At 44.0% G+C, this 144,179-nt stretch overlaps 5 protein-coding genes across 6 annotated transcripts; 4 read left to right on the plus strand and 1 right to left on the minus strand.

Annotated features, from left to right (window-relative positions):
* Positions 1-24,019: 24,019 nt before the first annotated feature.
* On the minus strand, positions 24,020-56,969 carry LOC306752458 (protein bicaudal D homolog 1-like; the record flags this gene model as incomplete). Its single annotated transcript, XM_079236219.1, has 11 exons — positions 24,020-24,962; positions 25,515-25,666; positions 26,525-26,719; positions 26,799-27,177; positions 29,348-29,526; positions 29,629-30,144; positions 34,276-34,423; positions 37,635-37,939; positions 39,181-39,333; positions 41,021-41,233; positions 56,751-56,969. The coding sequence occupies 11 exons, from the start codon at positions 56,967-56,969 to the stop codon at positions 24,020-24,022; spliced, it is 3,402 nt and encodes a 1,133-aa protein (XP_079092345.1).
* A 2,691-nt stretch (positions 56,970-59,660) lies between these two features.
* strap (serine/threonine kinase receptor associated protein) lies at positions 59,661-73,790 on the plus strand. Its single transcript, XM_079235916.1, has 9 exons — positions 59,661-60,050; positions 60,290-60,425; positions 62,372-62,453; positions 63,570-63,642; positions 63,907-64,006; positions 68,979-69,116; positions 69,587-69,723; positions 69,834-69,983; positions 73,001-73,790. Exons 1-9 carry the CDS (start codon positions 59,939-59,941, stop codon positions 73,060-73,062), a joined length of 990 nt encoding a protein of 329 aa, XP_079092042.1. The 5' UTR covers positions 59,661-59,938; the 3' UTR covers positions 73,063-73,790.
* Positions 73,791-74,303: 513 nt separating this feature from the next.
* Positions 74,304-89,927, plus strand: tmpoa (thymopoietin a). The gene is made up of 6 exons (XM_079236146.1): positions 74,304-74,601; positions 82,166-82,283; positions 82,845-82,985; positions 83,279-83,406; positions 86,391-86,491; positions 88,976-89,927. The coding sequence occupies exons 1-6, from the start codon at positions 74,383-74,385 to the stop codon at positions 89,376-89,378; spliced, it is 1,110 nt and encodes a 369-aa protein (XP_079092272.1). The 5' UTR covers positions 74,304-74,382; the 3' UTR covers positions 89,379-89,927.
* Positions 89,928-91,505: 1,578 nt separating this feature from the next.
* On the plus strand, positions 91,506-99,192 carry slc25a3a (solute carrier family 25 member 3a). Of its 2 annotated transcripts, none has more exons than XM_079235908.1 (8): positions 91,506-91,563; positions 92,046-92,205; positions 93,035-93,159; positions 94,883-95,062; positions 95,703-95,884; positions 97,843-98,015; positions 98,107-98,217; positions 98,761-99,192. In XM_079235908.1, the coding sequence occupies exons 2-8, from the start codon at positions 92,067-92,069 to the stop codon at positions 98,919-98,921; spliced, it is 1,071 nt and encodes a 356-aa protein (XP_079092034.1). In that variant the 5' UTR covers positions 91,506-91,563; positions 92,046-92,066; the 3' UTR covers positions 98,922-99,192. The 2 variants fall into 2 exon arrangements, with proteins under 2 accessions (XP_079092034.1, XP_079092033.1); XM_079235907.1 differs by lacking the exon at positions 93,035-93,159 and adding an exon at positions 94,183-94,307.
* Positions 99,193-137,396: 38,204 nt separating this feature from the next.
* Positions 137,397-142,650, plus strand: ldhba (lactate dehydrogenase Ba; the record flags this gene model as incomplete). Its single annotated transcript, XM_079236255.1, has 7 exons — positions 137,397-137,525; positions 138,400-138,517; positions 138,595-138,768; positions 138,848-139,021; positions 139,337-139,454; positions 140,430-140,553; positions 142,483-142,650. 7 exons carry the CDS (start codon positions 137,397-137,399, stop codon positions 142,648-142,650), a joined length of 1,005 nt encoding a protein of 334 aa, XP_079092381.1.
* Positions 142,651-144,179: the final 1,529 nt, after the last annotated feature.

The following is a 144,179-nucleotide window of genomic DNA, read 5'->3' on the forward strand; positions in this document are numbered from 1 at the left end:
TCGAGTGCATTTGGCACACAACTAATTGATTAATTCCAATCAATTACACTGGAACTAGTTTTATATCATGAGTCTGTTAGTGCACAGCAGATCAGATGAACTGGGAAAATGTAAAAAAGTCAAGCAGCAAGCAACATATATATATATATGTATATATATATATATATATATATATATATATATATATATATATATATATATATGTATATGTATAAACCTCATCTGATCAACCCTCGAAGGGAACTCTGTGTTTGTATTTACATACAGTATAACATGCTAGATCCATTCAACCTAGGTGCATATTTATGAATTATTAGACACTTTATTCTCCATATCTGTGGAATTGTATGCTTGCCTGTAATTAATGACTATATATATATATATATATATATATATATATATATATATATATATATATATTATATTTAAGACATTGCTTTGGACAAAAGCATCTGTGAAATGAATACATGTAATAGTTTCAAAGCCAAGTCCGTTGTGAGGAAAGGGACTTTAGAAACTTGACTTTTAAACGGTCCTTCATGTGAACCTTTGTCCTACTTTTTGATTAGTTGTAATGTACCGTTGTATTTTCTCTGATGCCGTGCATGCAGTATTATCTCCTGCTGTTGGATATGAGGCTGAAGGAGTGGACTGACCTGAGCGGAGCACCCAGTTTATCAGTCTGACTGTCCCTTAACTCCCTTAATGAAGGTCTCCCGACACCATTTCTCTTATCGGATAGGCTATTAAAAGTTTTACTGGAGCTGCTCATTAATTCCATTCATAATTTAATTATTGAATTTCAGCCGACTTTTAGATAATCCATTCAGAGGATTGGATGAAGTTGGCCTTGCAGGATGTACTGAGCCACCACAGGAGATGTTAGCTGTTTGTGTTTAGTGAGCAATGCACATTGGAAAGGTAACTGCAGCTACATTAAATATGCATTGCACCAACTACACTAATACTAAGCAGAAAAGAAATTAAGAAATTATAATTGATAATGAATGAATGAATAAAGACTACGATGAAGAGTAAAATGAATAACGAACAGGATTGCATGTGACGAGGTAGAATCAGGGACTCAAATCATTGAAGAATGTGTTGGACTTTGATTTATCACAATAAACCAGCACTATCAAATATATTAAACGTTTACAGTGCACATCTATGACATCTGTGGAATAGAATTAGAGTTATTGAAGCGTGATTTAACATACAATATAATCTGTTTAATGCAATGTATAATTCAAGTTTTTTGAAAATACACTATGGTAATCCCGAAGACATTGTGATCAGTTCCACCTGCATGGACATGTCCAACATATTGGGATCACATTATCTGGAACATTTGAGACTTTCCGAGACACCATTAGAAAGATGAAACCTTGGGGTGACCAAAATGAAAAAATATGCCCTTGTAAGGCGAGAGGAAGAGTTTAGAGAAAGGAGGAAGAAACTTTAGCCTCAGATGGAGAGAGTGTATATAGACAGCGTTCAGAGCAAAATAGTTTTATAACCAGAGTTGTTTCTTTAATTGAAGAATACATTCTCGTTACACCACATATTTCAATTCACATCGTTTACAAGTAAATGCAGTTTGGGGATTTAAGACTGCCATGGGTCAGTGATGCTTTATAAATGATGAATTGCGTGTTTACTCATGCTTTACTAATGCTAAATAGTGTGTAGTTATTATAAAGTGTTACAAATATCAGTGGTGGGCCGTCATAGCCAGCTAAATCAAATTAAAAAAATTCACAAATACACTACATATATTATAATTATGTTTTCCCTATTAACTTATTTTCTCATTGCACAGCTCCTGTCTTCCTCTGTTGCTCTGCTTCCAGCCTGCAGCGCTGCTTCTAGTGCAGGAGAGCTTTTATCCAATCAGATTTCACCTCTATGTCTCTATGGAAGAAGAGGGGCTTCTAGCTGGCCTTTGCAGATTAAAGTACATGGGGACTTTGTCGTTATAATAATAATAACTTTATTTTTTATTTTATTTATTTAGCACCTTTAAGTGCTCTACAGAGAAGCAAAGCATAGATATAACTTAAATACCGGTGAACAAAAAGGACCGTGGGCCAGCCTGAGCACTACGATGCGCTGTGATTGGTCAGTGGGCCAGGCTGCACCACAACACCAAAGAACGGTAGGACACTTGCGAGCCACAGTGCAGCATCCCATCATGTGCATCTTTATGTATTTGCTCTCTGCAGTTAGTGTATTTGTAGATGTTGCGCTTCATGCAACATTTTATTTCTCTTGTTAAATGTGGCAGTGTTATGAGAATATGAGGTGTTCACACAAAACTAATGATAACCTGTAGCTGTGGCGTCATAATGAGGTGATTTAGGTTGTTCAGCTGTAGTAAGCCGCACAGAAGGCCCAGGTAGAAAATCCACGGTCCGCCACTGATTCCAGTGCTTTCTTCAAATATCTCTGGGCCAGTCAGTCCATTAAATATTTAATTTATAAACAACTTAATCATTTAATGTGTGTGTACAAAAGAATAATAGGTCACTGTACATTATGATAAGAACTTCTTATTAACCCTGAGATTGAGATTTAATTGATTAATATCAATTTTTTAAACATTCCCTATTTTTAAAAATAGGGCGGCAGTCGCAACTACGAGTAAACTTACAAAGTCAATGTAATTCTTCCATATTTGAAAGCTGGGCTATCGTTGGAGAACTGTACCAAACAGTTTGATACAACCCGTGAATAAAACCAGATCAAATAAATATATAATTAATTAAACAATTATACAGCATATATATAGACCTTGTTGTCAGGAGACCTATGTAGATATATACGTGTACCTATATGCATGATAAATGAATGGATATTTGTCAGCACAAATCAGTGTCCTGGGTGAGAGACCAGAAGGACCGGGGAGGGGCTCCCTTCCACAATGGAGGTCTGTGCTTAGTGAAGAGAAATCATGCAGGCACACCAATCATACATTGACATTGACAGAAATGGAAAATGAACTTAATTACAGCTGTGGATCATATCTCAAGGAATCGTAGTATTGGACAGAGGTCAACAGAAGGCCCAACACCCGCATGGCAAAGCACTCTTCCTATTACTAAACATCGTTTAGAAACGTTGTTTCTTTAAGTTGTTTAATCAGAATCAGAATTCAGAACCTTGTGTCTTCCAGGACACTCAGCCTTACGGAGGATCAGTCTCATAGTTCATAGTTCATTGGTTTGCATGTCCATATTGACCCCTGGTTGTTGTGTCGTATCTGCAGGGAGTTATCCAGGCACGTGGTGAATTGAGAATAGTAATTAGTTCAGATGTTGTCATGGTTGTGGTTATCACATTCCATGACTGCAAGGCTTCGTTAAGCTGCACCGATCCCTTCACCTGACTGCTGTTAGCCAAGAAATAGTTCCATGACGGGTTTTTATACCATGGTAACATCAACACATTAAGCTTTTGACCTCGAAAAGTCTGAGGATCACCAAAGTTTTAACAATTCATTATGAGGGGAACTTGATGGAAGTTCATCCAACAGTTGTTGAGACATTTCAGTTGTTAGACTAAAGTGGAGGGTCGACGAACGAGCCACACCAGAGCTGCTGCCATTGCTCCAAAGTTAGTAAGAAAGTCAGGAGGAGGAACAGGCCAAGCTCTTCAGCCTCAGGCTGCTGGTGGGCATGAGGAACATCGCCTCGAGGACACACACCAACAACATGCATGGCTTTAAGAGCAGCTGATCGACAGGAGGATGTTTCTCATCCAAACAGATCTCATCACCATCTCATGTAGTCATAGAGTCCCAAGTCCATTTGGATTGATGATTTGACCAAATTCTAAAGGAAGGAAGCATTGAGACCCAGTGCTTGATTTCATGCTTTCTTATGTATGTTTTTATTATATAAGCCAAATAGTTTGATTGGTGTTATGCTTCACCCTGCAATGAGAAAGTGTCCATCTGCCTGTCTTCATGTTCTCTCAGGTTTATGGTCTCATGCTCATCGTGGTTCCATACTGACTCCTAGTGGTCTTCTTGAGACCTCTGTAGTCTTATCCATCTCACGGTTCACATCAACCACCACGGTTCTGATGCAGACACAAATCACTGCATGCAATCTAATTAATACATTATGTCTCAACCTCTAAAACAAGTCCTCTCTGACACCAGGAGGCCTGAACATGAAACGCTTCATCCAGGTGGCTGTTGTTTTGGATTGAATTAGAGTAATGCAAAGTGTTCCGCAATAGTCACACAGACAAGGAGGACGTGAATCAGACGAGACCAAAGATAACCCACAGTGTCTGTGCACTGAGCTGGGCTTTATGGAAGAGACATTGCTCATAGAAAAAGATCAGGAATCAGGTTTGTCTCCCTCGTGCCTTTTGGTGATTCCCAAACATGTTTTCTTATTTTTTTTCTTATTTTTCTTTAAGCAATGGCTTGAATGGCAATGTCTGCTGTGACTATTGGTCCTCTCTTGACATGTGTGTTGTTGGGCCATGTTCTTTTAATTGTGTAATTATTGATGCAATGGTGCTCCATTAGATCATGTGACAGATCATGTGACACTTATATTGCACAGAGGTGGGCTGAGTGGGACACTGTATCCTTCAATTTGGGAATAGACAAAATAGTCTGAACTCAGGCTTCACTTACAAGCTTGTTCTGGGAACCTTCCACCGCAGTTTAAGATATTAGAAGTGGAAGATTAAGATCTTCATCAATGATCAGATGTTGGCCCAAATGTCTTCATGTGACCACAGTATGGAATTTGTATTGTATCTTAAACAATTGGTTATATGAGGGTAAACAACATAAACCAAGACAGTGAATGAACACCAGAAACAGACATCAGTCAGATACAGTTCCCATATGAGGCAGACGCAACAATTATGAGAGAACATTTTACTTTACTTTAGTTAAGCTTGGCAAGGTTATGGCAAATGAATCGAATTGAATAGATTGAAAGTGTTTCCAGAGGAGGGTAGTCTCCTCTCGGGAGAAGGAACGCTGGAGGAGAACTGGGAGATGAACAGCAGCACTGAGCCTCAGCCCCGGCGGCGCTCCCTGCTCCTCACTCGATGAGTGTTTACAGATGGCCGTGACCGAGGTAGAGGCGACGGCCGCGTGGCGCTGAGAGCGTCGTCCCAGAGGTCCAAGCGCAGTCTCCTCACGTAGAACCATAATGGAGACTGTCTGGAGCGGGTCGATCGAGGCAATCAATCACCGTGTGCCTCATGGACACAACGTGCACACAGTTTATATACAATGCAAACCATTCCTCCTACATCACATGTCATGGGAGTACATGATCACCATCTCCTTTGGATGCTCATTGGTATTAACTGTAATAAATGTCTGTGGTTTTTGAAATCAGTGGCCAGTGATGACCATGAGGCCACCAATGCTGAAGTTAAACCTGCATTCTCTCTCAAGACCACTAGAGGTGACTCCTCTGGTTGTATAGAAGTATATGCTTCATGTGTTAAAGCTGCATTCTCTCTCTCCTTTTGTTAGTCTGTTTATGTAAAAGTGAACTGTTAACAAAAGGGCTGCTGGTCCTTGTCAGTAACTGCCATGCAGAGAGGAAACCCGGCCAGGAGCTCAGGACCAGCTGATCGGTTCCCTTTCCTAGATCCACCAGGCTAGTCAACTCTGTTGTTTTGTGTGGTCAGCTGTCCAAAAAGTTCCAATCCACCCAGTACATAAGTCCCTACACAATATTTGACCGGCCAGGTCACTAAAAATGATGTAAATATGATCATTTATAGTGATTTAAAATAATGTCTCTCTAATGATGATCTAAATGCTGTTTCAAGGCTTTCTCACATAGCGTCATGTGTCTGAGTCTCTGGTTGGTGGCAGGTTGATGTTATGGAATTAAAAAGGTCCGTAACGGGCAACATGGAGAGTCGCTGTGAAGAGGCGTGGCCTTCAGCGCCACTGCAGTGAGTCACTGATCCTGATACACTAGCGGCCTCTAGTGGTTAACCTTTAAAGTCCCAAGGCATTTTTTAGGATTTAGCTCGAAATAGCATACCCAAACTAAAAAGGGTGTATCTCTGTAACCACAGGGGCTATTTGAATAATTCTGGTGTTATAATAAAGGCAACCCTTGTGAGCTTTTGGTCAGATGTGTAAATATTAGTATATATGTTGCTGGCTAAGAGTAAATAAAGATTGAAATACAGAACAAATAGAAGTTCCAAGAAGTTCCAAGAAGAAGAAGAAGAAGAAGATCCAAGAAGTTCCAAGAAGAAGAAGAAGAAGAAGATCCAAGAAGTTCCAAGAAGTTCCAAGAAGAAGAAGAAGAAGAAGAAGAAGTAGAAGAAGAAGTATAAGTAGAAGTAGAAGTAGAAGAAGAAGTATAAGTAGTAGTAGTTCCAAGAAGCAGCAGCAGCAGCCCTGAGACTCTCCCACATCATAGCACAATATGTGAACAGTCTCTCTGCACTGTTTTCACTTGAACAAGTGAAGCAGAACAAAGTCAGATTGGGTAAAGTACAGAGAGAACTCAGGCGAGGTTTCCAAAATTTGCATTTCGGCACATTTGCGCATATTTTTGCACATCTGTGACATTTTAATTTTTTCATGTAGTTAACCTTATATTTCACTTTCATGTGACTTATGGTGTTAAATAAACTTGTATCAGTGTGGATTTACTGAGGGAAATGCATTTTTTCAACAACAACAAAAAAAAGTTTCAAAATGTGCTGACTCAGCGATTTCTGTTGCTGTGTTCTTTGGGTCGTATCTCGGTGATGCTTTGCAGCAGACGGATTTGGTGAATAGATTTGGAATCTGTGTGGAATTGTCTTGCTTTTTGCTATTTGTCTTTTTCTGATAGCACCAAGCTACGGGCTGCTAGTTCAGGAAACATGCAGAGTGGGCTGACTCGTGACAAATTATAACTATTTTATTTTAATAATTATTTTAGTTGGTGTTTGAGTTGTGTTGAAGTGGCTGACTAATTATTGTGGCCCAGGTTCTCTTGTTTAATTTGATGTGTAGCATCAATGTATTTGTTCATGATTATTGTAATGTTTTTCACAGTTTAATTAAAATTTAAAAAAGGACCTATATAGGTTTAGATTTTAAAAGATGAAAGCCCCCAAACAGCTAAGGAGTTCTTGTCTCACCCCACAAAGAGGTGTGGTCAGAGGAAATGTTCAAATAGGGTCAAAGAGTTTCATAAATACATTTTGCACTTTAAGTTTCTAGAAATCTTAGCCCAAAAATCTCTTGACTTCTTAGCTTATCAATTTCTCTGTTTCTGCTACTTCCCAGTCCAAATCTGTTTATCACACACAGCAAATAATACATTTTAGATTAAGACAAAGTGAATTCAGAAGCACATATACTTATACACATCCGTTATAGAGGACCAGCTTGTCTCAGCCATCCTTCAGGCATTATAATTGTGGTCTACTCCAATAAAAGGCTTCCTCACTTTTACCAAAAATATGATGTTCGTTCTTCCACATGGAAGCCAGCAAACTCAGACTTTAGATATTCATTCAAAAACAAATGCATTACATAACAAAGCCCATGTTTTCCTAACAGGCAGAAAAGCAAAAAAGATGTGAGTATGAGTCGTTTATTTCTGAGGACACCTTTGGGGGAATTGTCTGAAACAAACATATTACAACAATATTGCTTATTAATGCTGAATAATCTCTTCTCCACAGGTCCATCTTGTTTAAGTAGCACTATCATCCTGTACAGTACAACCCATTTCTAAAATCATATAAATATTATGTTGCAGAATTCCGTCTGTAAAAGCCTCCATCTGTTCCCTCACAGACACAATGCAGGATGTGTATTCCCCTTTATATTCCAGTGCTGACAGTGGTAAAGTCTTGAAGCCAATAAACCCTTATTATGTCCATCATCAGCTTCATGCCAGAGTCTGATCAGAACCTAAAAGCTTCCTAGGAGCCTGAAGTCAAGTAAAGTTCAATGATGCAATCACATGAGTTTTTCAAATGAACTGCATCATGTTGCTCCCAGACTGCAGCTCATATGCAGTTAGATCCCGTTGGCAGTTGAGAGAGTGCTGCAAGCATTTGTGGATTAATGGTAAAGTCCTTTTTCAGTGTGGCAGAGCACAGAGGTGACACCCAAGCACTGTCAACGCCTCAAACAGGGCGGCATGAATACTGATGCGCTTCCAGCTCCTTGTAGCTGTTACTGTGCGGCTAACAGTCACACAACAGGGTTTTGGAATGCATTGCTTCACTTTGTGCTTATCCTACAAGGTGATGAGTAGGCAGACGTATGTGTAGGAATAATACACATCAAAGGGACAAAAACATGGAGAATGCTGTGCTGGTCTCTACATATGGGTTCAAAAGAAGTATCAGAACCTCCTCAGCTACACATGCTTAATGAAATGCACACAGGTTAACATATCTGGTGCCATTCTGTTTGTGATACACAGACATGTTTACGTGGACACAAAAGAACCACGGGAGGCAACACAAGAAGAAGATTTGATTAACTTGATTTTGATTATTCAAAAGACCCAAACTGAATTCATAGATAAGTAGGTTCTGCAGTTCTGCCGATGGATGTATCAGTAGGTCATGTGGCTCTGCTGGCAGCATCATCTCTGCTTCTCCAAAGCAAGGTAACTGTGAGCCGGGCCCGCCCCTCCACAGCATGGAGGTTCAAGGGTGGGCCAGGTCCTCTGGACAGAATGTTGGGAAAGTCTTTTGGGTCAACAGTGTCACAGGTAAGGGGTCAGGTGTTGTGTCCAACAGAGATGGAGGAAGCCTGACAGGAGGCACTCATGGTGGGCGGAGCCAGGGTCAGTGATCCACAAGGTCGACACACTGCTGCTGAGAACAAGAGAGCAAGGAGTAGAGAGCGTGGTTGGCCTACAGTTTATAGGCATCCAGGACTTTTACATAGACCATAATGCCTAGCAGCCATCTGTAGTAGCCGGGTAGCTACATATCGCATAGGAATGCAATGCGTTTATGCTAAAAGAGTATAAAATGTAAAGGTAATCATTTGAAACACACATTATTTTGTATTTTGTAAACATGGACAATGTATGAAAACATCAGGTTCATTTGGAGTAATCACATTACAATTCAACAGACAGATAGGTAGCTAGTGAGGTAGACAGACAGGTAGGTAGACAGACAGGTAGCTAGACAGACAGGTAGGTAGACAGACAGGTAGCTAGACAGACAGGTAGGTAGACAGACAGGTAGCTAGACAGACAGGTAGGTAGACAGGAGGGTAGGTAGACAGGTAGCTAGACAGACAGGTAGGTAGACAGGAGGGTAGGTAGACAGAAAGGTAGACAGAGGGGTATGTAGGTAGCTAGACAGGGGAGTAGGTAGACAGGTAGGTAGACAGGTAGGTAAACAGGTAGGTAGACAGGTAGGTAAACAGGTAGGTAGACAGGTAGATAAACAGGTAGGTAGACAGGTAGCTAGACAGACAGGTAGGTAAACAGGTAGGTACACAGGTAGATAAACAGGTAGGTAGACAGGTAGCTAGACAGACAGGTAGGTAAACAGGTAGGTAGACAGGTAGGTAAACAGGTAGGTACACAGGTAGGTAAACAGGTAGGTACACAGGTAGGTAAACAGGTAGCTAGACAGACAGGTAGGTAAACAGGTAGGTACACAGGTAGGTACACAGGTAGGTAAACAGGTAGCTAGACAGACAGGTCGGTAGACAGAAGGGTAGACAGAGGGGTAGACAGAGGGGTAGACAGAGGGGTAGGTAGGTAGCAGTGACGTGCGGTCAGGGGAGGCAGGTGAGGCAGTGCCTCACCTGCGATCATGCAAAGAAAGAAAATATATAATGATAAAATAATTGTAATTGTTTAAATTTAAATTTTTCATTTAGCCTCACCAATTTTGATTATTTTTTCTTCAAAATCGCTGAATTTTTGCAATTTCACGTTCAAATGCCCGGAAGCGAAGCCGGGGAGGCAGCAGCGGGCTGTGCCTCCCCTGGATTGCGCAATCCCTCGTTAACCGCTCTGTCTGCCGCGCGGTCACAGCGCGTTCCTGTCTGGTCAAACACGTTTAATATATGAACTGATTTTCCATAATTTGGCTCACGTATATAATGTACAGTGTTTTTTGTCACCAACTGTGTGTGTGTAGCATGTTTTGTGTGCTGCCGAGCGATCAAAACGGCAGAGAAAGAAGTCCGAGGTGAGGCAAGCAGTTCCCTTGCCTCACGACAGGGGGCGCTCATGATCCCAGACATTCGTTTTGTGACTCCACGACCTCAGAGGAAGTGACAGCGACAAACTCGGCTTCACGGCGCCGTAAGCGAGTCAAGTGCAGCGATTTATTTTTTCCGTCTCGTGCACCCCGACCTTCAACATGATGACTGTATTTCTTCACTTTAACAGTTTTCTAAAGTGGACTTTCAGGCGAAGCAGGAGATAATTACTAAAGGAAGACCAACGCGGAGCTGAATGTTTGTTTCAATCAACAGGACGGAAAGTTACTCGCTCTTTCCAAACGCAGTGGTATACCGAAAAGACTGGCTTTGTGGATGTTCTGCGAGAAACCGCCTTTTCTGCTTTCCGTGCCTTCTTTTTTGAACCGGTGGCACTGTGTGGACTCAAATGGGATTTTGTGACCTTAAGAATTTGCAAAGAAGCCTCACCAAACATGAGCGGTCGGTCGCTCATGTTCAAAGCCAGGTGCGCTAAAAACGTTTGGGATGACGAGGACAGACTTGGCTTTGGATGAACAGCGGCGACTCAACGTCAGTGTCCACAATGCTAAGGTAAAAGAGAACCGCGAGATTTAAAAGACCTCATCAACGACCTGCTTCCTCGCCAAACAGCAGCTAGCATTTCGTGGAGATGATGAGAGTATGGGCTCTGCTAATCGCGGCAACTGTGTTGAACTCGTACACGTCTTAGCTGAGAAAGATGACAGGCTAGCTAGACATTTGAAGACATCCACTGTATTTTCTGAATAGAATACAGAATGATTTGATTGAAGCAGTCGGTGATGTCATTAGAAATGATATTAAAAAGGACATCAGTGAAGCCCATGTGTTGCTGTAGAAGTAGATGAGACTACAGATGTCACAAGCAAAGCTCAGATCTCTGTCAGATTGCGCTGTGTGACTAAAACTGAAGCAGGCTGTGAGGTGAAGGAGCCGTTTGGGCTTTGATGATGTGAGTGCGGACAGACGCGCTCCTGCCATGGCTGAGTGTGTCCTGGGAGTGTTGGAGAAATATGGCTGTGTTGATAAGCTTGTAGCTCAGACATACATGGGGCAGCTGTAATGGCATCAGAGCTTAAGGGGTGCAGGCTAAAATTAAAGAAAAGGTGCCTGAGGCCATGTTTACCCACTGTTACGCACACAAGCTGAACCTAGTGCTATTAAGTGCATGTCCAAGTGTCGCGTATTTTTTAAAACAGCTGAGGGACTAGGGACGTTTTTCATAAAGTCCACAAAGCGCACTCACGTGTTGGATGGTGTTGTCAAGCGTCGTTTACCCAGAGCAGGGCCTACAAGATGGATTCTAATTCTAGGCTTCTGCAGACAATAAGCATGCACCAAACTGATCTCCGTTCATATCATTATGGAAAATCCTGATAGCTGGGATAATGACACGCTGATGATGGCAGCAGGATACGATCGGTGGCTGTCAAAAGCATCAACATGCTTTCTAACTACTGCGTATGAGGCGTTTTTAACGAAACCGACGCACTTTACAGAGTGCTACAAAACAAGATGATGGACATTGGATACTGTATTGCACGCAGCGACACAGTCTCAGTTATCGAGCGCATGAGACTAGAGTTTGACAGTTTCTACGACCGATTTGAGCAGAAATGCGGCGCACTTGGTTTGACAGAGTGGAGACAGACCGTCGGTTACAGAGGAACAGAGACGCTGTTCTGTAACATTCTTGACGACATCAGTGATCAAGTGAAGGCGCGGTTTGACCATTTCCATGGACTTGATTTCCTTGGTTTGGTGGATTGCGCAAAAGTCAGTGAAATGTCACAACATTTTGATGACACGAAACTGCAGAGCCTGTCAAAGTATGCCAAGTTCTTTGAATTTGTCAGACTAAAAACCGATCTCATTGGACTGTACAGCTCAAAAACGGTGAGGGATGAATGTAAATCTCCTGTCCAGCTCCTCAACTTTTTGACCAAGAAGGATCTTATTTCAACTGTTCCTGAGGCAACAAAGTTGCTCCAGCTAGTGCTCAGTGTGTACAGTGTGTTACTACAGCGTCAGTGGAGCGGTCACTCAGCACTGAAAAGACTCAAAGCATACGGCGGGAACAGGACCGATCAAGGAAGGCTCTCTTCACTGGCACTGATCCCCGTTGAGACAGACAGACTTTTAAAACTGAAGGAAGATAAGGAGGACTTCTACCAGAAAGTGCTGGATATTTTTGTGCAGAAGGACCGGCGCATGGATTTCATTCATAAGTAAAGGTAAGACAGCGATAACATTTTTTTGTTTTTGTTTTTAATGAAATGTGCATTTTGTGGGCTACAGTTTGTATGTGTAAAGAATGCAGAAATTAAACATAACCCGTAAACTACTGGCAATAAAATGGCAAATAATCTACACTGAGCGCATATATTTGTAAATATGATTCTGATGAAGTCAGTGCCTCACCAGCTATAAACCTCACCGCACGTCACTGGTAGGTAGCTAGACAGGTAGGTAGACAGGTAGGTAGACATAGGGGTAGATAAACAGGTAAGTAGACAGGTAGATAGACAGGTAGGTAGGTAGACAGGTAGCTAGACAGGGGAGTAGGTAGACAGGTAGGTAGACATAGGGGTAGATAAACAGGTAAGTAGACAGGTAGGTAGGTAGACAGGTAGGTAAGTAGACAGGTAGGTAAGTAGACAGGTAGGTAGGTAGACAGGCAGGTAAACAGGTAGGTAGTTAGACAGGTAGGTAGACAGGTAGGTAAACATAGGGGTATGTAGACAGAGGGGTATGTAGACAGAGGGGTATGTAAACAGAGGGGTAGGTAGACAGGTAGTTAGACAGGTAGGTAAACATAGGGGTAGGTAGACAGAGGGGTATGTAAACAGAGGGGTATGTAGACAGAGGGGTATGTAGACAGGTAGTTAGACAGGTAGGTAAACATAGGGGTAGGTAGACAGAGGGGTATGTAGACAAGTATGTATACAGAGGGGCATGTAGACAGAGGGGCATGTAGACAGAGGGGCATGTAGACAGAGGGGCATGTAGACAGAGCGGTAGGTAGACAGAGGGGTATGTAGACAGAGGGGTATGTAGACAGAGGGGTATGTAGACAGAGGGGTATGTAGACAGAGGGGTAGGTAGACAGAGGGGTATGTAGACAGAGCGTTAGGTAGACAGAGGGGTAGGTAGACAGAGGGGTATGTAGACAGGTAGGTAGGTAGACATAGGGGTGGGTAGACAGGTATGTAGACAGGTAGATAGGTAGGTAGACAGAGGGGTATGTAGACAGGTAGGTAGACAGAAAGGTAGACAGGTAGGTAGGTAGACAGGTAGGTAGACAGAAAGGTAGACAGGTAGGTAGGTAGACAGGTAGGTAGACAGAGGGGTCTGTAGACAGGTAGGTAGACAGGTAGGTAGACAGAGAGGTAGGTAGACAGAGGGGTATGTAGACAGAGGGGTATGTAGACAGAGGGGTATGTAGACAGAGGGGTATGTAGACAGGTAGGTAGACAGAAACGTAGACAGGTAGGTAGACAGAGGGGTAGGTAGACAGGTAGGTAGATAGGTAGGTAGATAGAGGGGTAGACAGGTAGGTAGGTAGACAGGTAGGTAGGTAGACAGGTAGGTAGACAGAGGGGTAGACAGGTAGGTGGACAGAGGGGTAGGTAGACAGGTAGGTAGGTAGACAGGTAGGTAGACAGAGGGGTAGACAGGTAGGTAGACAGGTAGGTAGATAGGTAGGTAGACAGAGGGGTAGACAGGTAGGTAGACAGGTAGGTAGACAGGTAGGTAGATAGGTAGGTAGACAGAGGGGTAGACAGGTAGGTAGGTAGACAGAGGGGTAGACAGGTAGGTAGGTAGACAGAGGGGTAGACAGGTAGGTAGGTAGACAGGTAGGTAGACAGGTAGGTAGGTAGACAGGTAGGTAGGTAGACAGGTAGGTAGACAGAGGGGTAGACAGGTAGGTAGACAGAGGTATTTCATTTATTGATTGCTGTCAGGATGTAAAGATCATTTTAACAAAGATTACCAACGCTTGAAAAGTCACAAGAAATCTGTCTTTTCGACTGGAAATGATTTCACACAAAAACAAATGCACATTATTCCTTTTACATTGACCGTGGCCGACAAGGTAACAGAAAAATGTTCTGTACTGTAATTCAGCCAGAGCATAATTATAATTTCTGTCACGCCCCACTTTGGAGGAAGAAAAATGTTCCAACAAAATGGTCCAACTTTTTGTGACTCCTCCATCCGTGCCTTTTCAAATAATAGAATAAAGAAAATTGAAATCCCTTTCAAGTAAACCAGATTTCTACATCAGACAAAAACTAATAACATGTGCAATCACTTTGTTAACAATGTAAATACAGTTATATCTGTGCAAAAAACAACTAGTATTTGTTAGGGAGGCTTTTAGCAAAACGCCAAGAGTCTTGGTCGTCGTGCAGTGTAACCTGTTAACGGCGTAACTAAACATGTCCACCAAAGTACAGCATTTCTCCATGTATTAATTAATGACGTTTTATGTCCGTGTACGTTGTACTTTTGTACTATGTCAAGTTCTCATGTTCATGGAGAGAGAGGTCGTCCTGAAACCACGAGGTAGCGGTTCATCCTGTTCTCATAGTTTCATGTTGAAGTGTCCTTGAGACCCTGAAGCCTCAGAGCTTCACAGCAGCTCACTGCTCCTTCATTACTAAGGATGTAACATGCAGAGAATAATGTCCCCACTGTGGGATTAATAAAGGGTTATTTATTTAAAAATAATTAAATCTGCATGGGGATCTAGGAGTTGAATTTCCACCTGAAGATGGCGCTAGATTAAATGTCAGAGGATCACCAAAGTTATCTGAATTCATCCTGAGGAAACGATGAACGTCTGAACCGAAACCCCCAATGTGAACCTCATGGTGGCGCTATAGGGAAAGTCAGAGAGCAATGCTGTCAGTGGCCCTAAGCTTCAAACTTTGATGTGTCAAAATACTCTGGTTATGTGTCTTTTCAAAATATACTTTCATGTTCACCGGAAACATACAGTTTCTGTTCATTACATAAAGTCTCTTTCAAAATAGTTTTTTGGTGTATTTGGTTCAGCTGAGGCACAAAACTACTTGTTTAGGCTCAGGAAAAGGTGGTGCTTTTGGTTTAAATAAGTTTATTATATAAAATAATATATGTACAATATAAAATAAGTCAATGTTGACTTGATTTCATAAAGGAATGAACAGCAGTATCCCAGGTGAAAGTCCTGTGTTTGTCGGGCAGGTCAAACCTCCCATGGACTTCCTCACTCTCTATGTCTAATAATGACGTGGATGGTTTACATCCTCGTCACTTGAGAGCGTCACAAAGGTAAATGCGTTTATTTTGCTCCTTTCTAGTTGTGCAACCACTTGAAGTGCTTCACACTACGTGTCAACTTTCAGGAGGATCAGCAAGTTAATGGGATTCCTCCTCTGGGGACCAGGAATGTCTGAACAAATGCTCATCATTAATGTGAATCCTCTAGCTTGAGATACCTCCCCGTCTCTAGAGTCTGCTGAGTGACTGTGAGCTTTACCTGTGAGAGGAGGTGAGGACCCTCAGCTGTGGGGAGGGTATGCAGAGCGGCACTGTGGCAGAAGGCTACTGACGATCTGCAAGAGACTGACACTGTTAGACAGACACACAGCACAGATATGCACTGGACTATTTCAGATATAATCATGAAAGGTAAATAAATGCTTGTCCAAAGTAAAAAATAAAATACCCACAAATCAGTGAGGTTAAAAGGTAACTCGATCATTTTCATTTTGCATCTTCGCATTGCGTGGAGTTCAACTTGGACCAGCCAAGTCACAGCCTCAACCAATAGCAAAGCTGTGGTGTGGTTGACCGCACTTGGCTCCGCCCACATTCAGCACAAATATCACCAAATATCACCCTCACCTGCATCCACCCATGTGTGACTGTCTAATCGGGTAATTGTCCAGCCTCAATATGCGTCCATGAAAAGTGCAGAGAGAGGAATACAAGGTTGTATTGACCTTTCCCTTGATCTGGGGTGCTGAATGTTTGTGTCTAACAAAGTCTCGTTAAGGATTTAAAATCCCATGGCTGAATACAAAGCTGATTTTGACAATGTGAATAAGGCCTAACATCTCGTGATTTTTTCAGAATTAGAATATGCTTGAGTGAGATTTGGTTAGACACAATAACAGTCGGGCGGAATCAAGGGAAAGAGAAAGAAAAAGGTTGTATTTCTCTTTTGCGTTCTGTCCATGATGAGTCAGACTCTTATGCCGTGTTCACACCAAAAGCGTTGCGAATTTTCGATTTACACTTCGCTTTTTCGTAACCATTCGCTGCGGAAAGGGGGCGGGGCTTATCTCCGTGGCTACTCTGTGAAAACATTTACTATTTCCACCATCCACCAGGTAAATAACCACTAGCTCTGCTTTATACTTGTTGAGGAAGTCCCACAAACGTGGGAACATCAAACGCCCCGTGTCCGGGTTCATAACATTATCCGTAGTCGCACACAGCTCCTCCTCCAGGACGAGTGTCTGAATGAAGCCGCTTCCAGCGCTCCTTCAGGACCAGCAGTCTGATTCAGTGACGGCAGGACGGCGGTGATGCCGGGCGGAGCCTCCTAACGCCGATTGGCTTTCGCAACTCCGCGTCGGGCGAATTCTTCACCAGAGTTGAAATATTTCAAAAAAGCACCGCCCGGCGGAAAATTCGCTTTTCCACAACCATTTGCATCTGTGCATTGACTTAACATGTAATCTACTCGCGCAAATATTTCACAACTCTTTTGGTGTGAACACGGCATAAGGGTAACAATGTGACTGGTCAGTGGCAACAACAAGCCCTTTAGTGGACGGCATTGATGGAGAGGTGACTACATGCAGCCTGTTTAGTGGCTGCAGCTCTTCATCCATACTGGACCAGAACCTGTTGTCCCCATGAGTCACGTAGACACAGAAACATGGACACACATTGGGTAGGATTTAGTGTTTTGATGTAAAGTCAGATTCACTCATTCTTCTATTGTTTGAGAGTTTTGCTCTGTGTGACATTGGTCTTGGTAAGAATACTGTATGAACTTGAACTTCTAACCACAAATGGATATTATGGAAAACAATATTCCTTGTATAGAATAAAGGTGGAGAATGATGATCAACCGTACAATCACAAAATACAACACACAAAGTATTAATGTATAGATATTTACAATATATATTAACATACCACTGTACAGTTAAAGCTTTAAAATACTTGTACACGTGCATATAAAGTGGTCAGAAAGCAACAGGCATCGGACACATTGAGTGCTAACAGTCTGGATGCTCAGAGGAGCTAACAGGATGCTACCTCTCAGGACCAAGGGAGGTTTGAATCAAATAAAACTGAGAGTGTTGTGTGATGTGCTCGATATTGCAAAGTGATACAGTGACAGGAGATTGGAGGTGTAGCTAGACAGACATTTCTTGAAAATTATTGATTTTAAATATAGGATGGAGCCACAAAGCCCCTTTCTCTGGCCTAGCAGAGTGAGACTGAGGGCCCAAAAGATAACAACAACTTCAAATTTCCTGATGCCGATGGGGCTCATCGTTGGTCCATGAATGTCATCATGGATATTTTTAACAATTCAAACATGAGGGCCAACTGATTCCAATCAAAGCTAAAGTTTCTTTCATGGGTTTTTCTGAAAAAGTGAAACGATACATTCTCTAGAGAAACAAGTACCTGCAGCACTCATTCACTATCAGAATGCAGTTTCCCAACACAATGACTTTACTGTACGTCACCATAACTGTGGGTTTCTCCCATATCCATAATATCCCTCCAGACTGTCTCCTTGTGTCATTTTACCAACTTGTACACTGTAACCTCTGCTGTGTGAAGGAGCCTCCCTTTCCTGCAGCATGTGGACCAGCTACAGCAAGTAGCCTCCGGTCAACCTGCAAAGGGCTTGTGCTTGTGGGGAAGCAGTGATTTGACCTCTGTAGTGTAAAGGGTGTTATCCTCGCAGAGACACGGTTACACTTACACTTGTTCTAAGGCTGGACTTTGAATCATTTGTGTTTGTGTTGCTTACATCTGGAGTTACATTATCCCTCCATACTGCAGTATCAGCATCACTGAACTATCTTCAGACTTTAGCAATTGTTCTTCTTTTTCATTTGATGTGCAGCACTCCTAGTCACAATTCTACCTGTCTAGCTACATTGTTACAAGCACTCCATTGATGCAGATTCAAATATTGCAATATATGATACGTTTTCAGCAATGACAGCTTCACTTCTTGGATTGACAGACCAACCTTGAGAGGACCCAACTGCATGAGGAACGTGAGGTTCCCTGTGGCTATGCTATGTACAGGAATGCAGGTGTCTTGGTTATCTAGTTGGTGCAGCAATCCAGTCACCAGAGAGAATGTTGACATTGTACGTTTCTGCAAACCATGGCATACTGTACGTTGAATGTCAGCGTTTCTGAACCACAAATATATCTCATTGTTTCATATCAGCCTCGTATCACACTTGCAGTAACAAAATGCCACGTGGTTAAATGTCAACTAAACTACTTGGTTGAGGTTAGAAAAAAAATCAAGGTGCATGTTAAAATACGATCTTGACAATGTAACGTAACTAGTGTGAATAAAGAATAACCACGGGACATGAAGAGCGCTGTCCTGGTCTCTGTCTACTGTGGTGTACTCCTTATTATTCTAACTTTCTACATACTGCATCACTTGCTCTGATCATATTTTAAAAACGTCTGTGGTTTGCAGAAACGTGCAATGGCACAACCTTTGCTTGGTGACTGGACTCAGTGTAGCTGCCTTTGGAAAGGTCTAACTCAGAGAGTAAACTGCTCTGGTCACAAACTACAGAGGAGGAATAAGTTGCATGTTTTAAATTTGCACCAAATCAATAAGATGATCTCTCTGTGAGGACCAGCTCTTTCTGAAATGTCTGTATGGGAAAACTCCCTCCATTGGACTGTAATGAAGGCTACTTGCTTCAAGGCAATAACGGAACATTTTTGGGAATACATTAGTAAAAAAGTGCTGAAATGAATACTGTTAACAATACAATATTGAAGGGAAGGTATGTCATTATCAGAATAAACAAATCATTTCAAACTGTAATACATCCCAACCCTACTAAACATTTATTTGACTTACATTTATGAATCGGTATCATTCACTCCAGAGACGTTTGCCAAAATGAGCACACCAATCAAACTGCAGCCGGGACGGTAAAGCCGTCAGCTTTAACACGAGGACAGCTCCGAAACAGTAAATGAGTGAAACTGCACACCTGCTATTCCAGGAGGTGTACCATGGGACAGTTAACAACATTTGACAGACCTCCGGTTGTCTCTCATTGGTTCAAATTTAGCAGTCGGTTGGCGGAGATGGGAGATGTGGGTGTGCTTGTGTGACTTGTATCTGTGAGGCCAGAGCAAGGGTCACAGAGAGGAGGTCACACTGGTTTCCTTCTTTTACCTCAACCAAAATATAGGTCACACCCACACAAGATGTTAATGTTCCTTACACTTCTTCCTTTGAATCACCTCAGCAAAGAAAATCTTGGATGTTCATTTGAAATGCAAATAGCTGACTAGTTGATGCAGGACTCTGCGTGTCTGATGGTGGATAAGAGACCATACTGGTGGCTCCGCTCATTCTTAAAACTCATCAACATTACTGCTGACAATTTCCAAATCTCACTGTAGTGTTTTACATTCGTGGATGTTTTCCCTTCTTCCCAGGCTACATAGTATGCATAAAGCAACCTCCACGCCTCACAGGTCTCCTCAGCTCAGAATTGTTGAACAGTAATGGGTTTTCATTTTTAGCATTTTTTCTGTAAAATAATATATGAGCTACTCAGTGACATAAATGCGCATGTTCTGGGAGACAGAGACGCATTAAGGTTCAACACAGTATGATGCTTTAGGTCAGAACATGTTTCAAGTTACTGATATACATGTTCACACCTTGTGGAATAAATGGAAACCAGTAGCTGAGAGGGAGGAAAAACTGAAAGCATACAGCGTTCTTTAAAAAATGTGATCTGTGCTCATTGATTAAACAAGGAAAACACTGGTGTGGTCCCATTTCACATGACACATGTCCCTGACCTTTAATGACACGTGCGGTACAGGTCAGGACCCTGTGTTTCTAAAACATGTTGTGGTCATACTTCTTCTTTCACAATGTACTACTACAAAATTCAACCAAGCGGTAGCACACAGAAAATGCTATTTGCTCATAACAAATCTGATAAGAGACAAAGAGCTTCAGCGGTTTGAGTTAGAAAAATAAGGAATGCACGATTTGGACCTGTCACGGCAAATATAACTTTCAACGGAGCCAATCGGAAATCTGCAAAATACCGGTGCCTGTCAAATGAGGTTTTGCCCCATGTTGCATAATAAAAAACGTTCATGTTATAGGCAAGATAGTGAGTTCATTTACAGTGTTAGACAAGAGTCAAAAGTCAACAGACAATTGTGATAGTCTGAATGAATAGATCGGGACAGAAAGAAGAAGAAAGGTGACCATTTAAGGTTCCGATGACACAAAGGGGAAAAGGAAGGTGTACATTGCAGAGAGGTGAAGGGTCGTGGGTAAGTATTCGCCAAGTCTGTATTCTGGACGACACTCAAAGAACATCTACTGACAGTTAAATGTATTATCTGACTTAGCTGAGACAGTGAAAAGTGAAAGATACACACAAAACCAGCAATTTAGCCTGAGGTGCAGGTGTGGAAATGAAAAATGAAGAAAGCACATTAATTCCAGACAGGCATTTGATAGGCTACACTGTGTAGGTGCTGTATAATGGCTTTTTAAGGCACACACAGACTATCATATATCTCACATATGATTTTTGCCAGTTCAGAAATGAGTTTGCTGTCACCTCAGGTTTTGACCGGGAAGGTGGACATCCATTGTGTATCCAGTACAGAGGTGGAGCTTTATTGTGACTAGCCTGCTAGCTAACCACATAAACAAACGAGCTTTCAGTTGTCAGGGCCTGCTCTGCAACGTCCACCCTGTCATTACGGGCAGCAGAGTGGGAATAGCATCACAGACCTCTAGGTCTGATTCTCAAAGTCAAAGATATCAGCCATTTCTGACAGATACTATGTCTCCTAAAAGAACTAAAAGAATGTCAAGAAACTGATGGAAAAATTGCTGCAAAGCTACCATCACTGCAAATGCATCTAAATTAAATCCAACATTAAAACCAGATCAAAACTACTTGGATCTAATCCCCTAGCCTCGTGCAACACTCCCATGTGAACAGACCTCGCTCTCTGTACTGGACACCCAGAGGAAATGTATATCAATCTGCTCGCATACTTCTTTGAATTTCAGAATTCCTTTAACCTGACTAGAAATGAACTCTGACCTTCACTCTCAGTTGGGAGATCCATTCTTTCAGTTGATAATAGTCTTCTGGTTTGGTTGTTGACTCACTTTGGTTGAAGAGGCGTGTGTCTCGTTCCCTGAGTTTGGTGCAGTGCCGTGAACAAGAGTCAACACAACCTGAACACACCGTGAGTCTGTGTGGCTGCATGGCGTTAACAGAATAACTCTGAAGTCAGCCGTGATGGTGCCTACAATAGTCTGGAATCACTTCCTCTTCCTTGTCAGTGTGTGGATATAAAGACGCTAAGATGATTAGTCATGTGGTAGCACCTTCTTGAGTCCCTACTTTCAGCATATGGTTTCTGACAAAATTTAATTTTGAGAAAAAATATCCACAGTATATTCTTGAAACTAATTTCATTAAGAAAAATCTATCAGTGTCCATCTGTAGCGATTATCTCTAATTAAAAGTGATAAAGAGTAATAGTGAGTCTGGTTTAAGGTCCAAACATTAGGATAAGATTTGCTCAAGGGTCGTGGGGCCTTTTTACATAAGAATGGGATTTATTGATACATTACTGTTGTCATTTCCTTTGAGAAAACAACAACTGTGTAGTTAATGGGGGTTTGCATCTTGCTCTGAGGAAAGTCAGCTGTAATGTATGGTTGACGTGTTGGAGGAATTTGACTTGTTCAGGATTTCCTCCTAATTGTCAGGTTTCCTTATTTTAAATGAATAGTTAGAATTGTTTTGTATGGCTGATATAGTTGAAGGCAGGGTTGGTAACCGTCTTAATTCTTTTATCTACATGTTTGATATTTTGGTTGAAATTTTCATTACATCCTGACAGCAATGAATCTAATATTTGGGTATAACAACACATAATCCAGTACCTGTGGTTGCAGGACTGTAATAAATGCGTCCAGTCATTTCCTTCAGCCCTAACGTAATGATGGACCGTCCTGCCTGCTAATAATCTGCCCGTGCTCTCATAGTTCCTCCCCAGAGTCTTCCAGCTGCTCACAGTAGCCATGTTGGTTGTTTATCATGATCATTTCGAGGAGTGACTTTGGAGGGAGGCCTGTCAGTGTTGAAGACTTGGAGTCTTCCTCACTTTGATCAATGTTCAGAGCTGCTGCTTGATGCCTTCATTGGTTTTAGGTTGCATCATTTCTTTATCTAGTATACTCTTCTATTTTATCAAGATTACCAACCTAAGATTTTAACAAGTTAAAATAAGAAATGAGGAGAAGGAGACTTCAGACTGTTGAGACACATCATCACAGCTATCTCCACGATAATTCTGAGAGTCACAATGCGCCCGTGTTCAATGACTACATGATGGTATTCAGTCATATGTCATGTTTGCGTGCTCTCCTTCTCATAAGTTCTGCACCCTCTATCAGATCAAATGTTCATATGGAAGGAGGAGGGAGTCTACAGCAGAAGAGCATCCAAACGTGATCATGCATAGCTGATACATGGCTACATAAGAACCAGCCACTGGGTGGTGCTAGAGATGGACCGCAGGTTGAGTCCATGATGGCAACAACCCTGGACAAGAAATAAAGAATTCTCACCGTCCCTGTCCACAACTGTCTCATCGTACAAGCGCGTGTGTGAAGAGAGATTGTGAGTGTGATCATAGCTGGAACACTAAAGGAATCAGTATGCTTCAAACAAAGCTCGATGGAAGGCCAAACACCCTCCCTGCACCATCCCAGGGTAAAGGTTCAGGATGCTGCATCTACAAACAATCCGACAAGCATGCCGACTTGGATGCAGCAACTTGCCAGATAGGTGTAAAAGATATCAATGAGTCTTCAGGACAGATCATCATGCCCCCTCATCAGAGTGAAAGTGTCATCTTAAACCGGTATAAACTTCATTTCAGACATGTTCAGACAACACTCGGAACCTGATTTGTTTGAACCTTACTGAACCCTTCAGCATCCAGTACCTCGTCAACAGAGGAGAATGCTTGCACTGAAAGACATGTGGTTTACAGTGTTTGTATACAGAATCACTTCAGAGTGGATATTATATTGAATATAGAGGACGGTATTTAATGACATATTCCCCTCATTCAAACCTATGAAAGTGTGCACCTAATGTCCGGTCAATGTCTGAATGTCTCTGCGTTTTAATCACTTCATGCATGTGTGGTCTCAACCTGAAGAACCTAAATGCTAAAAACGTTCATTTAAAAGTCTCTATTAACATCCTCCTGTGGACCAATCAGCAGTCTCAGAAGGTGGGGCCACTTGTGCTCCTTTTGTCAAATCCCTGAGCAAAGTCACTGAACATTCAGAACCCATTGGCCAAAGCGTAGGCACAGGAAACCACTCTGTCCTCCTCTCTGTGAGCCCCGACTCAAACAAAAGGTTGCCGTTGTAAAGTCAATAAGGAGTCTGGTGGAAAGGCCTTCAAAAGACTTACATTAAAGGGCCATAGCACGGGGTCAGTGCCGGGGCCGGTACGAACTGTAGTTTCTGGGGTAGAGGGGTGTGTAATTGGTGGAGTGGTTGTAGGAGGAGGTGCCAGGTGTGAGGTAGGAGCTAGAAGGGGTGAAAGCAGGAGAGGAGCTGTAGTAGGCAGAGGAATAGCTGCGGGAGGAGGAGTAAGGGGATGGGGGAGTGTAGAGGACAGAAGAACGCGTCAGGCTGGACAAGGGCCGAGTTCGAGGTGAAGGGCTCCATGTGGAGCGCCTGAGCCCCAGAATAGGGGAGCAATAGGGAGAGGAGGGGGCAGATCCAGGTTGGGTCGGTCTTGTGATGGTGGTGGGTGGGGGAGAGGTGTGAGAGTCTGGGGTGAAGTGCCTGGAGGGGCCCGAACTACGGGGCACAGCGGGGGAGACGTTGACACTGAAACTGTGGGAGTCAACCACAAACGTCCGCACCCCTAGGGTCCACTGGGAATGAGCCAGCTTCAGAGGGGTTGAGGCAGAAGAAGCCGGCGGGCCATCAAATGAAGGGGCCGCTGCAGATGACGGACAGCGAGGAGGTATGTGTGACGAAGGGGAGGTGAGAGCCAGAGCTGCACTGACCACAGACGGGCTAAGGGCCACAGTGGGGTCATCAGGGAGAATTGACATAGGGCTAGGAAGGCCTGAAAGATGAAGGCTGACAGGGGCCAAAGCTGAAGTGGAGCCTTGGGCTATGTTGGAGGCCGAAGCCAAGGCCGGGGGACTTACTTTGGGGGTGCTGGTCTTCATGCGGTTCAGCCTGCCCCCGCGGGTGCGGTGGGTCTGCTCTTGATCGAAAGCCAAATCCTCCAGGCGCTGGGTGAGAGCCAGTTTCTGCTGGATGGCCATCCGAAGGAGGGAGTTCAGAGTCTTCTTCTCGTCTTCGGCCGCAGCCAGTTGCCTCTGCATCTCATCCAGCTGGGTCACATACTCGTCACACCTGGAGAGAGAGGTTCAGCGGGTTGGATGAGGCTCAAAAGGAGCAGTTTCAAATGTGGATATGAGCACAAAACTACAGACCACAAAGAGACACGTCTCTGTTTCCTGCTGTATATAGCTTTTCTCTTCATTAATGTGTTGTTCAGTTTTAGAGATTTTATTTAGCTGCTGTGCTAACCCTAAGCTAGCCACTGGTTGGCTGTAGCTTCATAGTTACCGTGCAGACACAAGAGTAATATTGATCTTCTTATCTAACTTTAATTTTCATATTCTTGTTTCCCAACATATTCCTTAAAATTAGAATGATTGAGAGAAAATGTCGCTTTCAACACATATTGTTGAAATGAAACAGCTGAAATGAAAAACAACTGCTCTGTGCTTTTTTGATTATAACTGAGAAGCCTTTATATAACAAATAAGGCGTAATTTATTAACTTAGTAGAGCTGAGAATAAGTGCTTTGTGGCTTCATCACTGCAAGCAAAGTGTTTCACATCATATATAGTCATCAGTCATTGTGAATCTAAATGAAACATTGAGTTGCGGTCTCTGACCTGGTGGCAAACATGGCCCGCAGAGAGGAGAAGGTGGCAGCATCCTCCTTCAGGGCTTTCAGCTCGTTCCTGAGCTTCATCATGGTGTCCGTCACCATGGACTTCTCCGCCTCATACTTACTCTTCAGGTTGGCCAGGGCCCCCTCTGCCGTCTGGGTGAACACACACACACACACACACACACACACACACACACACACACACACACACACACACACACACACACACACACACCTTTTTCATTTCACTTTCCTTACCTCAGTTTCTACTTCCCACTATCACATGTAACCACATGCAGACTGTAGTCTATATAAGCTAAGATGTCCCTTTGCTTGAATGTGAATGAATAGTGCAGTTGAGTTTACAGCAACTCTTCCAGTGAGTTTGTAGTACTCTGGACAGGAAGTGGTTCATGAAACATGTCCGATGCCGGTATCAGAGTTCTGTTTCATGTGCTGCTGCTCAGTACACAATGTGAGCTGTATCCTCTGCATTGTGTCACTGATGCACACGTTCCTTGTCATATAAAACAGCAATGTACTGTAAACTAATAGCAATGGAGGAACGCTGAGGCACAGCCAGTGAGCTATCAGTCAGTACTGGTGTGTCTGTAGGCCGGTAAACACACTTTAAACTGCTGAACATACTTCTTCAAGGCACTGTTAAACCCAGCACTGGTAGCTGTATTGAGATACTTTCATATATATCTGGAACCAAAATAACATGAGGATGAGGCTATCAACTGGAAATGGGTCCCATGATATATTTATTTTACACTGCAGTGGTGGAGTAAGTAATAATAAACCAGCCCTTTTGTTACTGGTTCAAAGTGCTGTAAAGATAAGCAGGTGTATATATATAGATTGATATATATATATATATATATATATATATATATATATATATATATATATATATATATATATATATATAGGTTGCTATATATATAAATTGCTGAGTGGATGGATGATGCATATCGTGTCGTTTTGCTCCACTCGCCCCTGTCTCACCTGTTTGTTGGCCCTGAGGACCAGTCTGAGGGTGGCTATCTGCTCTCTCTTGGTACTGAGCAGGGATTTGAGCTTCAGGATCTCCTCCAGGCAGCTCTCTTTGTCCTTGTCCAGCAGAGGGGCCAGTTCCCTGGCTGCAGCTCTTTGTCGAGACAGCTGCAGAGACCTGTCTACTGCCCGCTGGAGGTGCTTCACCTGGGAGGAGAGGGGGAGGAGGTGAGCACCCGATCAGAGGATACAAGGAAGAACAAGAAAGGAGAAAGGATTGTTCTACCTGTTCTCTGATGATGGCGTTGAGGTTGTAGACATTCATGGGCTCCCTGCGCAGCTCACCAGCTGGCTCCAGAGCAGGCGATGATGATGACGACGATGATGAAGAGGCACTGATGCTGGGCGAGCGGGTTGGAGGCGTACAGGGCGGCAGGCTCTGCTCAGCTGGCACCTTGTCACCCTTCTTCTCCTCCACCCGGCCCTCACCAGATAAAGGCTCCTTGGACGGAGACGACGAGGGGCTCCGCGATGCCCCGGGAGTCCCGGTGGTCGAGGCGACTGCGGCCAGCCGCCTGGCAAGGCGTGGTGTGAGGAAAACTTTGCTGTTGTCAGAAGACATGGCTTTGAGACTGGCACTGAGGCCCCGGAGCCCTCGACCTTGTCTAGACGAAAACATAAGTACATGAGGTGTTATTGACCTGACGCAGATATTCACAAAGCAGTGGTATCCTGCTATGGTTAGCATCTGAGATAAAAGACCATCAGTTGAAGGAATAAACTGTGCCTGTCAAATGTTTCTTGTGGGAGGCCATTTTGTCTCAGACCAGGGAGCAGACTGTACCAACAACAGCACTGTACTGTCTATGATGTATGTCAATAATGGATTATTAACATACTTATAAGCTCTCTGTAATTATAGTCATAAGCACTCATACATATTCATAATGCCTTATAACATTAACCATAACACATTAAAAAGTATTTCATCATAACTTATGAGGACAAGTATCAGAATACTTGATCATTCATAGTGGTCATATTTCTACAGCAGGCCAGAAAGGACTAACTAAACACCGGCTAGAGAGAGAGAGAGCGTTTCAAGTCTTTATGGTACCTAAAAGATGGGTATGAGAATAAATTATTGAAGAGTGAAGTATTAACAAGCTCCAACGTTACCGCTGCTTTTAATCTGTTCTTTTGAATCTTTCGAGGCTGAGCTCCTCCAACTACACGCACACACACACGCACGCACACACACACGCACACGCACATGCACGCACACACACACGCACACGCACAGACTCACACCAGGTAAAGTTGAGATTACTAGAGTTGACGAAAACTATTGTTTTAGTGCAGAAAGGCTGCTGCCACAGACGGCTCAAGCAAAGCGGCTCTTTGAGGTCCTATAGCAGCTTTTGTAGAAGTGTAAACAAAAACATGCACATGGAAGAAGGTCAGGATAGCAAAACGTGCATGATGACTCAAAAGAGGGGATGGAAGGATAACAGCTAACTCTGCTAAGGAAGCTTCTCCACTTTGAAGAGGAACCCGTCCTCATGTGGAGTTGAAACAGCATTCATAGAGAAGGCTTAGCCACAGTTTGGGCCAAAACTTGCTAATCTCTATGGTCGATGTTCTCTGCAAGCTGGACAATGGTGACTGTGTGGTAACGAGGAGCTGAAGGACATGTTGGTACAGTTTAAGAAAGGAGACTAAAATCAGTTGTCAAACTTTAGATCTTGGACGACCAATGCTTATTCTGACCAGTTCTTGTGGTCAGCCTCCCATTTAAGGAATCAGGATCTAAGGCACGTAATAAAAAACATTTCCCCAATCAGACTCTATCAACACACAGTTCTAAAAGAGGCGAGTTAAGGCATGGGATCTCACATTGACAAGATGCATTTTGTGGGTTCACATCTCTGACGTATGTGAAAACAGACTGGTAATCAAGATTGACCATGGTCTTGGTTTAGAGAACTATTTCAGGATTGAGTGCCAGGAGCTCCGAATGTATGATGAATGTTTCCATTCCATCATCCAAACCGCTTATCCTGTTCAGGGTCACGGGCCGCTAGAGCCGATCCCAGCTGACATTGGGTCTATCTCAGCTCATAGACACACAACCATTCACAACTACGGGACTTCTAGAGTCCAGTTAATCTGAGCTGCATGTCTTTGGACTGTAGGAGGAAGCCGGAGAACCCAGAGGAAGAACGTCCAAACTCCACACAGAAGGACCGCCAGACCGGGAACCGAACCCTGGCCCCTCTTGCTGTGTGAGGTGACAGTAATAGCCACATGATGAATGCTAATAATAATAAAGGGGATGAACAAAAGGATTCAAAGACTACACTAACAATATGTATAGTGAAATCCAGGTGGCATGCATTAAGGCTGTGCGGCGTGTAAAGGACCAGTGTGCGATGACCGTTCGGTATGAGGCCTTCGTTTTGGCACGCATTATAAAAATGTGTTGGAATAATACTATTGCATTTGTAAACTAAAACACAGCTTACATTGTGTGAAATATAATGTTGTTGGTGGAGCCACTGCGCTCTACAAGTCAACCCACAGGGCGTAACAGGCTTGTATTACCATTATTATTACCAGACCAGAATATTACCAATAACCAAATACTTTAAAATCTAGGCATTAAAAACTCTGGCATTTCTACATTTCTGCTGTATTGAACCACTATGTTGTATCGAACCAAACCGGGACTTCTGTGAATATTATTAATTATAATTTTGGTCAATATCTGCATTGCTCATGTGGTCCTCTTATAATGCTCAATCACAGTGTCCTATAGTAAAACCACAGCCAGACCTGTAGTAGTCCAGCATGACGCGGTTGGGCGTCTCGTTGTTGCACAGACAGACGTGGTGGTAGAGCTGGGCCAGCTCCTCGCTGAGCGTCACCAACTCGTCCTGCGCTGCGTTCAACACAGCCTGGCTCTCATTGGCTGCTGACTGAGCTGCCTGCAACTCCAACTCCAGGCTCGAAGTCTGAGAGAAGAGGAGAGGAAACCCTTAACCTCTGCGACTACCTGTCATTCCATTCAAACAGAGCCGTTATACAGCCGACATGACATCGCACATGGTGTTTACCTTCTCCCGTCCCTCCCGGCAGCTCTTCTCCAACGAGGCCACCTGCCTCTCCAGCTTCTGGAGCTGGACGCTCCGCCTCGGCGGCTCCTCGGCGGCTCCCTCGACACACTGAGCCAGTCGGTCCCGCAGGGCCTTCACCTCCGCCTTGAGCTCCACCACCTCGGTCACCGCTACACGGTACTTGCACTGCAGGATCTCCAGGCCAGGGGTCTGGTATGAAAAGACCTGGCTTTTGTTCAGTGTCTCACTCCTGTCCTCCTCAGTTCCTCCTTCCCCTTCAGCCTCCTCCTCATATCTGTCCAGCTCCACCAGGGCCTCAGGGTTGAGCTGGCAGGAGGCGCTGGCTTGGGCTTCCTGGTTGAGGTGTGCCCTTCGATGCAGGCGGCGGAGGACGGTCACTCTCTGGCTGAGGCGGAGGGCCTTCTCGTGCTGCTCATCCAGGGCCCCCTGGGTGTGTTGGAGCTGCGTCTGGGACTCCTGCAGACTGGTCATCAGTGAAACCTTCTCACGTTCAACCTGAAGGGGGCAGCACACCATTAGGGAGAACCACAGCAAATATGCTATAAAACCAGAAGTTTTCAAACCTTTTTTACAGCCTCATCCCATTTAACCAATGGGGTCCAAATCACATTCTGCTGCTTCACTGTAATTTGAGGTAGTTTTGGCAAAGGCAGGGTTCAGATTACAGAACAGTGGCACTGATTGTCCCCAATTGATCTATCACAATAATCAAAGGGAGAAATCTAGATCTGGTAATTGGTATGTATTGTATTCTGCTAATGGAAGCAGCTCATGGATTAACTAGGACCCTCCTAACCTGCTACTCATCAGGTCTGCCTCAGTAATGGAACCTGCTTGATGTTCCCACTATCTTATGAGCCCACAACAGTCAGTGAGACGGACATGAAGAGGGATGAAAGCAGGAGACCACTGTGACCTCAGAGATGAAGCAGTCTACAGGTTTGTTGCAGCTGATGTGAGAGTCAGCTTTGAGTCAATATAGAGAGCAGCTGAGGCTGTTCCAGCAAAGACACATTATATTAGAAAAGAGCCACGTGCCAGAATGGGAAAGCTATAGGAAGATGTGTGATGAAAGACTTGATGACAGAATGCCACGCCCCTGATCAGTAGTTAGTGACAGGAAACAGGAAACAGAGCAGAACAAGACAGATCACTGCGGCAGGTGGGTTTCAAAGGAAGCATGTTTGTCATGTGTTATCCCTCAAGGATACACACACTCCTCTCTCAATATAACTGTGTATAGAGGAAAACTCCTTTGGTATCCAATAATGTACATAACTTTAAAATCACTATTATTTCCATATACAACCTTTTTAGCCCATTGTCGGACAAGAAAAGAGAAGAATAAGTCAAGTGACGTTACCTAAATTATCTCCGGAACCACAACTTTGATTAACTTCATTTAAATTGCTGAAATACAGTAAAACCTTGTGGGAAGAGTTCAATCGGCTCAGAAATCAAATTAACTTACTGTTACGTTTATGTAATTACATAAACCCCGTAACCTCCCCGTCACTTCCGCGCGTCGGCCGTAACCTACACAAAACATCTATATGCGGCCGGACTGTTTTTCTCCCTACTTCCCCTGGACTGTTTCAACTGCGCCGGCTTCCATGGTCAGAGGTTTCTTAGAACGCGTCACACGTCTTAAGCGGAGGTTTATGCACAGTTAGATACCCAGCATGCCACAATCTGACCATGTTTTGGCATAAAGGTTATAACTTTTACTTTTTTAACCGAACAACACCGTTTTTTTTTTACTGAAACTCCTTCGTAACACCCCAATGCTTTGTTTCATTGTGGCTTCTGTTGCAGATTGTTCTGATTCTTTAGGTCCTAATCTTTCCCAAAATGTGTCTTATTAGTATGTGGGCTGCTGTTAAGGCCCTGAACCATACAGTTTGAAAAACTCGGTGACCGCTCCAGGAGCCATTTTTGGGCAATCTTGCTCATAACATGCTGGATGTTCATAGTTATGATCAAAATATGTTATAAAAGTGAGTGAGTGGAAAATATTCTGAAAAAAATGATATTAAATAACACAAGTATTACAACTCATTTGGGGTTCATACGACTACTTGAACAGACCTCACTAAGGCCTCTAGAAGGGCTTCTCCCCCCTAGGGGGGGACTTGGGGCCCAGAAGGTTAATAGTAGAAACAGTGGGAAGTATTTTCCTATTATTCCATAATCCATTATTTAAGTAAATGGGAAATGGGAAATGGACCTGTACTTGTATAGCGCCTTTCTAGTCTTACCATCAACACCATCAGACAGTTACTAGCACATGTATTGTGTCATTCTTCATCCAAAGAGACCCCTGTGTTGGCACAGTGAAGGCCCGAATGCACAGCACTCAGGCAAAGTTAAACACATCTTCACCACCTTTAGAAACGGAGCACCTCCACAACCAGACCTAAACGGGAAACATACACTGAACCAGATCTTTTGAGATGCATTATAACACAAAGATACATGGAACCCTAGTGTGTTTCTCATTGAAGTCAATCGTTCAGATTCCATGGAAAGAAATAACATTGTAACACAAAAATGAATGAATTGACATTTTAACAGAACAGCTGCTATGAAACACATCCAGAGTGGTCAATAGTGTGATGTGGCAGCTGAGATATAAATAAGCTCGTCCTGCAGCCCATCCTATCAGCAGGGACAGCAATGGATGGGTTTACACCTACAGGAACCGAAGCGGATGCACATATACATGGAAGAATATCTAAGAACACAGAGCTTCATGGTGATCTGAGCATGATCTGATATACTAAATCATTGGCTGGGAGAGTTTGAGGAGAGACAGAGTGCTTGATGCATTGGGGATATGTCAGCATAGTTTACAGTAAATTATTCAAACGCCATGGCTTATTAAAGAGGAGTCTACTGCTGGATTATCAACCTGCTATCTGCTCCAAAAGGGGACCGCACGACAGGTTTCTGTAACCTGACTCCTTTGCCTTCGTGGGAGGACGAAATGGCTGCAGCATTCACTGTATCTGTAGATGGGGCCGAATAGGTATCTACTTCTCTTTAAAGGTACGTTAGTTGAGGGGGGTCTTGTGGGTTCACGGAGAGCCACAGTGGGCATTGTACATTCTCTCAAGAGGCGAACAGATCCACCTTCACTTAGCCAAACCCGTCCCACAACATGTGAACGAGTGTGGGACTCAGTTCCAAACTGTTGTGGGACGGACTTCCACGAGACACTAAGCCTGCACAGTGTGCGACCACAGCAGAAGGCTGCCTAAAAACGGCTGGTGCTGGCAGTGAAGCTGGGAAAGCATGACACGCATGACACGGGTCATGCTGGCCTATCACCACTAGCTCCTAGGTAGTTGATCATTCTTGAAGGTCGTACTGCACATAAAAAAAGAGCTGTTGTATCTCGTTGGGGGAAGACACTGGAGCTGGAGCATGTTCAGGCGCCTCGCCTTGGAGCGACCGTTTCGCTGTGTGATGCCTCAACTGAGGTTCGGCTTTGCTCAAGAAGGTGTGTTTCCTCAACCTCTCCGCTTCCTCGGTCGCTTCGAGCAGATGGGCCGGGGCGCTCTGGAGGAGCGGCCAATACAGCCCATTGAGGGCCCATCTGATATCTGATCTGGGGGGAAGTGGTGAGGCCAGATGAGCACAGGGCCACATATCCCTCATTATCAGAATCAGAATCAGAAACCGTTTATTTGCCAGGAATGTTTACACAAACAAGGATTTTTTCTAGGCGAAGGTGCATACATTAGACATGAGACGTTAGACGAGACAAACAACGATCAACAATCAACGACAACAGTGCAATGGGTATTAAGTATAAGATAAAGTGCTCAGACAAACAGATATGGCTCTTCCCCTTCTTCTGTGAAGGGACCTGAGTCACAGCCTTGTCCTCATTTGGGATATCCGGGAAGTCGCATGTGAAGATGTCCAGCTGATCCTTCGGTAAGGCGTCTTAACCGTCTGCCTGACAGTGCTCTCTGATTTAACAGAGTCCTTCAATCATTCTTTTATCAAGCATCTTTAAACACAGATCTCTCGTGCGGATCTCAGAAAGCTCATACAGGCTTTTATGTTGTCACGCTCTTGACGCCTCACTAGTAGTTACAAGTTACAAGATTTTACAGATCATGTTTGAAGTACTGCATAGTTTGTGGGTCTAATTGTGCTCTCTTATAGGATAAGGGAGCACAATAGGCCCACAGTGGGGACAGCAAAAGGGGTATTGCAACAAAAAAGTAAATCAATAAAAAAAAAAAGGTGTGGTGAATAAGTGAATAAGTAATCAAATATTAGTAATCGGACTGAATGGTTGTGAGCTAGAGCCTCAGATCTTTAGGCAAGGCCCTGCTGGCTGTTTCTAAGTCAAGCTCAAGACTAGAGGGAGCCAGGCTCTTACAGTCAGGGCCGTCAGTAGCAGAGGGGCCCTGACTGTAAGAGCTGCTCCAGACTGACGGTCTCCTCCTCCAGGACCTTGATCTCATGCTTCAGACCTTCATACTCCACCTGAACCAGGGATGTCGCAACAGATATCAACGGGAAGAAATCAAGAGACTGGATCGCTAATCAGTGACATTTTTGGAATCATTACTAAAACTTGGTACATAGTTGATTAGAGAGCAGACTCACCACTATCAGCTGCTGCTTGAGCTTCTGGATCTCTGTCAGGTTCATCTCGTTGAAGAGATCAGACGTCACCACTCGGCACTCTCCATTAGCTCTGGGCATCGACCCAGCAGTTGGCCCTGATCCAATCCCAACCTGGTGGCCGTTAAGCCTGATGGATCAGAGCAGAAACAACATCTTTCAAATCCAGGAGATTCAATTTGCTTCCCACACGTGAAGTATCGAAAGTTAGAGAGATATAACCAGAGTACAAGGGCGCAGGCCAACACTCAAAAGACCAATGTGTAGGATTTAGGATTATTGACAGAAATGTAATATGAACCAGCTGAAGAAGAGGCTCCACCACCTTGCATTTTTCTGAAGGCCACGCTTGGAAAGGGAGTGGAGAGCTGAGAGGTGCTCAGTGGATTTCAATCTGTAACCTCACTGCTCGATGACACTACATTTTACACACAGGACCTTTATACCATTATACAATTATCAACGAGAACGGCCTATTTACAAAATGTTATAGCTTAATATTTAAAGATATTCTGTCAACAAATGTGAAGATTCAAACCAACAGTGAATGTATACATTACATAATGTGTGTATTCAAGCCAGATTTCTGTCTCTGAGCCACACATCAGTGAGCCTCCCTGTTGCTCTGGTGACATCATGATGACACACACTGCAGTTTTTTTTTACTCAGCCCAACATACACTGTCCTGTTATTTAAAAACAATTGCAACATCCACCCTACAACATCATAAACCGCTCCTTCACTTGTACAAGTCTGTTTGTGGATATGTTTGTTTCCTGGCTGTTTTTACGTCCCCAAAAATAAATTGCCTTGGTGGATAAAGTTCACTATCCGTCAGTAGTCACAGGCCATGTGCACAGTCCTTCAAATAAGCTGTAATTAAACCTCTTCTTAAGATTCAGAGGTGTTGGCTAACTACAGACCTATCTCTAACCTCCCCTTCCTCTCTAAGATACTGGAGAAGGTAGTCGCAAACCAGTTGTGTGACTTTCTACATAACAATATCTTATTTGAGGAGTTTCAGTCAGGATTTAGAAAGCATCATAGCACAGAGACACTAGTGACAATTACTAATGACATTCTAGTCCAGGGGTCAGCAACCTTTTCTATCCAAAGAGCCATTTTGCCCTTTTTTCCACCAAAAAAAAGTGTCTAGAGCCGCAAAAGCTATTTGATATCAAAGCTTATGAAGTTGTATATATAGTTATATTATATGTACAACAAACTATAGTTTGTTGTATTTATGAAATTATAGAACAAGAATGAAGACAATTGTTGACATTGTATTGCTATTTTACCTGTTTATAACTATCAAACTCTTATGAAGAGGAGAAAAAAAAGTAATGTGTTGGCTACATTAAGATCCATTAAATACACAACTAAGCAGACCTTGAGTCCTATTTATAAATGTGGCTCATGTGGTAGAGTGTTCTTCCTGTAACCATAAGGTAGCAGGTTCAATACCTGTCATCCTCATGTGAGGTTTACATTTTAAACGCATATCTTTTGCTACGTTTACACTGAGCCTCCACACTAAGGACTTTTAGAGCACCGCAAACGGAGGAGGACGGATCCGTTTTTACGAGCAGACGCCTCAGTGTCTCATGAGCTGACACAGAACCAGCAGCAGGAGTGGAGTTTGGAGACTTGATCCACTTCCTGAAAGTATATTTACTTTGCTCAGTTTGCTGCAGCAGTTGAGGAATCGCTTTCTGCAGCTTGATACTTTTCATCAGATGCTGTATGCTGTGTTCTGGAAGAGTCTTTCAACATTAAATGTTTTGTTGTTTGCTAACTCCTCGCCACATATCAAGCATACAGGTCAGCAGCATCGTTGGCAGTGAAAGCTAACTAATACGTTCACGCAGAATTAAACTACCTTTCTCTGTTGATAGTTTAGCGAGGGCGGAGCTCTGTGAATCACTAGTAGCACCTGCAGGGGAAGCTGCTTGACAGCGACGTGACAGGATGTGATGCACATTTTAGTTAAAGAAATATTTAAACATTTATTTGTATTTTCAGTGACCCAATATTACCTCAAACGCCAAGATAAAAGAAGTTCCCTTTAAAAGATTTTCCACTGGGCAAAAAAAAAGAAGAAAATAAAAACGTCTTTTTTTATGTCAAAGCCTCAGGGAGCCGCAACAGACGGGCTAAAGAGCCGCATGCAGGTTGCCAACCCCTGTTGTAGTCGCATCAGATAGGGAACTTGTCTCTGTTCTGGTCTTGTTAGACCTTAGTCCTGATAAAGGACTTGTCTCTGTTCTTGTCTTGTTTGACCTTAGTGCTGATAAAGGACTTGTCTCTGTTCTGGTCTTGTTTGACCTTAGTGCTGATAAAGGACTTGTCTCTGTTCTTGTCTTGTTTGACCTTAGTGCTGATAAAGGACTTGTCTCTGTTCTGGTCTTGTTTGACCTTAGTGCTGATAAAGGACTTGTCTCTGTTCTTGTCTTGTTTGACCTTAGTGCAGTATTCGACTCCATTGTCCATGACATGTTATTACAGAGACTAGACCAGTCGATTGGTATTAAGGGTACAGCACTAAGCTGGTTTAAGTCGTATTTATCAGATCGATCTCAGTTTGTATTTGTAAACGATGAGGCCTCGATGACCACCAACGTTAGTCATGGAGTTCCACAAGGTTCTGTGCTTGGCCCAATTTTATTCACCTTACATATGCTTCCTTTAGGCAATATTATCAGAAAACACTCCATAAACTTTCATTGTTATGCCGATGATACTCAACTATATCTGTCGATCAAGCCAGATGAAACCCACCAGGTCGCTAAACTTCAAGCGTGTCTTAAAGACACCAAAACCTGGATGACCTGCAACTTCATGCTGCTGAACTCAGGCGAGACTGAAGTTATTTTTATTGAAATCAAGAATCTGATGATATGGTTTCTCTGGATGGCATCGCTCTGGCATCCACCACTACCGTAAGGAATCTTTGAGTTATTTTTTATTTATTTATTTTTTTGGATTGACTAATTTGTAATTTTATTATGATCTTCATTCTGGGAAAAGAAAATCTCCTCTGTTGCTCTACCAGAGGTTTCTTTCTTTTTTCACTATTTTTTGGGGGGAGAGTTTTTCTTTATCTGATGTGTGGGAACAGAGTATGTTGGATAACGTGTAGATCGTTATTGTGAAATTAGGCAATATAAATATAGTTTTATTGAATTACTATTTCTCCAAAACAAAGCAAAGCTAATTATTGAGATATAATGCATTCGTAGAAGACTTGGCTATTTTCAAGCAACACTCCCTCACCTGTGATCACTAGCAATGAAAACACAACATTTCATTTCAACATTATTTGTATAACGCTATCCCCCACCTCGTTGGCTCTTCTGCGTTTGGGGAGAGCAGGGTGGTTGGGGTGGCGGTGCCACTGGGCGGAGCGGAGGTGAAGGTCAGGTGGGCACTGCCGGTGTAGACCACGTCACACATGCTGAGGTGGTGGACCAGCTCCCTGCGCAGTTGGTTCTTCTGCTCGCGCTCGCTCTTCAGAGACTCCAGCGCCTCCTCCAGCTGGGCGTCTGAGATGTCCTTCAAACGCAGCGCGTCATGTAACTGGCTGTTGAGGAGCTCCGTCTCCTCCTCCAGGACCTTGATCTCATGCTTCAGACCTTCATACTCCACCTGCACCAGGGATGTAGCAACAGATATCAATGGGATGAAATCAAGAGACTGGATCGCTAAAGTACAGTATCACTGACATGAAGGTCCTAATCTGTATTAAAAACGTAAAGTCACTATGTGGATCCTATCATAGGTGTCCTGTGGATCTTTCTTGTACATAAACAAAGTTGTGTTTACATCCTTGAGGCCTAATAAATGCACTGAATGTATTTCCCTCCTCATAAAACATTTGGAAAGCCGATTTTGTATCTCTTCTTTTTCTTTGCCTTTGATGGTGCACTACTGTACAGTTCCTGGCAGACTGCCGATCAGCAGAATGTCTTCAAACCAACATAGGAATGTGAATGTGATACAGGGCTTTTTATACTGCAACTTTCAAATTACAGGAGGCACAATATTTGTTAAAATACCATTTTGTCCTGGCCTACACATTAATATTCTACAGATTTAAGAAAACATATTTGTTTGTTACAGATCCCTGCAAAAAAATCTCCACGATCATTTGATTGTTTTGCAATGAAAATGAGAATAATGATGTAAAAATGATGACTCTCTCTGATATCACAAATTATAATTGCAATATCAGCCAAAATATTCGCAATTAGATCTCTTTTTTCCATGCCGCAGCCATAATTGCTTTGTGCACCATACAAACAGAACAGCAACACAAACACATTGCTCAATAGGCTGTACAACAATGTGTATACTGTTATTTATTTACCAGGGACAGTGCACATTAATCAACATTTAATTTTCCACCTCAGTGTAAATGAGCCAGAGAGCTCATTTTTGTCTGTAGTCCCTCGGCAGGTTATTACAACTTGTGGCCTAATGTCAGTACAATGCAACAGCAAACGCTGCACAGCACAATACTATACAATACAATAAAAACATAAATACTTAAAAAACAATGAGAATGTGTAACGGCGGTGCCAGAGATGAGGTAGTGTGATAACTCGTGATTGCATCTTTGGTTTGTTTTTTGTTTTTTGGTTAGGTAGTGCTTTCTCTTAACTCAACAGGAAGACTGTTCCAAGAGCGGCTGGCTCTGACTGAGAAGACGGTTTGCCCAAACTTGCTATGTCTGCATTGTACAGTTCAGTCCACTCTGGTATTTGCCTTTGTTACCCTGCCACTACTATCCTTCCGCATTATGAACTTACAAATCTCTGACTTTGTTGAGTAGCTTAGTTTCTTCTGATTCAGTCTCTATTTACAATGTGTGTGTGAATCCTCTGTACCTGATTCTGTTTGAGTGTCGACACCAGTTTTTGCAGAGTGATGTTCTCCTCCTCGAGCTCGGTGTAGTCCTGGAGCAGCCGGGACTCTCGGAACTTGTACTCCCTGATCTCCTCTCGCATCCGGCTGCGCTGCAACTCCAACATCTCGTTACTCTGCTGAGACAGTTCAGGGAAACAGAGCTGGAGCTGCTGGTTGTTTATGCCACAGATAACCCAAGAAAGGGACTGGAGTCAGTATGGAAGTGACTGGAGTCAGTATGGTGATTGGAGTCAGTATGGAAGTGACTGGAGTCATTATGGAAGGGACTGGAGTCAGTATGGAAGTGACTGGAGTCATTATGGAAGGGACTGGAGTCAGTATGGAAGTGACTGGAGTGAGTATGGTGACTGGAGTCAGTATGGAAGGGACTGGAGTCAGTATGGAAGTGACTGGAGTCAGTATGGAAGTGACTGGAGTCAGTATGGAAGTGACTGGAGTCAGTATAGAAGTGACTGGAGTCAGTATGGTGACTGGAGTCAGTATGAAAGTGACTGGAGTCAGTATAGAAGTGACTGGAATCAGTATGGAAGTGACTGGAGTCAGTATGGTGACTGGAGTCAGTATAGAAGTGACTGGAATCAGTATGGAAGTGACTGGAGTGAGTATGGAAGTGACTGGAGTCAGTATGGAAGTGACTGGAGTCAGTATGGTGACTGGAGTCAGTATAGAAGTGACTGGAATCAGTATGGAAGTAACTGGAGTGAGTATGGAAGTGACTGGAGTCAGTATGGAAGTGACTGGAGTCAGTATGGTGACTGGAGTCAGTATAGAAGTGACTGGAGTCAGTATGGAAGTGACTGGAGTCAGTATGGTGACTGGAGTCAGTATGGAGACTGGAGTCAGTATAGAAGTGACTGGAGTCAGTATGGAAGTGACTGGAGTCAGTATGGTGACTGGAGTCAGTATGGTGACTGGAGTCAGTATGGAAGTGACTGGAGTCAGTAAGGAAGTGACTGGAGTCAGTATGGAAGTCACTGGAGTCAGAATGGTGACTGGAGTCAGTATAGAAGTGACTGGAGTCAGTACGGAAGTGACTGGAGTCAGTATGGTGACTGGATTCAGTATGGAAGTGACTGGAGTCAGTATGGTGACTGGAATCATAATGGTGACTGGAGTCAGTATGGAAGTGACTGGAGTCAGTATGGAAGTGACTGGAGTCAGTAAGGAAGTGACTGGAGTCAGCATGGAAGTGACTGGAGTCAGTATGGAAGTGACTGGAGTCAGTATGGTGACTGGAGTCAGTATGGAAGTGACTGGAGTGAGTATGGAAGTGACTGGAGTCAGTAAGGAAGTGACTGGAGTCAGTATGGAAGTGACTGGAGTCAGTAAGGAAGTGACTGGAGTCAGTAAGGAAGTGACTGGAGTCAGTAAGGAAGTGACTGGAGTCAGTATGGAAGTGACTGGAGTCAGTATGGTGACTGGAGTCAGTATGGAAGTGACTGGAGTGAGTAAGGAAGTGACTGGAGTCAGTAAGGAAGTGACTGGAGTCAGTAAGGAAGTGACTGGAGTCAGTATGGAAGTGACTGGAGTCAGTATGGTGACTGGAGTCAGTATGGAAGTGACTGGAGTGAGTAAGGAAGTGACTGGAGTCAGTAAGGAAGTGACTGGAGTCAGTATGGAAGTGACTGGAGTCAGTATGGTGACTGGAGTCAGTATGGAAGTGACTGGAGTCAGTAAGGAAGTGACTGGAGTCAGTAAGGAAGTGGAGGACGACCCACTCTACCACTGAGCCCCAGCTCAGGGACCCCGGCTCAGGAGCCCCAGCTCGGGAGCCCCAGTGGTATGGAGGGCTGTACATACCTCCCTCAGCTCCTGCAGCAGCGTGCTCAGGTGCTCGCTGTCAGCCTGGGCAGTGCAGGCACTGGCTCGGCTGTGCTTCAGTGCCGCCTGGAGCTCCAGGAGCCGGCCCATGTAGTAGGCCTCCTTGGTGGCAGACTCCTGCAGCAACGTCTCCTCGTTGGTCTCCCCATCGGCTGCCACCTTACGCTGGGTGGAGTAGGCCTGGCCGAACGCCTGGAGCGCGGCGGAGAGGAGAAGATGAGTCACGGACACGATTAGGAGAGGAAATGTTTGAAACGCTTCTGTTAGTAAAATGGTCACTGAATGGTCAGAAATGAAGAAGATACCAGAAGTCCACAGCCAACTAAATGACTGACTGCAGACCTGGATCAATAACTTGTTTTACTAAAATGATCAGCTAAAATTATTATTATTCTTAATATCAAAATATCTTTGCTGATTTTAAGACTCTTGTTGATATTGTCTGGTGAGATAATATAGACTAATAACTGAAAATACAAGCTCACATTGTGGAACTGTGCAAACCCATAGAACTTTGTTTTTAATTGTGTCTGATGCAAATATGTTGAATACTCGGGCGCCTCTATGTTGTGTTTGAACAGATGAAGTGCAGATCTATGACTTTAGTCTGTTACGTACGCAGATGGCATGGTGACTCCTACATGAATCATATCAACAATCTATTCACATGGAGAGCTCTTTGCTCATAAACGCTGACAAGACTAAAGAACTCGCTGTCATCATAGGTGGGCAACCAATGTACCAATGTGTCATCCAATTACAGCTGAGGGAGCTGGAGAGATGGCAGCTCGTTTTCATTTTAGACACCGACTTCAATTTTGGTGTCACTTCCTGTAGGTTGATGTTTAGGTCTTGAGGAGAACATCCTGTCCTACAACGTCTCATGCTGATACGGGACCATGGGGGGCGAGGAACAAATGCAAGCTCACAAAAATAGTGCCAGCAACATTCTACAGATTGACCGAACCAGCTGTGGTCCAGTTCAGGACCCTGTGCTTCCTGTTTAATTAATTAATGAATACATCTCCATTCAGGAAGAGAATACGGGGTCGACCACAGCAACCAGAAACCTCTTGAAAATATATTTTAATTCATTTATTTATTATGATAATGATTATTCGATCATTATTATTATTCTTTTTATTATGTCTATTTAAGATATTTATTAACTGTATTGTTTTATCCTATTTTGAGTCTACCATTCACCCCAACCATTTGGCCACGCAGACATATTATAAGATAGCAGCGGCTCTGGACTTTCAGTAGTTTGGTTGAATGTTGCGTTTTATTGCCCTGCTGTTTGTTAGACATCTTTCATAACTAATGACTACATTTAGACCCAGTAGTAAAAGCATAACACAGTGGTTTACAATGCCTCACCAGAATCCCATGAGAACCTCTGAGACTGTCATGTGACTCTGTACGAGTTGTAGTTTTATACAGCCTTGCTTTTCTACTGTGAACTCATAATGGTGCTGGCTCTTTTGATTTATTTTTTTAAACCTGTTGAGAAACTCTAGGAACTAAATCCCCATGCATCAGAATCAGAATCCTTTATTGGCCAGAGCCACACTAGGCTGAACCCAAAGAGGAGAGAGAGGGAACCAATATGTGGGAAGCCTCCCTCCACCTCTCCTGTGATGTGTTGGCTCAGAGTAAAGTCCATTCAATGTGTGATTTTGCTTGTAGGCCCCGCTGCAGGAATCACTATGCATCGGCAAAATGTACTCTTTGCATTTTCCCACGGGAGTGGAGCATAAGAAGAGTTTAACACGGCAGTCCACTGGGACCTGGACACCCTGTCCTCTGTCCTCTAAGGCCTCTCTTGCGTGATCAATGAGCCTACACACAAACATAATGCAGTCCCTACAAATGATGTGCACGTGGGAGGAGTTTACCTTCACGGCTTTCTGCCGGAAAGAGTTCATTTCAACCCATATTTTTTTTAATTTGGATTAACCAGTAGCCGTCTGTGTTAAGTGATGTTGGGGGGGCTCTTATCTTAACTAAATGTACTTAAGTTGTTCATGCTAATCTGTCATTGGCTAAAGCATTTCCAATTAAATAAGTTTCCCTTTTTTATCGAGCAGTAGCTAGCTACTTGTGTTTGCCAATGCAACAGTCAGCTGTTTGTAGCAGCTCTTGATTAAACTCCCGGTGAGGTTGGGTTTGGACCGGGAGGCGTGGCCTCGGTCCTTGCTGCCTCAGATGTCTGGTCTGGTCATACTAAGCGAAGCCAAGTCCCACCCTAAACAACACATGACCACCTTAACATGAAGTAGGGTTGGAGGGAGGAAGCTGTGTCTGGGGCAATAGCTCCTGGTGTGGTGGCCCAAGGTCATGTGGTACAGAGGAGGGAGAAGAATTATCCAGAAAAGACTTGTTGTACAGGTTGAAACGGCGAGAGCTGTAATTGGCTTGGGTTGTCTGCTTCCGATACTGATGGAGACTGTTGAACGTGAAGACAACATGGAGGGGGTTGAAGAAAAGCTCAGTAAGCTGCTGTTTTTACATGTGAAATGTTCTTTCATGGTATAAATTCTATTAAAATGCCAAAAATAATTTGACACGCATACAACCTGAGGTGCTGTTGGCTTCTGATACAAGAGCACTGGTTGCTTGATTGGGGGTTGTCAAAAGGGGAGGGTTTTGCCTTGGGACCCCAAGCAGTTTAAGTTTATTCCGGCGCATAATGTAGGTCAAGAGTGAAAGTGCACATTTGTCTCACCTGATGAAAAGTTGGAGGTAATTTCTAGAAGGTTTGGACCGGCTGGCAGCGATATGTTAATCTGCCGCTGCCGGAACAGTGTCCTACTTAGCTGACACAGTGCCTTACTACCAACTCTGACGTCACCGGTCTCAGACTGAAGAAGACGAGGACAGAGGACAGGGACATGAATAAGCCATGCCCTTGAGAAAGGAGATTGAAGTACATAAGAACACCCACTAAACCCAATTATTTTTCCCATCTCCCAACCCTTTATCGCACTCTATTCATCTCCTCCTTTCACACCATTGATCATTCTCATTGATCTGTCCGTCAATCTTCTTTGTGTCTTCCGTTGCTCTGTCAGCATACAAATGCAGCCAGACTGGAGATTTTCCTATAAAACCCTCCCTGACTGATTGATGCTGTGGCAGCAGCTCACCAGAGTGGGTTCATGGGGCACCAACTTAAGCTAGCTGGGAGTTCACGCTTTATAATGAAATATTCAACCTGTGGAGATAGTAATACTGCCACTGTAACCTGTTCTCAAGATCATTTCATCATCTTCTAGAGCAGCGGTTCCCAAACTTTTTAGGCCACGCACCCCCTTCTACATCCCGACTGGGTTCACGCACCCACAATCCCCCACACCTTAAAAAAAAAACGCAACAGAGCCTATTTATAGCCGCATAAAATCGGACCAATGCGAGAGCTGTTTGCTCGCGCGTGGCGTTTGTTACAAGATTTAGTCCGCTGTATACATGTCAGTTACACAAGGCGTCACTTTTAAAGAGCAATAAGGATGGCGAGGACACACGCACAGGCTCAGAGGCAGAGTGCATTTCACATTTATTTATTTAAACACATTAAGCCACGTAAAGAACAAAGAGAGGCACATGCGTAGGCTCAGAAACAGATATAAATAAAAAAGGAGGAGTCCATATGAGGATGTTCACATGCAGCGCAGGTGGCTCAGCCTGTCAAGTCTACTTGCAGAGAGTAAAACTCACTCTTCTTCACGCGACCGACTAACGTTGCCAGGATGTCTTCGGACAAAGCATCGATGCGGTGACAGTGTTGTTGGACACCGGGATCATGTCTAACTTTTTCTCTCCAATCATACATTCCACCATCTCTTTAGCAGCTGGCAAGCAGCCGTCTTCGCCGATTGTGTGAGGTAGACCCTTCCTTGCTATTCGGTCACTGAGCAGATATGAAGCCCGCAGTGCGTTTTGTGTAGACCCAACACATGAATGAGACTGCAATTGTTTTTGGCTGTTTTGTAACTCTTCCAATTTTGATCTAAAAAATGTAAGGGGCTTCTGACTTGCACTGGCATGCTTGGTGTTCAGGTGGCGGCGCAAATAAGAGGCTTCAGACAGCTGTTAGCCAGAACCTCACTGCACAACACGCACTGTGGCTTCGGGCAATCTGCATCGCCAATCCAAGTGAAGCCCAGACCCAGAGAATTGTCATCATGTTTCCTCTTTTTTTTCCCAGTCTGATGCTCACTCTCGTCTCCTCTTTTTTCACCTTGACTCCGCGATGGGCCTCTGTGCTCCCGGTCCGTCTCCTCTTTCTCCGACTCCCGGTCGGTTTCTTCTCCCGGTCTCTCCCCAACACCTCTCTGTTTCTCTCCCTCCGGTTCCTCCCTCTCTCTCTGTCCCTCTCCTCTTTTATTACTGATAGCTTCAGATGTCCCACCTGACAGCTTCCCCGATTTCAGCCAGTTTAACATGTTTTCATGGATGTTGCTGAATGAATGAAATGACGTTAGGTGCACAAGCTAGGCTAGTTAGTGTGTATGTAAAAGACAGTCTGGCGGCCGGACTGGAAGTGCATCTATTTATTAAATTGTACGTTTTTAATTTAAATCTTACAAAGGGAATTTTTATAATTAAAAAATCTGACTTATTTTTTTTAAAATGATGTTAATATTAAGTATTACACTATTAGACCACCATTACATTTTTCCTCTCGCGCACCCCCTAGAGGCAGCTCGCGCACTTTGGGAATCCCTGTTCTAGAGGAATAAGGTTTTACTCTTTTAGTTCATCATTTGATCAAATATTTGACCCAGAGTGACAGCAAGTAGCATCATGCAGCACTTATTTCAATTGAATAAGTGTAATGTGAGTTAGCACAGACACACAGTCTGACCCAGAGTCAGACAAAGGCAGTCAAGGAGTTTTAGACGAGCACATTTATGACATGATGAAAATTACTTAGAGACACACTCAAGGAAAGGCTTGAAGGAAATAGGATCACGGAGCATTGAAACCTTGTAATATGTAACGAACACTGGAAGCTGCAGATCAGCAAGCCCGGGAAATGAAACGGTATATTTCCAGACTGTCCTCACATCTGCTTTGAAACACAGGAAACAGTGACAGTGAGAAGAGGGCAGCTTGTTGTGGCCTGCAGTCTGCTGTGTCATCACTCTGTGAACCTCCCACCATGACGTCTGGGCAGATCGATGGCCACCTCATGCTAAATATATCACTGCAGCTGGCTTGTAGGCCTGTAGACTGTGGAGATGTGTGCATGGGTTAGGGTTAGCTTTTAGTTGTGATGGTTAAGGTCAGGAGCTAGAGCATTCCATATGTCAACAAGGGCCATCACAAAGATAGAGTGTGTGTGTGTGTGTGTGTGTGTGTGTGTGTGTGTGTGTGTGTGTGTGTGTGTGTGTGTGTGTGTGTGTGTGTGTGTGTGTGTGTGTGTGTGTGTGTGTGTGTGTGTGTGAGTAAACGCACACAGGCTGCTAGTATTTTGTATCAAGGTCAGTTCACTGCCAATTATTCTGCAATAGACGGAAGAGAAACACACACACACACACACACACACACACACACACACTGACACGTTCTTAGCTTTCCCCTCCATATGTAGTTGTAACTTTTTCATCATGCCTACTACTCATTATATGAATAGTTTCCGTCATATGAATTGCATGTGTTGTAACTGTGTTAGGTTGTTCTTTGTGTACACATGACCTCTATTGTACGTCTGTCCATCCTGATAGAGGATCCTCCTCTGTTGCTCTCCAACTTTTTTGGGGAGGGTTTACTGATCCGTTGTGTCCCGGAACAGAGGATGTCGTATGTGTACAGATTGTAAAACCCTCTGAGGATAATTTGTAATTTGTGATTTTGGGCTACACAAAATAATTAGATTTAAGTGAATTGAAGCAGGGAGTCTGATTTAAAAGACACCAGGCGTTTCCTGACCTTTACAACCTCTTCCGGTCACACAGGAAGTCCCATCTCCAGCTTCAGATCAAACCAGAAAAGATTTACGTCAGTTATTCTCTCAAATCACCTGTTTGAAACGCTCTGCTTGTAAGAATATACATCAATTCAGTTTAACTACAGACGATTCTTTGACATTTGTTGTATCTCAACTTTTCAAAATCGGTTGAATTATTTTTTTAATCTCACGTACTCTTGCTGGTTTCTTCCATGTTACTTCCCCAAGCTTTATACGAGGCATCTCAACAATGAAAGGGACTGACCTACGTCAGTATCCCATTAATGTGTGAAAAATAATTATCTTCCAAAATCTATTCAAAGAAATATATACATATATCCATATTCATATACATATTTTGTCATCTGTCCTTTGTGTCTATGTGGCCTGTGTGCACAGACACTCAGGAGGAACTGCTGGATGTTCAATGACTTCAAGACTATTTAAGTTTCAGACGTACCCACAGACCCACAGTTCTACTAACAGCACTGAACCAGAAACCTGAACCATGACTTGGGAAAATCCTTCTGGCTTCAGCTGGATCCGGATCAGCTCCAGATAGTTTACATCATGAACTCAGCCAGAAAGCTTTAACGGCCGGTCCATTTACGTATAATTCATTATTGAAGAACCAATCCCATGTGCAGACGTCCACAACTTTGCTCCAACTATCTGAACAGTAAAGACTTTCCTTTCTGATGGATTTTTGCAAATGACAATTATAATGTATGGGTTGGATTATCAAAAGATGCAATTACTTTAAATGTGTCAGTTACTGAATGTGTCTGATACAGCTCTAATAAAAGCTAGTCGTGGCAGGGGCGTGGTTAGGCTCAGCTGCGGAGGGGGAGGGAAGGAGCGGCTCAGGGAACAGGTGCCGGGATGAGGCCTAAAAATAGAACAGCAGTACAGACATTGGACTGTTTGCTGTGGTCAAATCAAAATGTTGATGTTGATATGGCTGTAAAGTGTGTCACACATTGTGACTGAACTGACGTCTGATCAGGCCGATTCCAACTTTCTTTCTTATAGAGCACTTTCATAAATCATGCATTAACTACAACAACACGCACATTACCTTTTATGGTGAACATAAAGAACATTCGGACACATGTCCAGTCTCACGTTGTAGGAGAGGACAGTGAATAGTCCTCACTGTGATGTGGTGGGTCTGGTTTCCAGTAAAGCTGTGTAATCGCTATGGGAAGACATGATCGACATACTGCTCCATCAGCCCTCCTCAGAGAGAGAAGGGAATGGCATGGCTCTGCTTCCATCACCAGTTCCATGGATGTTATTGATTAAGACTTCTTTCAAACAAGTTTTAACGTCTTCCGAATGCATCACGGTCATTTGTCATCGAAAACACAACTCATCTGCACTGAAAAAAGTGAAACAACTGTGTCATTCATGTAAAGTGCATTTTTAATTTGGTCTCATCGAAAATCATGGTTTCCGGTTTAAACAAGTTGTTTTCACTTTCCCTAAAAGCAAATAGAACTTCCCATAGACAAAATTAAAAGCAATACTTTAAGTAAAAGTCGTATTTTGGCATCTGGTCTGTGTTCTGATGTCCGCCATTACCTTGCTTCGCCTGAACTTCACCTGAAGTGAAAACCGTCAAGGCAACTCAAAAACAAGGTAATAATTCTAAATTGTGTTGTTTTAAACGGAACATGTGTTTTCCATGTATATTCATTATTAATGGAAGAATGTACAACTGTCTATATTTTGTGCGTGTTCGCTAGAGTAACGTAACGTTGGCTGATGTAGCGTAACATTGGCTAACGTAAGTTAACGTTAGCCAACGCTAGCTCGCTCGTTACAAAAATCATAGTTTAGGAGCTGTTTGCCTGCTACTGGGCATCCACAGCCCACATGGTTACAGAGCCACAGCAATCGCTATGCTCTCCTGTGTTTTCCAAGCATATTGATTGTTAGTGGCAGAATGTACAACTGTTTATATTTCGCACGTGTTCGCTAACGGTGCTGTTAGCTAACGGTACCTTTTAGCTAACGTACCGTGAGCTTTTATAGGGAACATGTGTTTGCCATGCATAGGTATTGTTAGTGGCGTAATGGACAACTGTCTATATATTTCGCACGTGTTCGCTAACGTAACGTAATGTTGGCTAACGTTACGTTAGCTAACGCTAGCTCGCTAGTAACCACATGGCTTCTGTTCAGTAGGTAACTGTACTTTCGCAGGTGGGGACAACTTAATTTCTTTTCAATACCACACATTATACACCAAAATGAAGCTTGGAGCCTGTGGTTTTTAGTTAATAATTAAAATAACGACATGTTACCTTGTATTTAAGCCAGTAACCCTATCTTTATCCATTGGGGTAGAACCTTGGAATATGAAAAGTACACTGAGGATATGAAGATATGTTCCATAAAGTATTATATGCCAATATTAAATTAAATGGATACTTTTAAGCCACACATTTAATTGCCAATGAATATTGGGTCACAAAATACAATATTTGCCTGATTTAAGGCAACTCCAGGTATAAACCTTGCCCACTTCTGTTATCTAGATACAAATACAGAAACAGGATTTTGTTTGATTGAACAGATGCAGATAATTATGTCTCAGTACACCTCTATCAGTACTAGATAATGAGGAACAAAATTCATATTTCATTCTTTCAGCTGTCAGTATTTTGCAGTATAGTACAATACCTTCAGTATGTTTAAAGCCTAATTAATACATGTGTCTGTAGTGAAAATTATGGATAGTGCCAACTGTCACAAAAGTTATTTCTCTTTCCTTTAGGTTCACAAGTCTACTGCTGTGTCCCGCAACAGTCCGAAATTGTAACCATATTGCTGAATTCGGTAAGTCCCAATATGACAACTGTGAACATTTTCATGTATTTTTAAATGGGAACGATAAACCCAAAATATAATTGCAGCACTTCAGAGAATACCTTGAATTTACCATAAATGTATACTTATGAATGTAGTCTGTAATTTCAAACATTTAAATTGTAATGTAGTGGACTATACATTTTAATGGCAGGTTCATTTTACATTTCTATTTTTGCAATATTTATTTATTAGGGTCTTGCAAAAAGTGCAATATTGCTATTGACCATCTGACCGCATGTCAAGTGAGTGTGGCACATTTCATTTTTATTTGATTTATTTTTTTCATTATCGAGAGTTGGGAAAAAAAATCAAAGTCTGAATCTTATTTCTCTTCTGTGTTCTGCATTTAACAATAATTAGGTATTTAATTACTATTAAAACGGTCATCTTTGTCATTTAAAAGCCAACAATGTACCTATTACTAGTACCTAAAATAATTTATTTACATAGCACTTAATCTTCTGAGTAATATCAAATAAAAATAATAATTCAGCATTTTCACTATTGAGTCGATAATCAGGGGAAATTCCTTAATCGCAACAGCCCTAAATCACTATTACTGTAACTCCAAGTGCTCATTTTATGCATTGTATAGTGTTGCGTCTACTGTGAATTGTTCAAATTGGACAGCATCATTTTGCATTTTTATAATTTTGTGTGTTTGTGCTTTCACCTAGAGCCTTGAGGTGAATCTAAAGAGTGTGTCTGCTTAAGTGCCTGATCGTGTACCTTGGGGAAGATGGGGACAACCTTATCAAGGACTGTCTGGTAAGTAGTTTTGCTTTAATTACATACGCTTCAAACAAAAGAAAACATTAAATTAGGGCTGGGCTGTATACCGGTTTTAATTTCCCGTATGATGTGAATTTTTCATAGCTGTAACAACTGCTGTCGCTCTTAACAGGCAGCAAAATATATTGTTCACCGCAGAGGACACAGTGGTCGGAGCTGTGGTACATCAGAAACTGGTTTCATCAGAATAACTTTTTTAATAAGTGTTTTGTCTTTTATCAGGTTGTTCAGAAGGATGAAGCTTGGTCCCAGCTTCAGGAGTGCAAAATGGCAGTGTTTGTCTTCAGGGAGGAGGAGGATTGCCTCCAGCCGCCACACGACATTGGAGTTGTGATCGATGGTGTGGAGGTCCTTAATGGTTTGCAATCAGTAGCGCATGCATGTTCCATGTTGCTTGGGCTCATTTATGCTCTAAACTTGAGCTATCCAAGTGAACTCAAACACACTTTTGATGCTCTGCAAAAAATCTTCATGGAGATAGAAGCCAAAAAGATGACCCGGCGAGTGTGCACTCTGAGTCTTAAACTCTAAATATTGTTGTGCATGTTTAACCCTTTGTTATGCACAAAGGGTTTATCCCTTGTTAGCACTTTATAAGTGCACACTATGTATGTAATAGAACATATATATATATATATATATATATATATATTTTTTTTTTTTTTTTTTTTTTTCAAATTGAAAAATAAAGTTGTTTTAATGTAAAACAAACAATCATGGTTCATGGTCTTTATAATTACTTATTTTACTTGGTGTGAATGTAATTTTTTTACTTTATATTTAATCAACATTTTAGGTTTCAACCAAATCAAATATATCATTTGAGAGAAACTAATAAATTTATGTGTAACAAAATTAGAGTGTTTTAAATACTTTTGTGTAAAGTAAAATCTTTGCTTTCATGTAATAGAAAATATGAGGTTTTTCCAAATTAAAAAATTAAGTTGTACCAAAGTAAAATAATTGTCTTTATACTAAATACAACTTTTAATTTGTATGAATGTAATTTTTTTACTTCATATTTAATCAAAATTTCCAGTTTCAACCAAATCAAAAATATAATTTGAGAAAAACTAATAAAAAACTAATAAATTAGAGTAATTTTTTTAGGTTAGTCCAAAGTATCATTTTTTTAGTGTGGGTGAAAACAGGATAAACAGCATCATCACGTCATTGACAGCTGATGATGACAGGAACTCGTCAGCACTAATAACTGCAGCTAGCGAGCATTTGAGTAACGTCAATGCTGGTTACAGGGTTTTGAGATGAAATGCAGTTTGTGCTTTTGCTTGTACCGACCACTCACAGCGCTTTAACACTACATGTCACCATTCATACCCTGATGACCGGAGCTACCATGCAAGGGGCCACCTGCCCAATGTACACCCATTCATAGGGAGCCCTTTGGGTTAAGCGTCTTGCCCAAGGACACGTCAACATGGACTAGCGTAGCCGGGGTTCAAACCGCCGATCCTCTGATTGAAGGACGACCCGCTCAACATGTGTACTCTCATGCAAATTAGTAATTTGTGATTTTGGGCTGAACTGAACTGAATTGAATGGAGAGATGGAGCTTTATGTTCAGGAATCATCATGGAATCACCATGACCTCATACTTTATCAATAATTCACCACGTCCGCTCTGCTCTGTGCTTGCTGTGTGTGTGTGTGTGTGTGTGTGTGTGTGTGTGTGTGTGTGTGTGTGTGTGTGTGTGTGTGTGTGTGTGTGTTGCATCTTTCAGACATCCCGTCTGCTCCTAAGTGCTTCTGAGCATGTGTCTGAGTCACATTCATAGCAGAGGAGAGACACACAGGAACACTATCTGGTACGTAGAGCAACAACCAACACAAATAAACTACAGCTTCAGAAGTGTCCGTCAAGTAGAATCTACCGACTGTGACGCTCTTCCCAATCTTTATATTGATAACTTCTCCTCAACCTAATTACGTTACACTGACTGTTTTTTGCTGTCGTCAGGGTTTTTCTTCCCTAGAGGAGCAGGAGCCCCCTGCATCCCGGTGAGCCGGGTAGATGGACCTGTACTTGTATAGCACTTTCTTAGTCTTCCGACCACTCAAAGGTGACATCATTCACCCATTCACACACTGATAGTAGTGTCTGAGGTGCCACCTGCCCATCAGGAGTAACTAACATTCATACACACACTCATACACTGTAGGCCTAGCTACGGGAGACATTTGGGGTTAAGTGTCTTGCACAAGGAGACATGGCAGTAGAGAGCTGACTGGTCAGTGTGCACTGACAACAACCCGAGGAGGGAGGCGGCCTGTGTGACGTCACCGAGGGGCTGAGTGTTTAGCCTCGACGGACACACCGATGAGCTCGCTGCATTTTTCCTCAGCACTCCACTCGGCCCCCACAAACCCCCTCACGATGCGGCTTCCACATGGAACCACACTATCTGTGCACCGTGTGGTCGTGAGCTCTCACTGCGGCCAAAGAGAAGCGCTCACTACCTGAAGTACAGCACTGACTCCTGACTAAAGCCCTGCTGGCAGCAGACTAGTGTTCCCATCCTACTAGGATTCATTGGGGATGTGGCCTGTGATCTTCATCCAGTCAGTAATGTGTAATCACACATTTTAATTTGATCGACCACATTTCTCCAAACACAGAGGTCATGATAATACTAGTCCCCCATCTCTTACATTTAAGCATATTTGGGTAATGTAATAGGCAGTAGGGGCAGGAGCAATGATTACAGCCAGCAAAGAGTATGTATATGTTCATAAGGGCACCTGTGATCATGGTGTCTTTCCAATCATTCTTAAAGGTGTATTGGTAAAAGTGTGAAGGAAATTCCAAATGAGCTGGCGTCTTGCAGCTAACGGTACTGCCAGAGCTAACGGTGCTAACAAAGCAGCAGTGCTGACAGAGCTAACAGAGACTAGCTGAAGGGGAACCAGAGGGGGCTTCCGTCCATGTATTCTCAGCGAGAGAGGCAGTGCACATTACTGGCTGCCATGGCGTCACCAACATCAGACATGTTTTAAATCCAATATAAAGTTGCCATTCTAAAGCTGTGTTTAATCAATGACTATGGCTGTGTGTGATGTGGAAAGTGGCCTTTATAGTGATGAACCCACAGAGCCAAAGGGAAAGATAATACATACGTGGAGTACCTCCTTAAACATTGAAGCTACAGTCACTATGGAGATACCATTTGGCAGGGACTGACATCTAACAAAGACATTTATAGTGCAAACCCTCCCTCAGCCGTCTCTTTCACGGTGAATGAGACCGTAAACAGTGACTGCACAGAAATATATATGAGACAAAACTCCACCATTGCACGTTTCACAAAGGGAATGACAGAATAGATACTATTATTTTGTGAGTGGTGCTTGAGCTGCTTGCATATAAAATAATGATGTTTCTGTTGAGCTCACAGTTCATGTTGAAGTAAATCATTTATAGATGCAACTATTTATATAACTTTAGATGTGAATTCCATAGCGTGTGCTTAGTGTCAGGCCCAGACAGTGGAAGCTAATGTGTCTGCTCTGCAGCTGCTGGTTCTGTACTTTGTCTGAACCAGCAGCTGTAAAGAATGCGGCTCTTACGTTAGAACCCAGCCAACATAAAGACGTTGAGCGACCATTGTTGAGACATTCAATCAGGCATCCCATGAGGGGTCAAAAGAAGTTCCAAAATGATTCTCATTGCAATAATATGATCACTTCACACTTCTGGTTTGTAAGAGGAGTCTGACTGGACTGCACACTACATACGCATACACATGGTAAATGCTGAATGGACTGTACTTATATAGAACCTTCCTAGTCTTCTGACCACTCAAAGCGCTTTAACACTACATGTCATCATTCATACATTCACACCCATTCACACACTGATAGGAGGAGCTACCATGAAGGTACCACCTGTCCATCAGGACTAACTAACATTCACACTGATGGGAGGAGCTACCATGAAGGTACCACCTGTCCATCAGGACTAACTAACATTCACACTGATGGGAGGAGCTACCATGAAGGTACCACTTCTTGCCCAAGGACACGTCAATATGGACTAATGGAGGTGGGGATCAAACCCCCGATTCTCTGCCACAGTCGCCATGATGTCATACACACTACACTGTACACACTACATAAGTATACACTAAGTCATACACTACGCTGTACACACTACATAAGTCATACACTATGCTGTACACACTACATAAGTATACACTAAGTCATACACTACGCTGTACACACTACATAAGTCATACACTATGCTGTACACACTACATAAGTCATACACTATGCTGTACACACTACATAAGTCAACACTAAGTCATACACTACACTGTACATAAACGCTAACAAGTGACAAAGTGCAGACAGTTCTGACGTTGAAATGATTCAGGGATTTCTTGAAGATGACATCACTGCCGTTTATAGACACTTATACTCCACCCATAACAGACAAGTGAGAGCAAACACCGTTTGTACTTATTAATGATGTCTGCATTATTAATAGTAAAATACCAAACATGCTGGGATTCCCGCTCCTCCAATGTGACAACAGGCTTTATATTGGAACTGGAAACTGCATATCTTTGGGTTTTGGACTGGTGGTCAAACAAAACAAACTATTTACAGACAGCACTTTAAACACTTTAAGCACTTGGAACGTGTGATGAAGATGTTTTACCCTTTTCTGTCATTTTACAGGTGAAACTATTAATTCAAGCCAACTGCTCAGCCAGATGATTTCCGTCACGTCATCCTGAAGGTGGAATGGAATAGAAAAGCCCCTTCAGACTCTGTTGTCCTCCCAGAGAACAATGTTATTATTCCTGATAGAAATGTAATAACTACAGACAAGAACAACTAAACTGTATTAAATGGAGATGACACGTAAACGCTGAACCAGCAGCTTCTCGTGTGAGCTTCAGGGACTAGCATGCAGCGCCACGCTTCCACCAATGATGCTGTCCACAACAACGTGTCGTGGCAGACTGTTGACACATCATATGAACTGCTCATTGTAGGCATGCTCACCTAACACACACACCTGACCTTCAGGGGGAAACTGCACAGTCAGCTTTATCTGGGTCTGCATCACGGCGAACACAGTGGTGAAGGATTGTTGCCGTGCCCACGTGCCGGGAAATGATGCTCTCTGATACATATTGATCACAACAATGACTAGAGCGTTTTTTAACCAGAACCTCGGCTCTCATCAGCCCAGCTGTTCCTGGCAGGAGTTGTTTTCAGAGCTGATGAAGCTGATGTTCACTAGCTGCTCAGCAGCTAACAGCAGGCTGACTTCAGAGACTATCTGTGGACATAGTGGAGCATTCAGTGTCTGGAGAGACGGATATGTTTATCAGGAGTTAACCGGAGCTAAACAAGAGAAGAGTGAACGTAGATTCATCAGGTGACACAAGTCCAAATGGATGCTAATGTGGCCCAACTAGACCTGTTTGTCATAACTAGTTTGTAAGGTGACGATATATCCACGTCGTTCTTAAGGCATGGCCTCATGTCAGAGTCTGCTGGAATCATTTACACACAAATGAGTCATGGATAGCACTACTTTCTCTGGTGAGGAACCAGGAGCCTTTCAGCTGCTCACCAAAACCCTTTTAGAAGTCTGTTGTGGAAGCAAGAACATCAAGAAAGCTCTCATTGAGATCTCATTTTCAAGGGACTTGAATGTCATAATTATGTAATTTAAAACCATGATAATGAAGCCTACATCAGAACAACAACAGCTAAACAGTAAAGATAACGATGAATAAGCAGACAAGCAAACAGACACACACACATATATATATATATATATATATATATATATATATATATATATATATATATATATATATATTTAGAGGCATTAAAGCACAAAGAAGCACCCCCCGGTAGAGGAGCATGGGCGTACCGGGTCTCCGCCATACCCGCGCTGTCCAGCAGGTGTTCCTCCCGCACCGAGCGGACGCTCCTGTTTTAACACCAACACATGACGGATGATTCCCGCTAACTGTGTGTGAAGTGACTGCTCTGGAGCGCCGTGCGCGACGCACCGCGTGGTTCTGACCGGTAACTTAGTGAGCCCACCTCCTGCAGCTGCTCCAGCTCCAGCCTCAGCGTCTCCTGCTCGGCCTCCAGCTCTGCGTACTGCTGCTTCAGGCTCTGGTTCTCCTCCAGCACCACCAGCCCGCACTCCGCCGCGCGGACCTTCTCGCGGTTGGCCTCCGCCAGCTCCCGGGTCAGGCGCTCCACCTCGGCCCGGCACTGCTCCACCGTGTCCCCGCATCCCGCTCCGCCGGCAGCCATCGCTCCTCTCCTCCTCTCCTCCTCTCCTCCTCTCCTCCTCCTTTCCTCTCCTCCCTGCGTCGGATGAGCAGAGCCCCCACCGCCTCCTCAGAGGAGTCCTAGCGCGGCTTCAGATCTCATGGAGCAATAAAACAGAAAACACACAGATGAACATCCGTAAATATCCTAAACGCGTTGTCATCCTCCTCCTCCTCTTCCTCCCCGGAGACGCGTCTCTGCCCCGCTGCTCTCGGTGCTGCAGCCGCTCCTCCCTCCTCCTCCGTCCGTCTGTCTGCTCGTTCACCTCGGGACGCTCCCTGCCGCGGCCCAGGGGCAAGGCAGCGCTCAGGTCCGGGTCTGCAGACAGACCACCGGGCTGCTGCTTCGCTTCTCAAGCCACTACTATTCAAATCATGTCGACTTTTTTATTAAATTAGTTTTAAAGTTTGAATGTATTGATGCTAAACTTAAATATGTGCTAAAGGCATACTTTGAAATGAGAGGATATACTTCAATATTCATATTTAAATGATTTATCTTAGATTTATTTGGCTGTCTCTTCCTGCCTGGCAACATAAAATGTGTCGGCTACAGACACACTACAGACACAAAAACACGGAACATAGAAACATGTGTGTCTGATGAGTTACAACTTCTATTGGTTAATGTCCAATTACTAAACGGAGATATTATAATATATGGATGTTGTCCTTTGGCTATTTATTTTAGTGCAGCCTCGTTGTACTCAATATTAAGTCACCTTTAGTAGCCCGTGTTGTCTCAACCATTTAGTACGTTATATTTGCATTTAGAAGGTAATGTGCGTTATAGTCCTCTCAAAAACTATAAGTCACGATTGCCAACAATTAAACACAATATTGTCTACAATATGTATTAGGATCAGGGTATAATCCAATCTGGACTAAAATATTTAGAAAAAACAGTGGGGAATCTAATATGTGAGATAATAATAAATGGGAGTGGAAGACAAATACAGCTGAGGATGAATACCTTTATGGTTGAAGCTCATTTCTCAGAGTGAATGACACTTCCTGCAGGGGGCAGCAGTGCGATGGAGACGCGTTTATCCTGCCAGGAAGACCGGAAGAAGTCAAGTCCAGCCTTCAAAATAAAATATTGAGAAGTAAAAAAAAAAAAAACATTTTCAGTTTATTTGAAATGCATAACATTTTTACAGTTATTTATTTATATATATATATATATATATATATATATATATATATATCTGTAGCACTATATAATAACAACACACTATTTAGATTAGTGAGTAAACACTTAATTCATCATTTATAGAAGGTGAAGCAGAGGACCTGGAGGGTCTTCACACAGGGGAAGTGCATCTACTGCCCTCCAGAGGGACCAGGGCATGGTGAAGCAGAGGACCTGGAGGGTCTTCACACAGTCTAGTTGTTATGGGGCTGAAGGGGACAGAAGGATCAGAGAGAAGAAGTGACCCCAAACCCACCAAATCCCAATACCCACACTCACACACACACTCACACACTCTCATATTTAACCAATATGAACATAATTATTGCATTCAAATAAATAAAATGATTGCAGTAAATAAATATAATTTTTGCACTAGATCTAGTTGTTTTTAATAACGTCTGGATATGCATGTGTTTACAATAGAAGGGGAAACTTCCTGTAGACAACGAGGAGTTACAAATCATTATTGATATATGAGCTATTTACTCATTCAGATCAAAGCAACAGCCAACTGCATAACTGTCTGTGGCCTGTTTGTACGGTGGCCATAAGGGTAGAAACACAACAATTTAAATTTCCCAACACAAAGCAAAAGCGAACTCAAGACGCCCCAATCCCAAAGTCCACACTGCTAGTGCTTGAGGGCTCTCACAGACAGTTTGATCCCTTTATGAACCCTTTCTGTAAGATGTCCGAGTGAATTACCCACAAGTCAAAGGGTTACCATAAAATAATCCTTTATTAGTCCCACAGTGGAGACATTTGCAGGATTATAGCAGGTTGTGACATTAAATAAGGATTTACCAGAGAAGCAAAGAGAAGGGCACAAGCCTGGAATATTCAATTACACAGACACATTAACGTGAAGGGTTTAAGAAGGGACAGAAACACATGAACACTGAGGCATACACACATAGGTACTCAAGCATAAAATCATTATTTGAATTTTGCTCATTGAAGCCGTTTTGACAGAAACAGGTAAATAGATTTGACAATTGACTCTTAGTCGTCACATTATTGTCTTAAAGGGAATGTGTCATTGTGTTTTGACTCTCAGGGCCACCGTATGTTTGGCTTGTTTGACAGATAAAGACAATGATGAAGTTATAAAACAGCCTCTGCCTTTTGCAATTGAGTTGGAAAAATGTACATTTTGAAATAAAACCTGTTGGTGTTGCAAAAAAAGACCTGCAATAAACTGTTGCTGTGGAGAGAAGCAGGATTCCATAATAGTGAATTAAATAACTATGAGGACGATAATTATTTCAAAATGTCATGGTCATATTGTGTGTTTTTGTCTCATTTATCTAACTGTGTCTTCTATATTTATTTGTTTAACATTGAAAACCCGGTGTTCCAGCAAGTCAGCCGTTTGTTGAATAGAGGAGTCCTTTATTGTGAAAAATATCCGGCCGGAAGTGATATCTTTGTTGTGGCCGGTGAAGCACCAGTCCGCTATACCATCTCTGCGATAGCTCCGCCGCGTTGCACGTTGCTAGCTAGTTGCAATGTTGTAGCTATTAGCACGATAGCTTTGCTCTGCTGGGAGGGAGCCCCCTTTGGTCTGACACAACCACGCTGTTCCTCCTCACTCATCATAGTCCGACCCGCAGCCACCGCTCGCGAACGGAACTACTAGCAGCAAGCTTGTCTTGATTCTCGTAGCCTGGTAGCCCCCCGCTAGCTAGCTAGCTAGCGAGCTACTTGCTAGCGTCCTCCCTCTTCTCCCTCAGCGCCTCCCGCCCGGCTGGAGGACCATGGCGATGAGACAGACTCCGCTGACCTGCTCCGGCCACACCCGGCCCGTGGTGGACCTGGCCTTCAGTGGGATCACTCCCTACGGCTACTTCCTCATCAGCGCCTGCAAAGGTGAGCGCAATGGACTTCTGTTAGCGTCACGCCATAAGGGTGACGAAGAACGTGCATGTCACCGCAGAGAAGCGAGTACTCCACTCTGCGTGGCTCGTGGGCAAACCTGACATAGTGTTGCTCTGGACGTGGTAATGTATCACCACGTCCTGAAATAGAAATGTCCTCTTGGACCCGTGCTGCCTGCTGGAGCTGCGGGCTTTGAGCTGCACCGTTAACCTCTGCGCTTCTTTCGTCAGATGGCAAACCCATGATGCGCCAGGGAGACACAGGAGACTGGATCGGAACGTTTCTGGGTCACAAAGGCGCTGTCTGGGGCGCCACTCTGAACACGGACGCCACCAAGGCAGCCACGGCCGCCGCGGACTTCACAGCGTGAGTGGACCTCCATCCGGTCCATCCTCACACTGAGACCATGCTTGTGACATCATCCTCACACTGAGACCATTCTAGTGACATCATGACATCATCCTCACACTGAGGCCATGCTAGTGACATCATGACACCATCCTCACACTGAGACTATGCTAGTGACATCATGACATCATCCTCACACTGAGGCCATGCTAGTGACATCATGACATCATCCTCACACTGAGGCCATGCTAGTGACATCATGACATCATCCTCACACTGAGGCCATGCTAGTGACATCATGACATCATCCTCACACTGAGGCCATGCTAGTGACATCATGACATCATCCTCACACTGAGGCCATGCTAGTGACATCATGACATCATCCTCACACTGAGGCCATGCTAGTGACATCATGACATCATCCTCACACTGAGGCCATGCTAGTGACATCATGACATCATCCTCACACTGAGGCCATGCTAGTGACATCATGACATCATCCTCACACTGAGGCCATGCTAGTGACATCATGACATCATCCTCACACTGAGGCCATGCTAGTGACATCATGACATCATCCTCACACTGAGGCCATGCTAGTGACATCATGACACCATCCTCACACTGAGACCATGCTAATGACATCATGACATCATCCTCACACTGAGACCATGCTAGTGACATCATGACACCATCCTCACACTGAGGCCATGCTAGTGACATCATGACATCATCCTCACACTGAGGCCATGCTAGTGACATCATGACATCATCCTCACACTGAGGCCATGCTAGTGACATCATGACACCATCCTCACACTGAGGCCATGCTAGTGACATCATGACATCATCCTCACACTGAGGCCATGCTAGTGACATCATGACATCATCCTCACACTGAGGCCATGCTAGTGACATCATGACACCATCCTCACACTGAGGCCATGCTAGTGACATCATGACATCATCCTCACACTGAGGCCATGCTAGTGACATCATGACACCATCCTCACACTGAGGCCATGCTAGTGACATCATGACACCATCCTCACACTGAGACCATGCTAGTGACATCATGACACCATCCTCACACTGAGACCATGCTTGTGACATCATCCTCACACTGAGACCATGCTAGTGACATCATCCTCACACTGAGACCATGCTAGTGACATCATCCTCACACTGAGACCATGCTAGTGACATCATCCTCACACTGAGACCATGCTTGTGACATCATCCTCACACTGAGACCATGCTTGTGACATCATCCTCACACTGAGACCATGCTTGTGACATCATCCTCACACTGAGACCATGCTAGTGACATCATCCTCACACTGAGACCATGCTCGTCAAAAACTTTTTCACCGCAAATTGTCCCCAAAGGAAAACTGTCAACATATTGTATCTAAGAAGATAACGTTTTCAGTCTGTTCATCTCACTTCAATCATTTTTATTGCAGCAAAATGTGATTGTCAAGCAGACAAACTGACCAACACGTTCATAAATGTTGCACCTGACAAACTGAACTGCTTGTTACAGTCTGCATAGTCGCTAAGAGAGCACCAGCAGCCAGTTTGATTCATGCTTGAGTTAACGTCTTTGACCAGCGCCGTGTCGCAGACTTTGTCCTGTGCGCCGTGCAGCAGCCGTGCAGCAGCTGTGCAGCAGCGGCGCTACGAGTGACAGGAAGTCCAGACGTTTGATTTACACGCGGACGGCGCATTTCTCATTTCTTTCTCCGATGCCTCCCATAATTGATTACATTGAAAAAAGGTCGATACTTGGCTTCCGTGTATTGATACAATATCGCCACGCAAACTATCGCGATATTATGCTGAATCTATTTTTTCCCCCACCCCTACTAAAGATGTCCTCTGTCTGTATCTTTTTTTATTAGTATTATCACTGGAGCTGCATAGACTGTCAATTAAAAGATGTGCTGTGTGCGTTTCAGGAAAGTGTGGGATGCAGTGAGCGGAGACGAGGTCCTCACACTGGCACACAAACACATTGTGAAGACGGTCACCTTTACTCAGGTCAGTGTCTGGATGCAGTTATAATAATAATAATAATAATACATTAATTTTATATAGCGCTTTTCAAAATGCTCAAAGACGCTTTACATGGGACAGAGACAAACAGAACAAAACAAAAAAAGACAATAGAGCAAACAAACAGAACATCCCCGGCACAAAAGAAAACTGGAGAAGCTGTGCAGAATGAGTCCTGTAGTGGAGGGTATGGAACAGGGGCTAGCAGGTGAAGGCGAGTTTGGAGAGGTGGGCCTTGAGGGCCCGCCCGATTGAAGACATGGTGGGAGCCCGACGGATGTGAACGGGGAGGGCGCACCAGAGGAGGGGGGGTGCAACAGCTGAAGGCCCTGTCACGCCAGGTCCGGCGCCCGGTCCTGATGGTCTCCAGAGTGCTCTGTGGCTGCAACGGAGCAACGGGGCCGACGGAGAAGTCCCAGTGCCCCGATGGCCGAGACGAACAGAGGAGCAAAGAAGCTGTTGAGCTGGAGGAGCCGCGAGGTGGAGAACTGCAGAAGCATGCCAGCCCAGAGCAGCAGCAAGGAGCACGGACAGGAGGGTCCAGGAGGGAGCCGGTTGGCTCGTCGACAGCCGTCGGCCAGCGAGAGACCACCGGCCAGCCAGCTCGTTGTCCAGGGAGTAGACGGTAGCCATGAAGCGCAAGTGAAGCGACAGGCACGTCAAGACAATCCACAGCAGGCAGGTGATCGGAGCAGGACCGTCGAGAGGCCATCCAGGCAACGCGCCTGAGAGCAGTAGCATGGACATGGCATCAGCAGGGAGCCGGCTGGCTTGTCGGTAACCACCAGCTAGCGAGAGACCGTCAGTTAGCCAGTTAGTTGTCCAGGAAGCAGACGGTAGCAGACTAGAGCAGGTGCAAGCAGGTAAGCAAACAAATCCAGGACGAAACGTTGCAGTAGAAAGTACGTTGAATGAACTTAATTACACTGATAAATAAATAATACGGTACAAACAAAACAAACAAAAACGGTGCCAGACAGAGCGGCGTTAGTACTCGCCAGCGTACCCGTTACCTAGCAACCTGTTATGTGGATGAGGTGGTTTTAGTGACATCTCTGAAGCTGCTTCTGTCTCTTTACATACTTCTGTCTCTCCTCTCAGGACAGCAACTGTCTGCTGACTGGAGGAAACGACAAGCTGCTTCGCATCTACGATCTTATCAACCCTGACGCAGGTAAGCCGTTGTGTCAAAGGGGAAACACGTGGGTACATGGAGGATTTAATTATTTGCTGGGGTTTAAAATCTGCCTCCTCTTGGGCCGTAGACTCTGCTCTGTATGATGCTTGAAACACGGCTCCCCTCTGGAGACGGGTCTCATTTCAAATCGGTGGCATGTGAAAGTATTTTGAGCTCTGAATTATAAAAAGGAGAATAGACAACCCTCACATTTCCTTTGTCCTGTAATGTCGTTGACTGTTGCATCTTTGTGTCCTTTAGCGCCTCAGGAGATTGCAGGCCACACCTCAGCCATAAAGAAAGCCTTGTGGTGTAACAACGACAAGCAGATCCTCTCCGCTGCCGACGACAAAACCATACGGTCAGTGAAGTGCTTTACCTTTGTGTGTCCACTGTCGAACCAGCAGACTGGGGAAACATCATACAGCATAGTATCGGCATATTTTACCTGTCAATATTCTATCGATGCACAAAAGAATAGTTAGTTAGTTACGTTAGTACCGTTGACATCAACAGCTGTCATAATGTGCAGAGCAGAGTCATTGCAGAGAAGGAGGCCTCACATTAAGTAGCTGCTCCACAGCTTTCTGTCCCAGGTCAGAGTCCTGCTTCACACACAAAACTGTGTGAGTGTGGATGTGGCAAACGTCACCTAGAGGCCACGGGCAGATGACACTGGAGAGAAAATCCTCCACCTGTGGAAAGAAATCTCCCTCTGAGAGAACCTTCTCCACAGCTCTGCCTTCAGGAAGCCACCCACCTGGTCACACAGGTTTACAATGGTGTCCTTGCCCTGCAGAGACAAATTCAGTTTGCTGAATATATCTGCCAGATAGCTAGTCTGCGTCCTGGAACAAGGTGGCATGGGGAGACCTGTGCTCGACCAGAAAGGTGTGGACTTCAGATCGTAATTCCAACAGCAGCTTGAGTATTCTCCCTGGAGAAAGCCAGCGCACTTCTGTTGTGTGTTCAGCTCCCATGTTTTCACAGAGGTAGTGAAACAGGCGTGCATTGCGTGGCTTTGCCTTCATGAAGTCGATCACTTTGACGCTGTCGCTCAAAACGTCATGCAACACAGGGTATGACACAGTGAGTCCGCTTCACCTCGGGGGTTTCTTCTGTAATGCGCGCTATGAGTCCTCTTGCTGCCCATCATTGATGCTGCTGCAGGATTTCCAGCTCATTGTTTTAAAAAATGTCCTCCTGTTGTTTTCCCCCTCCAAAGTTTTTGCAGAATAGTATGAGCTCATAAATGTCGTTAGTATCTCACGAAGTGTCTCACAAAAGCAACAAGTTGTGCATTTCCACTGACATCTGTGGATTCATCCAGCTGCAGTGAAAGAGTCGCTAAGTCGTCCCACAGCTTGCTCGACAGTGTCAGTGTGCTGCAGAATAGACAACATGGGAACAGAGTCATTAGACAAACACACAGCCTTTAACTTCTCCGCTGCATTTTGTCCAGCATGGTCTCAGCACACAGCGGCTGGAAGCAGCAGGTCTCCGGCCATAGTGAACGGTTTCTTGGCTTTAGCTCTGAGCAAAGATACCGCAGAAGAGGCCTCAGGCTGTGGCTGATGTCGTGGATGCGTTCGTGTCTTGAGATGACCTGAATGCATAACGTTTCCTCTTAAAAACTCAGGTGGCTTACCAGCATGACTTGCATATGTTGTCTTGCCGCTGAAGAGGTGCTGGCTTCATGCTGCTGTTGACTAGTCTCTCTACAGGAGAAACACAAAGCCTTGGGCTACAACCCATCCCATCCATCCATTTTCAACCGCTTATCCGGGGTCGGGTCGCGGTGGCAGCAGGTTCAGCAGGCCGACCCAGGCTTCTCTCTCACCCGCAACACTTTCCAGCTCATTCTGGGGGACCTCGAGGCGTTCCAAGGCCAGCCGGGAGATATAATCCCTCCAGCGTGTCATCGGTCTTCCCCGGGGTCTCCTACCAGTTGGACGTGCCTGGAAAACCTCTAATGGGAGGCGTCCAGGAGGCATCCTGACTAGATGCCCGAACCACCTCAGCTGACTCCTTTCGACACAAAGGAGCAGCGGCTCGACTTCAAGCTCCGTCCTGATGTCCGAGCTCCTTACCCTATCTCTAAGGCTGAGCCCGGCCACCCTACGGAGGAAGCTCATTTCGGCCACTTGTATTCCAGACCTCGTTCTTTCGGTCACGACCCAGAGTTCGTGGCCATAGGTGAGGGTTGGAACGTAGACCGACCTTCCGGCTCAGCTCCCTCTTCACCAAGACGGACCGGTACAGCGCCTGTTTTACAGCTGCAGCCGCACCGATCTGCCTGTTGATCTCCCGCTCCACCTTACCCTCACTCGTGAACAAGACCCCAAGATACTTGAACTCCTTCGCTTGGGGTAGGCAGTTTGTCCCAATTTGGAGGGAGCAATCCACCGGTTTCCGGCAGAGCACCATGGCCTCAGATTTGGAGGTGCTAACTCTCATCCCTGCTGCTTCACACTCGGCTGCAAAACGCCCCAGTGAATGCTGGAGGTCACGGTCCGAGGAGGCAAACAGGACCACATCATCCGCGAACAGCAGAGAGGCGATCCCGAGACTCCCGAACCGGATCCTCTCCGCCTCCTGGCTGCGCTTAGATATCCTGTCCAATAAAATGACGAACAGGACCGGTGATAAAGGGCAGCCCTGGCGGAGGCCAACACCCACCGGGAACGTGTCTGACTTATTACCGAGGATACGAACACAGCTCCTACTGCAGGCGTACAGAGACCGGATAGCCCCTGCCAACGGGTCCGGCACCACATACTCCCGCAGCACCCCCCACAAAAACCCCCGAGGGACCCGGTCGAAAGCCTTCTCCAGGTCTACAAAGCACATGTAGACTGGTTGGGCGAACTCCCAGGACCCCTCCAGTAGTCTTGCGAGGGTAAAGAGCTGGTCCACTGTTCCACGGCCGGGACGGAATCCGCACTGTTCGTCATGAATCTGAGGTTCGACAATCGGTCGGAGCCTCCTTTCCAGCACCCTGGCATAAGCTTTTCCCGGAAGGCTGAGCAGTGTGATAGCACGATTGTTCGAGCACACTCTCCGGTCACCCTTCTTGAAGATGGGAACCACCACCCCGGTCTGCCAATCCATGGGCACTGTTCCCGACCCCCATGCGACACTGCAAGACAGCCCAACAGTGTCCAGCGCTTTCAGCATCTCAGGGCGGATCTCGTCCACCCCCGGCGCCTTGCCACCAAGAGCTTTTTTGACTACCTTAGTGACCTCTGCCAGTGATGTCGGTGCATCCAAGGACTTCAGGCACTGCCCCCTTTTCAGGGGACATGTTGGCCGGGTTTAGGAGTTCCTCAAAGTGCTCTTTCCACCGCCCGACAATGTCCACAGTCCGGGCAGTCTCTCTCTCCCCCCCCCCCCGGGCTGAGAACAGCCTGGGGTTGGCCCTGCTTTCCCTTCCTGAGCCACCGGATGGTTTGCCAGAACCTCCTTGAGGCCAACCAAAAGTCCTTCTCCATGGCCTCCCCGAACTCCTCCCATGCCTGGGTTTTAGCATCCGCGACAACCACAGCTGCAGCCCTTCTGGCCTGCCGGTACCTGTCAGCTGCTTCAGGAGACCCCTGGGCCAACGAGGCCCGAAAGGCCTCCTTCAGCTTGACGGCTTCCCTCACCCCCGGTGTCCACCACCGGGTTCTGGGTTGCGCCATGACAGGCACCGATGACCTTCTGGCCACAGCTCCTAGCGGCCGCGTCCACAATAGAGGCTTTGAACATGGTCCACTCGGATTCCATGTCCCCAGCCTCCCTCGGGATGTGTGAGAAGCTCTTCCGGAGGTGGGAGTTGAAGACCTCCCGGACAGGATCCTCTACCAGACGTGCCCAGTTCACCCTCACTACACGTTTGGGCTTGCCAGGTCTCTCTAGCCGACTCCCCCGCCATCTGATCCAACTCACCACCAGGTGGTGATCAGTTGACAGCTCTGCTCCTTTCTTCACCCGAGTGTCCAAGACATACGACCGCAGATCAGATGATACGACTACAAAGTCGATCATTGATCTCCGGCCTAAGGTGTTTTGGTACCAGGTACACTTATGAGCCACCTTATGCTCGGACATGGTGTTCTTTATGGAAAAACTGTGGCTAGCACAGAAGTACAAAAACAAAACACCGTTCGGGTTCAGATCGGGCAAGCCGTTCCTCCCAATCACGCCCCGCCAGGTTTCTCTGTCATTGCCCACGTGAGCGTTGAAGTCTCCCAGGAGAACTATGGAGTCGGCAGACGGCGCCCTTTCCAGGACCCCTCCCACCGACTCCAAGAAGGCCGGATACTCCGAAATGCTGTTCGGTGCATAAGCACAAACAACAGTCAGAGCCTTACTCCCCGCAACCCGTAGGCGCAGGGAGGCGACCCTCTCGTTCTCCGGGGAAAACTCCAACATAGCGGCGCTCAGCCGGGGGCTCATGAGTATCCCCATTCCCGCCCGGCGCCTCTCACCCAGGGCAACTCCAGAAAAGGACAAAGTCCAACCCTTCTCCAGGAGCTTGGTTCCAGAGCCCATGCTGTGCGTGGAGGTGAGCCCAACTATATCTAGCTGGTACCGCTCCACCTCCCGCACCAGCTCCGTCTCTTTCCCCGCTAGCGAGGTGACGTTCCACGTCCCTAGAGCTAGTCTATGCTGCAGGCGATCAGCTTGCCCAGGTCTCCCGCCTGGCCCGCCGCCCGGTCTGCATAGCACCTGACCCCGTTGCTTCCCCCCACAGGTGGTGAGTCCACAAGGTTGCTGGTCCATGATCTTTTTTCGGGCAGAGCCCGACCGGCCCCCATGGGTGAAAGCCCGGCCACCAGACGCTCGCCGTCGAGCTCCCCTCCCGGGTCTGGCTCTGGGAGGGTTCCCCGTTTTCCCTTGTCCGGGCGAGGTAGCTCCATTCCGTGGGCCGTACATCATCAGGGTTTTTTGAACCGGCTGCAACTCGTGGACGTAAATCCCATCTGAACATATTCCTCTGAATACTGACGGGATTGTGCCGGCTCTGGTTTGGCCTTCTTTGGCACTTGCCTCTTCTCGTTGTCAGCAGCATTGCTGCTACGCTTCAACCACGACGCCATTGTTTGAGTTTTCAAGGTGGCAGTGATTGACAGGTGGCGTTTGCCAGGTTGGGTCAAACCATCCTGTATGGGGGAGACTCTGGGTCTTTAGGATAATGAAATGGAATAGCCTACTGAGTATAACATTCAGATTAACTTACACTTATATATTTTTTTAATGACTAATTACCTGGAGTACCTTTACGTGCCCCCATTTGAGAACCATTGTTCTAACGTGTGTGTGTGTGTGTGTGTGTGTGTGTGTGTGTGAAGGCTGTGGGACAGGAGCTCCATGGAGCAGGTGAATACGCTGACATTCGACACGTCGGTGAGCAGCATGGAGTACGTGCCTGATGGAGAGATTTTAGTGATCACATATGGAAGGACCGTGGCTTTCTACAACGCTCTGAGGTGAGACCACCGCACACCTCCTGGAAACTCCCAACACGCACACACTAATGAGAATACAATTCTGATTTGGTGTGTCAATAGACATTCTGTCTGCAAACAAAAAGAAAGTTACCAAACTTCTCCATGACCATCTATGTTGAAATAGATGGGGAGGGAGAAAGAAACCTAAAGAGTTGATTGGCTCTTTGTAGTGCAGGTTTACAAACCGGCATAAACATGCTAATTTTAGGGGGGGGAAATAATGATGAGGTGAAGTGTCAAGTGAATACCAGCCAACACAAATTTAACTAAACTTCCAACCAACTCTGGTTGGGTGAAGAAAATAAGTCTGTCTCATTTCTCGTACAGCATTTTTGAGAAGGATGAGTTTGACCTTGATGACATGTATTCAGTTGCATAGTAAGACATGTAGAATCTCCACCATGACATCACATAAGTAGAGCATTAGAATGATCTTAACTGTATAACAGCCTGGACCTCATCAAGACGGTGGAGGCCCCGTCTCCCATCATCTCGGCCTCCCTCCACCCAGAGAAAGACTTCTTTGTTGCCGGTGGAGAGGACTTCAAGCTCTACAAATTTGACTACAGCACCAAGGAGGAGCTGGGTGAGAGAAGCCTTTTCCACTAGACTGGTCTCTGGGCCATTTTAGAGACCTTTTACTCCTTTTAAACCACAACAGCACCTCATGTCCCTCCATGTCTCTTCTGTCTGCAGAGTCCTATAAGGGTCACTTCGGTCCAGTGCACTGTGTTCGCTTCAGTCCGGATGGTGAGCTGTATGCCAGCGGCTCTGAGGACGGCACGCTCCGGCTGTGGCAGACGGCTGTGGGGAAAACCTACGGCCTGTGGAAGTGTGTCCTTCCTGGTAACTTTAGCCACTTTAGACACTTCAATCAAGATCAACAATATTATTTGTCTCATTGGGATAAATATCTAATTATGAAATACGGTCCCACGGGGGACCCCGGAGGAGGAGGGCCTCTATTCAGCACATCTGTTCTTTTCAGTAAACGCTGCCCACCAATGTCAGTGTTTCCCCTACCGCTATATTAGGGGGTGCCCCTTGAAGGTCGAGATCATTTTGTTCATTACTTTACAGTTTAGATTACTTTTCTCTATAGTGCCAGATCACACTGTTATGGATCTTATCCACACGACGGCATGCCATTTCTGTCTCTTTACAACTCTCCTCTGCTCTCTGTATCGTGAACGCCGGTCTTCCACCCCGGTGCGCTCAGACACACCAGCGGACAAAGAGCGTTGAAAAATATGTCTCGTGAAAAGCAGACGGCTATATCTGCGCTTTTGAAACGCTCCCAGGGTGAAGATGGCAACAGATACTATATTTGCAGGTCAAACATCCGCAACAGGCTGCAAGGAGACCCTCTTGATAGGCTGCAAGGAGTAGGGTTGGGTACCGAGAACCGGTGCCAATATACCGGACCGAAAAGCAACGCAGATTTCGGTGCTTTCTTCCGGTGCCTGAGCCGATTTAAATACTTTTTTTTTACACTACTCTGTAATGTTGCACGGTATATATACACTAAAAAGGTAGCGCGGTACCCGTACGTTAAAAACCATAGGATTTTGACGTATCGATACTATTAAAATAGTGCTGATCAGAGCGCACTTCTCCACTCTGTTGTCCACCTGCATGCAGAGCGGGGCTCGAGGGGGCGGGGCTCGAGGGGGCGGGGCTCGAGGGGGCGGGGCTCGAGGGGGCGGGGCTTCCAGCGCTCACACACACAGTGCGCGCACACAGAGATCGCTGCAGACACGAGCACGAGCTTTTGAACGTTCGTCCTCGGCTTGCTGGAACAAATCTCTCCAGTTGATATGAATGATGACGTGTAGTCCAGTAAAGCAGCAGTTTGTAGAATCCGACAGTTTCTGAGTTCTGTTGCACACGGTCCCATCAGGCCATGATGCTGGTGTCTGTTCTTTTTTAAATATATATTGTTTATAGTTTGAAGTTAAAAGGTTTGAAGCTGTAGTTTGAAGACAAGTGTGTTGTATTTATTTATTTATATGTAAAGTATACTTTAAACAGTTAATATATTGTTCAATTTTAAGAAAAGGAATTGCCATGGCAATAAAAAAGGATCGGTTCAGGCACCGTTTAGGCACCGGTATCGGTTTAGCACCGGTATCGGAAAAAACCCAAACGATACCCATCCCTAGCAAGGAGACCCTCTTGATAGGCTGCAAGGAGACCCTCTTGATAGGCTGCAAGGAGACCCTCTTGATAGGCTGCAGGCTGCAAGGAGACCCTCTTGATAGGCTGCAAGCTGCAAGGAGACCCTCTTGATTGGCTACAAGGAGACCCTCTTGATTGGCTACAAGGAGACCCTCTTGATAGACTGCAAGGAGACCCTCTTGATAGACTGCAAGGAGACCCTCTTGATAGGCTGCAAGGAGACCCTCTTGATAGGCTGCAAGGAGACCCTCTTGATTGGCTACAAGGAGACCCTCTTGATAGACTGCAAGGAGACCCTCTTGATAGGCTGCAAGGAGACCCTCTTGATAGACTACAAAGAGACCCTCTTGATAGACTGCAAGCTGCAAGGAGACCCTCTTGCAGTCCTTGAAGCCTGCAGAGCTCGATAAATGGGCCAGTCTGGCTTCGCATATCACTGCAGTGACAACACCTGCACACTTTGTGGTTGTCATTAAAGTAAATGAACGCCAGGGTTCCTTTAAGTCAGTGGTTCTCACACTGGGGCGGTATACAGGTGGGGCGCAAGAGGAAATGCTGATGTTGTTTTATTTCAAGAACTTTATTGAGAACTTCACATATTACAGAAGTACAAAGTACACCGACATAAAACTAAGTAATTAATAATAAAAAGCTGTAAACCATGGGGAAACGCTGCACGCTCAATGCTACATTCAGGTGAACGTGTTAGCTCAAAGAACAGCACCTGTACCAAACACGACCTCTGACATTCTTTTCTCTGGGTTTTGATATTCCTTCACGAAGGAGGTAATACATTTCTAGTCTGGAGAATTAGAATTGGACTTCTATAACGTCGGGAAACTTACTAGAGACACATTTAAAAAAGAAATGGTCCAAATTGAAGCGGCAGCGTTACCCATTTCCCATCATGCAACACATAACTGATCGTCTGTTAGTTGGAACCTCCAGCACCACAGAAGACATTATAGCAACTGTTTTAACAGGATGAATGAAGTGATGTGTGAAATCAGTGCAGTGCCCTTTTTAAAGCATTATTATGCCCCGTCAGGGTTGACTACACCAGTGATTTTCAACCACAGTGCCATGAGAGAGAGTCAGGTGTGCCATGGGAACATTTCCAATTTCACTTAATTGGTCCCAAAAAATATTATTTAGTTGCCGCAAATAATTTTCCATTGTTGAGCGTCTGAGCTGCAATATAGTGCCTGGCCTGGTAATGAAATACTCTTCCATGCCAGTAGGTAGCGCAATAATGACCATATATGCTGTATTATGCTACAATGTGACATTTTGTAACTTTGTTGGTTGTTCATGTGCCGCAGGATTTTTCTATTGTAGAAAATGTGCCGTGGCTCAAGAAAGGTTGAAAAACACTGGACTACACGCTCCAGAGCCCGTGTACTTCCATATGTACATCTGCTTAACTAACATCTCAAGTTACTGCGTTCAACCTTGTTGTTCGACACGTTTATCGAACTCACCTCCACCTCCTCTGCCCAAGTGTGGATGTTCTGCTTCCAAAAACCAAAACTCTAGGCTGGGAAACCTCTGACTGTAAAATGTGCTCCTGCCATTCGCAGCGGTTTGAGGCTGCTCTGCTTGTCTGTGTACCAGCAATATTGTGCCATATCCAAGTATTACTATGATCCCGCTCAGTTTTCCTCTTTTCTTGCCTTCCTCCTCAGAGGACCTGGGGGCAGAGAACTCTGAGCAGCTGTACCCTATGACCCCTGAGATCAAAGCATGAGGAGAACGCTGTGCTGATTGGAAATAGGATGAGAAGAGAAAGAAGGACGGAGCGGAGGGGTGTTCCAGCGTTCTATCTGGCCCCAGCAAGGAGCCCAGTCCAGACCATCTCATCCACCAGGAACTGATGTGGATGCATTATGACTGCCCTGTCTGTCATAGACTAACTCGTCACACACCGACACAGACGCACACACAAGCATACCGGCTCCCACTGATTTTAGGCAGTAATATGGACAGTATGGGCAACAGAGTAAAGCAGTAGAGCCGTGAGTGTCTGCTCATGGCTGCCTGCTTTCTCTCTGATTAGCTCAGTTCTGTCTGTCTGCTTCAACTTGTTTTAACTTCCCTGACGCCTTAGACCCAACTCATCAATCAGCTGTTGCTAAGATGGGGTTGGGTTTCAAAATTAAGATATTTAAAGAGCCGGATCAAGGCTTTTTTTCATTTCATAGTTGCTGGAATACTATAGGTAGTTGCACAGTTTGTGCTAAAGTAAGGCGCTTTCATTTCCTCAAAAACGTTGCTTTGGGTATCCGCTGCTTTTGTAATGTGACTGGTTGAGTCGATGAAGTAAGTGTTCAAATTAAAGAAAATATTGTTTCGTGACAAAGCAGAAAGGGAAGAAATGCTGCTGTTTTTTTTCTCCATTTTGGTTTCTGTCCTCAGTTAAGTGATAAAATAAACAAAATGCATTGCTGCTTATTTGTAAAAGTAATGCACTAAGACACAACCGAGTTTGGTGTTTTTATTACTTCATGTTGTCAGTACTAAACGTGGATGACTCGGGTCACGTGGTATACATTTAAAGTCATAACGCCATAATAAACGCACTGTAGCGCTATGGTTTTTCCTCCAGGAATAATATATACTGAATATACTGTACACCAGAAAGCCCTCTATACATTGTTCAATTAAAACAGGGAGATTGAACTGTGAACAACTCGTGACGTGCGCTTCATTTTCAATATTTGCGTGTTTTGTTCCACCAATGAGGAAGCTCTATCTGACGGCATCCGACCAATCCGAGCCCGCCTCCTCGGGTAGTCACTTCCGGTCCCGGTGGCCCCCGTAAGTACAGATATCAGCCACAGCCACTTGGCAAGGAGTGCGTCCATGTCTTAGAAACACGACAACAACGACCACCAGTCATTCATTTGCCCTTTCCGTTCTTCGACACCCCTTCTTCCCGCTTTATCCCACATTAGTTGGACGAAGTAGCTCCAGTGCGAGGCGCTTTAATCCCACTTTCCTCGGTTAGCTAGCTCAAACTTTACAGGCGTCTGCGCGAGTCTTTCCCGCCTCTCGCTCTCGCGCCGACATGGAGTACCTGGACGACCCGTCCGTGCTCACCAAGGACAAGCTGAAGAGCGAGCTGCTGGCCCACAACGTGGAGCTGCCCAGCGGAAACCCCACCAAGGACGTGTACGTGCAGCTGTACCTGAAGAAGCTGACCGCGCACAAGCAGCACGACGTGTTCTCCAGCGACGAGGAGCTGCCGCCGCCCGTCGTCTTCAGCAGGAGTCGCTCTTCCGGCAGAGTGAGTCTTTAACCACAACATATGTGTATGTATGTATGTATGTATGTATGTATGTATGTATGTGTATATATATATATATATATATATATATATATATATATATATATATATATATATATATATACATATACACACACACACACGGATTGCCTTCATTGTGACACCAACTGTATTCAAATAGCCCTTGTGGTTGCAGAGATGTACCCTTTTTTAGTTTGGGTATGTAATCTTAAATAAATACCTCGCAATTAGTTTAACTTTGCACACATCTGTAGCTCCACCATCCTCATTGTTAATACTCAGCATTATCAATGAGGATGAGCTATCGATGTGTGCAAAGTTACCTGACCACCATCATTAAATGCTCCTCTAAAGTTGGACGCATAGCACGCGCTTTGGCCAGACTCCCTTCATCCATAGGGTCCATTCCCACAGGTCCCCACCCTAAATGAGTCCTCGTGTGCTTTCTAAATCACTGCCATACCCTTCAACAAGTGGTTTCTGTTGGTATTAAAGTCCAGAGGTGTGCTCTGCACAGAGGTTTACATGTGGACTTCAGGATGGCAGCTAGGAGCAGCTTGTGTTTGTTTTTGTGATCAAGAAGTCATTGCTCTGTTGCTGTACTGACACATTTCAGTTTCTATAGCAAAGAATCAAGTTGTCGTGACATATTGAGAACTTTCTTTTGGTAATATTAGTACAAAACCTCCTGCCCAGTCCTATGTAGAAGGTAGGGGAGTTTATTGCCATTGTAAAAAACATACAACGAAATTAAGTTGGCGACTCATCAGTCAGTAACAGGTAAAAACATTAAGACAGGACATTCTAATTTAAAACGAGACACGTTCATTCATATTATCTTTTGTTAACCTTTTTTAAACGTACGTGGTCGTGCACACTCCTCACCACTACACCTTTATAGTTTGGGACGGTGTGTTTAGATAACAGCTATCATAACTACCTCCACACACACTGCTGTGGTTAAGCCACTTGTGGTTTGTGTTCATTCAGTCACACAGCAGTGGCCGTTGCAGACACACCTGCTAGAGAGTGCACCTTTCTAGTTTCTTTGTTTACTTATTCCTTTCATGCATTTCATATTTTAAACCTGAGTTTTCATGCAGTCTTCATTTCTCTTGGCAGCGCTGCAAATTCCTTTTTGACTACAAGTTGAAATAGAGCTGTCACCACACAGTGTGTTACGCTTCTGATGTGGAGGGACTGTAGGGATGGACCTGGTGTGCACAGGACGGTCTGGTCAGTCCTCAAACCTTCTCTCACCATTATGCACTGCTCTGTTCACCTGGATGCTCAGTACAGGGTTTCCCCTGGACATGGCTCAACAGGGGCAGAACCTGCTCAGGTGAACACTGTCTGAAGTTATGGGCTGAGTTCCTATCTGTCCATTGTGAGTAGAGTATGATTGCTGTGTAAAATCTACGTTTCTCTGGACTGTTACATTACTGGGCTTGGCCTCTTCATTGAGAAAATACTGTTTTTCAAGAATGTGTGTGTGGAAAGACTTGGCACATGTGTAATTAGTTTGTCCTCGGTCTTCTGCAACACGCTTTCGCAGTGTTGATGTTTATCTCATAACACCTGGCGTATCTGAATGATTGCTGGCTGCAGGTCAAAAATGAATTCCTGACATTTTTAACTGACACGAAAGAGACTCAAATACTTGGTCGGTGACATTCAGGAGAATTGGCCGCAAAGTTTGAAGAATGTCAGCAATGAAGCAGCCAGTTGTGGTTCGTCTGAGCAGAGTAAACTGAGCCTAGCAGTCCGTTACCCACAAGCCACTACTCTCACTACTCCACGCAGGCCGTAGTGAAGGAAAGGGTGAGCGCATTCGTAGTGCGCTCAGGCTTTAGGTATGCTGGGTGTGGTCTTTAGAGGAGGGGTCACAAGGCCTGGTTCCCTCCTCCTCGCTCCAGCTCACGCTGCTGTTATGAAACAGCCTGGCTCCCCTCCAGACCAAACCCTGCGAGGGCCCACTGAGCGAGACAGCCTCCCTCTGTGTTTACGGCTGTGAACCTCGCAGCAACGCTGAGCGTAGCATCTTTGCATTCCTCACATTTCCCTGGATTAGTGGCCAGTTGAATGGCTAGAGAGTGGCTTGAGGTCCAGATGTTCATTTCGAGCTGGTGCTCACTTTGAGAGTGGATCTTTAGTGGTCGGAGAAAGAACCACAACTAGCTGCTGCTCCACTCTGATCAGCTGACGACTTGGAGGATGAAAGAAAATAAAATGAACAATAACACAGTGGATGAATTAATGACAAACATTTGGGACTTGGCTCCTCCTCCACACACACAGACACACAGGCATGTGGAAGAGGCCCCTCTGAGATGCTGGCATAGTTCACACTACACCACGTTCAGCGGTCAGGCGCTCTGGTGTCCTCTACAGAGCTGTCATGGTTGAAGTCGCTGTGGTTGTCACACAGATCTTTTCTTCAGGAGGAATCCTGCGTGTCTGGTATCCAGACAGTTTGGTCACCAAAATGCCCGAGAGAAGGGACGCCAGAGTAGTCGTGCGTGTTGTCATAAGTCTTTGTATCCTATCAGTGTCTGTGTTCTTTCTTGTGTTTTATTAATGCAAACATACAACCGCCTAGCTGCAGCAATAAATAGAACCCGTTTGGCTGAAGCTCCCTGACAGATCCACATAGGTAGCTAGATGCAGTCAGGGTCGTTGCATTTGGACCATGAGATTTAGATTTGAAATGACCCAGTCAATATGTGGTTGAAGTGTAGACTTTCAGCATTAATACAGTGGATATAACTAAAATATCACATTAACCTTTGAGGAATTACAACCATTTTTACTCAGGTGAGGCCCGTTCCCTCGTTAGTTCATGACTAATGAAGCAGATACAAATGTCTGGAGATGATTCAACATGTTGACTTTGGTAGCTGGTCCAGGGGACTCTCAGCATGAGGAGCAAAGAGGTGTCCATGCAAGTGAAGGAGGCTTTAAAAGGTGACAGGTTTGTGTAGTCTATCAGGTGGATAGCAGACACATCTGACCAAAATTAACATTCCTAAAAAGAAGAAATGTACTGTAATAAACGCCAAATGAGTCAAGCTAACTTATTTAGAAAGGGAATGGGATGCACGGGTCCTCAACTCAAAGACGCTTTCATTTACAATTCATCATAGAGCAACCAACTCATTCCTAATGCCAGGGCCAACATTTACATGACTGGGATTCAAGAAGAGCGTTTCATCCATGTGCAAATAACAGCAGACCAAAATGTAAAGCGACCCGTGAGAGCGCTAAGAGGTTTAGTGGGGATGAAGCCGGCCGTCTGACTCTGAGATGGATCAACGAGTCAATTCTATCCTTTTTATACTGTTTACTTTATATGCTGGACTTATATTTCCTCTTTGGACCAATTTGTTGCCTTTTTTTTTTTTTTTTTTTTAAAGGTTTACACAACTTTTACCAAGCTGCTGGTGTACATTAGGGCTCGGCGGTATGGACAAATAATATTAGGCAAGGCAAGTTTATTTGTATAGCACATTTCAACAACAAGGCGATTCAAAGTGCTTCACATAAAACCATTAAAAGCATCAAAACATAATGCAGATTTAAAAACAGTCAAAAAGCAAAATAAAAGTTGAAAAAGCAAAATAAAAGTTGCAGTGCAGTTTAAGAAATAAAATACAGTAGTGAGATGCAGTAATTGAATCTGGTTCAATATTAGTATTTTGTAAGATTCTGGAGGTTTCACAGTATTTTTTTCTTCGAGTAAACGCATTGATTCATTGACAGCACTGGTCAACTAGACAGCGGTGCCGTCAGGGAGCCATGCATTGCAGCAATAACGGCAGGAAGCAACATTTATTTTTCACAGCTTAACGCTGAGCGCGCAGTGGAGCTACTTATGTCAGGGTTCTAGCTTCAGTCATGGTTAAAACTTTACTCGTGGTTATAAAATTACACCGCAGAACTGCATGCTGAGTACAGCTGGCACACAAAAAAACTTGAAGAGACGGACCGGAAGACACGCCACACAAACAGCTGTTCGCTGCTCAACTGGCTATATCCCCGTTATTTAAGTTCTTATTTATGGCATTGTGAGTTCACCTTGTAAGTGCATTTATTTTGTTGTCTCTTCTGCCGTCTGATGTCGGTCCCAGGTGCAGTACAGGTTTCATCCATAGCTATGCGTTGTTCTTCCCGACCATGTGTAGATGAACTGATCTTGTCTGAGCCTTTCATACGCTGATCATTCAGTGAGCTCAGCAACCAGCAGCGGTACAATGCTGGTCCTTATAGACCGGGTTTGGGAGGCCGCATTTTGAAGGAAATGAAGCCCCAACAGGACATTCTTCAGTCGGCCCACAATGCTGCCGGACGGGTTTGTGGATTAAAATGAAAATGGAGACTGTAGTGAGGAGACGCCGGCTCCGTCACATGGCCTTTAGGAGACCAAGCGGGTCCTGAGTCAACGTGAACACTGACTATGACCGAGCTTTTGCTCCACACTCATTTTCACCATGCTAAATATGGCTTAGCTGTGTAAATATCTAAGTTTGGGAAAAGAAAATATAAATATATAATGTAAATATAACCGATCTGTTTTTGTCCATGCACACAATGTTCACAACATTCCCAAACGAGGTGGAGGGATGAGGTAAGCCCCCAGGAAAAGGGGCGGGCTTTGACCCTCGCTGTACTTAGTGGTCAAACGGAGGAATACACTGTCGGAGGTAAATCAACATCCAAGCCTCAGTAACTTAATTAATCCACTAGGTCCTACAAGTTATAAATTGAAGTGAACTGATCGCTGATTCATGTTGAATTATTCTTTCTTTCCTCTGTCCTTGACCACGCCCACTAAGGAGACAGGAAGGTGACCTTTTCAAACCATTGGCTTTGTATCTTTGTATTGAGTATCTTTGAGCACTTCCTGTTGCTGCTTCAAAGTAAAAGCTCTTCAACAGAGGCTTTTACTGTAATCTCTGCTTTTTATGAGCCTCTCGCTCTCGGCCATGTGAGCTGTCAGCCTGTACTTTACGTGGTGTGCTTTGAAAGCTTATTTCTGCAAGTTCACTCAAGGTTTGTGTCTCAGCTCAGTGTCCATGTAGTCTTGGTGGCTCTGGGCATCTCAATGACTGTTGTTGTTGGTCCTGATGGGCAGGTAGGGCTGTCAACATGTTTGAATATTGATTACTAAAACTACGCATTGTTTTAAACGTTCCAAATCTCTAGTTGTCTGCAGTATGTCCATGGCACCAGGTCCTGACTGGTAGCCGCCTGAGCCCAACTCTCTCTTCTGGCTCTGGAAGGGGAAGTTCAACTGTCGTGGTTCATTAAATGTCTGCTGGTGGAGGCCGGTTGGTGAGCTGCTGACAGGCGAGCATATCGAACATCCGACGCACAAACAAACCGTTTTTCAGCTGATCGTCCGTTTCATGTTTCTATTTCTTGCCGGTCACATTTAAACATGTGTGCACACATAATAGTTTTCCGCTGGCATGCAGCAACACAGCCGCTAAAGCTTAGTTTATAGCCGCCGTCTCCGGAAATGACATGAGCGCGACGGGTCTGCAGGTGGTCACAGCGACTGTTTGTGCACCTCTGTTTCTTTACAGGACTCCTACAAAGTCCTGAATATGAGCTATGAGTAGAATCCCTCCTGGTCATTGTGGAGGCTGGGTTATGGTTCTGCCAGTCCCATTCTTGCCTCTTTCAGTACATTGTATTCCTCCACCCTCTGGGGTTTCAGAGACGGATACAACAAACGGCTCATTGAGCAGAAAGCCTTGGTGGCCCACCTGTTGAGGCTCACGTTCTAGTGAGAGTAAAACTAAGCTGAACCGTTGACTTGCACAGTGCGTTCAAGTATTTGGCGACGTGATCAAATGTTCTTGTAAAATGTCGTTATTTTGGAGAGAAACTTAAATGAATCCAGTTCATTATAAAATAGATATTAGAGATGAATTATGAGCTCATTAAAACTACTCATGAATTGTCTTTTCTATAAATAACTATAGATGGGTATACCCAAGTGAAAAGGTAACGTTCTACCATGCTCGACCCCTTCAGAAACTTCTACGTTGACATTTTATGAAAACCGTGATATCTATTTTAGGACATACCGCCCAGCTCAAACGTCTCAGCTTGGTATTGTCTCAGGGCTCATTGAGTGTTTGAGCAGCGGTGAGATCTGTGAAGAACATGACAGCTGCTATTTGGTCCATGAGTGATAACACGTAGGACCCTCTGTACAGTCTGTGAGAAGCCCAGACTGAAGAGGTTACTTACTGTCATGAAGCTTTGATTCCTGATGGCACTTGGTCATTAGTAAGCTGAAGCATAGTATGTTAATTACTCAGACGGAAAGGCGTAGTTTCAGGCAACCAAAAGCTGCACTCTTTGAGGACGTTAGTGTTGAGCTCTGTGTATTCTGTGTTTCCTCACACACGGCCTTCATTTCCTGTCGGCTGGTGTGCGCAGCCTGCATGTTTACTATCCTGACGCCTGCAGCGTCTGACTAGGAAGTCCTCCTTTTGCTCTCTGACTAGGAAATTAAAGAAAATCCTGGCGTTTCAAATTTCTCTTCCCCATCATGCGTTTGTGTGATGTCATGAATACACATGGCACGCATGCCTCCACTTGTGTTTCCAGATGCAAAGCTGCCAAAGCTCTGCTATTGGCTCTCCTCAGAGCCTCAACATCCCAAAAAGACCACATGCTGTAGAGATAGTCAGGGATTTACCTCTGGACTTCTTCAGGACAAGAGAAAAGGTCTTTTGTTGTGACGCTGTGGACTTTAAAAGACCGATGCTCGTTGTGTTACCGTGACAAGCTGCTCACGCTTCATCCTTATCTGATGATTACATTAATGTAGGACTAAAACCAGCTTTCTTTTCCTTTTGAGCCCCAAGAAGCCCTTCTAGAGGCCTTAGTGAGGTCTGTTCAAGTAGTCGTATGAACCCCAAATGAGTTCTAATATTTGTTATTTTGTATAATTTATTTCAAAAACCACAATGAAACAAAGCATTGGGGTGTTACGAAGGAGTTTCAGTCAAAAAACTGTGTCGTTCGGTTAAAAAATTTAAAAGTTATAACCTTTATGCCAAAACGTGGTCTGACTGGTGCATGCTGGGTATCCAACTGTGCAGAGGCTTCTGCTTAAGACGTGTGACGCGTTCTACGAAGCCTCCCCCGACCACGGGAGGCGGCGCAGTCAAAAAAGTCGAATAAGTAGGAAAGAAACAATCCGGCCGCAGGCCTTAAAGCTTTATTGGACTCCTACAAGCTCGCAGGGTTACGAAGAGGTGTCTTTTATTGAAATCCAACTTTGTAACCTTAATGGTAAGTAAAAAAAAAATAAAAATCTGAGCCTATAGAAGTCTTCCCACAAGGCTTTACTGTATTCAGCAATTATATGAAGTTAATCAACGTTGTGGTTTCGGAGATCCTTTAGGAAACATCACTTGACTTATTCGTCTCTTTTCTGGTCCGATAATGGGCGCCGCGGGGCTAAAAAGGTTTAAGGACACGCTGTCATTACTGACCGGGCCGCCCCGTTGTCCTCTTCCTGCAGAAAGCCACCAGGAAAACAGACAAGGTTCGTCCCGACGAGATGGACGTCACCATGCTGAGCGACCAGGGCCTGAAGGACGAGCTGCTCAAGCACGGAGTGGATGTGGGGCCCATTGTGGGTGAGTGTGCGACACACTGATGAAAACGAGTGTTTGTTGATTTCCGCTGCACATGCAGACAGGAAACAGCCCCGTGACAGCGTGTAGTTCTGAGGAGGCTTTAAAACCCAGGGTCACAGGACTGAATGACTACAGGCCTGCTGCCCTGACCTCTGTGGTCATGAAGTCCTTTGAACGTCTAGTCCTGTCCCACCTCAAAACCCTCGTTAACAGACTGACTCTCACCCCCAGGACTATTTCCTACTGCACAGCCCCTCATGTTTAAATGTCACTTTAACCTACAGTACACTTGTTTACAGTACTGTTATCTGTTTGTCTGTGCACTTTATATTCCACAGTAAATGTAATATGTTTATATTTTTGCACGGTTGATTGTGGCTGTTTGTCTATTGTATGCACCGCCAAGACAAATTCCTCGTATGTGAAACATAGCTGGCAAACACATGGTTCTGCTTCTGATGTGGGCTGTTCCTGTCGGGCAGTCCCCAGAAGTGAGGCGTCTGCCAGCCTGCTGCAGAGTTCTGGTGGGTTTAACGAAGGTCTCCTCTGCTCGTCCCTCAGCGACCACCCGGAAGCTGTATGAGAAGAAACTGCAGAGGATGCTGGACGACGGTCCGGCCCAGCCGCCCAAGCTGCTCTCAGAGACCCAAGTGACCCACAACGGCAACGCAGAGTCGGACCTGTACAGTGACAAGGAGGACGGTGAGGTCACACCGCAGTGCTAACATGTGCACCATGGGTTCACTTTATTATTATATATGTCAATTTAATATACAAGTACTGAGTGAACAATTTATTTATCGCCGTCTCATAAACGTTTGTGTTCACATTGACTCTCATTGACGTTTTCACATTCAAGAGCCAAGTTTGAGTTGAATCCAGAGATCAAGTCCCAAAGATCACCAGTCACTGCCTCATGTTGAGGACGTGAAGCAACATGTTGTTCATGACCTAAACTAAACCGAACAGTGTGTGACTGTACTGCGCTTTTTCAGAAGTGACGGCCGAACCCGAACCCGAACCTGTGGCAGAACCTGAACCGGTTCCCGTGGTGGAGCGACCGGTGAGGAGCAGAGGGAAGACGCCCGTCACCACGCGCACCCGCAGCAGCCAGCACCGCACGGTGAGGGGCGCCTCGGTGTGGGACAGCCACAGACCAAAAACCAAGATGTTCATTGTCAAAGAATTTTTACATTATTTTCTCCATTCATCGATTAGTGGTCGGGTCTATAAAATGCGTTTCCCAAAGCCCAAGATGACGTCCTCAATGTCTTGTTTTGTCCATAACTCAAAGACATTCAGTTCACCGTCACAGAGGAAAGAAGACACTTTTAAGAAGCTGCAAACAGATTTATTCAGATTATCATTTGGTGATTTATTTGATACTAATCAGTGTGTGGTTGCAGCTTCAGTGAGTTGAACAGATGGATTAGATATTCCAAGATGTCATCTAGTCGATGAAGACGAGGCTCTATAAGACCACAGAGCATCACATGCATTCAATCCAGCTCTACCTTTTGACATGAGCAACTCGTGACCACATTCCTCACAGTCTGACACTGAGGGAGGCAGCCTGAGTCGTTTAGATATGACATACTTTGGTTGTGTTGGCTTACATTGCTATTCTCAGTCCTGGGTCCCTGAAATAAGTAGATGTGACGATGTGAGACCAGCGTGTCACTGAGGTGGGCTGTTCCTGTTTACTGCCGTCCACTCCAGGGATTTTGGGTTGTTACGTCATACATGTACTGGATAATTATTCGTTATTATAACTGGATAATTATTATAGATGGACGCCTGGAGAGCTCTGGTGCACTACAGTCACAACACGGGGAGCTCCTGTAGTTGTGGTTCATGCTGCATTAATGACCTTCAGTTTGACAAAATAAAAGGAAATTAGATCAAATGTTCAAGATGAATCATCTCATCACTAAAATAGTCAATAAATGAATCAATAGCAAATAAGTTGTTATTAATGTAAAGTAATTTTATCAGCTGGTTACACAGTAATACGATGATATAATTGAAAAGTGGACTGTGCTGTTTATAGTAACCAGATGAGGATTACTGCACCTTTTAGAGGGTGACATAACATTGTTATATCCTAATGATCTGTCCTGAGGCCCTCTGTCTGGAGGAGAGCAGCTCAGTGGATCCGGCTGCAAGTCAGACTCAAAGCACATGATGTGGATTATCTGCTGAGCACACGCTAGATGTTCAGACCGCTTCACACGAACGCTTCTCTTCAGTGCTTCAATCTATTTACTTATCTATTTTAGATCTACTGATCTATTCTCCCTCCTACTGTCCACGATATTGTGACCCTAAACCCTCCCCCCTCTATTTCATAGCATCAGTCTAAAGAGTTACTGTCTCTGCTGGGAACTTTGTGTGAACTCCCCTGTGAGGGTGTTGGCTGTGCGGCTCCTCCTGCTGGTCAGACTGTGAACATGTTGAGACATGTAGTGAACAGTGCAGCCATCTGACCTGTTTAATCACACACTGGGCCAGTCGCTGTGATGGTTTCACATTGTGCTGAGATCAGCACTTTGTTGAGGAGTAAACCATCTTTGACGCTATTGTTGAGTCTAAAATCCACTTGTTAGAATCCTAAAAGAAGTTGTGTCCTTGTGATTTAAAACCTGTAGCTCACAGTGGAAGATGTGGGGTTGAGTCTTTCCAAACCCGCCCAGGAGTCGAGTCAGCAGCCGGTCACTCTGCTCAACAGCGCCGTGTTGGAGGTGAGCTGCTTCTCCCTGCTTTGGTCTCCACCAGACATCTGACTCTCAACCACATTGCCTCATCAATGAACCACCCTGGTGATGAATTGTGGGTAATGGTGTACTGTCGGGTGGTAACGAGGCTGTGTGAGGTGTCTGACACACTCACTCACTCACTCACTCACTCACTCACTCTCTATCTCTGCTCTAGTTAAAGGCAGAGCCAGGCTTTGTTTGAACCCGAGGCCGTCAGTTTAGTGTTGCTTCTCCCGACATCAGCCAGTCAGCGGCACAAACACCTTTACATGTCAACTACATTAGAATAAAACATGCCCGAGCTCAGGAATAATAATGGTGACTGGATGTCTTCATAGAAGTTCACACTGACTTCAGGTATCTGAATGTGTAGGAGGAAAACCTCTTGGAGAGCTTGCTTATAAATGAAGCACAGACCTGAACGGCTGAAGCGTGTCTGAGACGAGGTGGAGGGCTTCAGCCCCAACTCTGATTCATTGTCTTTGCTCTTGTGTGTTGGCGTCAGGAACCTGAGACCAGGACTCGACCTTTAAGACCAGCTCGGGTGCGTAGAAGTGGATTTCTGTCACAATGGGATTCATCACTGAAACTATTTAAACAGCTAGTTGGGATAATACCGAGCTCCTCCTCCCTTCATTGGTGTTCACATCTGAACGCGTATCTAATGAACCAGGCTTGTGTTCTTCAGGTGGGCTCTTTGACTAAACCGTCCTCCAGGTCTTCCTCCCCGCTGGCTCAAGTCCCCAGAGTCAACCCGGGCACCTTTAGCCCCTTTTATAACATCTCGCCCATTAAGAGACCAGAGTACCACTGGTCTCAGTCGGACCAGTTTGGATCCAAGGCCGGCGGTGTCTCTGTAGCCCGGGTAACGCTGCTTTCCTCTGACACTCGTATGTGATGGGAGCACCGTGTGTGGCTGGCTCGTGGTATAGGGGGGTTCAGACGTATGGCTGGGAAACAACATGTGGGTTGTGAGCAGCAGGATGTCGCTGTATTAAAAAGCGGGTCCACATGCAGCCCTGTGACGACGCTCAGCTGCTCGTCCTCTGACCTACGGTGCTGGTGAGACTACGACTCCGTGAGGCTGGTACCTGGGGCTCGTTTGGTGCCGAGCCGCTGCTAGAAGGCGGACTTCACGCACTGCAGACCACTGATTGGTCAGAGTCGATCAGTTGAGTCCCGCTTACGTCGGTGCTCTACTAAACAGAGAAAAGGAGCTGGAGCATGCAGAAGACACTTAGTTAGACTGTGTCCATTCACATGGTGACGGGTGTGGACTCTGCAGGGTGCCCTCTGCTGGGCCAAACTCATTCTACAGCCGAGTCTGGTCCTCATGCTGGTTCTCTTTTAGGTTGAGAAGATTGCAGCCAGCAATCCAACCCAGAAAGTGGAGGAGAAGGACGTTCTGAAGGAGCTGTTCCCCAATGACATCAACAGTCCAACAGGGATCAGGTAAGGAACTAGGGCTCATTTCGAGAGAGAGCGAGAGAGATCAACAATTACAGCCATATATTTAGTATTACACTAGCATAAAGTTTGAGGGACAGAATGTTTTACAACAAGGTCCAAATCAAAGCGGACCAGGTTTTTCTGACCTCCATTTCCCAGAATGCAACCAGAAGCATGCTTTCATTTGGAAACATTGAGTTGCTTCTAGAAGCTGCTCACAATATATATTTATATAAATGATCTATTTCTGTTGTGTATAGGAAAGGTTCCTCTTGTTCTTATTGTTAGTTTTGACGTATTTAAGCACTAAGGTACGAGAGGCAGTATTTTGTCTACAATAATGTACTGTTCAAGGGAGTTGTTATGCCGTGTTCACACAGGACGTCCACCGGAAGTTTACTTGTGCGAGTGAAACGAGGGCGTTCACACCAAACGCGAAAAATCGCGGCGCGAAGGGGGCGTGGCTTAGCTCTGTCGCTTGCCTCTGTGAGAGACAAGCGACGAAGCTTTCATTTCCGCTATCGACCATGGAATAAATAACCACTAGTTCTGCTTTATACTTGTTGTGGAAGTCCCAAACATGTGGGAACATGAAACGCCCTCATTCGGGTTCATAACATCATCCGTAGCCGCACACAGCTCGGTGAATTTCACCGACTCCTCCAGGAACTGCGTCTGGCGTATCTCCGTAAAACGATACCGATTATGCCATCCACCATGGAAATAACCACCAGTTCTGCTTTATACTTTTTGTGTAAACTCCACATGTCGGAACATCAAACTCCATGGTGTCTGGGTTCATAATATTATTCGTAGTCCCATAACAGCGTCGCAATGAAGCCGCTGTCAGCGCTGGTTCAGGCGGAGAAACAGTAGTTTCATTCAGGAACGGGGAGAGGCGGTGGTGACGGGCGGAGCTTCTCAACGTTGATTGGCTGCCGCAACTTTGCGTCACGCGATTTCCATGCTGGAGTTGGGAGAATTCAACTCACGCGAATTCGCGCCAGATCCTTCGCTTTGTTCGCCCCAGGTCAAACGTTCTGTTCGCGCCGCCTCAAACGCGCCAATCTCGCCGCCCCGCGAATAAATCGCCAATTCGCGTGTATTGACTTTACATGTAATCCGGTCGCGCCGCAAATTCGCGCCGCGTCCGGTGTGAACACGGCATTAGACCCGACGCGCAGCGAAGGACCGGCAAACCCTTGAACTGTACATTATTGTAGACGCAGTACTGCCTCGAGTACCTTATTGCTTTTATAATACGGATACCTGCGACTTTATAAAAAGTAATAGTAAGCTCCCTTTCAGCACAAAATAGTTGTAGCCACCAAACGTTGTGTATCGCATTTCAGCAACAGAGAAAATAGTCCCGGGACGCACAAACGGGACTATAACACTGACGACCTGGTCAGTAAAACGCAGATTTACTGACCAGGCCGGTTGGATCAGGTGGAGGATGACACGCAGCCACCGATGTAAAGAAGTGCTCTCGCTGCTTCTGTCCGTCTTTTCTCCGTCATTTTTCTCCTCCATGATGTTTAGAGAACTTGCCTCGCGTCGGGAAATGACCGACGTAATTATCTCTCACTAGAAACTATCACGATTTTGTGGTCAAACCCTTTTCATTCCTCATCTCATTTTAGGGAGGAAGTGGCGTGTGTGTGTGTTGTCGTTCGTTATGCTAGTGTGGGGGATGCTACGTGAGCTTGTTAGCTGTTCCGTTTGAGCTAACGTTACTGTTAGCGAAGAGCCCCGTTGCAATACTGTGAACACTCAAGCAACACACCTGCAGGTTAAGGAAACCAACGTCTGAGTCGTTACTGCGGACGTTACAATATGAAAGTTTACACAAACATGTTTTAACTGTCAAGCTTGAAATGACAACTAACGGTCGCGCAATTTAAATAATAACAATAATAATAATAATAACAATCCAGCTGTTATTTTAAGTGCTCACAGATATGGAACGCTCTAAATGTAAACAGGCTGTACAGTACTTTATGGCTGAATAAACTACAACGCGTGACTCACTCTCAACCAATCAGAATGCTTGATTTGATCTACCCGTATTATAATATGCAGTATGACATAATAATACATTTGATTTATATAGTGCTTTTCATAACACTCAAAGCCACTTTTAAAAACTTTTAAAATCATCATAAAAGATGAGCTACAATAACAACATAGAGCACACAATCAGTTTTGAAGAGGTGGGTTTTGATTTGAGATTTAAATATGGAAAGTGCCGTCTCAGGTGAGTTTGGGGAGAGAATCCCAGAGGAAAGGGGGACCTCACCAAGCCTGAAACCCTCTCTAATGACGTTGTGTTTCCAGCTCATTGTGATGGAGGAACCTGACCTAAAACCCAGTGGTGGGTCTGTTCTGTATGTGAGGTAGTGTTCTGTGTTTTCAGAGAAGAAAACAGTTGATGTGTGTTTGTGTGTCCCTCACAAAACAAAGACGGTACCTCCTCTTCTCTCATAGCGCGACCTGTCGGCGACCCATCAGAGGAGCCGCCCGCCGCCCGCTGAGCACCAGCGACATGTGGAATGATGAAAACCGTCTCTTCTCTCCAAAGACCACCAAGACCAGCAGCTCCTCCTCCTACACAGAGAGCTGCACTGTCAACAAAGTCAGCAGCCTGCCTCCGCCCACCTTCTTCTCCTCCTCCTCCTCTTCCTCCTTCTCCTCCTCTAGGCTTCTGTCTGCAGCGCCCCCTGCAGGGCCGACCAAGGCATCGTACCGCAGCGTGTCTCTGTGGATAAAGCTCTTCCTGCTGGCCATCGTGGCCGCGTTCCTGTTCCTGGTGTACCAGGCCATGGAGACCAACACCAACAGCCCATTCTCCTCCCCGGACACGGGCGTGGCCAGTGGCAGCACGGCGTAGAGGCTGTCTGAGGGGCGCCGGATCTGTCAACTGGGAATCTGCATGGTAGCCATTTTATTCCCGGGCGCTGTGAAGTGAAATTCCCATTTTCCTTTTTATATCGAAATCTATTTTCAGCACATCCCTTAAGAGAGGCGACGTAGCCGCTTCAGTGACACGTGAAGGACAGCATGTTGTGAAAGGACAGCGCTGTGCTGTGGTTGCTCCATTCTTCAGCTGTGAGAAATGTGGACTCACTTTTATTACTGCATTCATTTTATGGTGTGTGTGTGTGTGTGTTACTGACTGTGTGTGTGTTGGAGACTTTGCCTTAGTGTCTCTGTCATCAACGGCCTTGAGGATGGACTTTGAACCGTCTCTTTGTTGAACCTCACCTGAGCATCTTTGTTAATGAGACAAGGAGGCTTGTTGTTATAATCCTAAATCTTCTTAAACCCTTCACCAATGTTTTATTTCTTTCTCTTCTAATAATTAAACGTCCATGTGTATTCTACCTAATTATGTATTCACTGTCTCAAATATTGAATATCCACTCAATAAACTATTATGTTGTCACTGTGTCTTTAAGAGCATTTCATTCATGATTTGTAATTGTGCTCATGGAAAATATACTTCAATACATTTTCTAGTGAGACAATTTAACAGCCCTGTATGTTTCTAACCTCTAATGGTCTTTGTCACACCTTTTTGATTTTATGATCAAAATGATGACCTGAGGTTGTCATGTTCTCAAATGGGGGTGCATGAGATTAAATGTGTGTGTGTGTGTGTGTGTGTGTGTGTGTGTGTGTGTGTAAAAGTAACATCCATTCAAAAATCCTTTACAAATAGTTAATTAATACACTTATATTGATAGATAGATATGTACTTTATTAATCCCCAAGGGGAAATTTGTAGTTGTAGTAGCGCCTTACAACTTGAAGATACAAATAAACACACAAGATAAAATATATAAAGAAGCAAGAGGGATGGAAGATATATACAAAATGAAATAAGAATAAAGTAAAATATAAATATATATTTAAATATACACAATAGAATACAACTAACTGGAATGAAATATATTTACAGCCGCAGAGTGTATTCATTAATTAAGCAAAAAAAATGTAAACAATAGTGCAAAGTATATATGTGAAGTGTAATAGCATACATGTATACAGTGATGAATTAATCCACAGAGGATCTAGCAAGTGGAGACTTGTTGAAAAGACGTATTTCCGTAAGCAGGAATGTTCTCCTGTAACGGTTGTATTGAATATGTAACTTCATAAACTGAATATATTATATATGAAATCAGACTGCATGAATGTGACGTGTGCTTCAGGCCCATTGTGTTATGTGTGGTCTGATTAGCAGTACATTCCTCAGATTGGGGGCCGAGTCATATTTCATGGACTGAGTGCCAGTTAGCAGCTGTTGGGACCTGACCTGAATCCTGGCACCTAAATCCTAAGTGAAGTCCCAGTGTTACTTCTCTTTACTTGAAACCCGGTTGGCCCTCTTTATCATAGGCTAATGGCCTTACCACAGTGTTTACATATCTGAATCGGCTTGTCCCTTATTTCACTTTAAAATACTCAACTTCAATACTGAAAAAAAGGTTCAGGGTTTTTATTTGGCCATTTGTGCCTAGACCAACAGTCCAGACGCATTGGATGTTTTTGTGCTGGGCTCTGAGTCAACAGTTTTGGAAAAGAAAATAAGAAAACACACTATAAAACGTGCTGTGGCTTCGTCTCTCAGCCACAGTGTCGTTCCTGTGGCCCTGAACTGAGCCCATCAACAGCATCACCACTAGTAATGTTACTGATACAAGTAGAGGTTGACCTGCAAGGTCACTCATATTCTAGACTTGTTATAGCAGGCGCGTGTGGTGATGACCAGGGTCCACCCAGTGCATTACTCCTGTGAGCTATTTCATTTGACCTGAGAGGGAAAACTTGCATTTGTTGGAGGAAGTCTCTGTAGTTCCTGCAAGCCACGCCTTAACTATTCATAGGCCTGTGATTGGCCCAGAGGTTTTGATCGGCAGCTCGGCGGTTTCTTATTGGACAGAGAAGCGGACGTACCCGCCCAGGCCTCTCAGTGACGTCACAAAAAGACAAATCTGTTTAGCGCGAGGTCACACGGCCTCTCCGAACAGCCGGTTGCAGCTCAGCGGAGGCGCCATCTTAGACACGAGAGAGTGAGTGCGGTTATTCATTTGAAACCACAGCACATATGAAACGTGTGACACCTCTTTATGCCTGAAGTAGTTTACTGAACCGTGACCTCGGGTAGCTGTGCTGTGGACGCTGCTTTAACCTTCTCTGTGAGATGCCACCTCGCAGCGGTCACGTTAGCTTAGCATGTGTTTTAGCCTAGCATTTAGCTTCTGCTATGTCGGGGGGAAAGGGCCTGCAGCACGAGTGTGCAGGCTGCCCGCTGTGTGGATTTGAGTGTTACTGATATGGTCCATTAACGCAAATGGGCGTTGTGTGTGTGTAGCTTAGTGTTGGCTAATATTCATTCAATAAGCTAGCTAAGCATGTCCTGTCCGCATTCGTTCGGACGTTAAACCAAGCTAACCACCACGTGACATGTGTGCGTCTGCGCCTGCGCGTGGTGTACTAGACGCCAACCATTGAGTCCGAGCCGAACTCACAGCTAACTTGTTGCTCGTTGCAGACCCGCTAGCAGGCAGACACCATGTATCCCACTGTCCTGACGCAGATGGCCCGCGGAAACCCGTTCAGCGCGCCGCTGTTCTCCCTCCAGAAGGCGGAGGAGCCTCAGCCTCAGCAGGGACAGAGCACCCGCAGACTGGCGGCAGCCGCTACCGCACAAGGTAACCTCAAGTCCGCTGGCTAACGGGCTAGCATTAGCTGCATTAGCTTAGCTGACCAGATTGGCCCGGTTGCGACGCACTTGGCTGTTTTAAAGCCGCATCTACACGGTTATTGTTCAGTATACTGCTCGTGTGCGGCAGTGCTTTACCGTCACCTTCTCTAAACCGATCTGAAGGAAGACTGAGGCAGGTGACTGTTAGTTAGCTGTGAGGCCCGTGCCGCAGCCTGTGGAGGACGAGGAAGGACAAAGTGAGATCTGGCCTTTGCATGCAGCTGATTGTACCTGACGTGTAGCACTGTGCTGCATTTAGTGTATGCAAAGAAGTCGAAACAGTCTTAAGTGGAATATTTAAGAGTTAACTTCCATAAAGCCAAACTGGTCAAGAAAGACATGTGACCCCTGATTGATCAGCTCAGGGTTTAACCAGAACAACGTGTCCTCTCGTCCAGGTTGTTAGAGCAACAACATTACTGCATGACAGCACTCCACAAAGTGTCCTCATTTCATAATGCTCCAACTATTTAGTGTTTGACCCTTGCGTTTATACGTTTTTACAGTTGGCTAGTTAACGATGGTGATTTCATTTGTGGAACTAGAGCGCATGTTACACGGCACACGGTTTGTTTCCAGTCTAAATAGTTTCTGATCAGCAAGTTCAAACAGGTTTCATGTTCGTCAAACACCTAGCTGCATTGAGGCTGACGACATTTCCTAAACCAGTTCACGGCTTTAAACTAGTAGCCGGTTATTCATCTGAAAGCTCACAAAGGGCTGTCCTTTCTATAGCAGACATGTCCTGTTTTTAAAGTGTCACCTTGTTTCTTCAGAGGCGGACAGTTGTGAGTTCGGCTCTCAGAAGTATTTCGTCCTGTGCGGCTTTGGTGGGATTCTGAGCTGTGGTACCACACACGCAGCTCTCGTTCCTCTCGATCTGGTCAAATGCAGATTGCAGGTCTGTTTCCGTGGCTAAGTGCCTTGTTTTCTTAACGTCACGCCCCATCCACCCAATGGCTGTATTTTTTTTTTGGGTTTGTCTTGAAAATGCACCAATTTGCATGAGAGAAATGGCCTCAGCCCAGTTGTGGCAAAGTCGTTTCTTTTGTCATTGAGTCCTGATTCCAGTGTGTTGGTGATCATAACATGGTTGCATGATTCTGCACCAGTGTTCCTCTACCCACATCACCCCCAGCACCCGCCCACTCAGTCCCCATAGAGGACTCATGTAGGTGAAGGTCAGACCGGAGGAAGACAATGTCCTGTGTGTTGACTCTGCTATTTGACAAAGTCAAGACATGTGTAAATGAGATATGAAACCTATTAATGCTCACATTATCAGCCAGTTATTAATTGTTCATTAACTCACTGGCTGACCTTATACTGTCAGCTTGAGCTGGGCTGGTTAAAAAGTCACAGGCATTATGGTGATGTTAAAGAAAAGACAATGTGATGTATAATCATATATTTGTTGGACCGTAGTGGTGGTTTGCATATTTAGCCAATTGACTACAAAGGCTAACCCCTGCTGCCAGAAACGGTTCACCTTGTACAACAGATTTCTATCTTCTAGGCAGCCATGTTCTAAACAATAGTTCAAAGTCTGAAAATGAACATGCATCGTTTACTGAGGTGGCTTGAGATGATTCAATAAGACTATTGAGAAGTAGCTGGCTCAACAAGCACGACACCACTGTGGTCCACAACAGTTAATGTATATATTGAAATCACAATACAATGATTTTTTTTTTTTTATCAACCGTTGGTGTGTGATCCTAATAAATGGTGGCAGAGCCGTCTATAATGGGAGAGTGGATCAGTCTACAGTAGGGACCTGGGCAAACTGGTCTCAGTGGTTTACCAGTGTTCCCTCTGTAATGACCACGCTTCCATTACGTGGCTCTGGTTGGTGTTGATTCCTGTGCTGCATGTGACCCTGCATGTTGCATGTTCGCTGTGTGTCCCCTCCCTTCTACCACAGAGGAAGTCAGCTGCGAGTTTGGCTCTCAAAAGTACTATGTTCTGTGTGGCTTTGGGGGTATCCTGAGCTGCGGCATCACACACACAGCAGTGGTGCCCCTCGACCTTGTCAAGTGTCGCCTGCAGGTTTGTATGGAAGCTGAATCTTACAGTAGCAACGAGTAGCCAGCAGCTCCTTTAGCCTCTCAGCTGCATGTCCCATCTTCAGTTTATTTTGAATAGCCCAAAATCACAAATACAAATTTGCCTCGGAGGGCTTTACAATCTGTACATATACGACGTCCCGGGACCTCAAATCAATGAACTGTCAATGGGCTGTGCACAAGAAACCCTAATCACTATTCTAGTCTCATGGTGTGGTTCATTCATGGCACGGTTTTTCAACTTTAATGCTTTGTCTTAATGTATATTAAGTGGTGTACCACTGCGTCATACTTGTAAAAATGTATTGGTCATCACCCATTACCACTAATGTGAATCTCAATTTGTTTGGCTAATAAAGTAAAAAATCCTAAATTGTAGTCTAGAAAATGTGATTTCTCCCAAAACACTTGGCACTTAAACGTATAAAAGAAAAATGCTAGACTTGCAGCTCGTTTCGGCCCATACTAATGGCCATTTCCCATGTTGGCGGCCACACCAGATCCCAGAGTTGCCAGTGATTGACGACATGCTTCATCAGTGTTGATTCTCCTCCTCAGGTGGACCCAGATAAGTACAAGAGCATCGGCAAAGGCTTTTCCATTACAGTGAAGGAAGATGGTGTCCGAGGCCTGGCAAAGGGCTGGGCTCCCACCTTCATTGGCTACTCCATGCAGGGACTGTGCAAGTTTGGCTTATACGAAGTGTTCAAGGTCTTCTACAGTGACTTACTGGGAGAGGTGAGTACACACGCGCATCAATGTTTGTTCATCGGTCAACACGTTCCTTAGATCCACCTCTGGAGGGCGCTGTTCTCTGAGCAGCGCCCTCAGCAGCTTTCTGGCTGTACAGTTGGAGGTGCTTGAGTCATTGGCGTGTGATAACAGTCTACCTGTCTCCCAGCCCACCTGCAGCACTGGCAACCCTGTCAACAGCAGGGAGCTCCTGGTGCTGCTAGTCTGGGGGACGGACACACTAACATAGAAACTGATCCCAGAGCAGTTGACTGATAACTCTGCTTTGTAAATGATCGATGTACCACGTTGAAACAGGCATGAACCTCGAAGTTCATCTGTATAATGACCATGTGCTGTTCAATCCCAGATGGCTGCCTGTAAACGACCAATATTCATTCTAAAAGTAGTCTGTGGTCTCAAAGACCGCTCATATGACCCGGGACACGCGTGGGGGCTTCCCCTATCATGTGAGATCAACATGATGCCGTGACGGAGGTTCAGGGTTGTACCCGTCTCCATGCGTACCTTCAGTCTGTTCTCGTTGAATGCCAGGAGGGAATTCCATCCAGGCGAATTATGACATTATGAAACCTACGCGGCACCTAGTCTGTCTGACCGTTTGCTGTGTGGTTTCACCCGGCAGGAGAACTCCTACCTGTGGAGGACATCGCTGTACCTGGCTGCCTCAGCCAGCGCAGAGTTCTTTGCGGACATGGCTCTGGCTCCCATGGAGGCTGTCAAAGTGCGTATCCAGACCAAGCCGGGCTACGCCAACAACCTCAGAGAGTGTGTCCCCAAAATGTATGCCGAGGAGGGCGTCAGGGCGTAAGTACTGCCTTCTTCTTAAGCGTTCCATTCTGACTTAAGTGGCTGATGCAGTGGTTGCTTTAGTGATGCTTTCTGACAACACGTTCCTTAGATCCACCTCTGGAGGGCGCTGTTCTCTGAGCAGCGCCCTCAGCAGCTTTCTGGCTGTACAGTTGGAGGTGCTTGAGTCATTGGCGTGTGATAACAGTCTACCTGTCTCCCAGCCCACCTGCAGCACTGGCAACCCTGTCAACAGCAGGGAGCTCCTGGTGCTGCTAGCCTGGGGGACGGACACTCTAACATAGTTTTATGTGTATGTAAAGAAATGACTGAGACGGACATACTACATAGTAATACCTCACAGTACTACATAGTAATACCTCACAGTACTACATAGTAATACCTCACAGTACTACATAGCAATGCCTCACAGTACTACATAGCAATGCCTCACAGTACTACATAGCAATGCCTCACAGTACTACATAGCAATGCCTCACAGTACTACATAGCAATGCCTCACAGTACTACATAGCAATGCCTCACAGTACTACATAGCAATGCCTCACAGTACTACATAGCAATGCCTCACAGTACTACATAGCAATGCCTCACAGTACTACATAGCAATGCCTCACAGTACTACATAGCAATGCCTCACAGTACTACATAGCAATGCCTCACAGTACTACATAGCAATGCCTCACAGTACTACATAGCAATGCCTCACAGTACTACATAGCAATGCCTCACAGTACTACATAGCAATGCCTCACAGTACTACATAGCAATACCTCACAGTACTACATAGCAATACCTCACAGTACTACATAGCAATACCTCACAGTACTACATAGCAATACCTCACAGTACTACATAGCAATACCTCACAGTACTACTAGTGACTCCATCTGTGCTTTTATAAATAATAGAATAAAGCAGACAACAGCAGAAAAGATGACTTCACGGAAATCTCATAAATCGGCTTTTGACAAAATGCCAAGAGATGCGTATGCGTAACCTGTTAACGGTGAACATTTTAAAATCAGCATTTCCTCTTGCGCCCCACATGTAATACCGGCCCAGTTTGATAAAGACTGACTTAAAGGAAACATGGTGTTCATTTATTTTAATGATGACCACAAAGTGAGCAGGCTTTGTCACTGCAGTGTGTTTTTCGAGCTCTTGGAAGAATTTTTCCAGAGCCTCGATATGCAAAGTCAGAAATGTCATTGGTGGGACTGCAGCCTGTTGGATGTTACTCTTGACCTGCAAATACATTACCTGTTTGGCTTTAAAAGTGATAGCTCGTAGCTTAAAATACTGATAGCTTAAAGCGGCAAATCTCATTGTGAATAGCACGCAACATATTTTTCGCCGCTCTGTCTCTCCACTGTGTGCTCGTCTGTGTGCAGCGCATCGGGGCGGAGAGAAGAGTTGTAGACGCGACCCTGTAGAGACAGAAATGACACGCTGTGTGTAGATACGATGAATAACATACGGCCGTTTAGTTTGCTTAATAACAGAACAAGGTGTAGACCTGTTCTATAGGAAAGGGACCTTAAATGACTTCTGTTATCTGGCGCTATAGAAACAATTACAGGGGGGGCAGGAGTAGGGGAAACACTGCTACCGTTAACCGGTTGCAAAAAAGTCAAGATAACGATGGCCACTTCTTGTAGAGTCTAGGAAAAGAGCCAATAAGAGCATTGATGAAACCCTAAAGCTGCTCAACTACCCGAAGGCCACCGTAGTTCTCGTGATGAGGGCGAGTGGAGGGGTGTTCCGGTGGACAGCCACCTCACCACTAACTGCTACTAAATCTTGGATGGTTTGTTGACAAGCTCACTCATCGACGTCTCCGGCTGGAGTGCAACATGGTGTGGTTACAGGCAGGATGTGGACTCTGTCTATGATTTTAGCCTGACTGTAGATGATGACCATGGTAATGCTACAGCTCCTTCTTCTTACTCCAGGTTCTATAAGGGTCTGGTTCCTCTGTGGATGAGGCAGATCCCCTACACCATGATGAAGTTTTCCTGCTTTGAGCGCACCGTGGAGTTGCTCTACAAGTATGCGGTGCCCAAGCCCCGCAGCGAGTGCACCAAGCCTGAGCAGCTGGTGGTCACCTTTGTGGCCGGTTATATCGGTGAGTAACGGATCAACTATGAAACCAGATGATCGGGCCCAGGAAAGACGTGAAGCTGTTCTGATGCGTGCTCTGCTTCCCCTCTTTGCAGCTGGCGTGTTCTGTGCCATCGTGTCCCACCCGGCTGACTCTGTGGTGTCTGTGCTGAACAAGGAGTCAGGCAGCACTGCTGCCCAGGTCCTCAAGAAGCTGGGACCCAAAGGTCTGTACCAGTCCAGTGACTCAAGCAGTAGCATAGTGTGATGCTCTGACAACACGTTCCTTAGATCCACCTCTGGAGGGCGCTGTTCTCTGAGCAGCGCCCTCAGCAGCTTTCTGGCTGTACAGTTGGAGGTGCTTGAGTCATTGGCGTGTGATAACAGTCTACCTGTCTCCCAGCCCACCTGCAGCACTGGCAACCCTGTCCTCAACAGCAGGGAGCTCCTGGTGCTGCTAGCCTGGGGGACGGACACACTAGCATAGAAACTGATCCCAGAGCAGTTGACTGATAACTCTGCTTTGTAAATGTTTTGCTGTAAATGATCGATGTACCACGTTGACACATGCATGAACCTCCAAGTTCATCTTGATAATGGCCATGTGCTGTTCAATCCCAGATGAGACCTATGATAATCATAGTGAGGCTGCCTGTAAACGACCAATATTCATTCTAAAAGTAGTGACGTCACGTGGTCTGCAGCACACGGTCTGGACTCTAGTTTTACCGTCAATGCAAAGTGTGACTGAGGTGTGGTTGTCTCCTCAGGTGTGTGGAAGGGTCTGGTGGCCCGCATCATCATGATCGGTACCCTGACCGCACTGCAGTGGTTCATCTACGACTCGGTGAAGGTCTACTTCCGCCTGCCTCGCCCCCCTCCCCCGGAGATGCCCGAGTCCCTGAAGAAGAAGCTGGGCCTCACAGAGTAACGGATCCTCCACTGAGCGGCGTCTGCAGCTGACACATCTGACCCCAAACTTCCAGAGTGCACACAGCCTGTTCTATATTTATGTCCTCAGCCCTGCTGCTCTGCACAGAGCAGCTCTGCTGCTACTACTGTATATTTCAAAAGAAGCTGGAACTGTCGCCAAGAGTCAGACAGAAAATATTCCTCTGTAGAAACACCCGTCTGGTTTTATCATTTCCTGTCTTTAGAAACATGTTGAAATTCTAATTAAAGAATTAAATTCCCTGTAAAACAATGGCTGTCTACTTTCTAACACGAGGAGTGCTTTGTCATTATTTTAAACTGCATTGGTTCAATGGATTACATGCCCTGGAGGAATGATCCTGGTGATGACACTTTGTTGTGTTGTAGCGGGACCGGCTCTGACCTGGTCAGACCGCCTTACGCCAGATGTGTAAGGATGGCCCATATTAGAACCCTGAGGTCCTCAGTTTGCTTTTGATTACAATTATAGAGAATGACGGATGTTAAAAACCCCGTTCGGTTTACCCGTGGCCTATTTCATTGAGCCACGTGATCCACCGAACTGTTTCCTCTAACAGGACAGGAAGATGAACCGTTTTCCACACATTGCAACCCAAACGGTTACTTACATTTGTCTGGATCTGGAAACGAGGCGGGATCGTGCTGGATTGTGTTCCCTGGTCAATGGCCTCGGCCCGGTGCTACCGTCTTCGTCTCGAAACACCTGGAAGTTATCTTATTCCATTAAACGGGAGTCCCCATTGAGTAGAGTTCTACACTTATTTTAGAGTATACATTTTATTTCAACAAGAGTTATTATACACACAGTACCATAACTGAGTTTTTCTTTACTTGGGGGTTTTCCCCGCAGTAGCTAAGAGTCAGTTCACCAGTTATGTTTCAAAAGCTACAAGTGTAAAAAGTCACATTTGTAATTCATCAACCGCTTCTTTTCGTCTTGGAGACAATCCCCTCAGCGCTTAGAAGCAGTTAGCAACTCTTATTTGATTTCTCAAAGTGAGTGGTTCCATCTCAGGGACAGAGTCCAAGAGGAACTGAAGAGCACACCGTTATCATTGTATTTCTAGGCAAGTGTGTGGGAAGATCCCTTATCGATGCATAGTGGGAGTGACTTGGTAGCAGGTGCGTGTGACTACAACATGCTTTGACCTCTGTCACACGCTCAAGTGTTTGTAGTTACTGTTGCAGAACAACTTCAAAACAAGTGTCAGACAGATTTATGTATCCGTGAAACATTTAGTGGGAGTAACTGGCGCCTTGTAAGCAGATTTGACAGGTGAGACCTGCCGATGCTGCCTGGGGGTGATGGGGTCATGTTTAGCTGAACAGGTGTCAGACAGATTACGTGTACTTGAAACATTGTGATTAAACGGTGTCTGGTTCAACATTCCCTGAACCTGATCACACGTTCAACAGTGTACGTGGCCACAGCTACAAGAATACAGATTTAAAACAAACACTAAAGGTCAGCTGTAAGGCACAGAAAAATGCTTATGACCATATTTAGACTTGTTGTGATATACTGTATAAATGTCATCAAAAAAACAAGAATGTACTACAGCTTATTAAGCGTGATGGAAGACAATTTCACTCAAAAACAATGTAGTTATAATGTATTGTGATAAGACTATTTCACTCAAAACAATTTAGCATAATCAATAAACAGAAAAAGAAAAGAACTTATAAAATAAAAGAACTCGTACTTTACATAACCCAATCCTCAACACCCTCATGGAAAGTCCGAGTTCTTTAAATCAGGTCACGTTGGTGCACACTAGGCACGATGTTCATCAGTGGGTCGCCTTGAGAGGAGCCCAAAGCCCATGGGCCAAAGTTGTTGTCGTAAATACCCACCATGGCCGTTACCAGCCATATAGGACAAGGCACATCAGGTGGTCCGAAGAACAGAACGTTTGATGCGATTCCTGAGTGCCACATTGTCCCTGCTTGCTTCTTGGATTTCCGGGTAGGCCCAGATAGGTCTCGAAAGGATCGCTGCAAAAAAAAGGCCTGCCACGGTTCTGGAGCCATCTCCGCTGCTTGTGGGATGGGTTGAGTAATCTCGAGAGGATGAATGCTCGCTGGGGTCTGTATCACGGGGCTGTTAGTGAAGATTACAGTTACACGAGAGGGCATCTGGGTAATTCCACCCAGCCCATTTGAGTAGAACCATTGACCATCAGTCCTATCTACCATTATGATATCTGACCCGGGATGACCTCTGAGCAGCTCTAGTTCTACCTGTCACAAAAACATACAATATTAAAGCAGGTAAACCGGACTGTTCGGGAAGTGTTATCATTAGGGCCTGGCAGGTTAAGGCCACTATTAATACAATAAGTATTCTTTGTAAGAAGAGAAGCTGAGTGGTCCTAGCTTTTAGGACAAAGATTAATATGTAGCAAACCTATGCATTCCATATCAAACAGTTCAACGTTAAAACAATCATTTGAAAGAGGAGCCACGGGTATTTGCCAGCTCAAAAGCACATGATATATATAATACTGGGTAATATAAGGGTCATTTCAACTCTAAGTTGAACAGTGTTAAATAAATCAAACTACCTATTAGTCCAGGCCCGCGTGTGATTAGGGTTAGCCCCAGTACAACTATGGCCCAGGATATTTGGCAGTCCATGATCCACATATCTCTCTCTTTCTTTAAACATATCACCACAATTATTATAGCCATCATAAAAATGTGTGCAGCTACCTCTTCTCTGGAGAGATTGATGACTGGAGTCCAATTGTCGAGAGATGAGGAGTCGTTCATGTTTTTTGAAAGGGTCATTCAATTCAAAGGCCCAGGTGGAGGAAATAATTCAGCTAGCAACTCCGTTCCGTTGTTATTCGTCAAGTCTCGAGCAGATTACAAGTGCTGTGATCGCAAAGGCAGAAATGACTCGATCAGCTCTCAGGCTGGAGCATAAGTACATCTTTTTACATGGAAGACGTCACCTTTCTTCCTTATTGGCCTCCTATCAGGTGAGGGGGGGGCGATCTTTACCATGGTGACCTCTTGACACCTAAACATTCGCGGATGTACGCCTACTCCTTACGCCAGCCGTGTAAGAGGGCCCGTTTTAGAACCCTGAGGTTTCCCTCTCAGTTTGCCCAAACCCAATCCTCAACAGTGTTTCCCTCTGGGTTAGTTTGCTAATGAGCAGAAGGCTCATGTACAGCTCGTTAGCTCTGCCCTTCATGGGACGTGAGCTAGAGCACTGGTTTTCAACCAGTGTGCCGTGGGAGATCGTCCAATTTCACTTAATCGGTTCCAAAAAATATTATTTAGTTGCCGCAAATAATTTTCCTTTGTTGAGCGTCTGAGCCTGTAATAGTGTCTGGCCTAGTAATTAAATCCTCTCCGTGTCAGTATACCTACTGTCATGGAATAATTACCTACATACATGCTCTATTATGCTATCATTTGAAACTTTTTGGTTGTTGGTGTGCCGCAGGATTATTTTATTGTAGAAAATGTACCGCGGCTCAAAAGGTTGAAAAGCACTGAGCTAGAGGACCTTTTCTAAGATCACAGACTCTACAGGTAGAGTACATACAGTGGTGTGCTGTGCAGTCCTCTTTACCACCACCAGGAGGTGCTCACAACCCGCTCTACAGCAGGAACTGCATTACTTGTAATGCAGTTCCTGCTGTAGAGCTAAAACGCTTCTTGAAAACAAAAGTTGACTTTGAATAAACGTTTCTAATATTTACAAATGGAGTAAACTATAATATTAGAAATATGAGTAAGTTAAACCCATTAATTAGACTGAAAGTAACGTTTAACCTGCTAATGCAGAAGGAAAGCTGATCACTGACTGAATGTGGTTAAATTCATAGCTTTATAATCTCACTGCTTCATATAGAACATGGTGGCTCTTAATGTAATAATAACCTTGTGAATGCAATATAATGTGATGTTAATGTGCAGTGAAATAAGTCACATTAACAGAACATGAAGGCTGAAAACCAGTATATTATCACTATAAACACATGAGCACTGGAACAAACATACAGCTCCGACACAGGATGTCTGGGCCAGTAGAACATATGGAAGACGCTGAAAGGAGTTTTTAAATCAAGATTAGAAGAAGAAGAATGGTATGAATGCTGCTGAGTTAGACTGTATTTAGTTTATAGTACAATAAGTAATGTGTTCATCTCCACTTAGACTCCATCAGCTTCATCATCCGCTTTGGTTTAATTCCTGAACGAGTGTTTTTTTCAAATGTGTCACATGTACTGACAGTAACTTCACCTTTGACCTTTCATGAGAATTCTTACACATCGAACAGAAAATGACATCATGCAACAACAAAAAAAGAAGAAAACGCTGATGAATGAAAATAACCTGCTCACTCTAAACAAGTTTGACCTCATCACTACTGTCATAGATATCTATGGAATATACACAGTATACATGTGTTTCTGACTTTTGAGAGTTGCATGGGTCATTTTGTTTGTTATGGCTCAAACCACGAAAGAAGGATTAGAAGTGTGAACAGGAAGACTACAGGTGTTATTGTGCACATTGGAGACGATCATCTGAATTAATGAGAAACTTAAATCTGTCGTGAGTTCATTGTCATTGTTCTTCAGGAATTGGGCCACAGCGAATGAGGAACAGTGCAGCGCGACCTCGTGATGCTGTTGATGACATGCAGGAGAGGAGAGCGCCATCCATCTCACTCCACTTTCCATACTGGTTCAGAAGCAGCTCACGTGATGCGTGTTGGATCCGTGTGGCTCCAGGAGAAATGCATCATGGGACCCGCTGCCGGCCTCCGGGGTCACGGTCCCCCCCGCCTGTGGATGTGCCGCTGCTGCCATTACAAGCCATTTGTATCCTGGAAGCGACAGCGCTGTCTTCCGGTGGAATGATGATGTGTCTAACGCGGCGCTGACGGGGTAAGGTTGCAAAGGGTTACGGGAAATGGATTCCATTTATGTGTTCCATATTTGTGAGATCATAATGTCACTGTTGAATAAAACATCAACACCATGAGGGATAAAGTTCCCCTCTTTCGGCGCTCATCACAGCAGTGATTTACACATTGAGTGAAAGCCTGTCAGGGAGTCCAGTGATGAGCCTTCTGAAGTGGACCCGCCTGCTCCTCCTGCTGCTTGAGCTCCATCAGCAGCCCATCTGTGTGCTGCTGATGCAAACAGCAGTTAGGCTTCAGCCCTTTTATCAGGTTTCCATCCCACTGGGCCACGGCCGACTGGCATATTACCCACAACCCCCATGAACCTCCAGCTGTCTGGCTGTTGCAACGGGGGTCTTTGCCCACTTCTCAGGAAGAATCAATTCTTTCTTCTGTGTTGCGTTGTGGTGATGAAGGAGACTTTGAAAGCAGCAACGACACACTCTGAGTGTCTACGTTTGTGGGTCATTGTATTTCATACTTTGTTCAAAATATAATAGATCATTCATTCTTCCATTGTGAAAAATGTTTTCATTAAAAAGGATAGAAAATTGGTGTTGAATATTTATTAAAAAAGGAAACACCCTCCCCAGTGTCATCAATATTTCTTGTGGATGCTCCCCTTGACATCTCAGAAATATACATTTATGACACACATAAAATGATGAAATACACCACTTTCTAATGTTGAATATTTCATTGGAGAAAACGTGATGATGATGGGCTGTTGTTTCTTCCGCCCGGCCGCTCAGGCAGCCGCAGTCCGCCTCCGCTGATGTGCTGATACTCTTCCGTCATGATCCAACCAATCACACGTCGCGTGGGAGGTGACAGCGCTGCCCTGGGGCTGAGTATCTAAACCAGTGGTTCTCAACCTTTTGTCAGTCATAAAATATTTTTTCACAGTACCGCTAAACAGTGCAAAATAATTTTTGGTTGAAAAAAATATGTATCAACAGCGCTGTGCCATCAGTGTCTGATTTAATATTGAGTATATACAATTCTCTTCATGAACTTACACTTATATTTTATTGAATATGTATTAAATAACTATTTTTAAAGGATTTTTGAATGGATGCTAAGTTTTAATATACTTTTTTTGTAATCTCACGTACCCCCATTTGAGAACCACTGATCTAAGCGGTAACTGACATCAGTATTAGGGAAAGCATCACTGAGTTGAATGAAATGTAACACGGATTCAAATGTGAGACCCAAATAGTTCCATCTGGTCCCTGCTGCTATTGGGCCGGAGCGCCGTGACTAATGCTCCTCTTCCTGCTGTTTGTATTTCATATTCACATCCGAGGTTTTGCTCTCTACCAACTCCTGAGTGACACGTCTGTCTCTGTAGCTGCTGAATGCTCCCGCAGGTCCACAGCCGGTCTGCTGCTGAGCAGCTAGTGAACAGTTGCTTCCTCACAGCTGATCTCTGCAAACAGCTGCAGCTGGAAACAAGGTGGATGAGAGCGGAGAGCCTAAAACTAAATCAACGACCTGAACGAGGAAACGACACAGTTGGTGATCACTGTCTGGGCTTCATCACTACGAGAGGCCCCTTTATCATTTGATTCGTAGCAAAAATATTGATTAGTGCAGAGTTCAATCTATATTTGGCTTTCACGCCTCACCCGTTCCTTTCAGTTTAAACTAACTCAGCTCTGTTTGCCTGCTGACTGGTTGCTTTGGGCTTGTGTGAAAGCTGTCAATCAAACCCTCAAAAGAACTGAGACCCCTTGGAAAGAGGGGTCTGGTTTCCTTTTGGAAGTGGACCACGGTGTGGTTCATTTGTGGTGAGAAAGACAACAAACCAGCAAAAGATTTTACGACAGCAGATATGTGATTTCAAAAAGCTAAATCCATCTTCTGATTGTGAAATCTGTTTCATTAGTAATGGTTGACCTGATAAGTCCATGTGGCCTTGGAACACGTGTGCTCGTCAGCAGCTGTTGGAACTGCTGTGCTTGTTTTTGACTGGTCTGTTCTTAAAGTGCCTTAAATCTGTGATCCCACTGGATGCATCACATGCACGAGTCCATTTACAGTCTAGTAATGCCAATGATGCTTGTAATCAGTTATTTCTTTGGGAGCTCTTTGTGATACCAAAGAGCATAAACAATAGAAGCATTGAAGTGCTGCATAGAATTCTGTCAGTCACAGAAGGATTTCCCCAGATGGGTCCTGATGATGCAGGATGACAACACCGCTACCTGTCTGTATAACTTCATGTTAGCTCATGTTTCATTTCCGTATGTGTAGGGCCTCAGCCGGACGTTCCCAGTTCACCAAGTTTGAGTTCACCAGATGTGTCCAGCAGCCTCCTCCACCATGGGATCAACTCCGCACCAGGTGGTGATCAGATGACAGCTCTGCTCCTCTCAGGGTCTGAGTTCCATCCACCACAGTGTCATCAAATTCTGTGGAAAAGAAATGACAACGTGCTATGGCTACACTTATATTTGACCGTTGGTGCGAGAAAAGATGGAAAATCACTGAATTAAAAGGAAGACGAAAATAGAATGCCAAAAGAAGATTATCAGGCAGTATATGTGTTATATGTGGCAGCTGTCCCTGCAGGTGTTGGAGGTGATCACAAGTGAAGTAATAGGCGCAGTGAGTGGTACAGCAACACGCAGGTTGGGTCCAGAACCACTGCCCCCCAAACGGAAGTGGGGCCTTTCATACACAGGTTATCGTCACAGGTTGGTCTCGCCTCGTCCTAACATCTGATTGGCTCTATCCTGTCAAGAGGAGGAGAATCATGTTCTCATCTTTTCTCACAAGACTGGACCACAACGACCCGTCTGCTTCACTAATGTCAACATACTGATAAACAGTTGTGAGTGTTGAAGTGCGCAGGCGTGTGACTGACTTCCCTTGAGAACTGGACCTTTCATAGACACAACCAACTCCAGCTGCATAGCTGTGTTATACTGACCTCGCTGACCTGAACTTTAATAGGCATGAAGAGTAATGGAGAATATCTGCAGAATATAAGGATTTATGTTATCAATCTCCCTTTTTACATAATTTATTATGTAAACTAAACAATAATATAAAGCTACAACAATGGGCTATATCAGTTCATACCTATGTGTGTGTTACTTATCTCACCGTGTGGAAATCTCTAGCAGCTTAAAACTCGTACCTATGTTATAAAAAGCTAAGCTAAAACCACCTATATCCAGAAACTTATATAACCCTCGTACTAGTGAACCGTTGTCACTAGGTGTTTGTAACTCTCTCATTCTACTGGATAAAAGCGCATAATCTGGCACAATCAAAAACAGTATAAAATCACCCTGTCACACGCCTTCTACGTGAGTGCGAGAGAGAGAGCGAGAGAGAGAGAGAGCGAGAGAGAGAGAGAGAGAGAGAGAGAGAGACGGCCAAGGAGGAAGAGAGAGGGAAAGAAAAAGACTATATGGGATATAGTCAAACATTAGCAAGTTATGTGTACAGGAACGGTTGGTCTAACTCGTTCTCTTCTTCAGATCCATCGATGTTGAATCTTACCATACCATCCTCGCCATTCTCCTCCAACAGCTGTATCTCTTCTGCTAATAGAGCCATTTGGTATGGTTGGAGCAATTTAGAGTCCACTGCTGTGGTGATACACTTCAGGCATAATTGTCTAATACAGGGGATGCAGCAACATCCACATAAGGCCATCACTATCACTATGGAGAGGACTACAGATATGATTGCGCCTTTCCACTTGCCGAACATACCGTTTAGCCAATCGTTCAGGGGGTTCTCTCTGCCTGAGTGTTCTGCCAATTCATGGGACATTGCTCTCAGACCGTCTAAGGCCTTAGTAAAAGATCCATCTGGGGCTGTGTTATTTGGGATGAAAGTGCAACAAATTTGGCCAAACATTGAGCACACTCCTCCCTTCTCTGCTAACAACATGAATGAATGAATGAATTAATATATACTTTATTAATCTCCAAGGGAAGTGCCATCCTGTTCTGGTAAGTCATTAGGGAGGTGGCAGACAATTGTCCATGCACTCCCTCTAGGGTGTCTCGGGTCATGTTAGTCAGACGCTGGATGTTGTAATGCACATAGTTTAAACGGTCAACATTTTTGCTTATGGTTATCATTGGGATGATTGATTCAAAACCGTCTGATCTATCAGTTTGTACTTATCTGGCACTTATCTGGCACTCTGGGTACAATGGCGTCAAAATAGATTGGAGAGCCAGCTTTTAGGTCAAAACTTCTTTTGGGAAGATGCACATGTAAACATCATACCCTCTCCACCATAGTTGGTTGTTCCCACAACTGAGGATGCTACACAGATCTACCTGGAAAGCCTGGGACCCAGACTCGTTATGATATATATGACTGGGTTTAGATCTGGTTGTCTGCTTCTTTTCACTCTTTGCAGGGGAGATCTGGTGCTTGTGACAGGAGAGGACGTTGTAGTTATATTTCCGGGCCGGTCTAGGTTCTTCACTTGGAGTTCCCACCACATGAAAGGAAGTCCCACTGAAATACTTATAGTTAGGAGGATCAATAAAGTGGGTCTAGTGTTGCATCCTAGTACGGTCTTCATTATCGCAGTGTCTTGTGTATTCCTAGTCCTAGATGTACTATCATTACCACTGCTGGGACTGCTAACAACAGATTTTTGAGTTCGGTGTTAACTTCTACGTTTATTGGATAGGCCCTGGTTCCCTTTTAAGTATTAAACTAGAGTTTCATTTTCATTCGGCTGATTCTTGCTTATTAGGTTATACCTTGGCTCTTCCTCGTCTTCATAAGCTTTCTCCTTTTTCTCTTTTCTCTCTGAGGCTCTTGCTTCCTGATTGTTGTCCAGCTCTTTTAAATCACTCCTGACCTGGGCCAATGTTCTGTCTTTTGGGGTCAGAGCTCGAGCACAATGTGTCTTGTGTATCCAATTACTTATTTTAATACATCTTTCAACCACACCTTTACACAGTGTGAGGTTACCTCCGCAACCTTATACGGTCCTTCCCAGCGGGGAGCCTTCCAGTTGAATCTGGCTACTTTCCTCAGTACCCAGTCATCCACCTCCACAGGAGCACCCTCTCCTTCTTTTCCTTCGCACAGGATCTCCGTCACCTGTTGAGAGATACTCATAACAGCGTTGTTCAACCTCCTCATGTAATCTGATATTTCCACATGCTGGTACTGCAACTGACTCGCTGTGGTCGGCAAGGTAGAGGTCAGTGGACATGGCATTTTTCTACCCGTAAGTACTTCATGGGGACTTATTCCTAACTTAGAGTTTGGACTTGACCTAATTCCATATAGTACTATTGGGAGAGCCTGAACCCAGCTCAACTTAGCTTACCAGCACATACTTCCCCTAGTCCCTCTTTTATGGTCCTGTTTGCTCTTTCTACCAGTCCCTGAGACGCTGGATAATACACTGCTCCATATTTATGAGTGATGCCAAATGTGGTCTATATTTCTTGTAGTTCTGCACTCGAGAAATGTGAGCCATTGTCTGATCTTATTACTTCTGGAATGCCAAATCTAAGGTATGAGTTCCCTTGTCAACCACTTCACCACATCTGCTGCCTTCTCTGACTTTGTGGGGATAGCTTCTACCCATCGAGAGAATGGATCAACACATACCAACAAATACCTTTTCCCTTCAACGCGGTTGCCATGTCTGTAAAATCTATGACTACTTCCTTCCATGGGGCCATTGGGGCAGGAAAGCTTCCTATCCCTGCTTTAAGAGCTACTTTGGGGTTGTGTTTGCAACATATTTCACAGGTCTGGACATAGTATTTAGTTATGTTCTTCATGAATGGATGCCACCAATTCTGAGAAAGCAAAGTCACCATCAGCCCACTTGCACCATGTCCTCTGCTATGTGCTTCCTGACACAACATGCTCAACAGACCAGACATCTTTTCTCGCCCCCTTCTCCATCCAAGCCTGTTTCTCTGTTGTTGCTGCCTGTTCTTGCAATCTTCTGATGTGGTCTAAGTCTAATCTGTCTTTCTCCGGTTCTTCTTCTTTCTGCATCATCTGGTTCTTGGGTCTGTAACCTGCTATGCTCTTAGCTGCCTCGTCTGCTGCATGGTTTCCCTTCACTATCTCGGAGGCATCTGTCTTATGTCCCTTGCACTTTATCACTGCTACCTGTTTGGGTTCTTTTAGGGCATAATAAAGGTCCAACAAGGGTTGTAAGTGTTTTACTGGGGTACCATTACTGGTCACAAAACCTTTTTGTCTCCAATGGCACAGGTCAATGTGTACTGCTTGTAGTGTATATACCGAATCTGAGTAGACATTCACTCTCTTCCCCTTCGCTGCCTTACATGCTTCTGTTAGTGCTGTTAATTCTGCTGTTTGTGCTGACGCTGGTTGTGGAACCATGCCTGTTCTTACTGTGTCCCAGCCCTCAGGTGCTCTTCCAAAAAAAAAAAATTAGTTTGTAATTAGTAATTAATAGATATCACTTTTGATTATAAAAATAATATATTAAATATTATAATATATATATATTAAATTAAATTAAAGCTGCGAGCAGCTGTGACTGGGCCCTCGCTTCAAGCACTTCGGGGACGCCGGCGGGTCGCCGACTCTCCCGGCCTCGAACATCCGTCTGGCAGGCGAACGTTCTCGGACGGACGAGCCGGCGACCCTTTGGCTTACCCCGACGTGCTTGAAGCGAGGGCCCAGTCACAGCTGCTCGCAGCTTTAATTTAGAGGAAGATTATATATACATATACATATATATATATATATATATATACATACATATATATACACACATATATATTATATATATATATATATACATATATATCAGGGGTGTCAAAGCTTTTTTCACCGAGGGCCACAAACAGAAAAATATATGAAAGTCTGGGCTACTCAGGTAAGGTATATGGCCAAATGAATCAAATGAGGTCAATTATGTATATATGTATATATATATGTATATGTATATATATGTATATGTATATATGTATATATATATATATATATATATATATATATATATATGTATATGTATATACATGTATATATATATATATGTATATATATATATATATATATGTATATACATATATATATATATATATATATATGTGTATATATATATACATATGTATATATATATATATATATATATATATATATATATATATATATATATATATATATATATATACGTATATATAAATCACATCAGAGGAAATTTGGCCTTTTCCAAGCTCCAGTAGAAGTCGGTAGGGAGAGAAAGTGAAGCTGGTTCTTCAGAGATTCATCACTGCATCTCCATCAGTTCTAGTTCAGACTCTCTTCACTTCTTCTGCATCATCAAGAGTCGAGAACAGCTTGAATTCGTTCTCAATAGCAGAAAGATCTGGGAAGCGCAAACTGAGTTCTGTCATTTGATGTGATGACAGACACGTATTTCCGCTTTTTCGCAGAAAGGTTGACCTCTGGAAAATGGAATATATGTATATATATTTTGTACATGTAAGTATATATATAAAAGATAAAAATATGTATTAAAAGTGATCAAAAGCTTGAGGTTTCATGGAACGGCGTGGAAGTGGTGTGACGACTATTGCATATGGTTCTTGATCATGCAGCAAGCTGTTATAACTCCACTGTACTTTGTCAAAACTATTCCAAAGTTAACATGCTTTATGAGAGGCATGGCTGGAAGACTTCTGCATGCCAATATGAACTCAAAGTCAGAGCGCCACCTACTGGGAAACTATGGCAATTTGAACTAGAAATGAAGGACGAAAATGAAATTGTCCGACTTCTGGTACGGTTTAGAGCATGGTCCCAAGAGAGTTATTTTTAAGTTTATATGTGGTACATACGCCTATCAAATATTGTATATCTATGTTGAACGTACTGCGAGGGCTGCTTTGTTGAATTTAGTTGAATTTACCCCTAAGAAGTTAATGGCTCCTTTTCTTTTGAACACAATGAGATACAAACAAGCTTTTGATACATTTTTATGAAATTGAACCTTTAATTATCCACAGAGAATTTTGTAAAAATCGAAGCCAGCGTTTAGGAAGATTTGAGGAAAAAATTGTTTTTATCAAAATTCAAAATGGTGGAAATTCTAAGTAGGGGGACTATAGTGCGACCACGTACTTTTTTGTAGAGCAGACACAACCGGACATGTGTGCCAAATTTCAGGTCAATTGGTGATAGGGGGCAAAAACTGTGGGCTTTCACAACTCACAGATTGTCAAAAAAAACACGTTTTTTTAGGGGGCGCTATCTGACTTCCTGTACGGTTTAGAGCATGGTCGAGCCGAAGTTCCAGTTTTGAGTCATTCAAGTCATATCAGGCAACTACATCTTTGCCTTTAAATGTGTGTGCCAAGTTTAGTTACGTTTCGAGCATGCTTAGTCCCTCAAAAGTGACTTTGTTGTTGACCGCGAAGGATGGGGCGCCACGGCAACAGCGTTACACAAAAAATCAAAAGCTTTAGGGGCTGACATCATGAAAGTCTTATGTTTGTCTAGAAGTAATTGGAAGTTGATCTGATTGACCGACTAAGAGAAGCAAGCCAAAGTATAGAAATATTTACTTCATGTTGCCATTAGGTGGCGCTATGACTCTAATTAAAAATTAGACTGCACATGTCTTCAGGCCTGGAGGCTGATCAAACATGTGAAACCTGGAAAGGATCTTATCATGTGGAGTCGAGTTACATCGGTTTATTCGGTCATGGCGAAGGATCGAACTTCTGCGATGGACCGACGCTACGCCGTTCAACGGATCCTTACAATCTTCAAGGTGATGCATTATCAATGTCTTAAGTCTCTTCCGACGCATTTTGAGAGGGATCTGAATAATCTGTGAGGAGCACGGTGTACAAGTAGAAAACATGTAACTTCCTGTTGCCTCTAGGTGGCGCTATGACTAGGATTAAAAATGATCATATGGATGTCTTCAGGGTCAAGAGGTCATGGCATATGAGAAATATGGAGTAGATTCCATCATGTATGGCCGAGTTAAAGCAACTTCCATTTTCATGGAAAATGGTGTCTCTTTGCCGCTGCTCTGCGCTCACATAGTTCGATATTTTGAAAATCCTTTGATAACTTTTCCCTGCAAAGGTCTCAACATCATATTGCCCGAATGTGAAATCAATCGTGTGTAATCTCTAGGAGGAGTTCGTCAGAATACAACGCCTGAAAACAAGGAAAATGCCAAAATTGATCGGTTCTCTGCAGCGCCCTCTAGTGTTTGAATATTATGAAACAATTTGGGTACGTTAAGGGACACGATGTTGACATATGCTACAAAGTTTGTGAAGTAGTAGTAAGCCAAGTAATTTGGAAGTTATGTGTATTGACATATTGAGCCACGCCCCTAAGAGGTTAATTAGTTAATAACTTCTGAACGCAATGAGATCTCAACACGGTTGACAATATCGTTTGATCACATTGAGCCAATGATGATTCAGAGAAAATTTCGTAAGAAAACGGACCCAGCGTTTAGGAGGAATGGGCAAAAATGTGTTTTTTACAAAATTCAAAATGGCGGAAAATCTAATTAGGCGCATTTTAATTTCACGGATGAGTTTTTTGTAGAGCAGTCCCACCCGGACATGTGTGTAAAATTTCAAGTCAATCGGCCATAGTTGGCAAAAAGCGTAGCCTTTCTGCCTAAAGGGGGCGCTATAGGGACATTTTCTCAGACTTTTGGTCGACACCCAAATTATATTAAAATTTTCGCCGAGTCTGATGGGTGTGCAAAGTTTGAAGAATGTAGGTTTATCCCAAGCACCTCTTTTCCCTGCGCATAGGTCGGGAATAATAATACTTAGCATTTCAATAGGTCCTCGATCTGACTACGTCAGTACTCGGGCCCTAAATATTGTCTCTTATACGTCCATTTCTGCTAAACTCACCTACTACATTCAGTGTTATTCCTTAATATAGGCTCATAATACAGTCAGTGTTACTACTTTAATATAATTGTGTACATTCAGTGTTAATCCTTTGGCTTGACCTTTAACCTGTAAACACATTGTAATACATGCTAGCTACCACTAGGGACGCTATTTAAACATACCGTAAAAGTCGGGTTACAAGCCGCTTCTACATTCGGTGGGTGTCCCCGCTGTAGTGAGCTAGCGCTGCTGCTAGCTAACGCTGCTGCTAGTGTATAGCATGCCACATATGAATATATGTGAATGCATACAAATGTCACAAATGAATTGACAAAAATTACTATATGAACATGTTCATTGAACTTTAACAAAATTGCAAAGTGTAAATGTAAAACAAATCTTTTTTGGGGCATTTAGTCCGGTGCTTCTTTAATGTGTCTTGTCCATATATTAAAGCAATAATGATAACAAATAAAAAACCAGATGTGCAGTCCATTGATCTGTAGCTGTTGTGATGCTTTATTGTATGAAAAGCAAGGGTACCCTCTGCAGCCGTAACAGAAGTGTCTGTTTTACTCACAAAAAAGTCTGTCACTTTACTGGATGAGCTCTCTCCTCTTGCTGCAGTTTTGTGTTTTGCAGAGTGCACGTGAGCTTCCAAATCGCTGCCACCTTTATTTGCCACTGACACGTGAGTGCCTGCTCTGCATGTCATGCACTCAGCTTCCGAAGCATCACGGCCGAGGCGAAAACATGGGTATTTTTTTCTCAGTTCATCCGTGAACTTACATTTAGGTTTCGTCATGGCTGCAGATGTCATGTGCTGTTGTAAACAATGCAACTAGTGGAGGTGGCAAGGTGCTCAGTGATGCCAGATTGGAAATGGCCAAGTATCGTACCAAAGGCTCAAAATGGTCGTATTTGGAGGATAATTATCGTGCATCTGGCAACACTGAGATCGGTCGACCAATGACAGTCAGAGCTCGCGCAAGAAAGTGGAACATAAGGGAGATACCATTTCCAAAACTTGTAAGGGCGTAATAACTAGTTTGTGAAAGACCCAGAGGAACACAAATATCCAACGAGGCAAAATCCCCGGACGTTTTTGGAATCCCTGCCGGACGCATTTTTTAGGTCTCGAAAAGAGGACATGTCCGGGAAAAAGAGGACGTCTGGTCACCCTATGATAACAAGTGTAATAACAATACAGTCTATAGTCCAAAAAATACATAACGATTATCTTTTTTTAATTGTCCATAAACTCCACATCCATCTCACCAATATTCACAAAACAAATCAAAGTTGGCCAAAGTGACTAATAGTTATTCAAACCACTTTTCACACCAAAAAAACATTTGCATCTATTCTATTTATTAACTTTCATCACCCAATAACACATACTGTATTCTGTAAATGTAATAGGCCTCACTCTTAAATGAAGCTTTATGACAAAACTATTAATCAACATGTTTTCTGTGGTTGCACATCAGATATAATTAATTTACCGGATTTACTCAAAGTCAGACTTCAGCTTCATGTATTTGGTGTCTTTAAAGAAGGCGCTTTCTTCTGGAAGTGGAAATAAATGTCTGTGGATTTAACAAAGGTTGAAATGGATAATCTCCATATAATGTGTCAAGATGCAGAGTTTAAGAGATGAACGCGTCCCACGAATGTGTTTATATGTAACGGGATACATTTAATAAAATGTCTTAATGACGTGAAAATCAATCACCACAGTAAACAGACTCTGTATGAAATAAGATGTAAAGTTAAACTGCTTGATATTCACACAGAATATGTACAGTTATTCTCTTCAATGAATAAAATCATTACAATGAACAAAAAGAGTGATTAGTTCACTTTCATTTCATAGCTCTCATAGCTCTTCATTTCATAGCTTTCATTTCCGCTATCGACTATGGAATAAATAACTATTATTTCTGCTTTATACTTGTTGTGGAAGTCCCAAACATGTCGCAACATCAAGCACCCTCGAGTTTGGGTTCATGACATCATCCGTAGCCGCACACAGCTCGGTGAATTTCACCGACTCCTCCAGGAACTGCGTCTGGCTTATCTCCGTAAAAACAGTTACCGTTTCCTTCATCCACCATGGAAATAACTAGTTCTGCTTTATACTTGTTGTGTAAATTCCACATACGTCGGTACATCAAACTCCATGGTGCCTGGGTTCATAATATTACCCGTAGTCCCACAACAGCGTCTGAATGACTACCAGCGCTACTTCTGGAGGAGCAGCAACGGTTTGATTCAGCAACGGCAAGACGGAGGTGATGACGGGCGGAGCTTCTCAACGCTGATTCTCAACGCTGATTGGCTGACGCAACTATGACTCAGGCGTTTTTGTCGCAAGAGTTGGGATATTTCAACTCGTGCGACTTCGCCCAGCGTCCTTCGCTCAGTTCGCCCCGCGTCAAACGGTCTGTTCGCGTCGCCCGGCGGAAATGTCGCGCCTTCGCAACCTGTTGCGTCCGTGCATTGACTTTGCATGTAATCTGGTCGCGTGACAAAATCGTGTCGCGGTCGGTGTGAACACAGCATAAGTCAGAGGCCCGGTGGATCGAGCCCTGGCTCCTCTATTCCATTTGATGTGTCCATTTGATTATTTTTTATAAAAATAACTTTTTGAGACTATTTTGCCTGTGATTTGGCAAACGGAGATTTGTGAGCTGTTGCAGGCACATGAATAATAAATGAATAAGTGAATAAACGTTTCCTTCCAGCTTGATATCAGTTTCTTACCGGTCACTCCCCTGCACATCCCTTCACACTTCATATTTAAATACACATGTCACTTTAACATACACTTTACATTACTGTTATGTTTGTCTGAGCACTTTATCTTACACTTAATTTAACATCTATTGCACTGGTGTTGTCGTTGATTGTCTTGTCTAATGTCTAATGTTATGCCCCTTCCGTCAAGAAAAAATCCTCGTTTGTGTAAACATACCTGGCAAATAAATGTTTCTGATTCTGATTTTTCTTGTCGCCAATTAAATACTTTATTTTAGCTGATTAAATGTACCTCCCCCTCCCCAAATAAAAAAACCCCAACAACAACAACCAGTTTAACCGAGGCCACCGTCGCCAAGGACTTTGAGTCATGAGTAGAAAGAAGTTCTTCTTTCCTTCCTTCCTTGAAAGCCACAGCTTCTTCAGGGGCTTGCAGGCATCTGAGATCTCACTGGCTCCTAGAGGATCACCAGAGAAAAGGACAAAAAAAGATGGATTTCACTTTTGTGTGTCATGGGAGTTTCCACAGCAGAGGTTTCAAAAAGGAGCCATGACAAACGGATCCCCTACCTTTCTGTGGACTCAGCGTGGTCTCAGGAGCCATCTCAGCCTGTGAGGGTTAAACGAGGAGGTGTAGATCATCGTGGTTTTATTCAGGTAGCAGAAGGTTAGTTTGGGGGAATTACGACATTAACGCGACATCAAATGTACATTCGCCCAAACACACAGGCGGTAGATTAGTCTGTAAAGAGCGGGAAACATTATTACTGCCGTTTACCTGAGAACTGATTCTTTCTCGGAGTGGACTTCAGTCGACAGCAAACATCGTCACTCCGCTTTCATTTAATTTAACTGGGACTGGTAAAATAAAAAATGTTTTAAATGAAGAGCAGAGTTCAAGTTTATACCATTGACTTGTGTGTTGAAAGGAAAAATGAATGAGTGGTGAGCTCATATTTCATGAGCTAATTACAGTAAATCGAATTACTGTATACATCAGTTAAACATAATTAAATACAAGTATAATCCTGATGGATTATCTGAAGGAAACAAAGGCTTGTTTTTGTTCTGTATTTGTGCTCATCCTTTTTCTTTTTTTAGGACAGTGTAAGAAAGTAGTGACAAGTCATCCGACATCTTCCTGACACTAGTGTTGTTTTCGTTAGGATGGGTTTAGACAGTTTGGTTATTAAAAAAAACTGTGACCAAGATGTGCGCTCAACTGGATATTTGGCAGTTGCAAAATAGACTGTTGTGGACAGACTTTGGAATGGAGTTATTGTTTGTAAAGCACACAAATACACCTCTTGCATCCACTTCAAAATAGTTTATAAAGACAAATGAATGCTTCTGAATTTGAACATTTAGACAAGCGTCAGTGTCACAGAAAAAATGGTGGTCTTATGAAACACAAGCAGTGTAAACTCCCACAGTTTCTCAATGAGCTCCATAAAGCCACATCAGCAGTCTTTACTGACCCTTGTCCCTGAGCAAAATATTATCCTTTCTATAAAGTGCCTCCACTACTTTCACTCACAGTACATATATTATAAATATTGAAATACTGGTAAAGATACTGCTGAGTATCCTGCAGCTTCGGTCTGTCTAAAACCTGACATGGAGGCCAACCTGTTGAACCTGCACCCTCCTCTTCCGGGTAAGCTACATATTTAAAAGCTGCTCTTTAATTGCATAGATTTAAGTCTTATTGTCGTGTTTTTATGAAGACAATATTAAACGCACGGCCTCTGACGAAGCACTGGCCGAGGCTAACAAGCTAGCATGAAGTCCCTGTGTTGTAGAAACTATATGTTAGCCGACAGCGCTAAGCTAAGCTAAGCAACATCTGTCAAACAAGACATCTGGCCCCGTTTCCCCGTCGTCGTTGGTTTGTAGTCCATGTCGTATCCATGGAGATGGAATGCATCATTATGGAACGTTTTAGGGAAAGTCCCTGTGGCTTTGAACTGTTAGTGATGCGATATCGCTCAACGTGGCATTGATGTTTAGTCCATAAGTCAAGCCGCTTGGGAGAGATTCTTTGCTTACGTATTGAACTCGTCATACATTGTCCGCACGACCCACACAACCCTTCGCAACCTTCGCAGTTTAGCAGTTTCTCCCCCGTATTGAACTTGTCGTACACCACCCCATAGAGTTTATCTCTCGTATTGAACTTGTCATACACCACCCCATAGAGTTTCTCTCGTATTGAACTTGTCATACACCACCCCATAGAGTTTATCTCTCGTATTGAACTTGTCATACACCACCCCATAGAGTTTCTCTAGTATTGAACTTGTCATACACCACCCCATAGAGTTTCTCTAGTATTGAACTTGTCATACACCACCCCATAGAGTTTCTCTAGTATTGAACTTGTCATACACCACCCCATAGAGTTTTTCTCTAGTATTGAACTTGTCATACACCACCCCATAGAGTTTCTCTAGTATTGAACTTGTCATACACCACCCCATAGAGTTTTTCTCTAGTATTGAACTTGTCATACAACACCCCATAGAGTTTATCTCTAGTATCGAACTCGTCATACAAGTGTACAAACTGCTAAACATATCCCGTGCGAAGATGACTTCCAAGTCTTTTGATAGACAGAACCAACATGCCAATCCGCAACAAGCCATATTTGGTGCGGTGGATATACGTAAGAAGGAGGGTTTCAAGTGTGCTCCACAGAACCAACATGCCAATCCACCACAGGCCATAGTTGGTGCGGTGGACGTACGTGAGAAGGAGGGTTTCAAGTCTGCACGACTTTCCCCTCAGGATTTCCCACAAACTGCAATGGGTTATAAGGACTATCACATCTCCTGGCTAAATGCCAAACAAAGCGAGATGTTAAAGAGAATTGCCAAAGCTGATATCGAAAAGTGGAATCTCATCCAACGAGTTCACGAAGGGGAAGTGAAATATAGCCGCCTGGAGAGAAGTCTAGCGCGCAATGTGGACAGAGACCTGGAAATTGCCAAGCCCAAGAAACAATTGGAGGAAGCTGAGCGCCAAAAGCCTGCAAAACCAAAGCAGAGTCACCAAGCTAAATTAGAGCTTCTTCGCCTTAAAGCAATAGAGAGGGAAGAAGAATTGGCCTCTGCAGACCTGAACTGGCATTGTCGCGTCCTTCTTGAAGAGACGCAGAAAAGTCATCAGGAGGAAGTAAAGCTACTTCTCGCCATAGCGAGTGAATCAGAATGGGCAACTAGCTTGACTCAAATCCAAACACTCACTGAGAGGCTGGGGAATAACCAGTCTGAAATAGAGCAGCTGAAAGGCAAAGCCAAAGTGAGTGAATCAGAATGGGCAACTCAAGAACACATCCTGAGGACTCAGGTTGAAACGCTCGCTGAGACGCTGCGGGGTAATGAGTCTGAAATAGAGCAGCTGAAAGGCAAAGCCAAAGTGAGTGAATCAGAATGGGCAACTCAACTCCAAACGCTGAAAGAGTCAGTGAGGGGTAATCAGTCTGAATTAGAGCAGCTGAAAGGCAAAGCCAAAGCGAGTGAATCAAAATGGGCAACTCAAGAACAAAGCCTGAGGACTCAGGTTCAAACGCTGGAAGAGACACTGAGGGGTAATCACTCTGAAATAGAGCAGCTGAAAGGCAAAGCCAAAGAGAGTGAATCAGAATGGGCAACTCAAGAACAAAGCCTGAGGACTCAGGTTCAAACGCTGGAAGAGACACTGAGGGGTAATCACTCTGAAATAGAGCAGCTGAAAGGCAAAGCCAAAGAGAGTGAATCAGAATGGGCAACTCAAGAACACATCCTGAGGACTCAGGTTCAAACACTGGAAGAGACACTGAGGGGTAATCACTCTGAAATAGAGCAGCTGAAAGGCAAAGCCAAAGAGAGTGAATCAGAATGGGCAACTCAAGAACACATCCTGAGGACTCGGGTTCAAACGCTGGAAGAGACACTGAGGGGTAAGGAGTCTGAAGTCCATAATCTAACCGAAGAGAACAAGGACCTCGCAGACGTCTGCCTTGCGCAGAAGAAGAAAATCAGAGGTCTATTTGGAAAGAAGCTCGTGGATAGAACGACAGAGCTGCAAAAGATGGTGAAAAAAAACAAGGAGAAGGAAGAGAAAAAGAAGGAAAAGGTGAAGACGGGGTTTTTCGGCCGACTTGGCAGAAAGTCAACAGGTGATGGTGGTGGACAGGCGGAAGAGGTTACAGCTGATGTAGATCAGCAGTGACCTCTTCCTCCCCCTCCCTCCCTCCAACTCCCTCCCGTCCCCTTTCCCCAAAGACAAAGTCAGCAGTGATTTAATTGATCACTACAGCCTCACAGAGACATCTCCACCTTTGTCTCTGTGTGAAGTTTGGAACCTGCCGTAACAGCGACAGGCCTAATGGGAGGTGATGTTTTCTAGATCTCTGCAGTGAACACCTTTTAGATGGAGCTGAAAACACCTGTGTATCCCTTATCTTTATTGAATGCACTCAATTTAGATATGTGGAGTTGACACGAGTGCGAACAGTTTCCGCCAGTTACCTGCAACCGACGTACCAGAAGTAAACCCACGTGTTTTTTGATTATGTGGGAGGAAACCTGAGTACCAGGAGTAAACCCACGTGAACACAGGGAGAATGTTGAAACTCCACACAGAGAGAAGGGTGGAGGTGTCTCTGTGAGGCTGCAGTGTTAAATCACTGCAGCCACTGTGCTGGCCTTGATTGGTTCCAGCTGTTTGCAGCACACCTGCCTGAATAGACTGACCTGGGTAATTGGACCGTGCCATGCTACCTCAGCCAGAGGGGTGTCTTCAGCAGCTAGGCTATTCTGCACCACTAGAGAGAGAGGTCTTCTCTCCCCTTTCAATTGACATGGACTCACCGACTGCTATATACCATGCTTGGGATATGGCTCGGGAGTGTCTCCTGCTTCCTGGGAGGCCTCATTATGTCTGTCTTGAATTCTAGTTTGTTGTTATTTATCACTTTGTTAAGCTTTTGTTCCCCATCTTAACCTGTACATATCATTGGGGAAACAAAATCTTAACCAACTGACAAATAACAACAAACTACAATTCAAAACATACATAATGAGTGTCTCCTGCTTTCACGGAGACCTCATTATGTCTGTCTTGATTTCTGGTTTGTTGTTATTTATCACTTTGTTAAGCTTTTGTTCCTCATCTTAACCTGTACATATCATTGGGGAAACAAAATCTTAACAAAGTGACAAATAACAACAAACTAGAATACAAGACAGACATAATGAGGTCTCCGTGAGAGAGACACTCCCGAGCCATCGCCCACTGCATGGTATACAGCAGTCGGTGAGTCCATGTTAATTGAATGGGGAGAGGAGACCGCTCTCCCTAGTGGTGCAGAACAGCCTGGCTGCTGAGGACACCCCTCTGGTTGAGGTAGCATGGCACGGTTCAATTACCCAGGCCAGTCTATTCAGGCAGGTGTGGGGCAGACAGCTGGAACCAATCAAGGCCAGTACAGTGGCTGCAGTGATTTAACACTGCAGCCTCACACAGACACCTCCACCCTTGTCTCTGAGTGGAGTTTGCATATTCTCCCTGTGTTCGCGTGGGTTTACTCCTGGTACTCAGGTTTCCTCCCACATAATCAAAAAACACTATGGACTACTACTGATGGGTCTACTACAGGTCCTCCCCTTAAATGAATAATAAAAAAAATTAAAAGTAAATCTATGTTTCCTTCTCTCTTAAATATATAGAGTATTAATACAATTGTATGACATGACCTCCAAAAATGTACACACTAATTTCCAATTAGTCCTATTCATGATGGGTGTACTCCTGGTGACCAGGTTTCCCCTCAAATGAATGAATAAAAAATCAAATCAAATTAAATCTATGTTCCCTTCTCTCTTATTAAATATATAGAGTAGTAATACAATTGTATGACATGATGGTGACTTCAAAGAAGAAGTACTGGAATCTGTTTAAGTTGTGATTTTCATAAAATGATCAATGTTATAAAATAAGTATTTTAGGTTAACGACAGGAGCTCGTTCTGTAATCAATGATATTCGACAGTAAGAAACATAGGACCTTCATTACTGACGCGTTTATGGATATCTTTTATATTCACATTATTTACCGGTTTTATAATTGAATCATTAACAGAGTTGTAAACTAATTGAACATGTTTTCTTTGTGAATGTGAACCACTGGATACACGAAGCTAATAGTAATTAGTATTAATATGATAGAGACCTGTCAATCACAGTAATCCCCACCCCTAAAGCATACTCTGCATTATGGTCTGTTTGACTCTAAATGGACCATAATTTACTAAATGAACTTCATGCTGTATTGAAGAAGACTTAAAACTAGAGATTGAGACATTGGACAATCCCAATGTCCCCTAAAGCCTCAAACCCTGAACCCTCAGGGACTCACTGACGTCAGCTGCTGAGTGGTTGAGTGTGAGAGTCTGTGAGGGCTTGATGGTGTAAATATGAATGGGACAGCACTTTGCTGCAACACATCACGTGACTACATAACCAAATATTGTGTACAATTGTGTATTTATTTTATACTTTTTATTCACTGATTTGAACGTCTTCCTCACGAGATGAGAAGTCATTTTAAATGATCTGTTTACTCGTGTTGTCAAAACGAAATGTTTGATGAATGTAAATAAATATTATAAATATAATTTCTGCTTGCATTCCTCTGATTAAATGTATTTTATCGGGCTAAACGCCCACGTGTCTCTTTGTTTACCTTTTTTTTTTAACGTCTCCATTCTTCCTTTTGGAACTATGTGTTTAACATAACATTGCTATGAACTGTGGGTAATTATGATTAATTGCGTTCTTTCTACCACGCTTGGAAGCAACATTTCAATCTGTCTTAATGTGTTGCATTTTTATTTCAAAGTAGTTGACTGAATGCGTTCAAATGAATCCCATGCAGCGAGAGCCTTTCACCGAGACAGAGTACAGCTTCATTAAAGTCAAACTGCAGGCATGTCTGAACTCTTCAAACTCAACTTTAGAATGAAAAGGGACAGAATCAATATGCTCAAATAAAAAGACAGTCATGTACAAAAAGAGTGTCGTCTCAACAGTCACACACATTTAGAAGCAGAACTGTACAGGCAAAAAAAGAAGTATGCCACTATTTACAAGTTCTTCAACAATATGCAGTATGCAGTAACACAGGAACAAGTAATCAACGTGGTATTTTGTGTTCATCCACATTTTAATCAAAGCAACACCAAGAGAGATAGATATGACCCCAGTTAGAGTTACTGTAAGTAAAATACAGTCATCCAGGGAAAAAAAAACCAGGCGATGTTTTTGTGTATCGACATGCCTGGAAAGTGATCCCTTGCCCTTTCTCGCCAAGTGAGTAAAGAGAAGTCTATGTGGTAAACATGCAGCTACAGACAGAATGTGGTTAGCCTAGCTTAGCATAAAGGGAGAAACAGCAGCCTGGTTCCATCTCAGGTCTGAAAACAGCGCTGAAGCTCACTTATCAACACGTTGTGTCTAGTTTGTTTCATCTGGACACAAACAGAAATGTAAAAAGTTCACTTGGTGGTTTCAGCCTGAACTCACCACAGTTCTGATCCCATCCATTTGTACCATCACATCACAACTGGGTCTTTTTGGGGTAAAATCAGATTTGCATTCAGCAAAGAACAACCATCTTTGTACAAGAAAATAATTATTTCTACACAACAGGAACACCAGACAATATGATATACAATACTAAACTTAAAAGCAGAGCTTCAGTTACAAGTTACTAAAGTCCTCAGGCTGTTTAAAGCTGTTAGAGTAAGTTACTGTAATACATGTCACGTCTCCACCACTAATGTCATTCAATACATGCAAATAAAACAGTTTTTATCTTTTTGAAATCTCAACAAGACTTCTTTTCCCGTTCCAAAAATAACCACACAAATCAACTGAATGTTGAATCCAAACGGAGCAGATTTACTTTTAGAAAACTGCAAACATTTCCTTCACAATGCAAATTAAAAACATATAAAACAAATAAACTATTTACATTATTTACACAATTGGATTTTTTAAACTGTAAAAATACACAAACCAAATTGTCCATTTATTTGCACACGTCCATCAGGAAGTCACTGTGCATCGTGCCACAGCTGGTAGCAGTTCTTTTTGGAGTTGGAGCAGAGAGGAGCATTACACTTCCTGTAAATCACGGAAGTCTTCACCCTGGGCATTCCAGCATCAAGGCACCTCTTGCAATGCTTCCTAACCTGTGTTTCCTCGCTGCCGATATACACGGGCATGCAAGTGGTGGAGGGTGGGGCAAACTCCAGCATCTCCTTGGCCAACTGCTCCCTGAAGGCCTTGTGGGTGAAGGGCTTGGTCTGGGTGGGGTCCTGCCTCAACGTGAACAGCTGTGCAAGAGATAACTGTTCACGGCGCCGATGTCCACAAAGTGTGCGCCAAACAGCATCCCGTCGTGCGCGTATTTATGTATACAATATCAGACAGCAGGCCTAGGTAAAAAATACACGGCCCGCCACTGACTTGCGATACTCAATATCTGCCTTTACGTTGTATGTGCTCGGCCAATTATATTATGCTTTCTTATAATTTACCATTCTTTATCCATGTAATATTGCTTTTGCCTGTATTCTTCTCAACATGTCACTTTGTGGTTTCCTGTATTGTTGTGCTGGTGCCTCATCTTTTTTGGCATTGTCAGTTCTCCAAAATGTTATGGAAAAATGTCCCACAATGTATTAGCAATGTTTTGTACAAAGATGTTATATTATTTAATGAACATGTTATATTTGGATTTGTTAGCAATGACAGAAAATTTGAGGAAAAGACATATTATGAATGTATTAATCATCTTTGCTAAATTTTATATTCACAAATGTAAATTTACAAACCAAAAACCTATTTTTTTGTGTTTTTTGCAAAGAATTTGAATTATGTATAAAAACTCTGAAAGGCTGTTCCAAAAAAAAAAAAGGCCATGAGAACTGTAGTTCATGCGTTGCCAGTAATATATGTTTGTAATTACACAATCGTGCTTAGTTTCCTCTTTTTTATTTAATTGTATGCCTCGTCTTTTTTTTCTTCCTCTCTGCAGTTGCCCCTGACTTGTTGGATTAACGATGTATTTTGCCATTTGCTACTGTCAATTTATGAAATTGTACTTGTGCAAATTATTGAATAAATGTTTAATAAAAGAAGAAGAAGAAGAAGAAGAAGAAAACAGTTTAACGGTGAAAGCTCATTTTTATGCCTCCACGACTGTCATGGCCGGAGGCGTCAGGTCTATTCTCGTGAACACAGTATCTCCAGAACGCCTCGGGGGGGATTCTTCAAATTTGGCCCAAATGTCCCCCTGGACTGAACATTATTTTCCACCCATGTCTCTACACATCTTGGATAGTCTTTGTATAACTGCAGTAACTCTGGCTGCCCAGCAGATGTCGCCATTTTGACTTGTAAAACAGTAAATAAGTTCCAGCACGACTGCTTCATGGTGATTTGAGGCTTTATTTCTTCCACCAACAACTAACTCTTGGTCTTCGTCCGCTCTCGTGCAGCTGGAGAGGCGCTGGGCGACGTGTTCGAGGTGTCCAGCATCAGACGACAGGACTACGCCTTCCACAAGGGAAAGTCTGAGTACGAGGACATTCTGCAGAGCAACGACCTGCCGTCCACCATGACACCTCGAGGACATCAGGCCCCTGCAGCGTTCCTCATCCTGGCCGCGGGGCTCGACAAGGTGCTCGCACATTGTCAGACTGAGCTGTTATTTATCTGTAAGTGTGAACAATAGAACCTGGACTGCCTGTGACTAACTTTTTTTTCTTTATTTCCGACGCAGCATGGCGTGGATTCTAACGCCCCTCTGCCGTACTCCCACATTGACATCGCTGGGTCCAGTGGGCCGTTCCCCGGTGTCCCAACAGGAGCTCCCATCCTCGCCATGGCAACAAACTACTTCCTGTCTGATAGTTTCTAAACGGATACCCCCAGTTTATATAAAAAACACGGCCTCTGCAATCAATGCCAATTACAATTTGGAACCGTCTAAATACCAATGAAATCCCTGCCACAACACATCATGGAGCAATGTGTACGTCTGACATTCCTTCATCCCTCAGATTGCTTTTCTGCCACGATGTCCCTGCTCTCTTTTCTAAGATGTCGTGACACTCGTCCTGCCTGCAGCTGGTGTCAAAGGACCCTGTTCTTAAGTGGCCTGAACCAACATATATACTCTCAGGTGTACAATGGCAGTATGAAATTACCATTCTGTTTTTATGAGTGTATGTGTGCGACAAACCAGGAACATGGTTGTGTGATTAGAGATGTTGTGTGTCAGTCAAACCTCTCGTTGATCAATAAAAAAACTAAATTTAAAACGCTCACTGTGATCTTTGCAAATCATTATTTTTGTGTATTACACATAAGTGATCAGAGGGGAATAATAATAATAATTAAAGCTGCTGTCACAGCTGCTCGCAGCTTTAATTTAGAGGAAGATTATATATATGTATATATATATATATATATATATATATATATATATATATATATATATATACACACACATATATATATATATATATTATATATATATGTACATATATATCAGGGGTGTCAAAGCGTTTTTCACCGAGGGCCACAAACAGAAAAATATATGAAAGTCTGGGCTACTCAGGTAAGGTATATGGCCAAATGAATCAAATGAGGTCAATTATGTATATATAGATTACTGATGCACTCTGACAGAGACGGAGAGAGGGAGGCGGCTTTGTAGGAGGGCTTTGAGTTCTTTTATGTAACCGCCTGTAGCCCCGCCTCCCTGCACTGGCCAATCTAATCCCTTCATCACTCTCCTCACTCTTCACACGCAGTGACCTGTACAGCCCTAACACACACACACACACACACACACACACACACACACACACACACACACACACACACACACACACACACACACACACACACACAATGCGAGTCCATGTGTGTATATGTATATGTATATATATATATATATATATATATATATATATATATATATATATGTATGTATATATATATATATATGTATGTATATATATGTATGTATATATGTATATGTATATATGTATATATGTATATATATATGTATATATATATATATATATATGTATACATGTATATATATACGTATATATATATGTATATATATATATACGTATATATATATATGTATATATATATATATATATATATATATATATATATATATATATATATATATATATATATATATGTATATATAAATCACATCAGAGGAAATTTGGCCTTTTCCAAGCTCCAGTAGAAGTCGGTAGGGAGAGAAAGTGAAGCTGGTTCTTCAGAGATTCATTACTGCATCTCCATCAGTTCTAGTTCAGACTCTCTTCACTTCTTCTGCATCATCAAGAGTCGAGAACAGCTTGAATTCGTTCTCAATGGCAGAAAGATCTGGGAAGCGCAGACTGAGTTTTTATCAAAATTCAAAATGGTGGAAATTCTAAGTAGTCGGACTATAGTGCGACCGCGTACTTTTTTGTAGAGCAGACACAACCGGACCTGTGTGCCAAATTTCAGGTCAATTGGTGATAGGGGGAAAAAACTGTGGGCTTTCACAACTCACAGGTTGTCAAAAAAAAACACGTTTTTTTAGGGGGCGCTATCTGACTTCCTGTACGGTTTAGAGCATGGTCCCAAGAGAGTTATTTCTAAGTTTACATGTGTTGCATATTCCTAGCAGGTTTCATACATGTAGGTCAACCGTAGCGCTGGGGCTGATTAATTGAATATTTGTAGGGGGCGCTATCGAGCCGAAGTTCCAGTTTTGAGTCATTCAAGTCATATCATGCAACTACATCTTTGCCTTTAAATGTGTGTGCCAAGTTTAGTTACGTTTCGAGCATGCTTAGTCCCTCAAAAGTGACTTTGTTGTTGACCGCGAAGGATGGGGCGCCACGGCAACAGCGTTACACAAAAAATCAAAAGCTTTAGGGGCTGACATCATGAAAGTCTTATGTTTGTCTAGAAGTAATTGGAAGTTGATCTGATTGACCGACTAAGAGAAGCAAGCCAAAGTATAGAAATATTTACTTCATGTTGCCATTAGGTGGCGCTATGACTCTAATTAAAAATTAGACTGCACATGTCTTCAGGCCTGGAGGCTGATCAAACATGTGAAACCTGGAAAGGATCTTATCATGTGGAGTCGAGTTACATCGGTTTATTCGGTCATGGCGAAGGATCGAACTTCTGCGATGGACCGACGCTACGCCGTTCAACGGATCCTTACAATCTTCAAGGGGATGCATTACCAATGTCTTAAGTCTCTTCCGACGCATTTTGAGAGGGATCTGAATAATCTGTGAGGAGCACGGTGTACAAGTAGAAAACATGTAACTTCCTGTTGCCTCTAGGTGGCGCTATGACTAGGATTAAAAATGATCATATGGATGTCTTCAGGGTCAAGAGGTCATGGCATATGAGAAATATGGAGTAGATTCCATCATGTAAGGCCGAGTTAAAGCAACTTCCATTTTCATGGAAAATGGTGTCTCTTTGCCGCTGCTCTGCGCTCACATAGTTCGATATTTTGAAAATCCTTTGATAACTTTTCCCTGCAAAGGTCTCAACATCATATTGCCCGAATGTGAAATCAATCATGTGTAATCTCTAGGAGGAGTTCGTCAGAATACAACGCCTGAAAACAAGGAAAATGCCAAAATTGATCGGTTCTCTGCAGCGCCCTCTAGTGTTTGAATATTATGAAACAATTTGGGTACGTTAAGGGACACGATGTTGACATATGCTACAAAGTTTGTGAAGATAGGCCAAGTAATTTGGAAGTTATGTGTATTGACATATTGAGCCACGCCCCTAAGAGGTTAATTAGTTAATAACTTCTGAACGCAATGAGATCTCAACACGGTTGACAATATCGTTTGATCACATTGAGCCAATGATGATTCAGAGAAAATTTCGTAAGAAACGGACCCAGCGTTTAGGAGGAATGGGCAAAAATGTGTTTTTAACAAAATTCAAAATGGCGGAAAATCTAATTAGGCGCATTTTAATTTCACGGATGAGTTTTTTGTAGAGCAGTCCCACCCGGACATGTGTGTAAAATTTCAAGTCAATCGGCCATAGTTGGCAAAAAGCGTAGCCTTTCTGCCTAAAGGGGGCGCTATAGGGACATTTTCTCAGACTTTTGGTCGACACCCAAATTATATTAAAATTTTCGCCGAGTCTGATGGGTGTGCAAAGTTTGAAGAATGTAGGTTTATCCCAAGCACCTCTTTTCCCTGCGCATAGGTCGGGAATAATAATACTTAGCATTTCAATAGGTCCTCGATCTGACTACGTCAGTACTCGGGCCCTAATAATAATAATAATACTTAGCATTTCAATAGGTCCTCGATCTGACTACGTCAGTACTCGGGCCCTAATTATAAAATAGCTATAACTTTGTGATTATGCTTAAGCCACCAGAGAAGCCTTAGAAGTCCTGACGGCCCGCCACAGGCATAGTTTGGTTAGGGTTAGCCCTAAGGGATATAATAATATCCCTTATTAATGATCATATCTCTTATGCACTGTAATGTACACATTGCAGTGCGAGACCTGTTTGCCTTGGGAGACCCGACCAGGGGCTGATGCCCTGGACAACATAGCTCCCAGGATCACTGAGCCACTCAAACTCCTCCACCACGTTAAGGTGGAGATTCACACAGCAATGTTTGTTCTAATTTAATAAACAATTGGGTCCTTTTTAATAATGTTTATTATGTATCTATATAACAATATAAAACTCAATGTCTTTTTAAAAATCTTGTTTTAAGACTTTCATAATCAGCTGAGTGGCATACTTATAGTTAGGTGTAAAACAGGTAGACCAGAAACATTGTTCCCACTGTACAGAAAGTGAGAGGAACAAAGGGTCAATAGTGCCCTGTGGCCCCCAGCAGGTTAATCCGACCAAGCTCATCAGTCCAAATAAGGATTTTCAGGCTGAGGTAACTGACAACGATAGCGGTGAGCAGTCAACTCAAATTAATCTTTCAAAATAAATGTCTCTTAAAATACTTGGCTGATGTGACAGATGCTGCGTCCAGGTTCCTTTACAGCTTGTAGTGGAAACCAATACAAGGAACTAAACACAAGTGGTATCACCTGATTATTTTTGGCCAGTTGATGAACCAAAGTGAGCTGTCACAGATGCGGCCTAACTTCACAGCCTACATTGTGGAACGCCACTTTCTTTGTCTAGTGATGGAATTGTTACGTCAGACCCACTCGGCCCCTCGGCCGGCCAGACTTTATCCCTGACTGACAAAAACACAATTGGTGCTTTTGTCCTCATGCTGATGTATGGTTGGTAGCTGCTGCTGGGGTGCATCCTCACTGGCCAGAGGCTTAAACCCATTTAATCTCATCGGTCACAATAGGTTTATTTGGATACACTAATGATATACAACGTGCTGGACTGGGCCAATTATAAGACAATAAAATCATTTCAACATTTTAGATCAAAAATTAAGAACGAAGGAACAAATTCAGAGTTTAGAGTTTAAGACTTGGTTGACATCTGTTCTTTGACTGGCCTGCTCTGCAGGTCTCAAAGCGGAGCCTCAAGGCCGCTCTGTTGGCTCCTCTCTGAGACAAACGGCATGAGGACTGTTCATGCAGAATACTGAGAGACGCGTGAAACCGTTGAGTGTGTTTGCTTGCTACAGATTACTGATGCACTCTGACAGAGACGGAGAGAGGGAGGCGGCTTTGTAGGAGGGCTTTGAGTTCTTTTATGTAACCGCCTGTAGCCCCGCCTCCCTGCACTGGCCAATCTAATCCCTTCATCACTCTCCTCACTCTTCACACGCAGTGACCTGTACAGCCCTAACACACACACACACACACACACACACACACACACACACACACACACAAACACACACACACACACACACACACACACACACACACAATGCGACTCAGCTGAGTGGGCGCCTTTAAGGGGTCGCCCTCCTCGCCCCGTTGGGGAGAGAGGGACTGCAGCTTCCTATTGGGTGCCAGCCTGTATCACCACCGCCGTCATCATCATGTGACATGTGCAGCATCAGCGGGGGATGCAGAGAACAGCTTGTTCACATGGATGTAGGGGCCACCATTTCTATGTGGGAGCAAAGTGCATTCAAATGAAATAAAAATCCAATAATAAGCTTGTGTGAAATGTAACATTTTGTTCGAAGACATATAAAGTCACAGGGCATCCTCTTATTTCGACTAAATTAAGATGAATAGCTTTTTAAAAAATCAATCAGTCAGAGCTGTTTTTAGACAGGGAGAAGAAAGGAGGGAGAAGGAAGGAGGGAAGAGGAAGAAGGGAAGAGGAGACGAGGCTGTGTGGAGTTAAATTCGGTGTGAACACACAGACGTTCTCCTCTTCTCTGTGACCGTGGAACCCAGAACACTCCTGAGACAAACCTCGTTGAGAGGTCCCTGTAAACCTTTGTTGGACTGCACTAAAGAGGATAAAGTTATTCACATGTGCAACATGGAGAACATGGAGAGACAACCAAAGATCATTTTGTTTGCGTACAACAACTATGCGGTTGTCAACAAAAAACATATTGTACACAAAACGTCTGGTTCCAGAATGTCAGACGGAGGTCATGTGCATTACATTGATGAAGAGTGAATTATTACTGGTTTAGGACTCAAAAAGACAAACTTTAGGACTTGAGAAGAGCAAAGACCTGAGAAGTGATGACATGACATGAGGAAACATCCGGGTCCGTCATACGGGTGAAGCAGTACCACTAATGTTGTCCTCAAGTCAACATAATCATTATAATTCACTGTAATCAGATACATATTGCACTTTAAATATCAACAGTAATCGGTCAGTGATATATTATTTTATATTTCAATACTGGTATTATAATAATTCCTGTTACTGGTCAGGATGGAGCTGATTTATGTCAAATATGATTTATAAAGTAACTTTGGCTGATAGATAATGTAGTGAAGTGGACAAAGACACTTTAATAAATGAAGGCAGCTGGAGGATTGAGCTCTGACGTCAGTCAGAAGGGGTTCTACCTGAGGAGGTATACCTGTCAGCTGATGATGAGTCATCATCTGATGCTGACTGACCAGAGAGAACTCCATAAACAATCCATTCCGTTAAACAATATGCTTTATTGCATGAATGTTCACAGTATTGTAACAGTGTTAATATGATTATAGAGAAAAAGAACAAGATATACATAAATAAGCATACTCAAAAAAATGGCAGAATCTATCCATCCATATTCCCGTCTTCCATGGCGGGACGTCATGCTCTGCACCCCTCTTTGCACGTGAACCCATCCTGCACACATTGGCACCCTCCTCCCCCTCCTCCTCCTCTTCCTCCTCCTCCTCTACCTCCTCTTCTTCCCCAGCTCCCAGCAGCCGTTCAGCCCCACACAGCCTTCTCTCCATCTCTCTACCAGCCGCTGGACTCGCACCGTCTCACCACCAGCACCGAGCGGATACGAGCAGAACCAGCAGAACCAGCAGAACCAGCAGAACGCGAGTAAACACGTGAGTAGGTTCTGATGGTTCTCCCCCGCCGGGTCCCAGCAGAACGTGCGTAAACACGTGAGGCTTCTGATGGGTAACAAAGGACGCCGCCAGCAGGAGCGTTTACCATGAAGGCGAAGTTAAAGAAACGGAACGAAAGGATCCTTCCGCTCATGTGTGGCCCTCCATTTACATAATTCATCATTATTTTTAATTACGTGCGCAATTGTGTAGATTTCCGACTCTGGTAGTTAATCCCCGTGCAGCTGTAGTGGCATTACTCTGCGTGATGTCATCACATGGTCGGCTTTGTTAACATTCCATCACTGACGGCTCCCTGGTCTCATCACATGGACCGCTGTGCACCTGCTTCTGTTGGACGGTGGCCGGCAGGGAACAGCATCCCATAGTGACGTGGCCTCTTCTCCTGTCGAGCCTCAGAGGATCCAGACTCATTTATCTTTCATGTCTTTACCCTAGAACACTAACATCCTAGGACACTAACAAAATAGAACACTAATGTCTTTAACCCTAGAACACTAACACCCTAGAACACTAACATCCTAGAACACTATTGTCTTTAACCCTAGAACACTAACACCCTAGAACACTAACATCTTAGAACACTAATGTCTTTAACCCTAGAACACTAACATCCTAGAACACTAACGTCTTTACCCTAGAACACTAACATCCTAGAACACTAACGTCTTTACCCTAGAACACTAACATCCTAGAACACTAGCATCCTAGAACACTAACATCTTTACCCTAGAACACTAACATGCTAGAACACTAACATCCTAGAACACTAACATCTTTACCCTAGAACACTAACATCCTAGAACACTGACGTCTTTACCCTAGAACACTAACATCCTAGAACACTAGCATCCTAGAACACTAACATCTTTACCCTAGAACACTAACATCCTAGAACACTAACATCTTTACCCTAGAACACTAACATCCTAGAACACTGACGTCTTTACCCTAGAACACTAACATCCTAGAACACTAACATCTTTACCCTAGAACACTAGCATCCTAGAACACTGACGTCTTTACCCTAGAACACTAACATCCTAGAACACTAACATCCTAGAACACTAACATCCTAGAACACTAATAACCTAGAACACTAACATCCTAGAACTGTTCTAGGGTTAAAGACGTTAGTGTTCTAGGGTTAAAGACATTAGTGTTCTAGGTTTAAATATGTTAGTGTTCTAGGGTTAAAGACATTAGTGTTCTAGGGTTAAAGACATTAGTGTACTAAGGTTAAAGACGTTAGTTTTCTAGGGTTAAAGACATTAGTGTTCTAGGGTTAAAGACGTTAGTGTTCTAGGGTTAAAGACATTAGTGTCCTAAGGTTAAAGACGTTTGTTTTCTAGGGTTAAAGACATTAGTGTTCTAGGGTTAAAGACGTTAGTGTTCTAGGGTTAAAGATGTTAGTGTTCTAGGGTTAAAGACGTTAGTGTTCTAGGGTTTAAGATGTTAGTTTTCTAGGGTTAAAGACGTTAGTGTTTTAGTGTTAAAGACGTTAGTGTTCTAGGGTTAAAGACCTTAGTGTTCTAAGGTTAAAGACGTTAGTGTTCTAGGGTTAAAGACGTTAGTTTTCTAGGGTTAAAGACGTTAGTGTTTTAGTGTTAAAGACGTTAGTGTTCTAAGGTTAAAGACCTTAGTGTTCTAAGGTTAAAGACGTTAGTGTTCTAGGGTTAAAGACGTTAGTGTTCTAGGGTTAAAGACGTTAGTGTTCTAGTGTTAAAGACATTAGTGTTCTAGGGTTAAAGATGTTAGTGTTCTAGGGTTAAAGACGTTAGTGTTCTAGGGTTAAAGACATTAGTGTTCTAGGGTTAAAGACATAAGTGTTCTAGGGTTAAAGACATTAGTGTTCTAGGGTTAAAGACATTAGTGTTCTAGGGTTAAAGATGCTAGTGTTCTAGGGTTAAAGACATTAGTGTTCTAGGGTTAAAGACATTAGTGTTCTAGGGTTAAAGACATAAGTGTTCTAGGGTTAAAGACATTAGTGTTCCAGGGTTAAAGACATTAGTGTTCTAGGGTTAAAGATGTTAGTGTTCTAGGGTTAAAGACATTAGTGTTCTAGGGTTAAAGACATAAGTGTTCTAGGGTTAAAGACATTAGTGTTCTAGTGTTAAAGACATTAGTGTTCTAGGGTTAAAGATGTTAGTGTTCTAGGGTTAAAGACATTAGTGTTCTAGGGTTAAAGACATTAGTGTTCTAGGGTTAAAGACATAAGTGTTCTAGGGTTAAAGACATTAGTGTTCTAGGGTTAAAGACATTAGTGTTCTAGGGTTAAAGACATTAGTGTTCTAGGGTTAAAGATGTTAGTGTTCTAGTGTTAAAGACGTTAGTGTTCTAAGGTTAAAGACCTTAGTGTTCTAAGGTTAAAGACGTTAGTGTTCTAGGGTTAAAGACGTTAGTGTTCTAGGGTTAAAGACGTTAGTTTTCTAGGGTCAAAGACGTTAGTGTTCTAGGGTTAAAGATGTTTGTGTTCTAGGGTTAAAGACGTTAGTGTTCTAGGGTTAAATATCTTAGTGTTCTAGGGTTAAAGACATTAGTGTTCTAGGGTTAAAGACGTTAGTGTTCTAGGGTTGAAGACGTTAGTGTTCTAGGGTTAAAGACATTAGTGTTCTAGGGTTGAAGACGTTAGTGTTCTAGGGTTAAAGACGTTAGTGTTCTAGGGTTAAAGACGTTAGTGTTCTAGGGTTAAAGACATTAGTGTTCCAGGGTTAAAGACATTAGTGTTCTAGGGTTAAAGACGTTAGTGTTCTAGGGTTAAAGACGTTAGTGTTCTAGGGTTAAAGACATTAGTGTTCCAGGGTTAAAGACATTAGTGTTCCAGGGGTAAACTCAGTATCTCTCGTCTGTCTCCCAAACGGAGGGTCAGGTGAGGCCGGCTTACATAACAGTTCCACCCTATGACACAGAGGAACTGACCCATCAGCTGCCCTCTCAGTGTTGTGGGCCGGTCCTGTGATGAGCTGGACCGTGATGATGCACTGAGGCATGCAGCGGTTCAGCAGCTCTATTGTCTCCTGGATGTTCCAGAGAGCGGCCCATAGAGCCACAAGGTGAGTCCTGTCCTGGACACAAACACCATGGCCTAGTTCAACCATGACCTTGATATGAGCTGATGGCTTAACTCTAGACATATGAGCTCAGGGCTTTGTTCTTTATGTGTATGAGGATATGCTATATGATTTTCCTCTTCAGACACTTTTATTAAACAGAACTTCACAGTCTTTCATGTTTGGAGAGGTTGATGAAAGTCTTTTTTAAGCTGTTTCCCATCTTGTGTGACCTCCTCTTGTCTGCTGCTGTCCATCTATTGAACAGTGCTGTTTGAGTTATGCACAATAGAGTCACAGTAATCAATCAGCCTCAGCTGCATGTATTTGGCTGTGGGAGGAAGCCATAGAACCCTGAGGGAACCCATGGGGAGAACCCACATTCCTCACAGGAGGGCCGACCAGCCTGGGAGTCGAACCCCTGACCCTCTTGCTGTGAGGCAACAGCTACGACACCACGTGCAGCCGCCATGATCACGATGCTCCACTGAACTCTCTCAGGGATTTCTCTCATTGACACACAGACCTGGAGCCTTGCTAATACAACAGAACCCAAAAATAATTTGGACCTGGGCTGAGTCAGGACTCAGTCCGGAGGGACCCCTGAACACCTCTAAACCAGCTTGTGTTTACTGCTACTGCATCAATGACTGTTCAACTTGACTGACCTTTTAGTTCAGAGGGAAACATGGAGTTGTCTTTCCCTCCAAACTGCTCCTCTGTACCATATAGTGTATATATATATATATATATATATATATATATATATATATATATATATATATATAGTCCACTGATGGTTTCTGTGTTTGGTTCCTGCTCTCCTGAGGTCTCACCCATTTGAGTTGTTCTCTGGTTACAGTTCCTCCAGTGTGACAATGTGAGGATGATTTATATTTCTGTGGACAGAACCTTTGGGTTGTGACTGTTGGTCCAGCAACACGAGACGCTTAAGCTTCACCTCGAGCTCTGGGAGCTCCGTTTAGTTTTGTTCATTCTGTAGATCATTGTAGAAACATTAATGGATCCATTGGAGAACAGATTCATGCTGGTCCACAGATTCATGCTGATGAGGATCATAATAATGAGTTGCTGTTCATTCAGCGTCCTCATTGACCCGATGCCCTCTGTGTTAACACAAGCTGTGGTATTGGAGGCTGTATATGAACCTACAGGACTGCTTGTGACTGGCACCTGCTCACCACATCTCCTTGTGTCCCTACAGCGGTGATCATGTCCTCCGTGCTGCAGAAGCTGATCACCCCTCTGACCAGCTGCCCGGCTGAGCCTCCCAGGAACAAGGTGACGGTGGTGGGCGTGGGCCAGGTGGGCATGGCCTGCGCCATCAGCATCCTGCTGCGGGTAAGACGCTGGGGTCAGAGGGCGGAGCGGGGCGTCTGCATGTGGGAGTGTCCTATAAGACACTGAAGTAAACAAAGTAATTAAATGCCATGAAAATATCAGGAACCAGGTTTCCTTTATGCCTGTGTAATAAATAACATAAATAATGTAATAAACAATATCCTCAATATATATATATATATATATATATATATATATATATATATATATATATATATATATATATATATATATATATATATTGTGCGTACCTCTATTCAATAATAGCTACTGTATAATATTTTATAATTGTACATAACATAAATCTTGCACAATTGGTTTATGTCAGACAGTAAGACAGACAACTCAACAGCTATAATAATAATAGAAATTGGACTGATACTAATATTATAGTAGCAGTGGATATAATATAATGATAATAGTATAAATAATAATAATAACACAAATAATAATAGAAATATGATTTAAAAAACACATTAAAAAGACATGTGGCGCATAAGTAATGCACACAATCATATCTACTTAATGTATGTGAAAAACTGATATTGAATCAAAATGATATGTTGATTTATGTTTACATATTTACACATATGTGCAGATAGGATTGTATACAAATAGTTTTAGATTGAAATAATGTCTATATATTTGTAATAATGTGTAAATATATATGTGTATAAAGTGTGAATAAACACATTTTGTGAGTCCTAAAGTGTAAAAGCTCAGGTGCAGACATACACAACACACATCTCTTAGTTAAATAGAAAGGACATGTATTATTATTATTATTATTATGTATGACCACATGAAGTTATGAAAGGCCTCGTTACATCTACATGTGGGTATTCATGCAGTAGTCCATCCTCTGCTCTGACAGGACCTGTGTGACGAGCTGGCTCTGGTGGACGTGATGGAGGATCGTCTGAAGGGAGAGATGATGGACCTGCAGCACGGCAGCCTCTTCCTCAAGACCTCCAAGATCGTGGCTGACAAAGGTCGGGACCCCTGCTCACGTGCGGCTGAGACGAAGGTCTCTCGGCATCCCGCTTCACTTCCTCTCCTCTTCCTCCAGACTACGCGGTGACGGCCAACTCTCGCCTGGTCGTGGTGACGGCCGGCGTCCGGCAGCAGGAGGGCGAGAGCCGCCTGAACCTGGTGCAGAGGAACGTCAACGTCTTCAAGGCCATCGTCCCGCAGATCGTCAAGTACAGCCCCAACTGCACCATCGTTGTGGTCTCCAACCCCGGTGAGGACAATAGTTGTATTGTACACGTCATCCTCAAAGACTTGGAATAGTCTCATAACCGCTGGTTGTCACCCCTCAGTGGACGTGTTGACCTACGTGACCTGGAAGCTGAGCGGTCTGCCCAAGCACCGCGTCATCGGCAGCGGCACCAACCTGGACTCGGCCCGCTTCCGCTACCTGATGGCCGAACGCCTCGGCATCCACGCCAGCTCCTTCAACGGCTGGGTGCTGGGGGAGCACGGAGACACCAGCGGTGGGTACACGCCCCGGGATGAGTCAGCAGTTTCACTGGACACCTGAACGTCCTCTCGTCGCTGTATGACCTCTATGACCTCTATGACCTGTATGACCTGTATGACCTCTATGCACTGTATGACCTGTATGACCTCTATGACCTCTATGACCTGTATGACCTGTATGACCTCTATGAACTGTTTGACCTGTATGACCTCTATGACCTGTATGACCTGTATGACCTGTATGACCTCTATGCACTGTATGACCTGTATGACCTCTATGACCTGTATGACCTGTATGACCTGTATGACCTGCTGTGTTGCGTTTGCAGTGCCGGTGTGGAGCGGAGCTAACGTGGCGGGAGTCAACCTGCAGAGCCTGAACCCTGACATTGGCACTGATGCTGATAAGGAGCAGTGGACGGCTACACACAAGGCTGTAGTGGACAGGTGTGTGTGTGTGTGTGTGTGTGTGTGTGTGTGTGTGTGTGTGTGTGTGTGTGTGTGTTTTATGAGAGCGGTATGAAGAGAGAACATAAAACATTTAGGGTTCATATCTTTTGAGGAACTAAGCTAAACAGTTATGGAATACCAGTTCATTCAATGGTAAATAAATAAATGAGTCTTTGAAATAATTATTTATTTCAAAGACTCATTTATAGGCAATAAATATATACAAAATATGTATAATTGAGTCATTATAGTTAAATACATAGGCGGATAGTGAGTTATATTTCTTGTGCTCATATTCATATGAATAGAACAGATGGAGACATAAAGAGTGGGGATAACTTCAAAGGGTTAAGTTATAGCTGCTCTCATGAATCTGTCCTTATTGAATATGTCTGTCAGTGGGAGTGCTTCTGTTTTCTGAGGCCGTGAGCGATGACAGCTGTAGTACAGTGTATGTTGGAGTGGCCCCAGGGGGCCCGTGTTGCAGCAGCCTCACTCACTACATTATGGACTTCATTGTACTCCAGAGACCAGTCAGCAGCTTGAACAGCTTTCATTACCAGAGCCATGTGGCATAATGTATTGATTACTCAACCACCTTTGATACTGATGCTAAATACGCTTATTAAATACACACTGAAGTCATGTCTTGCACTGCAGAACATTATGAGATTATAATGCACATATATTTGATGATGTATTGGGAAGCTCTATTTGTCATATCACTATGAAATGTGTTTTACATCTATCGGGGTCAGTTATGGTCACATCATAGATTTGCCATAGGGGTGTTCTGGGTGCTGCAAGATGATTGATAGTAAATCTATGTAGATATATGTGAATTATTGTGAACGCACACACACACACACACACACACACACACACACACACACACACACACACACACACACACACACACACACACACACAAACGCGCTGTGTGGATGTGAACGTAGGCTGTTTGTGTCGCAGTGCCTACGAGGTGATCAAGCTGAAGGGCTACACCAACTGGGCCATCGGGCTGAGCGTGGCGGACCTGACCGAGAGCATCGTGAAGAACATGAGCCGGGTCCACCCGGTGTCCACCATGGTCAAGGTCAGACACACACACACACACACACACACACTACAAACATGAGCTAGTTGCCTCCACTTGTATGATTATATTTATATGTATGTCTTTACATAAATATTAATTTAATCATACAAGTGGAGGTCCTGTACAATACAGGAATCACGTCCTGAGCATCTCAGAAGAAAAGCTACTAAGCTGTAATATGAAGAATGAAGTATTTCCCAAAACACTAAACACTAAGTCAGTTAATATGTCCCTTTGACCTTTCGTGTGTTATCATGCTGTCTGTGTTAATGCATATGACATACATGTTGTCTGTGTTAATGCATATGACATACATGTTGTCTGTGTTAATGCATATGACATACATGTTGTCTGTGTTAATGCATATGACATACATGTTGTCTGTGTTAATGCATATGACATACATGTTGTCTGTGTTAATGCATATGACATACATGTTGTCTGTGTTAATGCATATGACATACATGTTGTCTGTGTTAATGCATATGACATACATGTTGGCCAGGCTTTAATCTCAGCTCCTATAATAAGTCAATAATAAACCCTTCAGCCAAAATACAGTCAGCTTCTTAAGGACAAACATGAAAGCCCTTAAAACTCAACGCTCCTCTGCTGTTGTAGACATGTTGATGCAGATCATCCACACTGTGAAGACTAAGCCACCCAACATGTAGTACTCAGAGAACACTTCAAGGTTCTCCTTGTTAGAACATTGAACTCAGTGAAAGTAGAACATCATATGACAGTGGCCGTTTCTGAAAATGAACATTTGTGTCCTCTGAGGACATGAGAGCAACCTTTTAGATAGAACCTTGAGATCAGAGCAGAGAACCCTGAGGTCAGAGCATTGAACCCTGAGATCAGAGCATAGAACCCTGAGATCAGAGGATAGAACCCTGAGATCAGAGCATAGAACCCTGAGATCAGAGGATAGAACCCTGAGATCAGAGGATAAAACCCTGAGGTCATAGAATCCTGAGATCAGAGCATAGAACCCTGAGGTCATAGAATCCTGAGGTCAGAGCATAGAACCCTGAGGTCAGAGCATAGAACCCTGAGATCAGAGCATAGAACCCTGAGGTCATAGAACCCTGAGGTCATAGAATCCTGAGGTCAGAGCATAGAACCCTGAGGTCAGAGCATAGAACCCTGAGGTCATAGAACCCTGAGGTCAGAGCATAGAACCCTGAGGTCATAGAACCCTGAGGTCATAGAACCCTGAGGTCAGAGCATAGAACCCTGAGGTCAGAGCATAGAACCCTGAGATCATAGAATCCTGAGGTCAGAGCATAGAACCCTGAGGTCAGAGCATAGAACCCTGAGATCAGAGCATAGAACCCTGAGGTCATAGAATCCTGAGGTCAGAGCATAGAACCCTGAGGTCAGAGCATAGAACCCTGAGATCAGAGCATAGAACCCTGAGGTCATAGAACCCTGAGGTCATAGAACCCTGAGGTCAGAGCATAGAACCCTGAGATCAGAGCATAGAACCCTGAGGTCATAGAACCCTGAGGTCATAGAACCCTGAGGTCAGAGCATAGAACCCTGAGGTCAGAGCATAGAACCCTGAGGTCATAGAACCCTGAGGTCAGAGCATAGAACCCTGAGGTCAGAGCATAGAACCCTGAAGTCATAGAACCCTGAGGTCAGAGCATAGAACCCTGAGGTCAGAGCATAGAACCCTGAAGTCATAGAACCCTGAGGTCAGAGCATAGAACCCTGAGGTCAGAGCATAGAACCCTGAGGTCATAGAACCCTGAGGTCAGAGCATAGAACCCTGAGGTCATAGAACCCTGAGGTCAGAGCATAGACAATGCATGTATCCTGTGTGTGTTTCTCTGCGCCTCCCCGCTAACTCTGCATCTCTGTCTGTGTGTGTGTGTGTGTGTGTGTGTGTGTGTGTGTGTGTGTGTGTGTGTGTCTCAGGACATGTATGGCATCGGGGACGAGGTCTTCCTGTCTCTCCCCTGCGTGCTGAACAGCTCCGGCGTGAACAGCGTGGTGAACATGACCCTGACGGATGAAGAGGTGGATCAGCTGAGGAAGAGCGCTGCCACGCTGTGGGGCATCCAGAAGGACCTCAAGGACATCTGAACACCCGCGTTGCCTGGCAACACGCACACCAACACACACACCCCTCACAGCGCCCCTCCCTCACACTGTATCGCTGTGGTTCTGAAGGAGAACACCGTCTCTCACACACTGTGTCTGGTAAACTTCAGCTTCACAGTCTGTCATCCGGCTGATTCCACATCAGTGCTGCTTCATGTCACGTCTACTTCCTGTCAGCCATCTTTAAGTCTCAGAAAGACGGCTGCGCTCCTTTAAGAGATCAACAGAACCTCTCCTGGTGTTGGTGTGTTACTGTGTTTGTGTTTAGAGAGGTGAGGTGTGTTACTTTGGACCAGGATCAAGCACAAGCCTCAAAAAGCTGTCACTGTCCTCCTCCTCCACTCGACCCGTGAGTCCTTCCTTTAGTTCCCTGCACTCAGAGAAAGACCCGTAACTTCCAAAATGGCGCTGTCTTCCTCCCGCCTTCGTCTAAAAGTGGTTGTCTACAGCAAGTTCCTCAGTGGGAGCAACGGGAGAGGGACGTCCCGCTCCAGATGTTTTTGTCTGACCTTGTGTTTGTGTAACTTAATAAAGCTGAAGCTGGTGAAGGATAGTGTGTGTTGGTGTGCTTCATTTGAGTAATGACTAATATACCTAATATACCACCTGAGGATGCTCCTTCATGTAATAGTGAAGAATACACCACTGTAGTAAAGATGTATTCATTTGATTCTATAAGATCAAATGCATAATACAGACTGTTTAACGCATACTATTTTTCAAAGGTTAGGTGGTTCCATATCTCTCACCTGCCAATAACATTTAGTTCCAACATTAGAAACACAGCATCTATATTCACCTACAGAGCATGTAGAGTTCCATCTGATCTTCTGTGACTATACAGCCTAAAGAAGAGTTCATGTGACTAAGAGCCCTGTGTAAGCGAATAAAATCAATTAAGAGTGGAATAAAGATAATCGATCTGAAACATTTAAAGGAAACAATTTCTTGGGATTCAACAATATTGATTAAATACAAACGTTATGTCTTAATGTTTTACTGCAAATATCATGCTCTTAAGTTTCTATGTCTTCGCTCAATACATTTTATATTTCATAGAATTGAACTCAAGCTGCCAACAGACTGCAGGCCAGAGGTTTACTATTTGTCATATGTCAGAGCTCAAAGATATTAAACAACCTGTTCACCTGTATAACCTGTTCACCTGCTGTGTCTGGAGGAGATACAGAAGCATCTGCTTCTTTCCTCTGGTTCATTAAATATAATACACTTTAGTTTTCTGTAGTTGTTCTTATGTAGCGAAATGGGACTCCAAACAGCATTTCATTGCCAACCCTGTTTTACAATGATAAGTGTAATTGTGTTGTTGGTAGGCTGTTTCTGTTCTAATTAGTGATTTTAAATGACTAATGTATTGGGGTCCTGGCTCCCCAGTCTAAAGCACCCAATTGCAGCGGATGCAGTTTAACAGATAAAATAGAATAGATGAATAAAATGTTTTCCTGGGTGCTAATTTAACACTTTAAAATCCCAACTATGTTTAGGCCTCT

Source organism: Taurulus bubalis, assembly GCF_910589615.1.
Source record: "Taurulus bubalis genome assembly, chromosome: 20".
In the NCBI taxonomy this organism is placed as follows: domain Eukaryota; kingdom Metazoa; phylum Chordata; class Actinopteri; order Perciformes; family Cottidae; genus Taurulus; species Taurulus bubalis.

Coding starts and splice junctions, on each gene's coding strand:
- strap (XM_079235916.1), top strand. CDS start 59,939: ATGGCGATGAGACAGACTCCGCTGACCTGCTCCGGCCACACCCGGCCC. Junction 60,426..62,371: donor GCCGCCGCGGACTTCACAGC/GTGAGTGGACCT, acceptor TGTGCGTTTCAG/GAAAGTGTGGGATGCAGTGA. Junction 69,724..69,833: donor CAGCACCAAGGAGGAGCTGG/GTGAGAGAAGCC, acceptor TTCTGTCTGCAG/AGTCCTATAAGGGTCACTTC.
- tmpoa (XM_079236146.1), top strand. CDS start 74,383: ATGGAGTACCTGGACGACCCGTCCGTGCTCACCAAGGACAAGCTGAAG. Junction 82,986..83,278: donor GTACAGTGACAAGGAGGACG/GTGAGGTCACAC, acceptor GCGCTTTTTCAG/AAGTGACGGCCGAACCCGAA. Junction 83,407..86,390: donor GCAGCAGCCAGCACCGCACG/GTGAGGGGCGCC, acceptor GTTCTCTTTTAG/GTTGAGAAGATTGCAGCCAG.
- slc25a3a (XM_079235908.1), top strand. CDS start 92,067: ATGTATCCCACTGTCCTGACGCAGATGGCCCGCGGAAACCCGTTCAGC. Junction 95,885..97,842: donor GCCGAGGAGGGCGTCAGGGC/GTAAGTACTGCC, acceptor TTCTTACTCCAG/GTTCTATAAGGGTCTGGTTC. Junction 98,016..98,106: donor CTTTGTGGCCGGTTATATCG/GTGAGTAACGGA, acceptor CCCTCTTTGCAG/CTGGCGTGTTCTGTGCCATC.